The sequence below is a fragment of the Crinia signifera genome, chromosome 4, assembly GCF_055691185.1.
Source record: "Crinia signifera chromosome 4, ASM5569118v1, whole genome shotgun sequence".
NCBI lineage: Eukaryota > Metazoa > Chordata > Amphibia > Anura > Myobatrachidae > Crinia > Crinia signifera.
Window position 1 is genome coordinate 127,078,299 of NC_139220.1, and position 144,179 is coordinate 127,222,477.

The following is a 144,179-nucleotide window of genomic DNA, read 5'->3' on the forward strand; positions in this document are numbered from 1 at the left end:
TATCAATAAATGTGCATGCGAATAATACCTCATGAACCAGCATTGTGTATGCTTACATAGTCATTCCCTGTTTAGCTTGGGTTTTAGGTCTCAGTAGATACCTTATATGTCCCCATTATGGTTCCTTAAGTAGAACCAGTTAAGGCTCTCGGTTGATGAGGGCATTAAATCACATTACCATGTTTTCCAAGCCATGTTTTCCCTGAATAGATGGCATTGGGTTAAAATAATAATAATAATAATTCACATTTCATAATAGCACCTAATTTGAGGACTATTCTGCAAAGAGCTTCATTGACAATTACTGTAAATCCAAAAACATTCTACGTTCATAGCAGTCCCACTTTGCGGGAAGTGAATATATGGTTTTTTTTGTCAAGTTCGTGTTTCAGGAAAAAGAAGGAAAAATTGTACAAAGGCAAAAGTAGAATAACAAAAAAAATATTTTACTAAAACATAAGATTTACAGATTTTCAAGACAAGCCATACAAAATGGTCACAAGCTTCGGAAGGTTTAACACTCGAAAGAAAGGAGATTAGTCATAGTTGGGTGGGGTTCATAACGGATTCCTGATTATTTTTCATGGTTTCTTCAAATCAAGTTTGTCCGTCTACTTAATGTAAAGTGGCAGGCTATGGGGCAAATATACTAAAGTGCAGGTTAGCTGCTTCCAGACAACATAATAAGGAGAATAATAAAAGGGTGGGTCACAAAATAATTAAAATGGGAAGAAAAAAAATAAATTCAGACTGCGACTAACCTAGACTATCTCCATTTACAGTGCTTCAACTGAAACCACAATGCCAAAAATGGAGGAGAAATACAGGGGACTTGCCATCTGGAACATTGCAGAACATGCTAATGATAAATCTACAGCCTCTGCTCATGCGGTACGACAGTGAGTTAGGACAAGACATGAGATTTTCTAATGTGCATTTAATCACCAAAGACTGACCATGTCTGGGCTTTAATATTTTGTATTTTTTAAGACTGTGTCCATTAAATGCAAACAAAAAAAGGAAGAGGTCTTGGCAGAACAGAAAAGTGATGCACACTTAGGGAGGGCGGGTCAAGATGAATTTACACGTTATTCGTAGCATATAGCCTAGTCCACGCTCTGGCTGCAAAAGAAAAGAGAAAAACAAGTATGTAACGGTTCTTCACATAAGCTCATCTACGTAATGAATACAAGAAAAGGTGTCATTTACATCTAGCACATTCTAGTTGCCGAATGCCTAACTGTAAAAACATTCCAGCGACACGAACACAACACGACAGAAAAGGATTATTTTTAAGATTCTTTGCAGAAAAATCTGAAAATATAAAATTCTAATGCAAAGTCAGGGACTTTCATGAATGAGGTTTTGTAAAACACGCTATTATGGGTTATATGCAAATTTGTAGCCATTCATCGTTGTAGAAAGGGTTGTCTATGTTGTATCTTCATTTACAATAAACTGTGTACGCATATTTGCATTTAACTAAAAGGACTTTGATTGCGGGACTAATTCGAACTCTGCATTTACAAAATAAATCAAAAACAGCCGGAAACATGTCTGTCCTCACATGTGCAGAGCCTTGCCAGTGTGTGTGCGTTTTGTCTGTGGATAAACAAGATAAATCTTAATAGAAATATTTATTTGCACAGAGCCTTGCACTGAATTTGCTGCATGGATGAATCTCAACCCTTTGAGTGCCAAGTGAATTGGTCAAATTAGTGTGAATATTGCCAAGCAAACATTTTTATTAATCACAATGACCTGTAATGTGTCCCTTTTATAGGAAATATAATCTATTTTTAGACATTTTTTATTTTAATTTATATAACAAATGTGAGCGATGCTGGCATGTTAAGCTGATATTTTGCACACATCTCATGCTGTTGGCACTTATATTTTGTGCAACTCTCACAGAGATGTGGGCACTAAAAGGTAACCTGGGAAAGAGTGCTAGGTGGGATACTTGCATGTATGAGGGTATTATCCAAAAGCCTGACAAACCAAAAATAGAACAAACTGCATGTAGAGTCCTCTGGGCATTAGGAAGCACAGGGAGTACAGTGTACTTCTCATAGTGATCTATTTATCACCATTTTTACGTCCACTTAAGCTGCATTCATCAAGCATTAAAGCTGGGCAATATGCCAAAGGCTGATGTAAAACCTCTTGCAAGTACATAACCTCAGTAGCTTGTGGGGTTTTGTGTACAACACTCTCCCCCTTTGAGACTTAAAAAATGGATGTCAACTTTATATTGCAAAGAAACAGCTCATGAAATGTACAAATAAACAGTCAATTAAAATAATGACCTCATAAAAAAAAAAAAAAAAACTTTTGTAACAAATGTGACCAACTACCTCTATGGCTGTACAAACATCTACATATTGGGGTTTTATTAACCACAGCCTTCATTTGTGTCCTGGCTGCTACTGTATTGCAGCTTCCAAAGACCCCATTAGGAAGACCTCGTCTAGTCTTCCAAGCATGCAACTTCTGCCACAAGGCTGCAGTTCTACTGCTTGGCCCTAACTTAACCCTGCGACTCAAGTCAACTGCAAGCATGTAATTTGATCCGGCAAAGTGTTAGGTCATCATGAACCTGTGCTATACTTACAGGGAAAGGTTTAAATGCAGGAGACCGAGGGGTATATTAAATTGATGTTGAAACTGCAGTCTTGCTGAAAAGATGGCAGTTATTGACATTAATAAGTCGTAAGGGGTTCCAACCTATTCAGTGCTAGGTGTTTTTTCCCCCGGCATGTCAGGATGTTCCAACCTGACGAAAACCAGGTGGATTGGCCGAATAGCCGCCAATCCACCTGCTTTTGACGGAAACACAGCCATGTTTCCGGCAATCTCAATCCTGCATAAAAAGATGGGAGGACGGCGCCGGGTGAGCAGCAGCATCTTATACGGTGCAGTCATCCTGTCTGCTGCCTCCCGTACCCACCTGCTGCACTCACCTGTCCCGCAATCGGGCCGGGTGAGAGCAGATTACCATGCTCCCGCAGCTGCACTCAACCGGTCCCCGCACCGGCTGGGTGAACATCAATCATTGAATAATGGATGCCGTATCCATTCCATCAAAAGAATTTCGGAATGGATCGGACATCCATTGAATATACCCCAGAGACTCATACCATAGGCCATTAATGAGGAATTATACAGAAAGTTAATTTAAAAAAAACAAACAAAGAAAAACAACAACACAAATTCCAGTAGATTTAATAGAAATGTGGCTGTGAGCGAAACAATTAAAGGCTACATTAACGCTTTTAATCTTATGATTTGTACACACTGGAGTGATTTTTGGCCTATTTGCCATCTAACAATGACAAATCTGCTACATCGCTCAGATTGTACGGGTTGTGTGTTCCCATGTTCGCTAGTGGACACTGTTTCGTGTGCTCATTATTTAAGATTTGTGCTTAACCCTTTGAGTGCCAAGTGAATTTGTCAAAATAGGTGTAAAAATTGGGAAACATTTTTAATTCATCATAATGACCTTTAATATTTACCTTATATAGTCATTTTTTTTTATTTTTTTACACATTTCCTTATGTGAATTATATAACAAATGTGAGTGAGGTTGGCATTTCTAGAGGATATTTTGCACATCTCAGAGATGTTGGCACTCAAAGGGTTAAACATGGATATCTTTTAAACCTGTACTGCTATGCCTCTTCCACACCGCACAAACAACATAGGTCCAACCCGGGTTTTTTCTGGGTCATTGTGTGGTGTGAAAGGGCGTTTGGAAAAATCCTGGGTCCAGCAATCCTACCCGGATTAAGAGATGCATTTCATCCAGGTTGGACCCGGGTTGCTGGGCAGTGTGAAGGGGTAACCCAGGTCCTTTTCGCACCACAGGGAGGAGGCAGCTGCAAGCTCTAAGCACAAACCCCCCTCCCCCACCCGATGGCGTAAATTCTACTGCTGTCTTATAAGTCTCCAGAATGCAGCCTTTGTTGCCCTAGCTATATACACAGTGGCTTGGACCGCAGGAGGGAACCGGAGCAAGCTAATGGCTACATGGCTTCATTATTTTATTGTGTGGCCATTTATTTAGATGACCTGCTCCTACCATCTAAACAACATGAATTTTAAGATAAATGAAGGTAAATTATTCAATAGGACTGTTGGCTCTGCACAGCAGACGTAAAGAGTCTTTATACAAATGTACAGCAGGAAGACTATGGTAATATGGGCCGAGTATAATAGTGGGTACACATGGTGCGATTTTGCTTGTGATTTGATTGGAATCAAATGGTATGTAAATGCAGACCATAGACTATTTTTCTATTTGATTTACTCTACACGGGAGTGCGCATTGGGGTCGAATCTGCATTGATTGTAGAAAAACCATTCAATAGAAAAATAGTGCATATCTCATCGTGTGTACCCTCCATTAGAGTTTTTTTTTTTCATGTAAAGCTTTTTAGGTTAACAATAACATGTAACTATTTGTTTGATGCTCATTTTTATTTACAAAGTTAAGGATGTGCTTTGGCTTCGCCTGTGGCACCATCATTTGCTAATAGTTATATGTTTACAGTTGAGAGATGGATACAGATATTACTAGACATAAACAAATCTGATTATGATTATAAAGTATCTGTATATCATTTGGTCTGAACCAAAGGAAGATCTGATAAACCTACTGGAAATGCAAAATATGATTGAACAGCCTTTTACATTTTTGTATGAATTTATCCCAGAGAGGGTTAGCTTCCTTGATGTTACCATTAGGGTAAAGGAATATTTACCTCTTTATTTTACTAAACCCACGGTCCTTAATAATATGCTACACTATAATAGCTGTCATCCATGTGTTAAAAACAGGTTTAACTTATTCCCAGATCTTGAGGGTTAGACGCATCACAAGTGAGGAGAATGAGGCCGAGCAACAACTGGAATCACTAAGCACCAAATTCCACCAGGGGGGTTATACACTTAAATCCCATGGGTTAACCATTATAACATATGCAGTCCAGAAGTGAAAAAGCAAACTAATCAGTTATGGGCAAAAGGGATGACCAATTTATCTCCACTACATAGGACACAGATAATGCCATGTTTTACACAGACAAGAAGTCTTGTCAAATCAGTCATTACTAGACATTATTAAATAGTGACCGTGGGTTTTTGCTTCCACAAAAAATACATGATGCTATAAGTGTATCAATTGTGTCACTTGCAATCGACCCCACTTTAATCTATTGCGATTAAACAGTGTTACATGTAACTGGAGTCCACATGGTTATTTTTCCTAGAGGCTATGTCCCAGGAGGGGTTAAATGACTCTAGGTCTTCATGTATTTTTCTGAAAGCAGTATTAGCAAGGTTTTTTTAATTAATGCACTTTAGTTTAACTATGATTACATAATATGGGAATACAGCTACTTTGTTACAAGTTTACGTTGATACATTTGATAGTATTTTTAGTATGTTCTCCAAAAAAATTCTATGCACTAATTGACCTGGTTGTATTTTAATTAATACCCAGGTCATGATGATAGTTAATCCTCTCAGTGGTGGGTTTCTCTGGGGCATTACACTTCCCAGGGTGTTTTTTTTGCCCCAGAAATAGTCACGACTGAAGGGGCTCTCGCTGCTCTCTTGCAGCTGATCCCGAGGCTGCTGCCCACATCGTGTGTTCATACACAGTTGGGCACTCACACAGGGGCATGCCCGCAGCGCAGCCTGGAAAATTTTGCGGACATACCACCGAAGGGGTTAATTGTTAAATTGTGCACGTTTAGGATACCAGAGTGCCGTGTCTGTGTTAAGCTCCTGGCATGGTTTATTTATAGCAAGTATTGGTGTAAGGTGTATCCTGACAAAATAATCACAATACACAGGATTTGGTGTCATTTCTAAACAGTGCTGCATGCTGTATCTCCTCGCAACCATGAAAACACATCCTGTCACATGTGCCCACAGCAGGAGAAAACATTTGTTGGTCAGCAACCATCAAATGATTTCTCCTGGGCTCAGAAATAGAAGTCAGTGGAGACTGACTTATATTTGCAGGTTCCAGGACTAATGCTGGCCACACATCAGACCAACTTTCCTCCAACCATCCAACTAGTTGGTTGGTTGGACTGAAAATGTGGTACTGTATGGGGGCAAATGCCAATAAAGCAATTTGCTCACAAACTCAGGAGAATGGACAAAAACATTCAGTTACATTGTTTAAAACAAATAGGTCCAACTACAATAAATTGACTGAGTGACAGTTGTTGTCCATTTTGCTGATTTGGGAAACAAATTATTTAATTACATTTGCTCCTACCCAGTACCAGGTTTTTATTCCATCCAACCATGGTTGGAGGAAAGTTGGTCTGATGTGTGGCCAGCATTAGACACTGCATCACGGCCACATTTGTATGGGAACACCCAGTGTTTGCATGGGGACACTCATGAAATGCTGTCCATTCCCATGTCCCAGCACCATGACCACCCCCACGCGAAGGTGCCCGCACAGAAGCCCTGAAAATATGCGCAGTACTTCACCAACGGTTCCTGGTGCAAACATGTCAGGGACCGACAGGAATAAGAATAAGGGCCTGTGTGAATGTCTTCCTGTGCTTGCAGGGGTACTCCAGTTTCCAAAAAATATACTGGACACTAAGGATACTTAAAACATGTTATACTGTATTAAACGCCTCTTGGATATACATAATTGCAGGGCACACGCCCTTTGTCAAGGCGAAAAATGCAAATCATTAACAAAGCTTATCTTATAGCATGCAGACAGGGTACAGCCGCTCTGGACATAGTGGTACCCTGTCTGCACTCTCTCATGTTGGGCGTCTCAATTTTTAAACTTTTGTTCACTACTTGCTTTATTCACCTTGCAAAAGGGCACATGAAACGTTGGTATGTCCAAGAGACAATAATACGTTTTAAGTCTTACAAGTACCACTGATTTTCCTGTTTTGTGACACGTGGGACCTGATTCAGACCCGATATTTGGGCTGCGAATTTACTACCCGCGAGATTAAACTACTGTGCATGCATCATAGTGCACATGAACGCCCTGCAAAAGCCAGCGCCAGCTTTTTAATGGAAGCCATATGCAGGGCGATTGACAGACGGTCAGCATTTGGAGATGGCACTTGGCCATTTTCAAGGAGTGTTCAGGAAAACTGTAGGCATGTCCAGGTGTTTGAAGGGAGGAACTCGGACATCAGCTCCGGCCCTGATCTGCCATGGTTCATCACAGCACTGATTAAGTCTGTCGCTACTCAGGCTGAATAAGGACCATGGTCAAGGATGGAGATAACAAAATGGGCGGTATTCAATGAGCCCGATTCGCCATGTTTTTATGGCGAATTTGTGCTGTTTGGCGAGTTTCTGACTAAAACGGTGAATCACCCTATTCAATGACCAGATGGCGAATACATTTGAAGGTTTTTTCGCCATGATTCACCGAGTAGCAATCGCTATCTTTTTATGGAGAAGTGGAATGTGAACTTTTAAAATAAACCTAAAGTGTTTTGTTTTTTACATTTGGTGTAAAAAAAAAAAAAATCAGGAATTTTATTCTGAGGAGGGGCATGCTATTTTTATTCATGTAAGCACATGAATATATATTTAATTTAAAAAAATATATATATATATATATTTTTTTACACCGCAGCCAGCAGGGCGCGCCGGAGCTGAGCCGCTCATTAGATATTCATATATTCACTGCACCCGATCGTTACATATGCACGATCGAGTGTAGTGAATATACCCGGTCCCCTGCTGGCACCCCCGGGGGGCAGCCTGTGCTGCCTGGCACCCGGGGAGCCCACCCTCCCCCCCACATACGCTCTGGGGCAGGCAGAGAGACTTCCATCTCCCTGCCTGCCACCGTCCTCAGGCTCCCTGCGGCGTTCGCCGCAGGAGCTCATATTCGCCGGTCTGGGGCAGCGAGCCCCTGATTTGTTGAATACCGGAGCCGGCGAGGCTCCGGAACGTGGCGAATGTGCAGCGAATCCTAAACAGGATTCGCTGCACCTCGCCGGTATTCACATTGAATACCGCCCAATGTTGGAACATCTGGTTTGCAGCCTCAAAAAGCAAAAGTTCACAAACCTTCCTCAAACAATCACTCCCTGTGTGGCAACAGTTTCAGCAGTACACTGCAAATCAGTACGAAGCGATGACTGCTCACTTTACCACATAGAACCATGAAACAAATGAGGAGATATCAGGACACTTTAATTCTGCCAAACTAACAAAGTGTGAATATATTTCAGTGCATGTCCCCATGTTAGAATACCTGTTTCTATGGCTTGGGCTTCATTTGTCTTCCACTGCTCGGCTACATCATTCGCTAATGGATCATCTGGGTTGGGTGCGCTTAACAAAGCCTGAATTGACAGAAGCACTGTACGGATTTGAAGAGCTGGAGACCATTTATCTGCAGATACAGTAAATGAAAAGTGCATTCAACAATAATAGTCACAGAGCAAGAGCAAGGCATGGCCTGCACATAAAACCAAGCAGCAATGCTTTAGGATTCTGAAAGTACATGGTTTTAAATTTGAAACGTTAAAAAATAAATAATAATAATAAAAAACACATACATGAACACCTGATCATCAATAACATGCTCAAGTGACAGATCAAACTTAAAAAAAAAAAAAAGAAGAAAAAAACCCTTCAAATAATGTTGTGAACCGGGAAAGTTTCAACTGTATGAGTAGTTTTGACATTTTAAAGTACAGTGCACTGCAGGAGAGAAGGAACCAAAAAACTGAAAATAGCCTAGAGGTTTGGGTGTACAAGACAATAACCCCCTACCAGAGGTGTACCCAACCATGCTTACAGTCCTATTATCTATTTTTATCATATTAAAGCAGAGGTGAATTCATTACCTGTGCTCAAGGAAGGATATCACTAAAACCTGGCCTATTACTGCATCTTGAGTACAGAGTTTGGAAACACTGCCCTAAACTACAGCAACCATTAAGTCAGTCACGGTAAAATTAGCTCAGCATAAGGGTGAGGAAAACTTTATTGATGTACTGGTTGTTAGCACACATGGACCACAATAGAAGCAGATCTATTAAAATTTCTCTTTATTTACAATTTAGGTCACTGAGAAAAGTTTATGTATGAGGTGAGCCAAAACATATGTATTTCCCCCATAAATGTTATGCTGCCACTGTGTTATACAGTAATATAAGCTAATGTGTTAGTAGAATCTACCTACCTTAAAGTTTTTTTTGTTCGTTTTTTTAAAGATGGTACAGCAATGTTCAAGTTCTAAAGCACCCCCCCCCCCCCCCCCATTGCACATATGTTCTCCGGATTTGGCCCCCCTCCCGATGGCAGGGAACAGGTCGCATGCGTTACATTTAATGTGACGATCCTGCTGCCCGGGACGATCAGATGGTCATCCACTGCTCCAAGAAGTCACTTACCAGGAGATGCCAGTGTCTCATCCAAACCAATTATACTTTTTAACCTTTTATTACTTAAGTAATAGGTACATTGTCTTAAGACATTTTACTCTTTGTATTTTTCTCCTTAACTGGTAATATAACGTTACTCATTTTGAGGGAGTTTTGAATAGCTTTAAATTAGTCTGTAAAAAAGTGGTACATTAAGTGAAATGACACATTCTTTAAAAAGCCAAATGACAAGAAACCATTTAAGAGATAAACTAAACGATAGCCTCACAATGTGAGCCCAAAAAAAAAAATTGAATAGTTTATTTTAATTTTATTTTTAATAGGATATAGTAATTTCTCAGCGTATACCATCCTTCAGTTCAATAATGGTCCGTGGTTGAGGTTCGTAGACATACGCTTTGGAGTTGACCACGTTGGCTGTCATGAAGCGGATTTGTTTCCACCAAGTAACAAAAATACTGCTTCTCAACATAGCCGGACAAACACTAGTTTGCAGGAATCTATGATCTGCAAACTCTCTTTGTTCTAGGGAATAGGATTGCCACCTAGCAACAGCTGGTGGGTTATGGTGTAAGCCTCCCGACATACGCTGGAATGGTATAGTGAAATAAAATTTTCACTTACCTTACCACAGCCAGGGGAGTAGGGAGCTTAGCTGCTGATGCATGACATGTGCACAGGCAGTGCACATATACTGCAGGTCATGCAGGTGCACTCTAGTCACATGCACCTGCTGTATATAAGGTTAAGCTCCGCCCCCTGAGGTCAGATTTTACAGAAGCTTACAGATGGCAATCCTAAATTGGAACAAGAGAGAAATACCATTGTATGCAAAGACCATTGTATGCAAAAATAAATGTTAACTAGAACATTCATAACGAACATAGATCAGATCTGAGAAACTCTACTGGAAGGTGTAAGAATGAAACTGGGTTGGACTAGGAACCAACAACTGAAATAACTGCCATGCTGTATTGTAGCCAGGCATGTTATAAACTGAGGCAAACTTGTGAGTATAGCAGAGAAGAGGAAATAATTAATTTCTGATCTTTAGGTGACTGCACTTGTTGCTTCTTCTAGGCCTTTGGAGTGCCTTGAATCAAAGGATAAGTTAGGTATATAACCGAACCTTAGAGAGAACAAGCAGCAGACCTAGCAAGGTACTGGGTGGGAAGGGTGGGAGCTGTTGCTAGGTGGCAATCCTATTCCCTAGAACAAAGAGAGTTTGCAGATCATAGATTCCTGCAAACTAGTGTTTGTTCGTCGGGAGGCTTGCCACCTAGCAACAGCTGGTGGGTAGACTACCACACACCTGGTGGTTGCTCTAAGGAACGCAATTCTTTGAGAACCAGAAGGCCTCCAGCAATGTCTAAAGAAAGTCCAAGCGGATGAACAATGTGCAGCTTGCAATACAGGCTGAAATGGTATGCCTCTAGCAGCCATTGAATTAACTGCGTCACAGTGAAGGGGATGGCCTCTGAAGTGGAGTGTCTATTCCAGAACTCTGTATGGTGGAAACTATACACTCCCTGGTCATAAAAAGGTCTGGCAGGATGAAAATATTCTGGCATGTGAGAGAGAAGTTTGTTTGATGTCTCTCCTTACAGGTACTGTGAGGGGTAAGTAAGTGGATTGGCAATCAACTATACAAAGATCTGGATCTGACTGGTCTCTGACCAGATCACATTCCACCAGAGGTGTGTGCATGGAACTTGTTTTTGTGTGTCCCTGTAGAATAATAAGGAAACCCATTGGCGTAGGGGTCATCCAGGTTCAGATATGTGGTTTGACGAAAACTCAGCCCCTCTGGCTGCAAAGGCAGGGGCTAACAGTGAAGCTAACTTCTTTGAAAGGCCAAAGATATCTGCAGATGGTGGTATAGTGGCCAAGAAGTACAAAAAGGGATTAATGTCCCACCAGGTAGAATGCCATAGCATGGTGGGCTAGCTAGAAAGAATCCTTTAAGTATTCTTATTCTCTGAGGCCTGGGATAAGGAGAGCTAGAGTCAAGCCATATGAGCATATCTTGGCATAAGCCAAACCTGTTTCGAATGTGGTGGCAAGGAAGTCCAGAGTTATGCTAGGCTCGGAAAAGGGGGCCTGAAGAAGGAAGGTTAGAGGACTGTAAGGCTAGAAATTCAATTATGGATTGATATCTGGATCTTATTCTAGGCCTAAAACAGGCAAGGCGTGGAAAAGGCAGAGAGGTTGGGAATGGTCTGCAACCTAGTAATGTTGCAATCCACATACAATGTGGAAGATGTTTCCTACTGAAACTGTGCTGCCCTGAAAGCAATCTGTAGATGAACCTAGAGGAAGCCCGGAACCTTGTGAAAAAGGTTGATAAAGGGAACAAAACTCTGGAGGGCCAGAGTATGCCAGAAATATTTGGGTATTTTGGACACGTCTGTTTTGATTTTGTGGATGACCCACAACCGCAGAGCCAGAGGGAAAAAGGCATATGAAAGTGGAATGTCAGCCCGCGAAAAAGGACATAGCATCCATGTGGAGAGTCCCTTGATATTTGGATATGAATGTCAGAACTTGTACGTTTGATGGTGTTGCAAACGTATCCACTTGTGGGTGACCCAAGGTCTTTGCAATTCTGAGAAAGATCTCTGGTGTGTTATGGCAGCAGTGGGATCTAAATCTACACCTCCGAAGGAACTGGAGAGTCGCTCAATCCACAGTATGACTGGTTATGTATAAGAAAATGGCTATCTTGTTTAACTCTTCTTGTATGCATGTAGCAAACAGGAGAATGGACCGCTGTACTGCCCACTTCCAGGCATTTATTGCCTGCTGACAGAGAATGCAAGATCAAGTGCCTATTATTCTTTTGAGGTAGATAAACAGTGGTTTTGTTGTCCAGACAGAGCTGAACTGAATTATCCCGTGGGTCTGAGGGAAATACAGAGGATATAGCCAATCTGGCAGCTCTTAGCTCTGAGATTGATATGAGCTTTAGAATCTCAAGCGGTCCACTTCCCTCCTACTGTATTGCACTGGGTGAATGCCCCCCAGCCCATGAGGGATGCATCTGATGTGATGACTATGTCTGGAGTAGGAGGTAGGGGAGATCTGGAATAGGAAATGTTTTCCAACTGTGAATCTCCCTGTGGACTATGGGAGATAGTATCATTTTGTCTGTCCTAATCCTGTCAAATAAGGGATGATAGCAGGTTCTGGAATTGTCTGCATATGAGAGGTACGTGGAGAAAACCCAGGATCTGAGGCTCTCATTTTCCTTATCAGCCTAGCCAAGTCTCTCAGTGAAAACTGAGCACCTAAGAAACAGACTTGTATGGCGTTCCACTTGTCTGAGGGAACCGCTATTGATAAAGAAGAGGAATCTATCAAAGACCCCAGAAAGACAACAGATTGGGAAGGTATTAATACAAATTTCTCAAGGTTCTTATGAAAACCTAGATGCCAGAGGAGCGACAGGATAAGATACCTGGGAGAAAAGGGGGACAATTGTTCTGCATGCACTACCAGGAGATTACCTAGGTAGATAATAACATCAAACCCTTTACTGTCTGAGGTGTGTAATTGCTTCCTTTATGATGCATATGAGTATGTAAAGGCCCCCATACACTAGGGCGACTTGTCCTTAGGACAAGTCGCCCCCGACTTCCCCCTGAACTTCCCCGGCTGCTCCCCGGGGGAGCTTGATTAGATTGGCACTTGATGTGCCATTTTTTACATGTGATAAATCGTCTCGATTTATCACATGTAAAAAACCCGGGGAGCAGGGGGGGGTGGGGGCTACAGAGGTGGGAGCAGGGGGGCTGGGGACGCTGCGGGCGACACGTCTGTGTCCCCCGCTGCGGGGGACAGCGTCTGTGCGAGGCGGTAGAGGGAGCAGGGGGGGCTGGGGACGCTGCGGGGGACACAGGCGGCATAGAGCCGGGCAGGGGAAGCCGGCCGGGAGCTGTCAGTAATGAATAAAAAAAAAAAAAGCCCATACAATGAATGGGCAGCCTGTGATTGGCTGCTGAGCGCTCTCTCAGCCAATTGCTGACTGGCTGAGAGAGCGCTCAGCCAATCACAGGCCGCCCATTCATTGTATGGGCTTTTTTTTTTTTATTCATTACTGACAGCTCCCGGCCGGCTTCCCCTGCCCGGCTCTATGCCGCCTGTGTCCCCCGCAGCCGCGCCGCGTCCCCAGCCCCCCCTGCTCCCTCCACCGCCGCGCCGCCCCACTAGGTCCCAAGTCGGGTGGTCGGACGTGCAGCAGGTCCGACCACCCGACGCAGATCCGATGCGCACGGGACCGCGCATCGGATCTGAGGGGACATCAAAACTAGCCGATTTTGGTCCGATTTCGGCCAGATCAGACTGATCTGGCTGAAATCTGACCAAAATCGGCTAGTGTATGGGGGCCTTAAGGGGCATTGGACAGTCCGAAATCCATTACAGTCCAGTTGCATGGAACGTCTCTCCACAGGGAACTTAGCAGCCTCCTATGATTTGGATGTTCCAGTATCATGTTCAATGCCTCCTTCGGGTCTGTTTAGCTACAATGTTTAGCTTGGACCAGCCTAAAGGGTATATCTGCTAAACCCTCCATATGGAAAGACCAAGGTTTCATATATATATTCAGTACTGGCCTATATGAAAGGTCCTGTTTCCTTACAGGGAAATGGTAGCTGACCCATCCTATTTGCAATTGTCTGCCGACTCGATCTAGCCCTGTTAAGGGGCCAGGGACATTATTTATCCAGCATCCAGAACTAGTGTTCCCTGGATGGGAGCATATCTGGTTAGGAAAAGGAACAAGGGGAATATGCCCCTCCTCCCACCTGTACATGGTAGTCTGCCTACAGGAGGCCAATGCTCTGGAAAGACAGGGAGGAATCCTCTGTCTTTATTAGGATGGTATTCACTTCACCTCTCGTGACCTGTGTCTGGGAGAAGCCTCCTCTGAGCACTCTGTGGCTGTCACATTGCTCTAGGTTCAAACTGCTGGCTCTAACAGAATGACCCTCCTAGCAAACAGGCCCCTTGAAGGGCTGGGGACTTTAGCAGAACTTAACCTTGTGTATGAACGAAGTCAGGACTGAAAGATCAGAATTAGGTTTGGGACATCCACTGATGCAGGAGCTACATTACTGAGATCTGCACTTGCTTGCTGGCAGTTCTGCAGGCATTTGAAATAGAATTAAAGGCCTGGCCAATCATCAGGGTAGCTCTATTAACAGCTTTCAATAGGGCCATTTGGAAGCAGGGAATCTAGGGAGTTCGCTGGAACCCTTTTTACTCTGCCTTATCCAGGGCAAATAATACTGGCCCACAGTGTCAGTTACTATGAACTTTATTTATTTTTATTTATTTATTTTTTTGCAGCACTTTTCCCCCCACTTGTGCTGAAAAAGCAGAGTCAATCTCTAGGGTAAAAAGGGCAGGGATTTCAGGAATGCCCAGGTGTTACAGAGAACAATCTGTCCTCCTTAATGAGGGGCTGCAAAAGCCAGCTGGGTGAATTACTACACCTCAAGCACTTGTTCAGGGCAGAGTGTGCTGTGTATAGCATAAATGGGGCATTTCACTTGCCAATGCCACTCAGGTCATATGCAAATCACTATATTCACCCCTGTGAGAGGATTCACTGGATCTTGTTACATCCTCCAACTCCCAAGCCACTCCCTGTGAGTTAGCTGGGGACTGTGTACTGTGGTGACTAGTCCCTTTTCTGAGCACTAGTCCCTGTTATAAGCTTGTTGTTGAGCATACTGCCAGTGACAGGCAGGAAAATGTGCCGGCCATGGGCAAGAGAGGGTGGTCTGTTAGAGACCTCTCAGGTATTCCTACTGCAGGCAATACCTGGTAAAGAGATGTTATTGCCTGAACAGGCATCTCTTGAAGAAACATGTACTGTTGTTTGTTTATTTTTGTGCCTTTCCACAACACTGTGAGGATAGGCAAGGGGAGAAGGAGACTCTGGGCGGTATTCAATGACCTGAATCGTTGGTCACAGCGATTCAGATTTTACATTCGCCAGCCATTCACCGGTTTTTTACGTCGATTCGCCAAGCGTCGGGAGTCGCCGGGACTAGCTGTGTCACCCTATTCAACGTGGCTGAGAATCGCCGCCCCCAACGGCGATTCTCAGCCAATCCGGCGTTTCCCTAAACAGCTTCAGTACTGTAAGAAATTGCAGTGAAATGCAAGAAAAATGCAAATTACCCTGAAAAAACGATTCCAATACAGCAGACTGCAAAAGCTGTGTAATCTCCTCAAAGGCCAAACGAAGGAGTGAGGTGGGGAGGAGAATCATGGGTAAGTGAGGTGCACCATGGGTAAGAACAGTGCGTTGTGGGAGAAAAAAAAAATACCAGAAAAAATTAAATATATATTTGTATAGCACTTCTACGACCATCACATCACACAAGGGCAGCAAATAATATTATATTACACTTGCAGAGTGAAAATAAACACTTAAAACCAATTATTTCACAGGTTCCTATAAAAGTTCACCACAAAAAGATGACGAGGGACACTCGGTGAGGAACGGCGATATGAAACAAGAAATAAGAATCGCCAACCTCTCATTGAATACACTTTTGGCGATTCATGGTGATTCCCGTCGACTACCGGCGAATCCCCATGAAAATTCCTATAGACAAAAACCGGCGATTTGTAGAGAATAACATTTGGCGATTGGGGCTTCATTCACCGGTCGTCATCGGCGAATAGAGGTCATTGAATAGGGTGATTCGCTTTTTCAGCTCCAAAAATCGCCGGCACACACGAAAAAAACACAGAATCGCCATAAAACTTGGCGATTCTGCCTCATTGAATACCGCCCTCTGTCTGTCTGGGCTCTCCTTTCTCCTTTTACAGACCTCTCAGGTATTCCTACTGCAGGCAATACCTGGTAAAGAGATGTTATGCCTGAACAGGCATCTCTTGAAGAAACTCTGCCTGACTGGGCTCTCCTTTCTCCACAGAAACTTCCCTGCTGTCTTCCGACCTGACAGGGTTAAATAACTTTCTCCTCTTAAATAATACCTCATTCTGTGAGGAAGAGGAGGTATAAGCAGCCACAGCCATGTAATGTTTGGAGGGCCGTTTGTTTTGCTGTAGCAGACACAGACACAGCTTCCTCCTTCCTTCAGCGCTGAGGTAAAATCTGACCTCAGGGGGCGGAGCTTAGCCTTATATACAGCAGGTGCATGTGACTAGAGTGCACCTGCATGACCTGCAGTATATGTGCACTGCCTGTGCACATGTCATGCATCAGCAGCTAAGCTCCCTACTCCCCTGGCTGTGGTAAGGTAAGTGAAAATTTTATTTCACTATACCATTCCAGCGTATGTCGGGAGGCTTACACCATAACCCACCAGCTGTTGCTAGGTGGCAAGCCTCCCGACGAACAAATGAAAAAAAGTCAATTGCAGCGATAATGCTGGAAATGACCCACCAAGGTTTCAAATTTCAACTAAAAACGACGGTTGCTATCTTGATGAGATATATATATATATATATATATATATATATATATATATATATATATATATATATATATATATATATATATATATATATAAGAAAAAACAATTGAAAAACTGTATTCTGTTAACTTCTAGATTATGTACTAACATTTTGATTAGCATTTACAGTACCTTTTGTGAAGGTTTAAAATCGGCATTTTCCTTTGTCTGACTACACACACACACACACATAATTGCGATAGGAAATGTAAAATACAGAACTTCCTCTTAAAGGCTTAAACAGTTTGATTATATTTTTATCAACAAAACATGCACAGACTGTGTAATGGTTAGCATTACTGCCTCACAGCACTGAGGTCATGGTTTCAATTCCCACTTTGGCCCTGTGCGGCGTTTGTATATTCTCCCCATGCTGGCGTACTCTGGTTTCCTCCCACAATCCAAAAACATACTGGTAGTTTAATAGGCTCCCAATGAAATTAGCCCTAGAATGAATGAGTGAGTGTGTGTGCGCATGTGATAGGGAATATAGATTGTAAGCACCACTGAGGAAGGGACAAATGAGAATAGTTAAATGTACTCTGTAAAGCGCTGCAGAATGTGTGTGAATATGAATGTGTGTGAATGCAGAATATAAGAAACTGTTTTACAGCCATACATGTATTTTTTTTAATTACTACCCAAATGTGAGGTACATTTATTTATTTATTAAGTTTCTTATATAGCGCATATAGATTCCGCAGCGCTTTACAGAGAATATTTGAACAGTCCCTGCCCCAGTGGAGCTTACAATCTATATTCCCTACCACATGTACATGCACAGACATACTGGGGTTAATTTTGTTGGGAGCTAATTAGCCTACCAGTATATTTTTGGGCTTGGGGAGGAAACTGGAGTACTCGGAGGAAACCCACGCAAGCACATGGAGAATACACAAACTCCGCACAGTTAGAGTCATTGGGGAATCGAACCCATGACCTCAGTGCATAAAGGACTTTTCATGCAGTAGATCCTACGTATTCTATTTGTCTCCAAAAATGCTGTCAGATGCAAATTTTATCATATAACCATATATAAATATAAGAAGAAGCCCACAGTGAGAATATTTCCTTTGCTTCCAGTAACCACAGATGGCTATTTCTAACACATTCATATTAGATGAGCCCATGTCAGGCAAATTCCAGTGCTTGGTGTGGTCAAATGTCAAGTGACCTTGCCTGACAATTGTCTAAAAACAATCAGCAACATGCCCCACAACGTGTGGCAAAGCTAGAACATAATCATTAACTCCTTTGGCTTCCAATATCACCTCTATGCTGATGACACCCAAATCTACCTCTCCTCTCCTGATCTGTCCCCCACTGTTTTCTCTCAGGTTTCCAACTGCCTCTCTGCCATCTCCACCTGGATGTCTGAGCGATTTCTGAAGCTGAATATGGACAAAACCAAACTTATTATCTTTCCCCCACCCAGTGCTATGCCCCCTACTAATATCTCTATCACTGTTAACAACACCATCATCTCCCCTGTTCCCCAACTCTGCTGCCTGGGTGTCACTCGACTCCTCCCTCTCCTTTGTACCCCACATCCAAGCCCTGGCCCATTCTTGCCGGTTCCAGTTATGCAACATTGCTCGCATCAGGCCCTTTCTCTCACAGAGTGCAACTAAGCTTCTCATCCACTCACTGGTCAGCTCACGGCTTGACTACTGTAATGCTCTCCTAACAGGCCTCGCTCGATCCCAACTGGCTCCTCTCCAATCTGTACTCAACTCTGCAGCCAGGCTTACCTTCCTCTCCACCTATTCATCAAAGCATACCCTTCCACTGCATGAACTAGCTGGTTCTCTGACCCCTTGCCTATTTATATCCTGCTATCTAGCCACCACCCACTTGCTTGCACCTCTTGTAATCTGTCTGTCTCCCCTTCCTACTAGATTGTAAGCTCCTCCGAGCAGGGCCCTCTTCCCTCCTGTTGTCAAAGCCCTCTTCTCATTTCACTCACAGCTCTCCCATACTCAAACACTCAGGGCTTTATTCTTTTTTACTCTTAGAGGCAAATTCCTTCTCAAATGGACAAAACCATGTGCACTGCAGGTGGGGCAGGTGTAACATGTGCAGAGAGAATTAGACTTGGATGGGGTTTTACGTCAAAGTGAGATCTATATTGCAGTGTAGAAATAAAGCAGTCCGTATATTTCCCTTCACAGAAAAAAAATAACTCACCCAAATCTAATTCTCTCTGCGCGTTATATCTGCCCCACCTGCAGTGCACATGGTTTTGTCCATTTGAGAAGGAATTTGTCTCTAAGAGTGAACAAGAATAAGGCCCCCAGTGACCATCTTTGTCCGCATACTCATCTCCATCATTGGCCTCAAGCCTCTTATAGTATGTTGAATTGAGTCCTCACTACTTATATTTAAGCTGTAATGTGTGTTGAACTGTGGCGCTCTTTATTTGTACTCTATTTTTGTTATTTATTCAATGTTATGCCAAGTTAATTAAATACATAAATTCTGCTTTTTAGTTACGTTTTGTACAGAGAACAGCGAAGATCCTGCTTTGAGAACAGAGTAAATCCAGATAAAAACGAATCCGCGCATCTCTAGTAAATACCTTCATCACTAAATGATGATAATGGGAAGAGTACTGCAGATGAAGCACTAAAACTGGTGGCGCTGACGTTTAGAATATGTAGTTCAATCAACTAAATATAACACACATTGTATACTATGTAACTGCTCCCATGGGCCTAGTTTCCACTCCCATGATATATCATGACAGCAGTGAGAGCGGTAGGACAGGACTAAAATTGAAAGAAAAAAAACCATATCGGTTTAGCCCGAGTGTCATCCAAATTAAGTAACTTACCTTTCAAAATATCTAAACATATCCTCCCCAACTTGTCTACATTGGGGTGATATATTTTGGTCATGAAGCGTACTTTGGGAGCTGCCATTGGGTACTCTTCAGGAAGGAATAATTCAAGTTTAAAAGTCCCTCCTTCAAAGGGTGAATCCTGTGGACCGGCAATTACAACATGGAAATAGCGTGCATTGCAGTCATCTGGCTCAGCTTTTATTCCAGGTACTGGCTCTGCCATTAAGCGCTGGGTTTCCTGAAATACATATGGAGCAATAACAGTTAAAAGTATTAAAACATCCTACGTGTTTTATGTGCTTATCAATTAGGTCTCTCACTCATTAACATAACCTGCTCCCATTAAGCAATTGTGGTTGTACCACTTCAAGAATACTCCCATCCAATCACTAACACTTTCCCTACAGCTCAGAGCAAAGAATTACAGTATCCTTAGCTACATAAGGCGAGTACATTTTCTCAATGTGAGTGTCAGTATAAATTATATTTACAAATAATTTCAAAATTAAAAGGTAGATGGATAATGCACTGCACAGGGATAATGTTCCAAGTAACTAAATCATTTTGATGATCGCATTATTCAGTTTTAAAACATTTGCCAAACTCCCTTTTAAGATATAGATGTATATAAGCATTGGGGGTTGCAGGCACCCCAGACACCAGCAATACATTATTTCAAGCGATTGTCAAACAACTTCTACCACTCTAGTTTCTGAACAAGCTGAACACCGGTTGTAATGGAAACAAACCATGTTGTGGTAGTTGTACATTTATTGTAAATTTTTGCATGCAGGGTACATACAGGCTGCTTTTGAAAGTGGTCTACAAATACTAGATATCTTCTTTTTTATTTATTGCGATTTAGATTAGATTACACATGTACAAGCCTTTCATGACTAAATCTCTGCATTTAAAGCTGTCCACAAACGGAAAGATATTGTAAACGATATGGCCGGTTTCAACAAATTGGAATGACCAAAAGTTTCAAAACGGTGTGTGGGAATTATATTGATGCAATGCTCATACACGCTTGTTCTTCATCTTGCTTTGCTGATCTTTTCAGCATGCAGAAAGATAACGACCTGTCTTGCATGATATGACACATCATTAATTGTGCAGTCATGTTGCAGTGTTGTGGCAAAGGTATGAAAGAATTTTGCTTACGTACAACACAGGTCATCTACAGGGGCACAAGCTGAAGTAGTGCGTATTGGACGTATGTCATGTATAAATTCCTGGGCAAGTGAGCCATTCAACAACTACAACTACACGGTTTCAAGCAATCATTTGCTAGGCATTTCAAATATGAGGCATGACTAAAAGAAATAATTGCAAAAAAAACTCCTAGCTCCTAAAATACTACATTTTACCAGTGGTTCCCAAGCGCAGTCCTCACTCCCAGCAGCTCAGATTTTCCAGTTCACCTGGCAGGTGCACGTGTACGCATTACTCGCAAACTCATTTTAAAAGATTCACAAGTGGAGTGAATTATTTCACTTGCAATTCTGTAAGACCTTGAAAACATGCACTGTTGGGGGTCCTTGAAGATGGCGTTTGAGAACCACTGGTATAGACCTATCCTTTATAAAAGTATGGAACAGATTCATAAAACGTAACCCTGTTGGGAAATACATATTAGGAATTTCGATTACAATACCAAATTAAATGTACTATATTGTCTACTCTGTTTAAAGTCAGGCAGATAATGAGCTGCATTGTAAAGATCACACATATTAAATGACGCACAACATCTGAGACACTTCTACTTATCAAAAAAGCATGCCAAACATTTAAGTGCCACTGTAGAGTAGCACTAATAGACGAAAAACCAGGCCCCCTTCATCACACTTCACAGGTGACCTTCATGAACAAGATAAACTGGACTAAAAACCTAGGCCTCAACCACAAATTCTTACTACAAGATTACAAGAGAGGCACACTAACAAACTATTCCATCAGTCTTCATTTATAGTCATGTTAGCAACAGAATTAACATCGGGCAGCATAGTGGCTTTGATTTGCCATCTCAAAACTCTGGGTTTCATTCCTACAAGGGTAGGTGTGGAGAGTTTGTATGGTTTCCAAGTGTTCAGATGGGCTTCCTATAAGAGCCACAGCTACCTCCCACTATCCAAAAACCAACAGCTAAATTAACTGGCTTCTGAAAAAAAAAAAAAATGTGTGCACATGTGGTAGGGAATATAAACTGTAAACACTGGGACAAATACTGCCATACTGTAAACATCAAAATATTACCTGCAACTTTATGTGCATATCAAATTAGCTGATTATGTGTAATTAGCCAATATTATGCGATCACTATGGGGGGGGGGGCATTCAATCTGGAGGTCACGGTGGTCGAGCTTGCTTGACCGCCGTGACCCTGTCTCGATCTTGGTCAGCTTGTGCGAGAACATGCAGGCAGCATTCAATGTTCCACCTGCAGCAGGACTAAAAGGGGCATGGCCGTGAGTTGTGGCTGGGAAGAGGCAAACTGCAGTCGGCAGCTCATCACTTCCAGGCCGTTCTTGGCAGAACGAGTCCAACTGCTTGTGAAGTCGGGCTCATTCTGCCGAGATACCCTGCTTAATGCGGTCGAGGAAGACATAATTGAATAGGGCCCGGAGGCAGTCTCCCCCATGGGTAGATGGTCGCCGGTGATTGATACCCCGCTAAGTCTTGTGGATTTTGTTAATTTGTGTCACATTAGGTATAGCATACTCAGAAATCTCAAACAATCTGTATTACATATTTTAGTACATTTTATGTAATATTCTGCATATACGTTACAGTCATTTAAAAAGTTTAACTAAACAGAAATACCTGCAATGCTCTCTGCATATTGAAAAACCTGTATCCCACCTCCTCAATTACTTCATTCTCCCTGCCATACCCTGCTCTGGCTCTCCATTTCTGTGTTCCCAGCCCGGGTGCAGGGTGATCATAGTTCCTACCCCCGCATGTGGTCCGGAGACAGCACAGCACATCAACGGTTTGTGTTGAGGCAGGGGCGTAACTAGATTTTCGTAGGCCCCATAGCAAAAGTTTGTAAGGACCCCCTATTTAGCAACTGATGGTTATAAATGTATATAAAACATATTACTTAGACCAGTGGTAGCCAACTCCAGTCCTCGAAAGCTACCAACAGTTCATGTTTTCCAGACCATTTAGCAGGTGCACTCTTTACTCACTGCCAAATTACAAAAGATCCACAGGTAGAGATAATTACTTAACTTGTGATTCTGTAAGAAGACCTGGAAAATGTTAACTGTTGGTAGCTACCCCCGACTTAGATAGTAAAGATGGCCCCCCTTCAGCGCTGGGACCCATAACAGATGCACCCCTTGCACCTATGGTAGTTACGCCCTTGTGTTGAGGCAGCAAAAGTAGGTGCCAGGGAAGCAAAGTGTCCCAGTGTTATCCTGCATCCATCTATACTGCCTGCCCTCTTCCACTCACCAATCTACTTCTACAATATGCACGTCCCTTCATGTAGCATGCACACACCCACAATACCCAGTACCTAGACCCAATAAATTCCATGTCCTTACCTGGTACACAATCTTAGCCCAATATATCATATCAATAGAGTTCTGAGCGGATCAGACAGAACCAATACTTTGAAGTAGTGGAAAACAGCAGCGAAGAGAAAAACAGATTCCGGGTTACTCACCATAGAATCAATTCCTCCAAGTCCACCTGGGAATCACCAACACTGGGATATGAGAGGAGCCGAGAAGTAGTCACTAAAATAATTAATTGAATGAAGCCCCCCCTCCCTTATATACTGTACCATACCCTTAACTCTCCAGTTAACTGATTAGCAAGGCCAAAAGCACAATAAATAATTGATGAACATAAAAAGTTATTTTACATATCAAGGAGGGAATTCAGTTATTCCTAGATGGATCCTCATCCTATTCGCGAACCACCAATGCTGGCACTTCTCCAAGCAAGCCTTAAGAGGGAGGGGAATTATGCACAGGATATGCTGTAGACCAAACTTTGCTAGCAAAATTTGGTAAAATGTGTGCACTGAGGACCAGGTGTCCACCTTGCACAGCTGCGCAGTCAAGGCACCCGGACAAGCTGCCCAAGTCAAATGTGGCTGAATAGGATCAGGTATGGCCTCACGCACTATAAAGGCCTGCTCTAACGATCAATAGACTCTCTGGAAAAAATGGCTACAACACTGGAACAACAATCTCCTGATTTAATTTTAAACCACTTTAGAAATAAAGCATGGTCACGTGCTGAAAACTGCAGAGCCCGCATGAAAAAAAAAAAAAATCAAAGAAGGGAAGCTAGCTAACAATGCTGCCAACTGAAACTCTGCGAGCTGAGGAGATTGCCAAAAGATAAGCTACTTTCCAAGTTAACCTTAATTAAAGTGTGTCAAGTGGCTCAAACATAGCTCACAGAACAGCAGCCAAAACTAAATTAAGGTCCCATGGTGGTACTGGAGAGATATAAGGTGGATGGAATGAAAGTTCTGACATTGGGTTTAGATGCCAGATGTTTCTGAAAAAGAATAGATAAGGCTGACACCTGACAAACAAGGACGAGAGGCGGAGGCCATTAGACTATCCGTCCTGTAAAAAAAAAGAAAACAGAAGCAAAAACCTTTCTTGATTCGCACCACAGGATATCAGCCTTCTACACCCTATAATAAATAATAGAAGGGGATGACTTACACACCCATATTATAACTGCTGTATAAATCCCTATGGACCTCAAAAGCCTGGTCTCAAGTGTCACGCCGTTAAAGCCAATTGAGCTAAATTTAAGAATGGAGGAACAGACCTTTAGACAGTAAATTTTCTCAGTGGTAGCCTCCCTAGCTGGCTAACCCCCTGAGACAAAAGATCCAAGCACCAAGACGTCTATGGCCAATCTGGCACTATTAAAAGGAAATTAGCCTTTTGACAATGGCACCCTTGTGATTACATGTAGGTAACAGATACGCAAAATGGAAGGACCACCTGGCAGTTAGGGCATATTACCAGAGTCTATTGTGGATGTCTGGACCATGTCCCATAATGTGTAAGCTTCCTGTTCAACCTGAATGCCATGGGGGCAATCTCTGGCAGACCTAATTTCTCCACAAACAGGTTGAATACTCACTGATGGACAACATCTTCCTTCCAGTGAGCAAACACCCAGAAACTGTGACCGGTGAACCACCGCACCCCATACCTGGAGACTGGCATCTGTCGCTACTAGAGCCCATTTCCTGGGAGAGAAATTACAAGTTCTGGAAAAGTGGGTACAGAGCCAACAAATCAGGGATTGGCCTACTTGTACAGATAGGGGGAAAACCTGACAATCTAGACAGGGCGCTTACATCCTCCAGCCCTGAAGAATCAAATGCTGAAGGGGCCTGGAATGAACACATGCAAGCGGAACCACCATGTTCCCTAGGAGCTGCATGCCCTTTAGACTGGACACTGCGTAGAGACAAAAAAAATCTGTACCAGGGACTGCAACTCCCCGATTTTGTGCTCTGCTAGAAAAAGCCACTGAGACATTGTCAAACAGAAGGCCCACAAACACCATGTTCTGTGCAGGAACCAATTTGGCTTGGGTAAATTGGTAACCTAACCCTGAAGTTCCACAATGGTCATAAAAATCTGCAAGTAAATCCATAAGTTGTGTACACACAGGCCGATCTGGTGGCCGCCGATATCGATTCAATATCGAAGGCCCATGCGGTGCCCGCATTGGCTGTCAGGTAGGGACGGCATGGCCCTCCTTTCGCTCAAAGCAGCATCAAATATGGAATTGGGATCAAAGCAGCATCAAATGCAGCTGTACATGCAAGATTCAGACTTAAGAGGCCTACACACTTGGAGACTGTGCTAGATCGCTGAGCATACAGCGTTGTGATGTGTGCTGAGCGAGACGTGAGGGCCAGTGTTCTGGGTGTGTTTCAACATACATTGGATTGACCACTGAATGTCGATAGGCCTTAGATGGACAACATAAAAAGGTTGACAGGGTCATCAGATCAACATGGGGAAGATCGACATGGGTTTTTTATGTTTTTGTCCCACATGTCAACAGTCGACATGGACACCATATCTGTGCACTGCTGCACTCGCTATAGCGAGGCACGGTGTCCACAGCATGTTCGGCACACTATTTTATTCTCCCTCAACGCCCTAGTGGATGGTAGGGCATGAAATACTGCCTGTCAGCAGACAAAAGAAAAACCTGTCAAAAATCCATGTCAACCTAATGCTTGTGTCGACATAAGGCCTGTTGACCTTCAGTGGTCAACCCAATGTAGGTCGACCTAGTGCTCGTATACCCAGTGTTCTCCAGTGAGAACACTAGCACTGACCAGCGATGTAACTAGATTACACAGGGCAAGATCGTCATGTGGGGCCACCCATCACTATCACCCCTATACACAGAGTGATGTAGGGACATTTTCTAAGCGTTCTAGTTATATCGCTTTAAAAAAATATATGGCCATCACCCAACAAACTTGGCTGTGGAACTGCTCACTTTATGTGACACATTGAAACAAATGCAATCTCCAGCATTTATCTGCAGGGAGGACTATTGTATTGTAGCAGGCCTCCACACATCAAAAAGGCTAGAAAGGAAGTGCTGGCTGTCAGGGAATTAGCACTAATTGCTAAGGGCCCAGTAGAACCATAAAGGGTGTTGTATGATAGATCAACAATCCTCACGTAGATGGTGATAAAATGTAGACAATGTCCCTAGTGGGCCAGCGGCTCCAGCGTGGCATCTGGGTCCAAGGAGTTTTGTGAATGACAATCACTTCTAGGTAAGACCTCAGAGCCTCCGGCATTCCAGTGAGCATGCCTCCCTTATACCCATCAACCCTTTCTCTTCAAACACCAATGTTGACATTTTGAGGATGCCAACACATTGCCTGTCAGCATTATAACTATTGACACTGTGGTGTTGACATAACGACTCAACATGCACTTGGCAGCCAAAATGGGGTTGCCAAGTGCAGCTAACGCAACTAAACACAATTGCCATGCAAGTCTCTCATTGTGCAGGCTCCATTTACTGGGTTGAAAGGTACATACACACTGGGCTATTTTGCCCAGCGTGTATGGACAATGATGATGGGAGATAGATTGTAAATCACCCAGTACACACTGACCGAGTTTCGTCCATCTGAGCAATTGGTACTTGTATACTATCACGGCTCCCACGATGGGCATCGTACAGGCAAAAATCGCATCGCATGCCATTTTTCACAAAAATCATGGACGTGTTCAAATCATGTAAAATGCACCCCAAATGTCATTTTTCACACTGTATCACCCCCACTATCAACGCCAACCCGAAGCGTGGCGAGCGCAGCGAGCCCACGAGGGGCGGCGGTACGCGTCCTACGACCTTTTCATACCCCCACTATCCACGTCGGCGTGGAGTTGAGAATAGAAAGTGTGGCGAGCGCAGCGAGCCACCAAACCCGAAGCGTGGCGAACGCAGCGAGGGGACGCGGATACCTGTGAAGCCCGCGAGGGGACACGGATACCTGTGAAGGTATCCGCGTGCGCTCGCCACACTTCGGGCTCGGTGGCTCGCTGCGCTCGCCACACTTTTCTATTCTCAACTCCACGCCGACGTGGATAGTGGGGGTATGAAAAGGTCGTAGGACGCGTACCGCCGCCCCTCGCGGGCTTGCTGCGCTCACCACGCTTCGGGTGATACAGTGTGAAAAAAGACATTTGGGGTGCATTTTACATGATTTGAACACATGTCCATGATTTTGTACAAGTACTGAGCAATTTTTCAGGGGGTGGACGGCTTTCCATAGCAGGATGCTAAGGAAAGCTGTCCACCCCATCGCTCATTTGCTGGTAATACCAGAAGATGAGCTTGGCCACCGGCGATGAGGCAGAAATGCGCATCAGCACTCATCGCTGCCCAGGACATACTGGGTGGCTTTTGAGCTGAAAGCAGAACAAACGACAAAGCTGAGATGCTTTCAACTCAAAATCATCCAGTGTGTATGGGCCTTTACTGACTGCCTCTGGGGCTTGACAGGCCACACTGCGCAATTTTGTTGTAGCACAGGGTCACAAGTCGTTACTCGTGGCTGCAGTGATAGTACAGTACAAATTTTTACATGTATATTGAAACTGTAATTTTGCTATACAGAAAAATGTATAAAAAAAAAGCATGCAAGTTTAAAACAAATCAACTAGATTTAATTGCAACAAACAGAAAGTAAAAAACTATTTGGTCAATAAATATATATGTCCTGTGTCCGTGTGTCTAGGAAACACTGCCACCTGTTGGCAGTTACTGAAACTACATCTCTCTCACATGCAGAAACACAGAAAGTAGCAGGACTAGCTTTTGAAGCTTTTGCTTCAAGTGGGCTTACTAGTTAGGAAACAATTGATGGATTTGGAGTTGCATCTCACTTCAGTACTAGCTGCTAACACTGTACTAAAAACTTTTGCTTTTTGATAAACTGTACTAGGTAATGCCAATAAAGCAGATTAGTTGATTTGCTGGCACTCTGTGCTAAGCTTTCAGCTCTTGGACTATTCTTTAAAGCCCCTCCTGTATGCGAATTTAGGGATCAGGTCTGATCAGACAGACAGGCTATAGGACATATGAACCTGCACTTTTGAACCCTAGCGTGCTGTTTAGGCAGTTCTGATGCAAGCCTCCATAGTAGTATAGTACGGTCAGATTATTTTAGAAAGAAAAAATAAAAAACATGTGTAATGTACAGTACACACCAGGACTATTTGGCCCAAAATACCCAATTTAGATACAATCTCAACCGACTGTATGTAAATGGCGCATGTTTTGGGCAATTTCTAAGCTGATCCCTATCCGATGCGTGGCCCTGCGGGTTGTTAGGTCATTTCTCAGATATACCTGCAGCAGGTAGGATCTGTAAACGACCATTCTAGTGGGTACTGGTCACGATTGGATGCAGATCATGAGCAGATTGTGAGCAAGTCGCACGATCGCCTTATGACCCGCTCACGATCTGCATCGTTCTGGTGTGTACCCAGCATTAGATAGCAAACAGATTTGATACATCCCCAAATTCATAGTATTCTCATTTTATTGCTATTACCTACGAAATTATTTAAAAGGGAGAGTTTAAAACATCTCAACCATAAATTACACTGTATGTTCCCTGAAATCAAAGAAATTCAATATATTTGTCAGTTGTTGTATCATAGTGGCTTATGCTACTGTATATAAATCAGCTTAATACATTCAAACTACCAAATGTAATGGGTATAGTGGTCAAGTCATGTCAACTCACTCACATTTTGTTCAACGTTTACCTCACCAGATCAGATTTTAAGAACATTTGGTATATGGAGAGTGCATAAGTAGTCTAAGAAAAAACTAAATTGTAAATCTCATGCCATTCCTAAATCATAGCTATGTAGTTTTACGCGTCCCCCGACCTGTTTATACCCCCACTATCCACGTCGGTGTGGAGTTGACTTTATAAAGTGTGGCGATACATGTAAAGTAATCCACGTGCCCTCGCCACACTTTATAAAATCAACTCCACACCGACGTGGATAGTGGGGGTGGCATGGATAGTGGGGGTTGTAAAAGGAGGCTCTCCCTGAAGCAGACACGGGCAGGGTTGCCGTACCCTGCTGCAATAATTACTGAGACGCAGGAGTGTCTGAGACGCACCTGCGTCTCAGACAGCTGGAGCGCCTCTCTGCCGGCGTCCACATGATCCCCTCTCCGCCGGCGTCAGCCAGCGCAGGGGATCTGGCGGTTACCGGCGCTGTGTGAGGTGCTCACTAGGTTTGCCATGGATGCTGGGGACAGAGCCGTGCTGCCGCGGAGTCACTATGCTAGGCAGCCATTGGGCTACGCTGACAGTGTAGCTTAGCCGGGCGCAGTGCTATTACACAAGTACCGTTATATGTTAAAGTGCTATATGCTAATGTTATAGGTTTGTCAAAATTTAAACCGTGGGAGGATAATAGGTTCATAGTTTAAAACAGCTTTAAAGCAAGATAGTTTAGGAAAAACAAATGGGTGTATTACAAGAAGTAATAATAGATTTAATGGCTTCATTAGTTTAATTATATAAATCAAGTTGAATAATTTTAGCTGAAAATAGTTTGGCAATGCCTCAGTGATTTTTAAAGTATGTCATTAGGAGAACCGACAAATTCTTCCAGTTTGCATAAGACATCTGTTAGAGGTATCCATAGTACATCAGGCTTGTATAGAAGTTTGATGGTGACGGTCCAGCCTGAAGTATTAAGGTCACTTAAATCATATTCATCCTTGTTCATCACATAAGAATGCCACCACTTCTTGTTATACACAGCAGATATATAGCCATTCATTTGTGTAAACTCCAGTAGATGATGTTGATGCATTAAGCTGTACACACTATGTGATAAAGGCAGCTAACAAGATCATTAATGATTTCCCTTAAACCCCTCTGTGCTACAGAATGAATATAGAGCAACTCCAGTGTGCACCATCGATAGAGATAGATAGTTGTTCACAGATATAGTGTGTCGGCTGTGCAAGGAAGGTGCAATTATGGACTGAATATTATTTGGGCATTTGTGAGCACAATAGGCGGAGAATTAATTATAATTGTTTTCAGTAAAGGGGTGCTCCAATTGCTTTTCGTTCATTACTACATGGAAGTAGACATTTTTCAGAACTGCTTTAAGATTGTGAAACTGGAAAAATCCCTTTTTAATTTTTACAAATGTCAGTCATATCCCGGTTCTGGGGCATGTGACAAAACTGGGTGTGTATGGGCCTTTAGTCTAACCTTACTCAGGATTGCAGTTGTAGTGGGCCTTAGGAGGCAAAGTTAAACTGCATTGCTTACACAGTACATAGCCTTGACACACCTGGTAAACTGGGCAGACGCACCCCTTTTTCCTCCAAATGCTGACAGCTCTGTTCCTCCCTAGCGCCGATTATTGGGAAACTGGGTTGGATCCATTATGCAACCCCTGGCTGACTATTTATTGTGGGTAACAATACTGCTGAAAGTTTCTGTGCAATAGTCTAAATTTTTAGGTGGAGGAAACCATGCCGAAGTTATTAACCCCTTCCCGACATTTGACGTATATATACGTCATGGCCGGGATGTACTTCCCGACACATGACGTATATATACGTCATGACTTCAAAGTGCCACTGCGTCTAGAGACGCAGTGACAGAGGGACGATGTCTGCTGTCCCTGACAGCAAACATGTCCCTGCATGCCCAGGGGGGGCGGCGATGCCGCCCCCCCGTCGGCGATCGCTCTGATTGGCTGTTCAATGTGAACAGCCATTCGCAGCGTTTTCCTGTGTTACCGGCGAATCAGACGCTCGGTAACACAGGTGTCAATCACCGCCGGGTGTGAGGGGGTCATCGGTGACGACGACATCTCACCCCACCTGCCCCCAAGGCTGTGATTGGTCCGTCGGACCGACGGACCAATCACAGCCAAGGCGCACCATTTAAACTAACGGTGACTGCGCTGCAGACGCCATTCCGGTCTGGAATTGCGTGCAGAGCGGTCACCGGACACTCTGTCGTGATATACATACCTGAACCTTGCCTGATACTTACCTGATCACCGCTGATCACCGCTGGTAGCGTGCTGCCAGCAGTTGGATGCTTCCTGGATCTTGTGACTTCCTGTGTCCTGCTGCTGCAGTGTCATAGAGTCACAGATCGTGAGAGATAGTGACAGAGAGTGACAGAGAGTGATAGAGAGTGCTATATTTTGTGTCTGCTGCACCCCTTTTGTGCTGATCAGTATATCTGTGCTGATCAGCAACTTTTTGGGGTTTTTTTTTTTTATATATATACACCTGTCAGTTGCACCAAAGGTTGTGCTGCCTGTGCAACTGACTGCTGCCCCCCCTTTTGTGCTGATCAGTTTAAATTAATTAACTGATCAGCAACTTTTTGGGGGTCCAGGGTTTTTTTTTTTATATATACCCTGTCAGGTTGCACCCACAGTTGTCTGCCTGCTGCCCCTCACTGCTAATCAGTGTCGCATCACTGCATCACTGATCTGCAGTTTTTTTTTGGGGGGGGGATTGCAGTGGGGTTTTGTTTTTACACCCACGTTGCTTTTGTGGGTGCTTTTGTGGGTGTCCTGTGGCCGCTGATCAGTGACGTACATCACTGAACAGCATTTTTGGCACAGGGTTGATATTTTTTTTCTGCAGTTTTTTTAAATTGTTGAGTGCTGTGGTATTTTTTTTTTTTAATTGTTTTTACACCTGTTGCCTTTGAGCGCTGTTCAGTGACGGATGTTACTGACCAACATCTGTGCTCAATTTTTGGCGCAGGACCTTTTTTTTTTTTTTTATTGGGATCAAATTCCTGTATAAAAGTATTTTTTTTTCTGCACTACATACACACTACATACCCCCCGTGTTGAAATAAAGTTTGTACAACCCCAACACTATACACGTGTTGAAACATTACACTTACAGAAACACAAAAATAAAAATGGCATCCCAAATGTCATCCCAGTCATCCAGAAGAATGTATTCAGCGGAGGAGGCATATGCCATGCTTGCCTCTGACTCTGACACAGCCAGTGATGCAAGCGGGGAATTTGAAGGATTCGCCTTAAGCTCCTCTTCCTCCTCTAGTGATGAGGGACCCCCTCAAAGACGCCCCCGTAGAGCAGCTGAGACCCCCCCCCCCCAAATGATTGATCCCGTATGGACCCCACCACCAGACAATTTTGAGCCCCAGGTTCCTGAGTTTTTGGCCATCCCAGGAATCCAATTTGATTCAACAGGTCTCAGAGAATTTGACTATTTCAAATTATTTTTCTCTGATGATTTTATAAATTTAATGGTGGACCAAAGTAATTTATATGCCCAGCAGTTTATTGCTCAAAACCCCACGTCATCATTTGCTAGGTGGACCCCTGTAGATGCAGTAGAGATGATGACGTTTTGGGGTCTGGTGTTACATATGGGCATAGTAAAAAAGCCAGAAATTAGGCAATATTGGAGTACAGATGTTCTGTACAGCACCCCACTTTACCGTATGGCCATGACTCGGACTCGTTTTGAGATAATCCTTAAATTTTTACATTACACCGATAATGCACAGTGCCCACCCAGAGATGATCCCACCTTTGACCGGCTATTCAAAGTCAGGCCGGTCATTGATCATTTCAGTGCCAAATTTGCAGAGATGTACATCCCTGAAAAATTTATTTGTATCGACGAGTCCCTTATACATTTTAAAGGAAGGGTTAAATTCCGCCAGTACCTTCCCAGTAAGAGGGCAAGGTATGGCATAAAAATGTATAAACTGTGCGAAAGCACCTCAGGGTACACCCACAGGTTTAGGGTATATGAAGGGAAGGATTCAAGAATTGAACCGCCAGAATGCCCCCCCTCCCTCGTAGGTGTTAGTGGAAAAATTGTCTGGGATTTAGTGCACCCCTTCCTGGATAAAGGTGATCACCTCTATGTGGATAACTTTTACACTAGCATCCCCCTGTTTAAGGCCCTTGGTTCAAGAGGTACAGCAGCTTGCGGTACTGTGCGCAAGAACCAAAGAGGCCTCCCAAAAACGCACATTGCCCAAGTACTGAGAAGGGGTGAAAGCAGGGGAATATGCACCGAAAATATGTTGTTGGTCAAATATAAGGACAAGAGGGATGTCCTTATACTGACAACAATTCATGGAGACAGTACCACCTCCATCCCTGTACGAGGTACCAGTACCCACACCTCAAAACCTAATTGTATCCTAGATTACAATAAGTACATGGGCGGAGTGGATCTTTCAGATCAGGTACTGAAGCCGTACAGTCCCCTGCGGAAAACAAAAATCTGGTACAAGAAGCTGGCCGTGTATATCATCCAGATGGCACTGTATAACGCTTACGTGCTATTCCATTCTACCAGCCAGAGGGGGACATTTATGCACTTTCAAGAGGAAGTCATAAAGGGCCTAATATTTGGGAACCAGCAGGCAGAGGGCCCCAGTACTTCTAGTACTGGCCCCCGTATTGTACCAGGGCAGCATTTTCCTAACGAAATCCCCTCCACTGCAAGAAAGGGCAGGACACAAAAAAGGTGCAAAGTTTGCTATAAAAAGGGAATAAGAAAGGATACTATTTTCCACTGTGAAACTTGCCCCGACAAACCCGGCCTATGTATAAAGGAGTGCTTTAAAATATACCACACATCTATGGATTATTAGGTTCATCATTTCACCGTGCTTCGGGGGTCTTGCTAATGCGACATAGCACCCACCAACATTCCACCAGAATCTGAGCTGCAAAATCCAAAAATCACTCCTTCCCTTCTGAGTCCTGCCATGCACCCAAATGGTATTTTTTGGTCACATGTGAGGCATTGCCGTACTCAGGAGAAATTGGGGCACAGATTTTGGGGTGCTTGGTCTCCTTCATTCCTTGTGAAAATGACAAATTTGGAGCCAGAACTGCATTTGTGTAAAAAAAAATAATTTTTCATTTTCACTGCCCAGTTGTACCACAATTGGTGAAACCCCTGGGGGTTTGAAATGTACACTATACCCCTAGATGAATTCCCTGAGGGGTGTAGTTTGCAAAATGGGGTCACTTGTGGGGGGTTCCTAACTTTTAGCATCTTATGGTGCCTAGAAACCTACATGGTGCCTAAAAAATAATCTCATAAAAAGGAGGCTCCAAAATCAAGTAGGTGCTCCTTCTATTATGAAGCCTGTGGTTTGGTCAACGTGCACACTAGGGCCACATATAGGATATTTATGAAAACAAAAGAATTGGGGGAATCAATTTTTAGTCACATTTCTCTAGTAAAATGTACTGTGTTCCTTAGAAAAATGTATTAAAATTGAAAATCCGAAAAAAAAATGAAATTTTGAAATTTCACCTACACTTTGTTTTAATTCCTGTGAAACACCTAAAGGGTTAACAAACTTCCAAAATGCTGTTTTGAATACTGTGAGGGGTGCAGTTTTTGAAATAGCATCATTTATGGGGGTGTCTCACATACAAGTCCCTCAAAGTCACATCAGAACTGAACTGGTCCCTAAAAAATTAGTGTTTGAAATTTTCTTGAAAATTTGAGAATTTGCTATTCATATTTTAAGCCTCCTAGTGTCCAAAAAAATTAAAAGGATGTTGAAATAATGATGGAAACATAAAGTAGACATATGGTCTATGTTAGTTATTAACTATTTTGAGTGGTATGATTATTTGTCTCACAAGCAGAAAATTTAACATTTTGAAAATTGCTAAATTTTCCATTTTTTTTACGACATTTTGGTATTTTTCACGAAAAAACACAGACTGTATCGACCCAAATTTACCACTAACTTGAAGTACAATGTGTCACGAGAAAACAATCTCAAAATCACTGGGATAAGTAAAAGCAAAAAAAAGTTATCCCCACTTAAGTGATACCTGTCAGATTTGAAAAAAAGGGCTCTGTCAGGAAGGCAAAAACAGGCTGCGGCGGGAAGGGGTTAAATACATAGGCCCCTACTTTTTCTAACTTAAATAATCATAAGAAACACTGTAGGCTGTCTGCCAGGAAACATCACCTGGTGCAATAAACTTTCCTTAGCATTAGACAGGACTCAGCCAGCACTCACCAGGTTTATCAGTGAGTAGCCTGCGTACGTTATAAATACACACATGTGTGGCAGCTAGGGTATCCACTGCATACTTATAGTTACAATATCAAGTGCTGCACACTAAAATAGTTTAATGTTAATACCATATTATCTTTTTGACAGTTGTGCTGATGCAGTGGCTTCTGCATTGTTAAAAAAAAAAAAAAAGTATTCATATATTTGGTACTTGTGTATTTGCAGGGCGCCCAATTTGCATACGTATGCAGCTGTAATGAAATCGCATGGCACGGTTTCGTGCCGTGCGATCTCACTAGTTAATATGGTACTTGTATATTAGCACGGTGCCCGTTACACAGTTAGCGTACCGGCGCTGTCAGAATCAGCGTAGTGTTCGCACGGGCACCGTAGATATCGTAGTCAGTCAGAAGTAGCGTAGTGTTCCCGCTTCCTGTCAGAGGTGAAGGAGAAGTGACTGTGTAATGGCTGCAGATCCTGTCACAATGTTTAACTTGCCGCAGACAGAGGAGGAGGCAGTGTTTTTTTTTCCAGCAGCACCATTTGCTGCCAGTGACACAAACTTGTATTAATGGACACCCAATGCGCTTAAATATGAACGAATGCAAGTGGCACTGCCATATTAAAACGTGTCGTAAGAAGGTGAGCCTCTGTGCGTCACATTGGTTCCCGGGTTGCCGTTTACCTTTTCTTACACTTATACGATTTATTCATGGGCGGAGGAGTTTATCTTTCTGTGAGCGGCATCTTAAGTTGTCAAATAAAACAATGGTGCTATACAATAACCTGATGCGGGAGGCCTGCACCTTGGACCTAATGTCACAGCCCCAATGCCGTATTGGCGGTCCAGGGAAAATCGTTGAAGTCGACAAGAGCCTCTTTGTACAGAGGAAAAGTCATGTGGGACGGATGCTGCCTCAGCAGTAGTTATTCAGAGGCATTTCAAGAGACACCGGTGAGTGCTTTGTGACACCTGTACAAAGATGTGACGCCAGTACCCTGTTGGCCGCAATCAACCAATACATTGAACCGGGGACGACTATTTACTCCGATTGCTGGCGTGCCTATAACACCGAGCAGCTGGAGCAGGCAGGGTACCACCATGCTCGGGTGAACCAACGGTTTTGTAGATCCAGAGACTGGGGTTCACACAGAAAACATTGAGCGCCTTTTGGGGATCCTGTAAATGTCGCAACAAGCATCAAAGAGGCACCGCGCGCCAGAATCTCGACTCCTACCTACAGGAATTTATCTGGCGAAAGACTGTCGGTGCAGAAAATGCTTTTGAGCGTATTCTTTATGCACTTTCTCTTCTTCCAAAGGCTGATGCAGAATCAGAAGAATGACTCTTATTATTTTCTTTGTTCTTGATTAATTATTATTGTAATTTGTTAATTTGATATTTCCTTCTTTATTATTAAGTAAAATCCAGTTAACAAATGTAGTCATTACTGTCGCAGATGTATGATGTGTGTTCCTAAAACACCCCACTATCCACTCCAGCCTAACCTTTTCATACTCCCACTATCCACGTCAGTGTGGAGTTGATTTTATAGTGTGGCGAGCGCAGTGAGCCCGGCGAGGGGACGCGGATTACTTTACATGTGTTCCGTGTCCGCTAGCCACGCTTCAGGCTCAGTGGCTCGCCACGCTTTATCAAGTCAACTCCACGCCAACGTGGATAGTGGGGGTATGAAAAGGACGAGAGGACGCGTTCCGCATCCGCTCGCCATGCTTCGGGGTAATGTGGATAGTGGGGGTGTGCTAAATCCCATTGCATCACAGACATCTACACAGGGGGTATTGTGCTAAATCGCATCACATTGTGATGCGATCCGCGGTCAGGGTGCAGTGAATAAATTAACTAGTGAGATCGCATCACATGAAAACGTGCCATGCGATGCGATTTCACTACGCAGAACAGCCCACTAAGCAAATAGCTTAGTGGGCACCCTGCAAATACACAAGTACCATATATATTTTTTAATTGTAGTTGTTTACCTTATGCTCCATTATAGTATAAAAGTTAATTGCTCACTATGATAAACTTTTTACAGATAACTTCACAGTAACTAGTACTATATGACTTTCAATAATCCATTACAAAAACAAAAACGCAGAAAAGACAGATATGGGCTTTTACACTTAGCTATTATTTTGGTAGCTCTGCTATCGTATAGCAAGTAGACCAGGTCTATCTAGGAGGTCAACAGTCCCAAAGAGTGACCACAGGATTATCTTTTTTTGTGTGTCAATGTAAACACCTGTGTGCACATTACTGTACTACTTCCCTTGCCCTTCTTTGGGCTACCACTGCACTTGGCACACTTCACCATCCACCTGGATTTTAAAATAGTAAACAAATAGGGGGAAAAGGGTAAAAAATGTGTAGAAAAAAAAATTTTAAACACTCATGTCGACCTATTGCTACACCATATGCATGTCCACCTAAACTGACAAAATAATGGTGTGTGCCAGCAGCAAGTCAGTCACATTTCTAACAGACTGCAGGATTCCATAAAACTGGTACATACTGATTGATTAATGCACAAAATATATTAGTCACTGGCAAGTGTTTATCTGTGTATGACATAACTTACAGAGCTATCAAGTTGGTCCTGTTGCACAGCCGATGCCAAAACATCATGCAAATATATCAGCATGTAGTGTTCCCCATAGGAATTTTTTGGGGCAGGGCGCCGCTGTACGGGATGGGGGCGTACCGGGCACGCCGACGTCATCGTTGTAGGCGTGCCCGGGCCGCCGCGTCACCACAGGAGGCGTGCCCGGGCCGCCGCGTCAAAAAAGTGGGCGTGTCCGGGCTTCCTCCGTCGTACAAGGGGGCGGACCTGGCCCCGCTGAAGTCCGTGAGCTGCCGGGGAAGCCTAGCGCCGCCGAGATTGCGGTGCCTGGAGCTTCCCAGGGCACAACATTAGTCAGGCAGCAGGCTCTTTTAACGGGGCGCTGCTGGAGGGGCAGGGCGCATTTTGCCCTTTAGAAATCGGGCAGGGCACAGCGCCCCGCTAAAACAGCCTAGCGGGAACACTAAGCATGTCTGGCTGTGTGTATGGGAGACCAGTGACCATCCATACATAAGCTGACATCACAGCTGTGTGGGCAAATTCAATGGCCCACCAAGTTTGATGTCTGCATAGACTCAATGAGCTGACGATTCGTGTGTTGGCTTACTAATGCGGTGTCTGCATAGACTCAATGAGCTGACGATTCGTGTGTTGGCTTACTAATGCGGCTGCTAGATCAGCAGATGCATCGGCAGAGTATGTACATCGCCTTACAGAGGGAAAGTACAATTACGAACATAAAAATAAATTTACCAAGACATAGGTGGCAAACCAGCAGTCACCTGAGATTTCTCCTGTATATGCTGTATAGAGGTTATATGGTTTATGCAAATAAATAGTAAATTAATTAAGCAACAAGGTATAAGATGTCCCTACCAACAAATAAAATGGTACTTGTTTCCTAGCTCGGCGCCACCGATTTTGATTGTATTGATCGGGTCGGAAAAATCGAGTCGATCGCATACCAACCAAATCGCATGCGATGCGACCGACCCGATTTTTACATTGGAATCAATCTAAAATGGTCCCCGAGACCCGATTTAACATTGATTTCAATGTAAAAAGCCCCAAAACCCCCCATTTTAATAGCAAACACCCCCTAATGGTTGAAATGGCCCCCCATTATTGACGCCAACCCGAAGCGTGGCGAGCCCGCGTCCTCAGACCTTTTCATACCCCCACTATTGGCGTGGAGTTTATTTTATATAGTGTGGCGAGCGCATCGAGCCCCGCATAACTTCACAGTTATACGCGTCCGCTCGCCACACTATATAAAATCAACTCCACGCCGACGTGGATAGTGGGGGTATGAAAAGGTCGGAGGACGCGTACCGCCGCCACTCACCACGCTTCGGGTTGGCGTCAATAGTGGGGTGGCGATAACAATGAGGGGACATTAACCATACTTTCTAACCCTATACAATGAGAAATTGGCCATATTGGCCCATTTCCCATTGTTCCCCAAGAAAAAAAATCGGGTTGATCAACCCGATTTTAACTTTAAAGATAATTTAACATTTTTCTCTATGGGAAAATCGGGTTGATAGCATCGCGGCCCATTATAATGGGCCGCGATGCACCCGATCAACGCGATTTTGTAATTTAACATTATTCTCTATGGGAAAATCGCGATGATCGCGTTGCGGCCCATTATAATGGGCCGCGATGGACCCGATCAACGCGATTTTGTCTTTCACCGGCAAATACACTGGTGATTGACATAAAATCTGGTCCATCGCGTCGATCGCTTGCCTTAAGTACCTTAAACTTAAGGCATGCGATCAACCCGACGGGCGCCGTGCTAGGAAACAAGTACCAATAAAATGATTCCAGTTTAACCATTTAAAATACAGGAACAATTTAGTTGTGTGATGAACGACGGCATGGGGGGGTGCTGCATTCTGCAGCATGCCACTCAGTTAAAAATACGTTCAGTAATCTGGTTATTCACAGAAGACAACAGATGGGATCGTCAACGACCCGCAGGAGCACACATCAACTGTCAACTGGGTGATAAAATTAACTAGATAGCTCAGAAGGGCTAAAATGAGCGATATCGCTCATTCTATCACCCAGTGCGTATGAGAAAACTCCAGTCCTCGAGAGCTACGTTTTCCAGCTCACCTCACAGGTGCACTCATTACTCACTGGCACATTTGAAAAGATCCACAGGTGGAGCTAATTAATTCACTTGTGATTCTATGAGGAGACCTAGAAAACATTAACTGTTGGTAGCTCTCAAGGAATGGAGTTGGCTACCCCTGTTCTAGATGTTTGCAGTAGAAAAAAAATAGTGATTTAAATAATTTTGTAAACAAGTTTAAATTATATTTAGGCGACTTGTATGGCTTGGACATTAGTTTTATTTTTAACCTGCAGCTGAGTTAAAACACCCTAAATTCGTGTACCACATAATTAGTGTTTTTTGAACTTTTTACAGAAAACCACCAGAAAATGAAATGGCATAATTATTGGCCAAATTATACTGTCTTCATCTAAATGATTATTTATATGTTGTGTCTACCAGAGTTTCAGAAGGTTTTCCTTAATTTTTTTTTTCTACTATCTAAGTCAGAGCTCGACAAATCCCGGGCGCCAGGTCGCCACAGCAACCAGATTCTGCTTCCTGGCGACCATATTTTTTGCAGGGTGGGGGGGGGGGGGGGGAGCAGAATCTGGTTGTCGGCAGCCTTACCATCCGTCTCCCCCTCCTTTCAGACCAGCGGCAGCGTGGTCCCCGACCAGCCTGTCAGGCACAGGCTGGTATAGGAAATACGCTCTCCCTGCTGCCCGTGTATGGGACAAGCATGCTGCTGTTTCCTTTTTCTAAATTTAGTGCGGTGGCCGCGGGACCCATCAGGGCGGTAAGCCAGCAGCTCCGTCCCTGCCTCTGCCCAGCTGCAGGAGTTCCGTCTACCTTCCAACCGGGAGCTCCATGACTGCACGCCCGGCTGCTGAAGCTCCGTCCCCCTTTCACGTGGTTTCAGCCTGCAGGAGCTCCGTGTCATGACCTCCCTCCCCTCCGTCCAGCCATGGGAGCTCAGTCCCCCCTTTGCCCAGCCACTAAAGGAGGCATTATGGATGTGTCACTACTGGGGGAATTGTGGATGTGGCACTGTGGAGGGGCATTACCTGGGGCATGTGTGTGGAAAGGTAAGGGTGCTTGGTGTCTTATTAGGAGGAGGGAGAGTTAGGCTGTAAATGAGTTTACCAGCTGTACCTGCCTGCTATCCCTGGGAATCGCATGGTAGTAACCTCCACAGTTGCATACAGTGGCCAGCACATCCAGCAGCCTTGGCTTCTGTGTCTTCACTCTCTGAGGGGGTGAATCAATTGTTTTTTCAAAATTAAAATGTTTTTAATTTTTAAGACTAGTTTTAGCGGCGTTAAACAACTAAACCAGTCTAACGTTCTGGGCAAAATGCAAGAAATGTTGGGGCATCCGAACATTTGCGAGCCAGCAAGCAAAAATGCTGGTGTCTGTTCTTACCCAGAACAATTCAATGATGGCTCTGTATGGGTGGGATCTAGCAGCAGCCTGTGCGAAATACCTCCCCGGTGAGGCTAGATGGCCCTGCGCAAAACTAGAAATTTTGTTTAGGACTTACCCCTATTTAGTGGGTGCTATGGTACACTGTATGGTATGTTGTGTAATGGGCATTACAGAGTAGCTTAATGTATAATGGGCATGCCGGTGTTTGGTAGAATGTGTAATGGGTATTACACTGTGTTTCATAACGTGTAATGGGCATTATAGCATGTGGAATAACATGTAATGGATGTGTGACATGTGTAATAGGCATTGCATTGTAAATTTTTTCTGCACCTTCGGCATGCACTGTCCCTATTTTTAGTTTGTCTGGCTCCTAAACATTCATCCTGGCTCCTAGATTTTAAAAACATTTGTCAAGCCCTGTTCGAAGTACTCACTGGAACCCAAGTCAACATGAGTTTTCCAACTGTATAACAAAGAGTTGCAGCCATTGGTTGCATAGACACATTGAGCAATTCCCAGCTCACTCAATTGCCACTAAGGCTGAGTGCACATTATGTGACTAACAAATATGTAAAACAACTTCATTAAAATATTATTGTCAGATCAGCTGTGTACAGACTATATCATTAACGATGCACATTCCTGTCATCTGTACATGCAGTCAAATTTTGGTTCGCTAATCAACGACAGCATGCTCCTGGATGTGTCTGCTGAACAATATCATTCAGTGTGTATGCACTACATAATTTGCTCAAAATTTAAGGTCAGTTCAAGGGAAATTATTACAGATATAGGCCCTTATTCAGATCTGATTGCAGTACAAATTTGTTCCCAAAATGGGAAAAACCATGTGCACTGCAGGTGGGGCAGATGTGCAGAGAGTTATATTTGGGTGGGGTGTGTTGAAACTGAAATCTAAATTTCAGTGTTAAAATAATGCAGCTGGTATTACCCTGAACAGAAACAAAATAACTCACCCAAATCTAACTCTCTCTGCACATGTTATATCTGCCCCACCTGCAGTGCACATGGTTTTTCCCATTTTGGGAACAAATTTGTACTGCGATCAGATCTGAATAAGGGCCACAGTTCATAGATGAGGAGATGGCATATCATGTACCCAGCTTTAGCTAGAGACATGCACTTTCAGCCCTTTGGTGATTACTCACATAATGCCAGTTAACACAGTACACATTTTGTTATGTCTTATAGAGAAATGTTGCGATTCACATCAGCCCCTGTCCCAGTGGACTTTACAATCTATTCCCCGTCACCTGTGCTCACATATGTAGTAGTCAAATACATTTACAGTGTGGGAGGGGTGCCTGAAAGAAGCCCACATAAGCACAGGGAGAATATACAAACTCCACACAGTTAAGGCTGTAGTGGGAAAAGAAACCGACCTTAAGCTATTTGAACTTCTGCAATCCTGTATTGGGAAAGGAAGCATTCTGACATTTGCTGCCCAATGTATTATAATAGTTCCCACAGTTTTGTGATAATATTATTTTAGCAGCACACAGTGACGCTCTCACAATAATCCTGGATAGGAAATGAGTGTGTGGGTGACCTCCTTCGGCTACTGCCCCTGTGACCCTGACACTTCCTCCCTGTGACCCCACTGTGCTGCCAGCGATGTAATGCCCAGCAGGGCCGGGAAGGAGCAGCTGCGGGTACCATAGACCTAATGCCGATCGGCTTGTAGCGATGCCCATGCTGTGGAGGGCGGGCGGGCTCCGGCGGGTGAGGGTGTGGCCCGCATGTCCCCGCACATCCACATTGCTATAAAAGTTTCACCGCGGATAACGAGTCCCAGGTTCGCTGCGGGGTACACAGCCAGGGGTATTGCACCCATCGCCGGGGGCCCCTCTTTGCTGGGTGGCACCAGGCCGCTCCTCCAGCCGGCGGCTGCCATGTTGGAGGGGAGCGGAGAGTGGGACACCCCAAGGCTTCTGCCCGTCACACAGAGACCCGGCTCTCAAACCAGAGCCCGGACAGATCGCTTACACATTACCTTCACGATCCTGCGGGGAAGCCCGGTCATCCTGTCTTATAGCGAGTGCAGCGGCCTCGGACTGTCTCTGCGTCCACCGGATCCTCCTGTCACGCACAAGTGAGCACGCGACGTCTGCTTCCGAATACGTCACCGCGGCACCGCGCAGTATCACGGGAAATGTAGTTCTAGGGGTGTGTGTGGTGAGTGTGTGAGATGATCATGATACAAGTGCCTTCCTTCCTTGCATGGTAACTGCCTTCCCGGCTGCTGCACCAATGGACCACTGTAGTACAAGGCTGTGTGTGTGTAATAATGTGGCAACATACCTCCCAACATGACCCTCTCCAGGAGGGACAGAATGTTCTATTCCTGGACTTCCTTATTAATTTGTGATGACCATCATCTGTGTTGAAATACCTTTCTTACCAATTAACCTGTTTAGAACAGGTGAAGGCAATCATACATTGAGAGGGAAGTCCAGGAACAGAGCAATGTGTCCCTCCTGGAGAGGGTCGTGTTGGGAGGTATGTGGCAATAAAGTACTTGCCATATGACAGAACTACGTGGGTAGGGCCGGATTAAACATTGGAGGTGCCTGGGACACTTAAGATAGAGGGTGCCAGTGGAGTGTATGGGGATACTAGATTTTGCATACCTCTCTACATGACCTATTCCAGTAGGGAGTAAATGCTCTCTACCTGGACGTCACTGTTTAATATATGATTAGCATCACCTGGGTTGAACTATGTAATTGATAAGAAATGCGTTTCAACACAGGTTAACTTTAAAAGGACGTTATGATTGCATTCAGGTAGAGAGCATTTTGTCCCTCCTGGAATATGTCATGTTGAGATGTTTGGATAGTGTATACTAAACTTAAACCAATTATGTATATTACATTTAAACTAATAGTTTATTATTAGTCCAACAACCAGGCAGGGAAGAGAAAAAGCTGGGGTCCATGTGTCACTGACAGCTCTCTCAATCCTCCTATCTCTCCTCTGGTCAGGAAGTCCACATTACTCTGTTAAGGGGGGGAGAAAGGAATGAGAGATAGATACATTTACATTGAATCATCAGCACCATAACCCAGCACTTTACCAAGTATAGTATATCTTACTAACTGCTTTGGGACTCATCTAGTGATCAGTATGCTCCGGGTGAGGGGTCCCCCTCACAAAGGGGTACCTGGGGTACAGTAAACCCTGCCCCCTCAAATCTGGCTATGTACATGGGAAACACAGGCACAAAGGTTACTGTTGATTGACTATAACATTGTGTGTTGGGTTTGTATATTTTTGGCCTACTGGCAATACCTAGAAATTACTGGGTTGCACAAAAAGTTACTAAAGGAAATCCCAATCCCTTCTTTGGGGAAAAAATACAAATAAATAAAAATGCAACATAACTGAGTTTGGGCAACCAATAGTTGATTTAAGATGCAATGCTTTGAGCTGGCCATGACTTACAATAATGCTCTTTGGAAGCTATGGCTACCTGTGCTCCGCTAGTTGGTAACAGTCAATACTGATTATACTATTCTCTAAACCAGTGGTTCCCAACCTGGGGTACACTGCAAACCGGTTGGGGGTACTTGTGAAATAATATTTGTAATAGCAGAAGAGGAAGAAGTCTCCCATTGCCATGGAGATGAACCATGTTGCATCACTTCTGGTTCTGTCTGCAATGTCTCCTCATGCTTTTACATGACCAGCACTCCACCAGAAGCTACCTGTGCTATCCTCAGACATTAGTGTTCACCTGCCCAACACTGACACAGGTGGAGGAAGCAGCAGCATTAATCCTACGGGCGTTAGCAGGAGCCCCAGAGACCTTTCTGCTCCACAGGAGGTTTCTGTCCTAACTGAGCTTGCCTTAGGAAACCTGCGTTATAGGTGCACCGCCCCAGTCAATCTCCCCACCTGCCACTGTCCCCAGCAGCTAGACACAGTGACCCCATCTTTGACCACACACTACTCCTTAGTAAAAGGACACCCATAAGGATATGCATACCACTCACCTCCACTCCACTTATAAGTACTCTGGATATTTCAAATTGAGAGGATGGCTCTACAGTACGTCTATAATCTTGACTTTATTTGAAGTCTTCTGTGAGATGGGACTTGTATACAATTCTCTGCCCACACCCCAAAAAAAATTGCGTCTATTGCCCTTGGGGTGTCATAAAACACATTGTCAATTCAAGTCACATAACTTTGTGTAATTATTATTATTTTGCAATAACTTTAACCATTTATGACCTTCCAGTATATTCTAATGGCAGCATGACTATTGTTAAAATTTGCAAAATACATGTCTTCGTTATACTAAACCTGCAAAGGAGAATTGAGTCACAATCGCAAGTGAGGCGCTGTTTTGTTGCAAACCCTTTTTTTCCCTTTGCTGCATGGAACATGTATATGTAGCAACATACGAGGAAACAACCTCTGTGTGCAATGTATTCACTAATCCTCACTGCAGATTTGGGGGTCCATTTATAATTATTTGTCGATCACTCTCCCCCAAAACACCCATTTATGGTGTGCAACCACAAATATTTAGGATCATATAAATGTATGACCGAGAGACTGCAGCTATCCCTCCACTCCATTCCAGCAGCCCCCAGATTTCTAAGGTGGATGCAAGACAGATTTACCAGGCTCTGAAATGCATAGCTTTCCCAAGCTTGGCACCTGCAGTTCACAGCTTCTGAACCTGGCATTAGCCCGTTGTAACCTATGGGCTAAAGCCCCCAACTTGGCCAACATAATCCTCCCAAGCAATGGCAGCTGTGCAACCTTCCCCTCACCCTGTGGGTATTGAATCTTACATTCTGGAAGAATACAGATGGAGCGCCACTAGCTCTTGCCCGGGGATCGCTAGCATGCTTGAAAACAGTTGCTTAATACAACTGAAACGTTGTCAAAAATGGTTGTCACCTGATATTCTTTATTTATGGTTCTGAGTGCCGCACCATTGTTGCTGTCCACAAATTCCCCCTGTGAGGGCACCGGACAAAGTATAATCTAGTCATTAGGAGTTACGGACCTGGTTATACACATATATATATATATATATATATATATATATATATATATATATATATATATATATTTTTTATATATGAGGGGGGGGGGGGGGAATAGAGGTAAATTGCTTTTACAACTTGAAAGCAGATGGATTGCGAAATTGGAGACATTGTCTCCGAAAGGCTTGAATGAGAAATGAAGTCTACATTGTTTCTTATAAAAATTGTGACAATGTGTTGAAACATGTAAACCTTAATTGAATGTACTTATTTGATACCACACGTCTTATTATAATGTGAAATTGACCATTGATAGCAGTTATATTACATTGTGTACAGTAGTCATATAAATCATGGTCTTCACAAACTTATTGACTAGTATTCCGCAGGATCTTTTTTAATTTTATTGTATTGTTGTATGTAAAAACTTTTTTGTAATGTTAATATGTAAGTGCACGCTAGCGCTGAAACCCTTGGAAGCGTCTGCTGGCCTGTACCCATCAGGTGAGCTGACGTGATAGGGTTAAGGCACAGATGCACAACTGATTGGTGGAGGCGTGTTGTAGGCCTTATATAAAACACTTTTGTGCTCACTACTGTTGTTCCCTGATGACGGGAGATTATATCGAAACATGTCGGAATAAACTACCGTGTTGATTCACTGAAAAGAAAAGTCTCGTGAGTGTCGCTTCATTCCTGCTTATTATATTGAACTACAAGTTCTAAGAAGGCACCTAAGCGTTTCTCTCGTGGTTATATTGAGGAGTGCCGGGGATATTGCATATATATATTGCGCTATATAAATCCCTTCTCAACCCTCCCTCACCCAAGCCACCAGCCACTATCCATGCACATGATCTTTCTTCCTACTTCAGGGAGAAGATTGACAAGATCAGAGATGAATTGGAATGCTCCAACTCAGTTGGTGATCTGCTCAATTCCATACCTGAGCCCTCTGACGCATTTACTTCATTTGATCCCACAAATGAAGATGAAGGGTACTTATGTATTATCTGGGCTCCCATGTTAAATGCACCCCATTTTTTCATACCCCTACTATCCAATTACGCATGGAGTTGATTTTATATAGTGTGGCGAGCGCAGCGAGCCACCGTGCCCGAAGCGTGGCGAGCGCAGCGAGCCCCGCAAGGGGACGCGGTCTCATAAGAAAAACGGGAGCCCAGATATTACATAAGTACCAGATGAAGTATCTGCAACTTTCTCTTCCTCCCACTCTACTACCTCTGCTCTTGACCCTATACCCTCACAAATAAGTAAATCTCTGTCTCCTGTGCTCATCCCAATCTTAACAAAAATATGTAACTTCTTTCTCTACTGGTGTCTTTCCTTCATTGTTCAAACACGCAGTTATTACTCCGATTCTGAAAAAACTGAATTCTGACCCCCTCTCTCTCTCAAACTACCGTCCCATCTCTCAACTTCCATGCACCTCCAAACTACTTGAGAGACTTGCCTACACTCGCCTCACACACTTTCTTAACTCGCACAACTTACTGGACCCGCTTCAGTCAGGCTTTCGTGTCCAAAACTCCACAGAGACAGCACTGACTAAAGTTGTGAATGATCTGGTCACTTCTAAGTCTAAAGGCCAAGACTCACTACTAATTCTTCTAGATCTCTCTGCTGCTTTTGACACCATTGACCACACACTTCTCATACCAACACTACAATCCCTAGGTCTTAAAGACACAGCCCTCTCTTGGTTCTCATCCTACCTATCTAACCGCTCCTTTAGTGTTCGTTTCTCTGATTCTACCTCCTCTTCACTACCTCTTTCAGTTGGAGTACCTAAGGGTTCAGTTTTAGGTCCTCTGCTTTTCTCAATCTATACCTCATCTCTTGGAAAACTAATCAGCTCTTTTGGATTTCAGTATCATCTGTATGCGGATGATACTCAGCTCTACCTATCCTCCCCGGACCTGTCCCCATCTGTATTGAGCCGTGTCTCTGAATGCCTTTCTGCTGTTTCATCCTGGATGTCATCTTGCCACCTCAAACTTCATATTTCAAAAAAATAATTAATTATACCAATAAATAGTAGTTACCAACCTAAAATCCCTATTGCTGTTGAGAATATGACAATCACTCCTACCTCTCAAGCTTACTGCCTAGGTGTTATCCTTGACTCTGAGGTCCCTGGTTTGAAAAAGCCGCCCAGTGTGCTGCAAAACACATTCCAAAGCCTCCGTGACCCGGCGAGTCCATCTCCACACAGCCAGAGCTACATCGTGTCTCCCAGCAGCACTGTACATCTATACTGCAGACGCTGTGGCATAGCGTCGTACGGAACCTACAGTGATAGCTAACTGCGGTGAGGAGACGGCTCTTGTGGGAGCAATAAAGCTGGCTGGATCCACACAGAAGGTCAGTCGAGAGGTATCAGACAGAGTGGGTGCTGCGGCTAACAATCCATTTGGAAACTGCCCTGAAACCGCGTGCCCTGCAGAGTGGTAAGAGTTACCTACCCATACAGGACGGACATTGCTGTTAAGCATTATCACTCTGCAGAAAAGGAGGTAATTCCCTTTAAAATCAACGGGTGCCCACTTAACATCAATCATATAGAGGCATTTGTGGATCTGCCCGAATTGGACAGTGTTTATGCTGGTTACCAAATTGGATGACATATGGTTCTAAGGAAACTCAACTCATAACCTAGAAGTATATGGGTTTGAACTGGTCGATTAATTACCAATTCACCACAATTCCTAAGGATATAGGGCTTCTACCTAGCAAAAAGCCATTATACAACAAAGGCTTACTGTGTAAATATACATATATCCAATGTTTAAGAATTAACTTTTTAATTAATGTACTGTTAATTTGTGTCTGCTTTTATTTGTTTTTTTGTTTCTTAATAAATTGTGTATTCATCTTGTTTACCTTTGAGCGCCCCATGTCTCTATTCTACTTTGTATCCTTAACTCTGAACATATCTTTGTACCCCACATTTAAGTGGTCTCAAAATCATGCCACATGCACCTAAAAAACATATTCAAAATTTGCCCTTACCTTACACAAGACACTGGAAAAACTCTAATCCATGCTCTCATCATCTCACGCATTGATTATTGCAATAGTCTCCTTATTTGCCTTCCCCCAATACAGACTCTTACCACTACAGTCCATCATGAATGCAGCTGCAACGCTAATCTTCCTAGCCAGACGTTCATCGTCTGCAAAGCTACTCTGTCAGTCACTTCATTGGTTACCTGTATTCAATATAAAATTATTTTACTTACACACAAAGCCACAAACCAAACTACACCAACATACATAATTTCTCTTATCTCAAACTATCTTGCAACTGGACCACACTCATTACTCGCTCCCATTCCCGATTGCAGGACTTTCTTCGGGCTGCACCCACTCTGTGGAATGCCCTCCCAAGCACAATAAGACTCTCCTCCAGTCTCCAAACCTATAAGCGTTCCCTGAAAACTCATCTCTTCAGGCAAGCTTATCAAATTCCAGAACCAGTTACGGCACCTTGCATTCTGGTGGAATCGATGCAATAAAGGATACAGTATCTATCCTTATGTATCAATGCCTATTTCCCTATAGATTGTAAGCTTGCGAGCAGGGCCCTCCTACCTTTTGATTGCCTGTAAATACCGTTTGTTGTATCATTGTCTCCTTTTGTAAAGCGCAACGGATTATGCTGCGCTCGCTATATAAGAAACTGTTAATAAATATTTTTTTATAGTTTCTTTATTAATGAGCTTTTTTACTCCAACTAATACTGTTTGCTCTTTTCAGCATATAGTTTAAAGGCAGACACTTTTTGTTTCTTTATAACTACTTTTTTTTTTTAATTTATCCATTTAATTTCCTAATTTTGTGATGACCACAAATCAACTAAGTATTAACAAAACATAATGTACAACTGAGATTCCCAAGCTCTGCCTTTACAGTCCAGGTTTAACATTATTCAGATTGAGTCCAGATGGTTAAATCAAATTTACTAAAGGTACTAATTCCTGTGCCCAGTCATGAATATCTTAAAAACCTAGACTGTACTGGCAAAGTTTGGGAAACGGTGATGTAGGTATATAAGGCCAGTATGTGGCCATCTACCTCAATTAACTATAATTATGCAAAACTGATTTTGGATTCATATATTCTAAATATTTATATATAGTAATGGAAAGTTTGGACAGAGAGAATACTATTTGATAGCTTTGTCTTGGATGCCAAAACAATTTTTTACTTAAGATGGACATACAATAAAAAGGATGTATTTCATGTTAAGAAAAAAATTTAGTCTGCAAAATAAATCATAGTTTACCTATATATAAATAAAACAATGTTATAAATACAATTTAAGAAAGCAGAAAAAAAATGAACTTTATTAGTAGGTATTATTGTTCAGGAAGCTTCAAAGTAAATTTAGCGGTCCTTGGGAGGGTCCTTCTTCATTCTTCTTTTATGATATCTGCAAAAAAAATAAAAATTAGACAGCATATATTTTAACACGACCCTTTTCAGGAAACAAGTAATGGGTTAAGAATTTACAATGAAAGCAAATTATTAAAATTTGATACAAATAATCCCTGCAGATGTACCAATTATTCATTACTGCTGGTTTACACACCTAATTATTACAGCATATTAAAACATAATTTGGACAATATTGCATTGCAGGAAGTACCATGATGGCACTAAAAAGACAATTAATAAAGGCAGACAGAACGATAATTATAACCCTCAAAATGTTTATTCTTTGAGCAAAATTGCAAGGAAAGACAAGGTGAAAGTAAGAACAGTTTCCTACATCAGACCAATAGATATACCTGCAGATCAATTGATCAGCAGATACATTTTTAATATATATATATATATATATATATATATATATATATATATATATATATATATATATATATATATATATATATATATATATATATATATATATATATATATATATATACATACATACATACACACACACACACACACGGATCAGGCAGAGTGTTCTCCATAGACACTGCTCGATCCGTCAGGACTGACATCACAAATTAGCCCACTGAGCTGTCAATCACCGGTGGCTCAGAAATATCGGCCGGTGTGAACACACCTTGAAGTAGGCGAAAGGATGGTTCCACAGGTTTTAGGGATATCCATTATTGAGCACATTAAATCAAAATAACGGAGTTACGAATTATACCACCTGTGGGGCATGCTAAAGAGATTATGCTAGTGGATATAACTTACTCTCCAACAGGATACCATCGATGCTTAGTGGTGTAGAACATTTTGCTAAGCTCCTCAATAGTTGGCGCAGGTTTAGGATCTGCAGCACTCAGTTTGGCTTTTAGAACCAGGTCGAGTGATTCGTCATGGTTGTGCAGTGGATCTCGCTGAGGAATAGGCTGAACAGGAAATAAATATACATTTATTAGAGGAATAGCATGTGGCGCAATAATAGATTTTAGTGAAGTAGCTTACATCATAACATGCGCCAATGTTTTCACATTGTACCAGCCTTGAAAATAGTGCATGATCTGCGCTGATATTATATTATGATGCAAACAACTGAACTAAAATCGATTATTAAATTATTTTATGGAGTGCCGCAGCCTCTCTCTCTATTGCAATATATTTCTATGCTGAAGGCACCCACATAGTGACATTGGAGTGCATGGTGTCACAAAACATAAGAATCAGGTCATCTTCAATTCAAGTACAGGTGAGTATCCCTTATCCAAAAATGCTTGGGATAAGAAGCATTTTGGATAACTGATTATTCCGTATTTCGGAATATTTTTAAATTTCAATGAGGTATCTTACATTTATGTTGTATAAACACATCAAACACATGAATTACACACACTTATTTTATTTGTGGATGAAACAAAGTTTTGAAACATGAAACAAATCTTGTGTACTGAATGTGAATGCCAAGCAATCATTTTCTTGCACATATTTAGTGCCAGTTACTTATCATGTCCCCAGTAGGGCCAGTTTCAGATGTGTACCCAGTAGGATTTCAGCATTTAAAAAATAAATAAAAAAAAAGTACATTCAGCAATGTATGGTTTTCGGAATAATTTGGATAACTGATATTTGGGATATTCAACCTGTAGTATCCATAGGTGGCTTGGCAATACATCAAATTAACAAACAGTCTCTACATAGAGTCCATAGAAATGAATGGGGATGCCCTGATTGTATGAGAGTGCAGCTCCCACATTATTAGCTAATCAGCAGTTTTGCACTTATTTATATGGAGAGTGATCAATTTACTCCTGATCACTCCCAGAAGAATTTAGTGCACACTTTTACAGTGCGTACACACTAGATAAGACTTCCAATGCTATGAACGTTAACGACCAGTCAGGACATTTTCATGTTTATTGTCCAGTGTGTACGCACTATGGGGGGTATTCAATTAGGCAAAAAATTCTGTACTTTTCACCTTTTTTTTTAGGGCCAATGTGGATTCCACGTATTCAATTTTGTGGCCATTTTATTGTGTAGGAAAGAAAATTCGGAATTGCGAAAACACCTGAAACAAGACATGTTTACTGATCCACAGCGCTTTCAGTGAAATTGTGGCCATTTTGCCGCCTTTTGAGGCATTTTTTGCAAATGCTTTTTCAACCCCCCAAAAAAGTGAAAAGGCATAAGAGTAATTTAATAATCATGGGGCGATTTGGTTTTCTGTTTTTTCAAACTAGTTCAATACTCCCCTATATCGCTAACAATGCGCGCTCCAGTGGGTTGTTAAAAAGTCATCTGTACATGCAGCTCAATCTGAGGATAACATAAATGACAGCATACTACTAGCGATATTGTTTGTAATATCGTTCATTGAATATGCATTATATTGTTTGTACTGAAGATTAAGGCAAATTGTTTACATGCATAATAAAAGATTTTAGGGACTAAAAACGTGATAAATGGCAATCTAATTGGATAGCCTGAAAAAAACAAAAAACATTAGACAAACATCAGGAAAGATAGCGAAAACATCAGTTTTTCACTACCAACGCTTCTTTGGGGATAATTGGATCTGCTTATGGCTAAAACATATTTCCATTGTATGAATATTAAGCATTCTTGAAAATTAGATATGCTAAAAAAAAAAAAAAAACAGGTCTGAGCAAATGAAAAGAAGCGTGTCACTATGGCTAGTTTTAGGCTTTACAGTACCTTGGTATGCTCATAAGGAATATCCACTGAGGGATGGTAGCAAACAATTGTTTTTCCATCTGATGACATGGCCAGTTCTACTTTGCTAAACAAGAGTGAGAAGGAAAAACAGCAGCTTATTTGAAAAGTAACTTTGACCATCAATTTTGTCCTCTAAAGCAGGCATGTCCAACCTGTGGCCATCCAGCTGTTGTGAAACTACACATTCCAGCATGCCTTGCCATAGTTTTATCATTCCCGAATAACAAAACTCTGTGGGATGTGTAGTTTCACAACAGCTGAAGGGCCACGGCTCACTATGCATTGATTCTGATTATATTTTTATTAATCTCCATCATGCAGCACTAATTTTTTTTTAAAAGTGGCAACATCCTTGTTTCACGTACTGGTCACACTACTTAAATACATACTGTTAATGGAAAAAAATATTTATGGGGGCATGGTAGGTGTCTAACCAATATGTGCTCTAGTGTGTCAGAGACCGATATGAATGAGTATCTATTGTCTGTATAATATTAGAACTGGACAACCCCTTCAATGATGTATATATAGATGTAATAGATCACATACCAATTGTAATTATCAGGAAGTACTGAATACGTAGAACTTTGCCGAAATGAACTTCTGTGATCTACAGATGAAAAAATGAAAAACAAATTATTAGGTAAAATACATGTATGTTTAAAAAAATGTTTATCACCACCCTCAAAATGTTTTACAAGATGTAGCTTTGTAAGGTTTGTAGCACACTGTGCATGTGGATTGTGAGCCGAAGCTGCACATTAAAAGTATCTGAGTGAACAAACCCTAAGGGGTAAAATTTACTAGAGGATCAACTTTGATTGATCAATGTTCTGTTTTAATGGACTAAATTGCACTTTTACTAAAGGGTGCCATACACTAGCCCGATTTATCCAGAACCCCCCGGCAGCTCCCCGGGAGGCTCACAAGCGATCTGGCACTTGATGTGCCATTTTTACAAGCAATAAATTGCATGCGATGCAATTGCGGGGAGCTGCTGCGGTGCCGGGGGGGGGGGTCCGGCCAGCTGGTGGTGGGTGGGCAGTGGGGTCCGTTCGAGCGGCAGCTGGAGCTTATAGCGGGATTTTTTCCGGGCGGTGTGATGCAGCTGCTGAATATTTTGAAATGACTGGCCGGACGTTGATTGGCTGGCTCTCAGCCAATCAACGTCTGGCCAGTCATTTCAAAATATTCAGCAGCCATATCCCACTGCCCGGCAAAATAGTACAAGTTCCAGCCTCCCGGCCACCACTTGGATGGTCCCCGCTGCCCGTCACTACTATGAGCTGTACGCCCCCGGCCACCACCACCAGCTGGCCGGACCCCGCTGCCTGCCCCCCGGGGAAGGAGGTCCCAGGTCGAGTGTTTGGACGGCCAGCAGGTCCGACCACCTGCTCGGGTTCCATGTGCACCAGACCACGCATCGGACCTGAGGGGAGATCAAACTGAGCCGATTTCACAGCCTGTTTCATTGCAATTCCCTGAAATCGGCTTAGTGTATGGGCACTAGAAAAAAAAAAAAATATCAATATAAAAAAAGCTGTTCAGTAAATGTCCGTTTTAGCCCTTAACCACATAATTGATTTATTTTAATTTAAAATTCAATTGAAATACACTTTTAACTAATTGACCCCTAAGTGTTTATTAATTGATTGAAAACATAACAATAATATATAATTGACATATCTAAAATAGCAATTTGAATAAATATAAGAAATATAATTATAATTGTATATGAGAGGTGGAACTCAATAAATGTACTGATCACAGTCCATATTTAAATTGTCAATCCCATATGGACAATCAACTTGCTGATTTGGTGTCAAAAAGAAAGTTTTAGCGGTACTATTACATTATCTAGTTGTCCCATCATGGGGTGAATACCAAATCAGTAGTGTTCTAAAAAGAATGATCATCTGCCAGGGGGCAGTATGTAGTGCAGTAATTCTCAGCCTCGGTCCTCAAGTACCCCGAACAGCTCACGTTTTGCAGGTCTCCACATAGAATCACCGGTGAAATAATTCGATCCACCTGTGAGCTTTTCAAATGTGTCAGTGAATGAGTGCACATCCCAGGTGACCTGGAAAATATGCATTGTTGGGGGTACTCGAGGGGGTAGAGAACCACTTATGTAGTGTATTGCCTCAGCTGCCTGGATCCACATCTGCACTCATGCAGCAGCACTAGGTGGCACAATATTCTGCCCTGCCATACGGCAGTGACAGTAAGGGGACATACAAATGTTGTGATTTTTGCCTGTTTTATAAGCGAGCTGCCTAGATTGCTTAAAAAAAAAAAAACAATCACCCCATGTGTACACCCCATAGCGATGAGCAGCTCTTCATGCAGATATGATGGCTCAGATCTTTTGTGCACGCAGGCACAATCTACTTAGATCAATTAGCATAGTGTTTTTTTGCTAAGCACATCGGTGCACATCCGTATGTGTGTATAGGAAATCGCCTACTGTAAATCACTTACTCTTTGGTTGTGTGTGTTTTCTTCTTGCAAATGCATGGTTGCTCTTTAGAACTATTCATTTTTTCAAACTGGTAAGTTAACTGCCTATTAATAAAAATGGGTGGTAGTGTGTGTGTGCATTGTAAGGAATTTAGGACTAGATGTATCAAGCTTCAAAAGTAATAAAATGGAGAGTGATAAACAACCAGCCAATGAGCTCCTACTTGTCATATCATAGGTTGGGTTTGAAAAATAACAGGTAGGAGATGATTGGCTGGCTGTTTATCACTCTTCGCTTTATCACTTTTTGAAGCTTGATACATCTGGCCCATAGATTGGTATCTCCAGGTGCTGATCTGAATGATTTAGGGGGGTATTCAATCTCGATTGGAGAAATAGCGGCGGGGCCCTATTCAATGCTGTCTTCCCCAACAGCATTGAACAGGGATCTCGGCAGAATGGCCAGGAATTGTCGAGCTGCCGGCTGCATCTCACGGCTAAGCCCCCTTTTTAATCCCGCCTGCCGAGCTCACGTCGAGCTGGTCGAGAACAAGACTGGGTCATGGTTGTCTGGCTAGCCCAACAGTTGTGAATACCCCCCTTAATATGCTCCATATAACAATGTGTAATATGGTGGCAGTATATGTACCATAGTAAATGAATGAGTACAGGATTCAGTAATATAAGATAAATGGACATACTGTACAACAAAAACCTGTGTTTCTGCTAAAGCGCTCTTTGACCCACGTCTTTGCCATGTGCAAACAGACCCAACCCTGCTAAGAAACATGTTTTTCCTGGGAGAAACTCAGGTTATCTGTAGTGTAACCGGATGCTACACGGGGTTGTCAGAAAAGTTTTTGATTAGCTGTTTGGTACACCTGCAAATGACATCAACAGCAGGCGCTCTCCTATGATACAAATACCAGCATGGAGCATGAATCCACTCCTCCATATATTTCATCCTTCTCCTGAAATGACACACTACAACGTAGCAGCTTCATCAGTTTCATGTAAAACTGCACAATAATGTAGTACACCATGCTACTAAGTAGTAACTTGTCAGCCATATTTACAACAAAACTATCCCAACCCATCAGCCAAGTCACCACCGAGTTTTCAATTATCTTATTATTGTTAGCCCCCCAAAAAAGGAAGAAAAATAAAAACAGACCTGGGTTCGGAGTGAATACATACGACCCAAGAATTTCCCACATTCAGGGTGTAATTTGAAAAGGGATTTTTGGTCGAGACCTGGCTTTCAAGATCCTGAACAGAGCCAGGACATATGTGTACATGGATGTAGTCAGCATGACAGATAATTGGTCTGTTGAGTATTTGACCAGCATTAGTTAAAAGCTAGGATTTAAGTTTTTGACCACATTTTTAGTGAGTCATATAGATAACTTCCAATTGCATATAACAGTGGTTCCCAAACTGTGTGCCTCAGGACACTTGCAGGGGTGCCCTGGGTTGGTGGTCCAGGACCAACTCAAATTATTTATGGTCAAAGTAATAGGCAAAACCAGTGCTTGTGGCTTCCAATCATAATTTATGTGGACAAACAATAGCAAATCAAATTCGCACCATAAAATTTTACCTAGGAATGACATGTAAACACTAATTACTTTATTTAATATTTTTTTTTCAAAATGGGTCAATAAGAAACTTTTGGCCTAGGGGTGCTGTGAACAACATTCTCATTTTCTAGGTGCTGTGATTTAAAAAAGTTTGGGAACCACTGGCATATATACATCATACCTCCCAAATGTTGGCATCCGGGCTGAGGACTCCTGCGTGCAGCCCCCTGTGTGCTCCCAAAAATGGGGCGTGTCCTCTCTAGAAGGGGTCATGGCTTTGAAGCAATGTCACAATTGTGAGCCATGCCTTCATTTCCATTACTGAGGAGGCATGGCCTGTGTTATGTGAGCTGCCGGCCATGTCCCAAGACTCATCTGTCTCTGTGAATAGATGCTGCATGCATAGCGTCTATTCAGTGCTACTTGTAGCAAGATACATGGGTCTCCCAAATGCCCCCACTGCGGGACACTGCTGTACATGGGTGGGACCCGGGACAGTCACCAGAAATCGTGACCGTCTGGTAAAAATCAGGACAGTTGCAAGTGAAACCACAGAATCCAGGATCATTTCTGGAACCTATGGGTTCACGGGTTTGTGTCACCTGCAATCAGGCCATTTAATATGTATTTATTTTTGCTTGGAAAGCATTCCTTGCTAATTACAGTCTAGCACTACTGACAGTTCTAATTGACCCGCAGTGCTTATTGCTTGCCATCATAACCCACCCATAGTATTCAACTGGGATGCAGTTACAATCCCGGCGGTCGGGATCCCGGCGTTCAGAATCCCGACGCCGAAATACAGACACATTCTCCCTCCGTGAATGTCCACAACACCCCTGGAGGGAGAATAAATTAGTGTGCCGAGCGTAGCAAGGCACCGGGCCCGCTGCGTGGCGAGCGCAGCGAGCCCGCAAGGGGGGGCGATCCACGTCCCCCCTTGTCGGCATTTCGGCTGTCGGGATTCTGAACGCCGGGATCCCGACCGCCGGGATTCAATACTGAATCCATTCAACTGACCCCCTGCACTCGCCATTTCCACCTATTTCTAAAAAGCGAGGTGGAAGCGGCGTGTGCGGCCATCAAAACGCAAGACTCGCAGCAGGCTCACTGCTTAGCCACAAACCACATAGAATAGGGTGAACGGCCGGCGAGGGGGTTAAATGGCTAGGATGGCTTGTTTTTAGCGATCCTCGATATGGATATGCATCAAACCATCCAAAGTGATAAGCGGACAAGTGGAGAAATTTTCCTTCATTTATAAGATGCCCTAAATAAATACTAGCTAAAAGCTATAGGCAACTTCTCCACTTACTCACTCCCTCCCTCCCTCCTAAACTGTACAGTAGGCTTGATACATCTCCTCCTAGTCAGAGCTGTCACTACAGACCTCAGTCACGGGGAATACGTAGCTGCTGCACAACTGGTGGAGTGTTACTGGTTGTCCAGTGTCCACCTGCTCTACCACACAAGCAAAGTCCTTGGGCACCGTACACATGGAGGACAGTCTTGGTGACCTGTCCCAGGCAGCACATATGGAGGGTCACCTGCGTCGCCACCTTACCTCCAGCATCCCCCGCCATGTAACCAGATGATCCGGCCAAAGGAGAGCAGCGGAGAGCACGCCAGGAGCACTGCGCTGCCCGGCACCCTCTCACTACGGCGGCCGCCATGATGCAGGGAGGACTCGGAGGTGGGGACACTGTGTAAAAGGAAACATCCTCCGGGTCAGCTGACAGACGCCTACTCTCTTGTGTACTGTACTACTGTGTGTGTGCTGCTGCGTGCTGTGCGCTTGGCTGGCTGCCTGTCGCTTAGCAGTGGCCACTGGCCTAGTAGTGAGTACTGAGCATGGCAGCGTCCCAGCAACATACTATAGCTGACAAAATACAGGTCGGGGAGAGGTAACGGACTGTGCTGCGGCGGGTGAGACGTTCCTTGAACTTGTGTTATTCTGGCACCTGTGCCTTACTTTCCTACCTGCTCCTGGACTTCCCTGGTACCTGTGCCCAGGCGTCTGCAGGGAGGGGTCAGTGTCATACAAAGCTTCTTATTCGGCCAGCTTATTCGTGATCCTGCTTCTTATTCAAAAAATGTTAATATTAAAACAATTAAATTAAGCAGAATCATTAAATTATTATTGTACAAACAAAAGAATATCAATGACGCAAATCTCAATTGTATTTTACCTGTGCCAATATGTTTAGTCATGAAATAGGCTGGCAAAGGGCATAGGTCCCAGATGTTATCATTTTGAATAAGTAGCTGGTGTCCTTCAAGGGTTAAACAGCGTTGGTCAAACAATATGACACTTGAAATCCACACAGGGGGTCCCTTACATATGACCCACTTGCTATTTATTTTGACCAACAAGGATTTGGGCAGAAATAGGGCGATAAAATGGGCATGGGTCCCAGATTTCATCATTTTCAATAACATACCTCCCAACTTTTGGCTTGAAGAAATAGGGACACTCCCGCGGCGAAGCCGCGCGAGCGCCCGAAAAGGGGGCGGGGTGTATGCAAATGAGGGCGCGGCTTATGCTAATTAGCCGCGACCTCATTTTCATACAAGAATAGACGCTGTGCGCATGCGCACAGCGTCTATTCTACTAGATTGGGGGGTCTCCCAACTGCCACCCCCCGCAGCGGGACAATGCCTGCCGCGGGTGGGACAGAGGGACAGGACCCGAAAATCGGGACTGTCCCTCTAAAATCGTGACAGTTGGGAGGTATGCAATAAGTAGCTGTTGTTCTGCAACGGTTAATTGATCAAAAAATATTACACTTGAAACCTACACAGGTGGATCACTTACATATGACCCACCTGCAAATGACTTTGACCAACAAGGATTTGGGCAGAAATAGGGCCTTAAAATGGGCATCCTCAAGTTTAATAGCAATATCCCAAAAATTAATTTTTCGGTAACTATGCTCAAACGTAAATTTAATTGGGTTTGTACTAGAATTATGAACATCAATGAGATTGATCAAATCAACAGGAGGGCCACACCAGAATATAAGGTCATCAATATAACGACTGTAGTGAGTGATACGGTTTGCAATTTACAGGTCACTAAAGAAGAATGACGGTTCAAATTCGAACATATATGCATTTGCATAAGAGGGGGCGACCACCGCCCGCATAGCCACCCCTGCCAGTTGCAAATAGTACCGATCATCACACACAAAAAATGTTTTTTTTTTGTCAAAATCATGGTCATTTGTCCCAGTACAAAATTTATATCCGGACCCTCATACAATGTACTGTATTGTCCGTCAAGAAATGTTTCATTGCGGACAATCCCATCGCATGGGGAATAGACGTGTATAATGCACTCACATCAATAGTAAACATACTGACATCTTGTCCAAAAGTTGGCAGCTCAAGAAGATGACGTAACAAACATGTAGTATCAAGCAAATACCTAGAATGCCCCCTTATGCATGGTTGTAAAAGGCTGTCAATATGCACTACAAGAGAAAAAAGGGTAGGTAACTTAGGGGTTTATTCTGGTTCGGGCGGCTGGGCCGTAAGCGTACGTTCCGTTTTTTTTTTTTAATCTGCGCATGCGTACCTTCTGCAATGCGCAGGCGCGACGACTCCACAACGCTCACGGATGGGTCTTTCCGTGCGAAAAAACCTGTCCGCAAGAGTACGGTCATTGTGGGCGGCATATGGGCGTGTTGAGGGGAGCGGCCGAAATAATGAGGTAAACTGGGCGTACACAGGGGTGTGCACAAAAAATGTACGGTGCTACTACCGCTCGATCGGCGAAAGCACCGTGCATTTCGGACACAAAAAAGGCGGCCGCCACCGCCACCTCCATACCACCCCTACAGATAACTCATGAGAGCGGACGCCTGGGTCTGCTAATTAACGCTGATTACTACTCAAACACATACACCTGAATGTAATAAGCAATGCTGCAGTCTATTAAGTCCAAACCATTATTTCACTACCTGCAAGCCACACACAGCACTCAAACAAATTGGAAGCATATCTTTCTACACTTCTCTACGTGTAAAGGTTGGTTTCATTTTAGTTAAGATTCTTTTTAAGACTTATATATGCTTATATATGCCAAGGTAGTTATTTGGAAACCATTTACACACATTCAGTAAGTGTTTTCATATACTTTAAACAGCAGCACACTCAATCTACACAAGTCGACATGTGTCAACCTTTTCACTCTTATACAAACATCGTTTTTTAAATTATGATAAAAATACATAAACTACATCTAACAGCTACAAGGATTAATCATAGTTGAAAGGCTAGATTATGAGGGCCATATATGTGAAGGGTATGCCAGCGTGCACGGACGTACGCTAACTCTCACGATCGGTGACATACGCTGAGTTTTCCATTGAAAACAGGCGAGACCCGTCGGTACAAGGTGGCGAACACTCAGATAGCCGTAAGATGTTGGTGTGAAAACGGACGAAAGCCGTCCGTATACGGTGGCGTACGCTCTGTTGTACGCCAGTTATCGGTGTCTAGGAGGAGATCCGTCCGTGTACGGTGGCGTATGCTCAAGTGTACGCCACTCCCCTTTGTCGGTGTTTGTGGCCGTCCGTATGCGGATGTTTTGTGGGTGGACTTTCGCTCACCGTCTGCGTACGAGAAACGTACGCTGATACTGAACGTACATATGTTTGGCCGCCTGAACCAGAATAAGGCCCTTAGTTACCTGTAGGAGGCGCAGAGGTGTGAGTGGTTTTGTCAAGCTGCAGTACAATGGTGGGGAGTGTCAGTCCCCAAAATAGATATGGAAAAGAAAAAGGGGTAGACCGCTAATTTCCAATCATTTGCAAATTAATACTTAGGGCAGTATTCAATGTGAAATATCGCCATGTGCAGCGAATCCTGTTTAGGATTCGCTGCACACTCGCTGTGTTCCGGAGGGCTGGCTGCCACTCGCTCTCCCTGTATTCAATGTCGGAGGGGCGAGTTGCCCCTTGCGGCGAATCTTAACCCCTGCAGCGGACGAGCGTCCGCTGCAGGGAGCCCTGGGACGGTGGCAGGCAGGGAGATTGAAGTCTCCCTGCCTGCCCCAGAACGTATGTGGGGGGGAGGTGGGCTCCCCGGGACCCAGGCAGCACAAGCTGCCCCCCCCCCCCCCCAGAGCCAGCAGGGGACCGGGTATATTCACTGCTCCCGATCATGCATATGTAATGATCGGGTGCAGTGAATCTCTTATATATTTGGCTACATCTGTCACTCAAAGTGTGTGAGTGTGTGTATAATGCTGGGTGGAGCCTCTGACTCACATGACTGACTCACATGATAGAGAACCAGCCCAGTGAGCCCACAGACAGTGCCAGACACCCTCTGCCTCCCCATGTTGCCCAGCACTGCTACTCTACAGCCACCAGGTGAGCGCCCCCCGCCGCACTCCCCTCCCGCGATTTGCGGCAACCCCCCCCCCACAACCCCCCCTCCTGCGATTCACGGCAAAAACACCCCACGACCCCCCCTCCCGCGATTCGCGGAAAAAACACCCCCCCTCCCCCGCGACCCCCCTGCTCCCGTGGCAAAAACACCCCCCATGACCCCCCCCCTTCCGCGATTCGTGGCAAAAAGAACCCCCCCCGCGCGCGATTTGCAGCACACCCCCCCCCCGCGACCACCCTCCCGCGATTCGCGGCACCCCCCCCCGCAATTCGCAGCCCCAGAATTAAATGGCACATGCAAAACACTGACATGGCTATGGTCGCCAATGAAAAAGGTTGACATGAGTTTTTTAAGATTTATTTTTCATCGACATGGATACCAATGAAGTGCCACACTTATGTCAACATTTACATGTGTTGACCTTTCTGTATTGATTTTTTCTTGTGGCGATTCGCATCACACACCCCGGACACCCAAGTTGCAATACAGGGCATCTTTCATACAATTCTAACCATATTTTTCATATACAAACGTTCACAAATTAAGGGGGCGCAGCCCCTTACGACGGTGTGTGAAGAGCGCCCGTAGGGCGCAATGAATCACCTAGTATATGAATATCTAATGAGCGGCTCAGCTAATGAGCGGCTCAGCTTCCTTTTTGTTTGTCCCACGTATTGGCCAATACGTGGGACAAACAAAAAGGAAAATTAAGATAAGAATTGCAGAACATCTATATAATATAAAAAGAGGACTGCAAACCCACAGTGTGTCATCACACTTTCTGAAAGAGCACAACAAAGATCCAAAAGGCCTCACCTTCATGGGTATCTAACATGTAGAACCACATTGGAGAGGAGGAGATCTGGTATCAAATCTAAAAAAAAACGAGACTAGATGGATATACGCTCTGGACACCCTGGAACCGAAAGGGTTGAATATAGACATTGAGCTAAAAGCCTTTCTCTGACTTTCATGTTAAAATAATCCTGACCCCTTCCTTCCTTATGTTTATCAGTCCCCTACTAATCCTGACCCCCTTCTCCCCTTTTTATTCACAATTCCCACTCATTCAAACTATCCCTCCTACTTTACTGTCTATATTTGATTTTTATTCTTTATTTTTATTATTTATATTTTTATTTTATTATTTTATTTTATTCTAATTTTATTTTTTTATATTTATTTTTATATTTATTTATTTTTTTATATTTATTTTTAATTTAATTTTAATTTTTATTTATTTTTTATGTTTATATTTATATTTACTTTTATTTTTACTTATTTATTTATATTTTATTTTTAATTATTTTTATTTATTTTCATTTATTTTTCTACATATTTCTATATTCATTTTCATTTTTGGTACTCTTTACTTAGAAGGGCGCCCATCTCGGCCATCTCGGGCATTGAATGCACTAAAAAAATCAGGTGCGATGCGACAGACGAGATGCCAGAGATTTCCCATAGGGAACAATGTTAAATGTCTCAATTGACCCGATTTTCCTGTTCAATGCCTCAATTGACCCGATTTTTCCATAGGAAACAATGTTAAATGGGCCACAGAGGCCAAATAGGCACCCTGAAGTGAATAATGGCCACCCGAATTGTTGACGCCACCCCACGATCAACGTCAACCCGAAGCGTGGCGAGCGCAGCGAGCCCGCGAGGGGCGGCGGTGCGCGTCCTACGACCTTTTCATACCCCCACTATCCACGTCGGCGTGGAGTTGAGAATAGAAAGTGTGGCGAGCGCAGCGAGCCACCGAGCCCGAAGCGTGGCGAGCCCCGCGAGGGGACGCGGATACCTTCACAGGTATCCGCGTCCCCTCGCGGACTTCACAGCTGTCCGCGTACCCTCGCGGGGCTCGCTACGCTTCGGGCTCGGTGGCTCGCTGCGCTCGCCACACTTTCTATTCTCAACTCCACGCCGACGTGGATAGTGGGGGTATGAAAAGGTCGTAGGACGCGTACCGCCGCCCCTCGCGGGCTCGCTGCGCTCGCCACGCATCGGGTTGACGTTGATCGTGGGGTGGCGTTAACATTTCGGGTGGCCATTATACACTTCAGGGTGCCTATTTGGCCTCTGTGGCCCATTTAACATTGTTTCCTATGGAAAAATCGGGTCAATTGAGGCATTGAACAGAAAAATTGGGTCAATTGAGACATTTAACATTGTTCCCTATGGGAAATCTCGGGCATCTCGTCGGTTGATCGCACCCGATTTTTTAGTGCATTCAATGCCCGAGATGCCCGAGATTTTTTACTAACGATGCCCACGATCAAAATCGTGGGCGCCCTTCTAAGTAAAGAGTACCTCATTTTTTTTTTCATTTCATTGCACTTTTTAAAAAAAAACAATTGACCATTTTTTTATCAAAAAAAACAAAGACCCAAAAGACATGAGGTTCCCACCAGTTGTTATGACAACTTCCGTTTTTTATACTTCCGTTTTTTCAATAAAGTTTACCCTATTTAAAGGGAAAAAAAACAAGCTACAAACATCCTTGACAAAGCACCTTGCGTGTTGGATTAAAGCACAAGAAGCCCCCCAGCAGAAGAGGAGAAGCAACCCCCTGCCAGACGATACCGCAGAGCCGCAAACGAAGAAGCCGGCAGGTGACGTCACCAGCTGTACGCTCCGGAGTCCCGCCGTAAGTTTGCAAAGCCGCAGCAAGCGGCATAGCTGTCAGAATAGTGCAGGGCAAGCTTATTCAACCTCCCTAAAACCTGGACTGCTTCTACCTACTCATATAAGGAGTGTAAACACTATTTGGTAAATTTTTATTTTATTATTATTTTTATTTATTTTTATTATTTTTTTATTTTTATCTTTATCTTTATTTATAACTATTCTTATTTTATTTATACCACTTCTTTTCATCTATACTTCTCTTTAACTGTTTCAGTTAATCTCTACCTTTTTGTCCCAATCTCAGAAACTAACCCTCCCACGCGATCAGGGCCGCCGAGAGGGGAGGGGGGCGGGTACAATTTACCTGGGCCCGGCATGTCAGGGGGGCCCGGGCTTGAGCTCACACACACTTAATTTTTTTTATTCGGTCGGCGGCTGTGCGTGTGGCCGGGAGGAGGTGGATGAGCTGTGTAGCGGCTGCTCATTCTCTACATCCCTTCCAGGCCACAGCTTCCTGCTCCGCAGCGGTGAACTGACTGCCTGTCCATGACAAGTGAGTCACACGCAGCCAGTCCACAGCTGCGGAGTCTGCAGGAAGGAAGCTGTAGCTGGGGGAAAGGGACGGACAGCTCAGGGAGGCTGTGAGGAGGAGGAAGGGGGGGGGGGGGGGCTCCACTGCCCAACATACCTGGCCACAGTGACAGTAGTCACCCCCCACCTGCCTCGCTGCTTCATCATTATCAGACCGCTCCCCACCCCCTCCATCAGTTCGGGTGATGTGTCACATGACAGGCTGCCTGCCGCTGAAGAAGGAACTTACTGGACTAGACAACGGAGGAGCTCAGCTGAGCTAAGGGTCAGTTTGACTGACAGGGCTCATGGTGGGTGGAGTTTAAGGAGCAGCACACAGTGTTCTGCTTACTCAGAGGCTGTGAGACCGTGATGAGGGAGGCTGGACTGACTGAGGAGGTCATCAGAGGAGGAGAGGTGAGGAGTGGGGACTAACCTGCAGGGCACACTCACATAAGATAGGAAGTGCCACTGACAGAAGGGGGACCACTGATGCTACTGCAGTGGCTGCAGCCTGATTCTCACTCACAGGCAGATATCTGCCTGTACAAGTGTGAGTGAAAGAAGCAGCATGGGGCTGGGATCATCAGCACCAGTGGGCCTCTCTGTGACAGTCTTAAGAAGGTGGCTTGGGGGTTGTGTGCCCCCTCCTGGGGAACAGACTTGCAGGAAGCTGGCTGGGTTACTCCCCCTTTTATCACTTAGCCCCTCCACCCCATGTATGCCTCTGTCACCTCCCTCTCCCCATGTGTGCCTCTACCACCTCCCCATGCATGTCTCCATCTCCCCTCCCCATGCATACCTCCACCTCCCCTCCTCATGTGTGTCTATGTCACATTCTCCCCATGTATGCCCATGTCACCTCCCTCTCCCCATGTGTGCCTCTTACACCTCCCCTCCCCATGCATGCCTCCACCTCCCCTCCTCATGTGTGTCTATGTCACATTCTCCCCATGTATGCCCCTGTCACCTCCCTCTCCCCATGTGTGCCTCTTCCACCTCCCCATACATGCCTCCACCTCCCCTCCCCATGTTTATCTATGCTGCATTCTCCCCAAGTATGCCTGTCCCCTCCCTCTCCCCATGTGTACCTCTACCACCTCCCCATGCATGTCTCCACCTCCCATCCCCATGCATGCCTCCACCTCCTCTCCTCATGTGTGTCTATGTCACATTCTCCCCATGTATGCCCCTGTCACCTCCCTCTCCCCATGTGTGCCTCTTCCACCCCCCCTCCCCATGCATGCCTCTACCTCCCCTTGTCATGTGTGTCTATGACACATTCTCCCCATGTATGCCTCTGCCACATCTGCTTGGTGTGTCAGCCCTGGACCCTGCTGGATCCCACCCCATCCCCACTGCTGCTGGAGCACCGCCGGACTCCATCACTGGACCTCTGGTAGGTAGGCTTGCACATTAAATAGCCCACTATAATGCATCTCTGTCCCTGCGTCCCCACCATCTCTTTCCCTGCATCCCCACCATCTCTGTCTTTGCATCCCGCCATCTCTGTCCCTGCGTCCCCGCCATCTCTGTCGCCATCTCTGTCCCTGCGTCCCCACCATGTCTGTCTCTGTGTCCATGGCGTCTCTGTCTCTGCATCCCCGCCATCTCTCCATGTGGCATAATGTGAATTTTGGCTCAATTTATGTGGTGTAACGGGAATTTTGTCTCATGCTGTGTTTTATGGCTTATTCTGTGAGGCATAATGTGAATTTTGGCTCATTCCTTGTAGCATAAGGTGTAAGGGGGTTTACTATTGTATTGAATACGGGGTATATGGTGTGGTACACTACACTCAAAGATATGCCCCCTTTTGAGTGGCCACACCCCTTGAACGTAGCATGTGCCTTAGGCGCACGTATTACTTCAACCTTCACTTTTTCCATCCTCCTATGTGCTAAACATGCCCCCAAAATGATGTGGTCTCACCCCCTCCAGCGGGGCCCTGGGAAGCTGTTGTACCGGGGCCCAGGATTTCTCTTGGCAGCCCTGCACGCGATCCCTACCCTATTGTCTCACGGTCTGCCCCTATTTGTTTCCCCCCCTAGCGCCTGATCAATGCTGTGCATCTGCACAACATATATACATAATCCCTTATCTGGATGACCTTTTGGTCACTTTAGGACAAGGTCCGGGAGATTCTGAAGACACAGTGGGTGTCAGTACATCTTTTCATCCATCTTCTGGGCAAGATGGTGGTCTCATTCGAGGCAATCCCATATGCAAGGTTCCATGCCAGAACATTCCAACTAGACCTCTTGAGCAAGTGGTCAGGTACGCATTTACAGATGCAGCATATCTCTGCAAGCCAGGTTTTCACTGCTATGGCTGTTACAGTTGGTTTGGAATTCAGAGTTGGATCCTCCTCACTACAGATGCGAGTCTGAAAGGTTGGGGAGCTGTAACCCAGTAAGTACAGTTACAGGGTAAGTGGTTGAACCACAAATCCTGTCTTTCAATCAACATCTTGGAACTTTGGCCGATATACAATGCTCTGCTTTGGCTTGGCATCTAATTCAGAATCATTTTCTGTCTACTTCAGAATCAGGCTATCCAGGTCCAGTCGGAAAACACCACGGCTGTGGCATATATAAACCGACAGGGCTGAACAGGGAGCAGGGCCTGCATGTGAGAAGTATCCATAATACTCCTCTGGATGGAAAGGAATGCATTAGTGATATCGGATGTATTCATTCCTTGAGTCGAGAACTGGGCGGCAGATTTTCTCAGTCATCATGATCTACATCGAAGGGAGCCTATACCCACTGGTATTACAACAACTCACGGACCGATGGGGTTGTCTGCAGATAGATCTGATGGCGTCTTGGTTCAAAAGGAAGCTTCGGCTGTACTGTTCCAGAACCCGAGATCCATAGCTGGCAGCAGTGGATTTAATGTTGGGCCCCTGGCCTTATCAGCAGGTGTACCTGATTCCATTGCTCCCGAGACTCCTCAGGAAAATCAGGAAGGAATGAGTGCGGGATTCTGATTGCCCCAGAGGCCTTGAAGAGTGTGATACGCAGACCTTTTAGGCATGTCCATCGAAGATCTTTGGTGTCTTCCACTAAGAATGGATTTTCTGCAGCATGGGCAGTTTTTCTTCCCAAACTTAAATCAGCTTTGTTTGATGGCTTGGCGGTTGAGCAGTATATCCCAGCCAAGAAGGTTATTCTGGATAAGGTCATCCGTACTATGATTCTGGCCAGACACCAGTGACGTCAAAACATTATCATAATATCTGGAGTAAATAGGTCTCCTGGTGTGAGTGCCAGAAGTGCCCTCCGGTGGATTTTAACCTAGGTTTCTACGGTTTTACAGGCCGGTGTTGATCTGGGCTTCCATTTAGGTTTCGTAAAGGTGCACATTTCAGCTTTGTCTATTTTCTTTCGGAGATGATTGGCACATTTGACAGAAGTTCAGACCTTTTTGCAAAGGGTACTTCACATAAAACTACATTCGTGCCTCCTGTAGCACCATGGGATTTGGTGGTGGTGTTAAAGTTCCCACAATCCTCATGGTTTGAACCCTTACAAACAGTAGAGGAAAAGTTTCTCACGTGGAAGACAGCTGTGCTTGGCATCAGGAAGGTGTGTGTCTGAATTAGAAAAAAGTGTATGATACAGCGCTGGTTTTTTTCTGAAATGAATTTTATTCAAATATCTTATAAAGATTATTTAGGGGTTTTGTCTTGGAAGAGTTTTTTGATGAAGATACAGCTGAGCTCAGAACTTGTCAAAAGTTTGTGCCGAAGGTGGTATCAACTTTTCATCTAAATCAGCTGATTGTGGTTCCAGCAAATTCTGAGACATCTCCTATACCAGAGAATCTGGATGTTGTGAGGCGTTGAAGATATATCTTTAGTGGACGACTAGAGTCTGGAGGACAGACACTCTTTTCGTGTTTTATGATGCGAAGAAGGGATTTCCTGCGAAGAAGGGATTTCCTGCATCTAACCAATCGATAGGTTATTGGATTTGGTTAACTATCCAGCAAGCCTATGCTTTGAAGGCTTTGACTGCTCCACAGTCAATGTAGGCCCACTCTGCAAGATCAGTGGCGTCATCCTGGTGAGCTGCTTGGGCCTTACAATTATGCTGGGTCCGCTACATGATCTGGGAAGAATACATTGTAAACTTCTACCAATTGGATACGCTGGCCAGTGAGGATACCCAGTTTGAGCAGGTGGTGCTGCATTCATCTCATCACGTTCCCGCCCATTCTGGAAGCTTTATGACGCCCCTAATGTACTAAGTGACCCTAGTATCCCTTACGGATGCTAGAGAAAATGGTATTTTAATTACCTACTGGTAAATCCTTTTCTCTTAGTCCATAAGGGATACTGGTCACCCATCTCGTTAGTTTGCTGACTGCAGGTGGTGTTTTCTTCTGCATGTGTTGAAGTTGTTGTTTCAGCTGTTGCTGTTTGCTTAACCAGTCGTTGCTGTTTGGGTGTGTTGGTTCGCTAGTTTCACCGCTTGTGTCTTGTATGTTCCTCCTCTCATGTTTGTTCCCCTCCTTCAGGCACAGTTTTCCTAAGCTGAGCTGTGGGTAGGAGCATTGAGGGGAGGAGCCAGCTAATCCATTGAAGTTTGATGTGCATTGGCTCCATTAAATCCCGTCTATACCCCATTGTACCAAGGGACCCTAGTATCCCTTAAGGACTAAGAGAAAAGGATTTATCCGTAGGTAATCAAAATCCCATTATTATTTACACAGTGGGGGTCATTCTCCTTGATTCGCTGCCCGATGTGTTCACATGGGTGACCAATGTTTAAGCTCTGAGCATGAGCATATTCTCATATGTGCATGTGCAGGGCTTCTGTGCGGGTGCCTTCACCAACTTGCATAGTCGGTCTGGCACTCCCATGGGGGGGGGGAGTCAGTGGGCAGGAGGCCCCCGCATTCAAACGCCTGCATTTACTGGGCGTACCCAGGAAACTGCTGGGTGCACCCAGGAAAATGGCTCGGCATCCCTCTGCAAACGCAGATGGGGAGCTGCCTGTCAGGGGCAGTGGCTAATGTCACAGGATGTTAGCTGCCCGTACAGTTCCCGGATCCAGACGCCACAAGTCTAAGTCAGCACAGAGTGACTTAGATTTGCGAGCAGGGTAGAAATAATTCCAAGGTCGCTGCTCAATGAATGATTTTGGCCCAGTACGCTTCCCTGCGAATGGATGTTTATGCTAAACATCCATTCGCAAAGCGGTGGGGATATTCGCTGGGCGGTGGGCATTCGCATGCCCGGCAGGTGGCGTTAGAAGGCTCGCTAAGCAGCAAAATACTATAGTGAGCCAACCAGAATGACCCCCAGTGTCCACTAAGTAAAGAAAGAAAAACATAATTACATATGCAACAGTTGACCATAGTATAAATAGAAAGCAGATGTTAAAACATTAACAGGCCATACTAGGAGGTCAATCCTATAGGCCGTGAGTTTACTCGCTTTGGCCACTTGGTTTTGTGCCCTCCTTGATGGCAAGAGTGGGTATATGGACAAAATGTAAAAAGTACAATGGAAACTAAATTAATTTAACATGATAAAAGAAATGAAGCCGACTGTATGCCAATGCGGTGTATAGTCTAGAGTGTTATAGATAACTGCCCAGGGCATGGATTTTGTTGGCCTTGGTAATGAGAAGCTCAGTTTAATGAAAAGTCTCGATAGTGTGAAAACTGCCCTCTGCACTTGGGACCTTTTTCTAGTTGGCACGCCCCCCCCCTGCGTGTTCGCACAGGGGAGCGATGTTGAGCGACTGCGCTTTCTTCGTTATTAGCCGCTATTTAATTGTCCGCAGTAAATTACTGGAGAGAATTCTCCATGTGTTTGCTGTGAATTTCACTCCACCACCTTTCAGCAGGTGATAAGCTTGGGGAAAATCCCTATGTCAAGGTAAAATGTCGTCATTTGGTGCAGAACCGCTGAGACTCCCCCAGCTCACCCCTTCCTTAAAGACTGATCACTTAAAAGTTTTTATTTATTTAAGATTATTTAAAGGGGTCAAAAAATGCTAAATAATGGATATTGGGTTACAAGGTATGAATCCGGTATATTGGATACTTTTATGAGTGTTTTTAGGATTGCAGGTCGTTGTGTTTTTTTTATTACAATGACCTAAATATATACTTATACCCATTTTTATGTACTCAGCATTTTGCTGAAAAACACTTGCTGGTACTTATGTAGTAACCGGGCTGCCGATTTTGAAATCGGGTCCATCGCATCGCATCGCACCCGACCATATCGCATGCGATGCGATGCGATGCGATGCGATGGACCCGATTTTTCCATAGGATTCAATGTTAAAATGGACTGAGTCCATTTTAACATAGAATTCAATGGGAAAAGGGGTCCTTTTCATACCCCTACTATCCAAGTGGGCATGGAGTTGGATATAAACCTGTGGCGAGCGTAGCGAGCCACCGAGCCCGAAGCGTGGCGAGCGTAGCGAGCCTCGCGAGGGGACACAGAATACCGTCCCCTCGCGGGGCTCGCTTCGCTCGCCACGCTTCGGGCTCGGTGGCTCGCTACGCTCGCCACAGGTTTATATCCAACTCCATGCCCACTTGGATAGTAGGGGTATGAAAAGGACCCCTTTTTCCCATTGAATTCCATGTTAAAATGGACTCAGTCCATTTTAACATTGAATCCTATGGAAAAATCGGGTCATCGCATCGCATCGCATCGCATGGTCGTATGCGATGCGATGCGATATCGCATCGCATCGCATCTGATTGTATGCCTTAACTTAAGGCATACAATCAAAAAATCGGCAGCCCAGATACTACATAAGTACCCACTTGCTTCATAAAAAAGTTAGTTTTTTTCAGCCCAATACAGATAACAGCTATTTTAAAACAATTTAAGTGCCCCATATATTTTTATTATAACCACTATAACACTTCTACACTGTCTTCCTATATTAGTTTGACTTTTGTTGAGGTGCAGGCAGATTTCCATATTTTCTCCTATAGCTTTCTTGGATTTTGATGACATCACAAAAACCCTGTTTTCACAAATTTGCTGTTGAATAGGAGGGAGCATGCAAACCTGCAATAAGCCACTTTTCACTGTCATTTTTTGTTGATGTCCGTAAATTCCCGAATGTAGTAAATTATCTTGACATTAAATTCTACCTTAACATTGAATTTAAATGCACCCTTATTTTCAGCATCTACCACTAGATGGCAATCTCAGACCAGGCAATGCGTAAAAATAAGCCATTAAACATGTTATTGCTGTAATTAAATTGGAATTATGCAATGATTAAGGTAGCTACAAAAGAAAGAGTGTTTCTTACATAAAATGCAATATTCAGGAATATGTGTAGAGCTACACTGGGTAATGCATTCAATATTTTATTCTTGAATCTCCCATTGCAACATGTAAGCATACTGTAGGTAAAGCTCTTTATAGTACTTGGTCACACATATACTCCAACCCTCAAATCTTAAATATTAAGTCACATTATAAAAGAAAATATGTAGATTATAGTGAGATACTTGGCTCGTCAAAAAAAATATCACCACAAATACATGGCACCAGCTCCAAATATATTTAATAGAACTATAATTTAATTGTAATAATTGTTTTGGTTTCAATGTTTTCCCAATTTTTGCTTCATTTACTATCCATGTCACCATCTATCAACTTTGGTAACCTTTTGGCGAGTGGTGAGATGCAAGCCACCTTGCCCAAAGCATGGTGAGCATAGCGAACCTTCCAGGGTAAATGTTTCTACCAATTTGGGTCATATGCTGTATGGGTAGACATACAAAATTTCACCCAATCCCGAAAAAACTTGTTTCTATCTTTTTAGAATCAACGCATTTCGCTGTAAAGCTTTGTCAAAGGTAGCATGATCCATGCTACAGTACCTTTGACAAAGCTTTACAGCGAAACAAGTTAGGTGGAACCTATTCTCCAGCAGAGGTGGACTTAAAGCTTCAGCAGCACTTTGATTCCTGAATCTGCCCAAACCAGCCTGGATGGACCGGAAATTCCATTACACCCACAAAAGCTATATAGAAAAAGGGACTCTGGACCATTAAAGGAAATTCCTTATTCCATCTAGGATCCATAACCCTACAAATCCAACAAGGTGGACGGTAATAACAAGTGGAAAGGTAGATTAATTACCACACAACGCTACCTTGGATGTTCCCATAAATACAACACACCAGTGAGCTAGTAAATTAGTAATACATAACTTTTGTGTGCAGTTTCCAGTAACAGATAGACTTGTTTATCTGAAACGAAAAAAAGAAGAATACCCTTGTCCCCCAATTCTGGGACTCACAATAAGGGTACACAACAAAAGACCATCATTGTGTAGTATTACAACAAGATGGATATTTTAATTCGTAGATAAAACTCACAAGTGAAGACGATTAAAAAGCATGTAACAAGGTCCCCAAGGCAAGTACTGCTACCAAGATGTTTAAGCGGTCTCCTCTCCTGGGTAAATGATCCAACACCGGAAATTGTCCATCCACCAGACAATGATGAGTGTTGCTCCAGGTAAACCAGTACAGAGGTCCAAGTAATAGATGTACACCAACACTTAATGCATTTCGGACTCAAGGTCCTTCCTCAGAAGTGTCCACTTCGTTTCAGATAAACAAGTCTATCTGTTACTGGAAACTGCACACAACAGTTATGTATTACTAATTTACTAGTTCACTGGTGTGTTGTATTTATGGGAACATCCAAGGTAGCGCTGTGTGGTAATTAACAAAGCTAAATACCTTGCCAAAATCGCTTGCATCAATGTATTTTAATTGATTTTTATTCACATTATATCAATATGTTTAGCCTAATAAGAAAAAAGAAGTTGAAAACTGCGCTTTTTGAGGAAGGAAATCACACAATAATTACAACCAATTAATTAAAAATAAATTAAAATACATTAAAAAACACATTTAAATGAATGATTGTAGTACATAATACACCTCAATTGTACTTGTGACTTGTGCAAGCCTTGAAAGATTAACCCCTTGGGTTGAATAGGGGTACTGTGGGAAAGCAACTCACTAGTCCTTCATATACGGATCCTGTTCCTATTTGGACTCCAAATGGACAAAAGTTATATGGGGGGGAGGGACAGTTTGGTGAACTCACATATCTGGGATATCTGCCACTGCTTCGTGTTGTAGTAGGAAGTGGTCCCCGTGAGAACGATGCACTGTCCTTGCAAAGTGGACCCAAAAAGTGGACTTTGCTAAGAATTGGGGTATACAATTATTACAAGCAAGGACAGTGCATCATTCTCACAGGGACCACTTCCTACTACAACACGGAGCAGTGGCAGATATCCCGGATATGTGAGTTCACCAAACTGTCCCTAGGTAGAAGGGACACCCACCGTACTTCTATTGATCTTTGAGAATCTGTTTACGATGACCCAGATTGTGTTGAAAAAGTGGCATATCAGTAATGAAGTCCAGTGAAATATGGGACCAGGGCTGAGTGGTTGTAATCGTCCAGGAGGCACTGTCTAGGAGACTTGTGCTGAGCTCACCTAATACAAGGTGCAATTTAGGCTGTAACATCAATTTCATGGAGGGCCACCAATAGGACCACTGAAGAAACGTAAGTGTTTTGGATACCCTTATGCAGTTGGCCACATGTTTACTATATACATTCAGTAAACAAATGGTCTGCATACAATTTTCAAAACAATTAGACCCCCAGGCTAACTTGAAGCATCGACCAGTCCAGATGCAGATTATGGAGTCAGAGCCAAGGGAGTCCTAGTACAATGTTATGAGAGGCATTAGGTTTCACCAAGAGGGAGATCTTATAAAGCACCCGCCCTAAGTGTTATGAGGGGCTATGCGATGGATAATTACAGCTTCCAGAATGCAGCTTCCATCTACGGCATTGAGTACCATGGATCTGGATAGCTGTTCAATAGGCAGTTGATATTTAGGCCCTTATTCTGATCGGTGCGGATATATCCGCGTGTTTTCGGCCCGCCGATGTTTTGTGTCTGCGCATGTGCAGAGGCGTCTCTGCGCATGTGCGAGCGGGGCGTACGGCCAAATCCCGCATGATATGTGAACACTCCGAACAGGGGGTGGAGAGGGGCGTGAAGGGCTATTTGGGCTCATTACCATATGCATACGCCCCGCGTTTCATGGGAGTTCCCATGAAAACGCTGGGCGTACGTATGGTAATGCGGCCGTGACGCACGTGTAGGGGGCGGACATATGACATCGCCGGATGTCAGCTGCCCGCCCAGATCCCTGCTTTTGCACGGAAATATGTCCGTGTGGTCTGAGGTTGCGGGTGCTGGTGGAGCACACGGTCCTGCATTCGATGGTCTGCGACCATCGAATGATGGGGGAGGTTCCCTTAGATGGAGGAGGCGTATTCCGTGAAAAATACACGTGCGGTCCGTTCGGACAGCTTCTTACCGCATACGGACAGAGTTGGCGATCCGTATGGAAGGCGGGGTTTCGCACGCACGGTCCTGGCCGCATAATCGGCTCCGGCCGCACCGATCAGAATAAGGGCCAAAGTGACATATTCAGAGGTAATGAAACATTCTGCAGCTCCAAAATCCAGTAATGCCATGAGGATCTTGGATGTTTCACCGATCTCCAGCATAATGGACAAGGTAACTTCTGGTCTCTATTGATTGATACAACTTGCTCTCCTAATTCACATCTCAAACACAAGTTAGGAGCGGGGGTTTCCCCAGATGTAGAATACAAGATTTCAACAGCTGCTCTGGTGCTGTCAGGTTTTGGTGAAACTAAAAACAAGGTAGTAAAATATGTAGTACCTTTTTATGTATACTCTTAGGCTGATGAATGAGTTGTAATACCAGACGTTACCACAAGAGTACTGGGCTTTTAAAAAGACAGGATGACTTTAATAAACCAGTATGGTACAAAGGTTCAACAGTGTAGACAAACAGGAATACTTGGAAGCAATTCAGTGATGCAGAGATCATAGATGTATGAAATGTAGAATAGTTCCAGGAATCAGGATATGCTTAGGACAAGAGAGTCAACTGTGCTGTGGAATAGTGCAAATACAATATACAGCACCAGTCATTTTAGATATACTTTAGTCAGTAGTGCTGCTTGATGGCATCCATACAATACACAGGTACAGAACCTGTCACTCCAGAATTACTTATCTTTGGTTCAAATGCAGGTGGCGTTTTTTTAAGATGCTGCGAACATGTAGAGAATGTGCAGGTTTACCAGATACTGCTAAGCTGTAGCATAGGTGCAGGTTTACCTGATGCTGTAAAGCAGGCACAGGTTTACCAGATGCTGTAGAGCAAGTTCAGGTTTACAGGATAATTGCGGAGTTGCAGACCAAGTGAAAGTATACAGAATAATCCTACTGGTGCAGTTTTGCTGGTGTGGTAGCAGAGACTTGCAGCAAAGGCAAGGGGGTGCCGGACGGCTCCCCGACAGTCGGGATTCTGACAGTCATTACTCCGACGTCGGAATCCCGACTGCTCCCTCGTGGGGGTCTACGACCCCCATAGAGGGAGAATAAAATTCTGCACAGCTCGCCACCGTGCCCGCAAGGGGCTTCATTGCGCTCCCCCCGCTGTGCAGTCAGGATTCCGTTGTCTGAGTAATGACTGTCGGAATCCCAACTGTCTGTGAATTATACCACACCCAGTCAAGGTGAGTTGGAAGAATAACCAGGTAACGATTAGCACAATGTAATAAGGTCTCCCATCAAGCACCAGGACACATCCAAGGACCATAGTGGGGAGCACGGTGACATGCAACCTCTGAGAGAAGTCACTTGTTGCACTGGCCCCTTCCCTCTGAGCTTGACAGGTTGTAAAGGCACCATCGCACCGTGATTCGTTCAGGAACCCCCTTGCTGACCATTGGTGCTGGTAGTCACTTGATGGTCTCCAAAACGGCAGTGCCAGGTATGCAGACACACATACACAAGGATGTTGTGCACCTGAAAGACACACCAGCACTCCAAACACAGACCACCATTACACAAACAGTTCTGTAAGCCAATAGGGCTGTAACATTCACTGTCTCACCTGCTGACTATGAGAAACTTGCATGCCCCTTTACCAGCTTACTGATGCCCAGATAGGTAAGTCCAGGTAACCATGTTACAGGCCTAGGTTCCAAGTTATAATTTGGGTCCCCCTCATCCACCCCTACCCAAGTTCACAATATGCCACAAAGCAGTGAGTGACAGGGAGAGGCAGAGGGTGACAGCATAAGGCAGGAGGAGGCAGAGGTGTACAGAGAGAGACTGTGTGTGATGGATACAAGCACAACGAACTGGATGGTGCAAAGAACTTGGGGCATGTACCATGGTGGGGGCAGGACCACAGTGACTTCTGTGTATGGAAAGAGCCCCTGCCCCTTTTTATTTCCTCAGTTTGGCACCTGGTCAGGCAGACTCCGACAGTGGTAGTTACCCTGTTTTGAGCGGTTTTAATTCACAAACAACCGTGAATCAAAATAAAATGTACATCTCTCCTTGGGGCAGATTATGTAAACTAAAAAACAAAAAATGCGGTAAAAATCCTGTTATCGGGTTTTTACCGCATTTTGGGATGCTCTAAGCATCCCCCTCCGGGTTACCGCAATGGGGGGCATCGCCAGAAAAATCTGGCGATGCCCCATAGAAGCCTATGGGCTTCTAACGCGACCCCCCACCACCCAGCACCGACCCCCCTCTCAGCTGTGCTGCCCGGACCTGTGACCTCCTCCTTCCTGCACTGTACATCATCTTACGGGTGCAGGGAGGAGGAGGAGAGCCATCCCCTCCTGCAGCAGCATCCAGGCCGGGTAAGAGAGGGAGGGGGAGCCGCCGTGACCCGCCGCTCATCGCCGGGTCACCGCAAAAGACAGCTCTTAACGCAAGAGCTGTCTTTTGTCATAATTATCGAATATGTTAGATCATGTGTGATAATTATGTTTGCAGGAGCCGGCATAAGGGGGCGCGGATGTTAGAGCACACATCCCCTCCCCCTGTCTTCCAGATGTTTATAATATTTGGACAATAACAAGAAGACACCAAAGTGAAAAAATAAGAAACTAGAGACAACCCTGAATGAGGGTAGGGACTATAGGGGTGCTCAGTGTGTGGCCTCTCAGCAGCTGCTGTATACAGGTTAGTTACTCCTGCGGGTACTTATGTAGTATCTGGGCTGCCGATTTTTTGATTGTATGCCTTAAGTTAAGGCATACAATCAGATGCGATGCGATGCGATATCGCATCGCATCGCATGCGACCATCGGATGCGATGACCCGATTTTTCCATAGGAATCAATGTTAAAATGGACTGAGTCCATTTTAACATGGAATTCAATGGGAAAAAGGGGTCCTTTTCATACCCCTACTATCCAAGTGGGCATGGAGTTGGATATAAACCTGTGGCGAGCCCGAAGCGTGGCGAGCGAAGCGAGCCCCGCGAGGGGACGGTATTCTGTGTCCCCTCGCGGGGCTCGCTACGCTCGCCACGCTTCGGGCTCGGTGGCTCGCTACGCTCGCCACAGGTTTATATCCAACTCCATGCCCACTTGGATAGTAGGGGTATGAAAAGGACCCCTTTTTCCCATTGAATTCCATGTTAAAATGGACTCAGTCCATTTTAACATTGATTCCTATGGAAAAATCGGGTCATCGCATCGCATCCGATGGTCGCATGCGATGCGATGTACCCGATTTAGAAATCGGCAGCCCAGATACTACATAAGTACCCTCCTGCGTATTGTTAAACATGACAAAAATAAAAAGAAAGCAGTGCTACAAAAAAAAAATAAGATTGGAAATTGGATGATCTTTACAGTTGATCTAATAATGGGTAAAAAATAACACATATAAAACTGTTATAAAAACAATATATGGTGATACAAGGCCACTTCCACACTATAGCAGCAATAATGGAGGGTCCGTTCCTATTGTGCCCAGACAGATATGTTAGAGGTGGAGAAATAGTTACCGCTCCTGGTTGGATGTAATGAATACGCTGGTTAAAGTGTCCATAGGTCCAAGTGGTCAGTCCAAAGATGGCAAAAATTACCGTAATCCACTGGAGGACAGCTAATATCATCCTATGTGACCAAGGGATGGTACTTGGTGAGTGGTCATTTGAAGAATTTATGGTGTCCCAATGATAGAATGAGGGAACAAAGTAGAAGCTGAGTCCTGCTGGGCTGGTTCGCACTGCAATTCAAGATAGTGTTGGTAGAAAGTGGGCAACAGCACCCCTGACGCGTTTCGATGCACTTGGCAGCTTTATCAAAGGTATGATAATCAGCCCAGCAGGAGCTGTGAGATGTAGTGATGCTCATTGTTGCTGCGCCAATTGCCACGTTCGACTTCCATGGCTATTGGCGTGATCCTGTCGTGGCGTGATGTGTGCGTGCACCCAATTTGCTCCCACAGCTCATAGAAATGCATTGAGTGGCAATGTCGCATTATGGCGATTCCGAACTGCAGTGCAATTTTGGTACACCAATTGAGAACTAGCATCCGATTGCGGCAACAATGAGTGTGGCTGTAGGTCCTTCAGGCAGTGGGGCCTACCTTGTTCTCTTCAATGAGACATTTTTCTAACATTGGGGGGTTGGGGGGGATAACTCATTGCTGTCTTGGCAGTAGTGGGCACCAGTGTAATACGCTCATTGCATCAATGGTAGTTCAGCCCCTGGTCAGGAGCAGGTTTGGTTGGTATTTTATCTCTTTCCACTTTATCACTCTCCAAGGTTTATTGCATCTTTCCCAAAGAGATAGTTCCACCATGTCACTGCTCTGATCTCTCTAGGTGCTGCTATCTTAGCAGGTTATCCCCTGCTCCCTCCTAAGGCAGGCAGAGATCAGCACATATTTCAGGTGGTTGAGAGGCAAGTCCACCTGGTTCTAAGCTGCTGCCTTTACAGCTTTCTAGCTTTTGGGACAATGCTCTTTAACTTGATACATGGGGTAAGACTACTGTCCCAATTGTGAATAATGGAGAGAATGGTCTGCAGCATTAATAGCCTATTGCAGAAATCTGTGATACAACCATGCATAAGGCTGTTGCTTCATAGCCCTGATACTTAAAATCATGATTCATATAAAATATGTCCTGAATGAAGAGAGGTACAGTAGTAGAGGGAAAAGGGTGGGGTGTCTCTTAACAATTATATAGCTTCTGTACAAAGCCAGTGTGTAAGCAGTTTCCTTAGGGATTAATCCTATTATCTGCAGTCATCTCGCAAGTGAAAGTCAACAGCCACTTTACGGCAGTGTGATTTCATTCCGAAGTGCTTGCTGCCCCGGAGGGTCCCGAGCAAGTTTGGGCAAAGTTGGGCTGATTTTAGTCCGTAAGTTTGTGTGCCGTTGCTGGTGTTAAAACACTGCATCAACAGCACATCGCACCCTTCGCCAACAATAGGATCGGCCTGTCAGTGGCCCTTCTAGTAGACCATAGATTTTTATGTGGCTGATAAAATATTCATGGAAAAATTGACCGTTATTCCTCCTGTAAACAAAAGCATCAAACAAACAAGTCTATTGCAGATTATTTTGTATCTATCTACAATATAAAATTACAGTTGCCATTAACTGTATTTGCTTGCATTTCCCAATTTCCCATTCACCTTCATGCATCTTAATTATATCTTCTTATTTACAGTAAATATACATACATCAATAAACATAGTTATGGGATTTGTAGAATAGATTACATTTCTAATGACTTCTGTAGATTAAATAGTACAGTGGCCCTGTATGAGGTGAAGTACCATCATTGACCACTAGATGGACCAAATGACTGCTTTTTGTGCTAAAAGATGTCATAACAGAAAGTGAAAGCTATTTTTGCAGAAACACTGATCTGGTTTAAACTTGCTGGATATGGAGAGAGGGAGCGGTGAAAACAGAGGTTGTAGGTAGGAGCAGATAGCAGGGACGTGTAGGCAGAGGAGGCATTGCCTCACGTGTCATAAATGGTTTGAAAAAAAATACAAAGATATTTATTACACATATACTGTGTTATAAATATCTTATTTGTATTTTTTTTTATATTATTTATGTTGTGAGACACTGTGTGGGGAGGTAGGGAGGCAGCAGGAGCTGTGCCTCCCGCTGCCAATTCTAAATTCAAGGAGCGGGGTCGGGCTAAACCACAGACAGAAACGGGCTACTAAGCCCATTAAAAATCAATGGGAAAGTTGCACCCGTCACTCTGCCTCCGTGACAGGGACAAACGCCCCTGTCACTGACAGACAGACTGATTCACTGTTCTGCTGCTCAGTGTCAGTCTGACATTGACAGTTTGATGAGCAGGCTGGCAGAATGCTACAGTGGCAGTATCAGGTGGTGGGGGTAGCGGGCATCTGCAGCAGGGGTAGTGGGCATCCGCAGTGGGAGTTGCAGTCATCGGCAGTGGGCATCTTAAGCCGGGGTAGCAGGCATAGCTGGTGGACACAGTGGGAATGGTGGCGGGGTAGTGGGCATCAGCGGGCCAGGCATGGGGAAAAAATGGAGAATTTCAAAATGGCTGCAGCCAATCACAGTGGTCGCGTCATCGCTCCACCCCCATGAGCTGGTTATATTAGCCAGCACAAGCCAGGGGACAGGCAGTCCGATGGCAGAGGAGTAGTGACGAGATCCTAAAGACTCCAAGTACTGGGAGGCGGCGGCCATGAAAAAGAGCTCAAAAGGCTGCAGCCCCGAGGTGAAGACACCGCAGAAGAAGCAGCAGTTTAATAAAATATTTTGAAAAGCAGTGTTTTTTTAATGTTAATATTTATTTTACAGGGGGACTATAGGTATTGGCAGGCCAGACTTGCTGGGACCTGTAGTCCCCACCTCTCCAAAAGCTCCCGGCCTGGGCTGACTAGTTAGGGTGGGTAATGCTTTGGCGATGGGACACCATCAAGTCTGTCCCCTGGCTACGGCATTACACTCCCTGCTATTGGAGACTTATTTTGGTTGCTAAAATACGGGGGATCCAACGCATTTTGTACCCCTTATTTTGGGAACCAGGGACAGCTCAAAAGCCCAGTGCTGGTTCCTAAATTAGGGGTGACCCCTACTCACTTTGTACCCCATATTTTGGGAACCAGGACCGGCTCCAAAAGGGGAGGGAGGGTGGATGCAGGTGCCTCACCAGCCAGTGACCTCACCGCATGTCACTGGCCGATTGGGGGTCGGGTAGAAAGAGTTTGGACTAAAAACTGTCACAGCTCAAAGTAAAAGTACATTGCAAAGTACTGGCGTTTAACAAGTATATACATAAATAGCCATGGTGCAATTGTGAGGATTACAGGACATAGCTCGCCTCTTCTCTTAGCTGAATTTTACTGTGTTTTAAGTGTTGCCTCCCATCCTTAGATAATTTGAGATGTTTCTAAACTCCACCACTTAAAGTCTCCATAGAAATATTCCTGCTAGATTTTCTGGAGTGGCAGTTTTCCAACACTAACAAGCATTTCTTAGAAAGAAAACATTTATATTAACACAGCAAGTCATATTTTTTCATTCTGCTAATTCAATGCTCAAAATAAGTGATGTTATCATAGGCCTGCCTACATATCTGGCTAGCATATGGCTTAATTGTATGGGCGTGAGTTCCTAGAAGAGCGGAGACTGTGAACTGCTGTTTATGTGCAGCTGCAATTTAGTCAAGAATTACGGGGATCGAGTACAGCATGGCTTGAGTCAGTCTCTGCCAAGAACAAATGCATAACTCAAAGTAAATGACATCATATTAGGTCAATGGAACAGCCCAGGTGGAATGAGAAAATATTGTCCAGTTTCTACAATCATTTCAAACTTATTTTGTGTCTCAACATAATTTAATTTAAAATTTATTTTAAAAGTGTCATTTTCAGATGATTAATAAAGAGAATGTGTCTCTATATAATGCTTATAAAAAAAAAAGAAAGAAAAGGTCCTTACAAGTTTCTTGAGTAAATATGCTACTATAGCTACTAATGGGGTGATTCAGGTTGGTTTGCGAACGCAAACTTCTTTAAAGACAAAACCATGTGCACTGCAGGTAAGGCTGATATAATGGGTATAGGTCGACATCACTAAGGTCAACATGCATTGGGTCGACCACTGAAGGTCGACATGGACTTAGGTCAACGTCAGTAGGTTTACACAATCCTTAGGCCAACATGGGCTAGGTCGACAATCAAGCTGTCGAAATGGGGTTTTTCACTGTTTTTTACCAGAATGTCGTCAAAGTCAACATGGACACCGCTCGCTGTGCTTCGGGCATGGTGCCTCGCTATGCTTGGCACACTATTTTATTCTTCCACTCCACCCCAATATGGATGGGAGGGCATAAATACTGCCTGTCGGCACATGTTGGCTACAAAAAATGTGAAAAAATCCATGTCTACATTTTGACTGTCGACCTAATGCGTGTGTTGACCTAATGACATGTCAACCTTGGCTCATGTCGAAATTCAGTGGTCGACTCAATGCATGTCAACCTTAGTGCTGTTGACTTAACTACCATATACCAATGTAACATGTGCAAGAGTTACAGTAATGCTGCTTTCACATTGCCTAAACCAGGCATCCAAAGTCAGGCCGGGGGCCAATTGCGGCCCTTGCAGTCATTTCAAGCTGGAAGCGGGCAGAGCATCAGATGTGGGAAGCACAGCACAGGACACTAAAGGTGGGGCCCCGGCGAGCGCGCCTTTACCTTGCTGTCTGCTGCAGTGAGGAGGTGCCGGCCACCACAGTCAGATGTGTTTGGCGTCCTACCCCTGCTGCTGCAATCGTATATCACCCTACTCCACAAGCACAGTGACAGCAGTGTTTTGGGAGGGGGGCAGCAAGCTCCCATAACATGCATAGTGGAGAAGGGCAGCAGCCCAAGCATCTCCTGTCCTTGCAGTGCCTGCTTTGCTTCTCCTTCCTCTGGCTCATACAAGGGGCTGGGAAACATACAGAGAAGGGAGGGGGCAGCAGGGGGACATACAGTGAAGGAGGGTCAGGCTGGGGGACATACAGTGAATGGAGGCAGTGATGGCCATTCAGAGAAGGGGGAGCAGGGGCAGGCTGGGGACATACAGTACATAGTGAATGGGAGTCATACAGTCAGTGGCGTAACTATCGTCCCGCAGCCCTCGTCCCAAAAAGTTTGGACACCCCTGGCCTAAACGTTTAAGACCTGGTATTTCGAAACGGTATTTAAAACGGGTCTGAGCCACTAAAACCCTTTCACATTGCAGGTGAAAACTGTTTTAAATAGCATTTAAGGGATTCGGTATGAAATACAGACGGTCAAAATCCCGACAGCTATTGACCGACGGTCAAAATCCAGACAGTCAAAATACCGACAGCTAGCCTATTGACCGATGGTCAAAATACCGACATTTAAAATCCCAACAAGGTCAAAATCCCAACAAGGTCAAAATACCAACATATAGAATGTAGACGGTTGAAAAAGTTAACATGACTTTCGGTCGTCAGGTTGCGAGGTCGACATGGGTCACCGTCGGGATTTTGACTGCATCCCCATTTAAGTACCATTCACACATTCAACCCGTTTAACCCCCAAGGACCATGTTTTAACCCCTTCCTGACACAGCATGTTTTTGCCTTCCTGACAGAGCCCTTTTTTTCAAATCTGACATGTATCACTTAAGTGGGGATAACTTTTTTTTGCTTTTACTTATCCCAGTGATTTTGAGATTGTTTTTTCGTGACACATTGTACTTCAAGTTAGTGGTAAATTTTCGTCGATACAGTCTGTGTTTTTTTGTGAAAAATACCAAAATGTCGGAAAAAAATGGAAAATTTAGCAATTTGCAAAATGTTAAATTTTCTGCTTGTGAGACAAATAATCATACCACTCAAAATAGTTAATAACTAACATAGACCATATGTCTACTTTATGTTTCCATCATTATTTCAACTTCCTTTTAATTTTTTTGGACACTAGGAGGCTTACAATATGAATAGCAAATTTTCAAATTTTCAAGAAAATTTCAAACACTGATTTTTTTAGGGACCAGTTCAGTTCTGATGTGACTTTGAGGGACTTGTATGTGAGACACCCCCATAAATGATGCCATTTCAAAAACTGCACCCCTCACAGTATTCAAAACAGCATTTTGGAAGTTTGTTAACCCTTTAGGTGTTTCACAGGAATTAAAACAAAGTGTAGGTGAAATTTCAAAATTTCATTTTTTTTGCAGATTTGCAATTTTAATACATTTTTCTAAGGAACACAGTAGATTTTACTAGAGAAATGTGACTAAAAATTGATTCCCCCAATTCTTTTGTTTTCATAAATATCCTATATGTGGCCCTAGTCTGCACGTTGACCAAACCACAGGCTTCATAATAGAAGGAGCACCTACTTGATTTTGGAGCCTCCTTTTTATGAGATTATTTTTTAGGCACCATGTAGGTTTCTAGGCACCATAAGATGCTAAAAGTTAGGAACCTCCCCCACAAGTGACCCCATTTTGCAAACTACACCCTTCAGGTAATTCATCTAGGGGTATAGTGTACATTTCAAACCCCCAGGGGTTTCACCAATTTTGATACAACTGGGCTGTGAAAATGAAAAAATTTAATTTTTCATTTTCACAGCTCAGTTGTATCAAAATTGGTGAAACCCCTGGGGGTTTGAAATGTACACTATACCCCTAGATGAATTCCCTAAAGGGTGTAGTTTGCAAAATGGGGTCACTTGTGGGGGGGTTCCACTGTATGGGTGCTTCAGGGGTCATTCAACCAGAATCTGTGCTGCAAAATCCAAAAATCACTCCTTCCCTTCTGAGTCCTGCCATGCACCCAAATGGTATTTTTTGGTCACATGTGAGGCATTGCCGTACTCGGGAGAAATTGGGGCACAGATTTTGGGGTGCTTTGTCTCCTTCATTCCTTGTGAAAATGAAAAATTTGGAGCCAGAACTGCATTTTTGTGTAAAAAATTTAATTTTTCATTTTCACAGCTCAGTTGTATCAAAATTGGTGAAACCCCTGGGGGTTTGAAATGTACACTATACCCCTAGATGAATTCCCTGAGGGGTGTAGTTTGCAAAATGGGGTCACTTGTGGGGGGCTTCCACTGTATTGGTGCTTTGGGGGTCTTGCTAATGCGACATAGCACCCACCAAAATTCCACCAGAATCTGAGCTGCAAAATACAAAAATCACTCCTTCCCTTCTGAGTCCTGCCATGCACCCAAATGGTATTTTTTGGTCACATGTGAGGCATTGCCGTACTCGGGAGAAATTGGGGCACAGATTTTGGGGTGCTTTGTCTCCTTCATTCCTTGTGAAAATGAAAAATTTGGAGCCAGAACTGCATTTTTGTGTAAAAAATTTAATTTTTCATTTTCACAGCTCAGTTGTATCAAAATTGGTGAAACCCCTGGGGGTTTGAAATGTACACTATACCCCTAGATGAATTCCCTAAAGGGTGTAGTTTGCAAAATGGGGTCACTTGTGGGGGGGTTCCACTGTATGGGTGCTTCAGGGGTCATTCAACCAGAATCTGTGCTGCAAAATTCAAATATCACTCCTTCCCTTCTGAGTCCTGCCATGCACCCAACTGATATTTTTTGGTCACATGTGAGGCATTGCCATACTCGGGAGAAATTGGGGCACAGATTTTGGGGTGCTTTGTCTCCTTCATTCCTTGCGAAAATGAAAAATTTTGAGCCAGAACTGCATTTTTGTGTAAGGAATGAAGGAGACAAAGCACCCCAAAATCTGTGCCCCAATTTCTCCCGAGTACGGCAATGCCTCATATGTGACCAAAAAATACCAGTTGGGTGCATGGCAGGACTCAGAAGGGAAGGAGTGATATTTGGTGGTGGAATGAATGGTGGGTGCTATGTCGCATTAGCAAGACCCCCGAAGCACCAATACAGTGGAACCCCCCCACATGTGACCCCATTTTGCTCACCAGCTTTGGGAGGGGGGCTGGCGCTGCGGCTGGTGGGGGGGTGGGAGGGGTGCTGACGCTGCGGCAGCCGGGTGGGTGGGAGGGAGGGGGGGCTGCCGGGTGGGAGGGGGGGGGGGCTGACGATCGGTGGTGATCGGTGCTGTACTTAACAGCACCGATCACCACCGATCACTGTGTTACTGAGCGGCTTAGCCGTCGGTAACACAGAAAACGCTGCAATTGGCTGTTCACATTTGAACAGCCAATCGCAGCAATCGCCGCGAGGGGGGATGTCTGCTGTCAGGGACAGCAGACATCTCCAAACTGTCACCGCGTCTATAGACGCGGTGACAGTTTAAAACCATGACGTATATATACGTCTTCGGTCGGGAAGTACCTCCCGACCATGACGTATATATACGTCATATGTCGGGAATATCTTTCTATCTATCTGTCTATATATATATATATATATATATATATATATATGTGTGTGTATATATATATATATATATATATATATATACACATATATATATGTGTATATATATATATGTGTATATATATATATACACATATATATATATGTGTATATATGTATATATATATATATGTGTGTATATATATATATATATATATATATATAATTCATTACATTACATGTACTTTTATTTATTTTATTTGTGCTGCGGCTGGCAGGGGGTGGGAGGGGGAGAGCGCTGCGTGCGCTGCGGCATCCGGGATTGCAGGGACTGCCGGTGAGCTGCCGGGTGGGTGGGAGGGTGGGCTGGCGATCGGTGCTGTACTTAACAGCACCGATCACTGTGTTACCGAGCGGCTTAGCCGCCGGTAACACAGGAAACGCTGTGATTGACTGTTCACATTTGAACAGCCAATCACAGCGATCGCCGACCGGGGGGGGCATCCCTGCCCCCCCTGGGCAGCGAGGGGGGATGTCTGCTGTCAGGGACAGCAGACATTTCCAAACTGTCACCGCGTCTATAGACGCGGTGACAGTTTAAAGCCATGACGTACATTTACGCCATGTGTCGGGAAGTACTTCCCGACCATGACGTAAATGTACGTCAAATGTCGGGAAGGGGTTAAGCCATAGAAATAGAGCCGTTCACACTGCATAAAAATGGCTCTGAAATAGCTAGGACCCTGCTTTTTAACTGTTTAAGAAATACCAGTATTTCTTAAATGATTAAAGCACCCTGGAGCTTTCACACTTCAGCACTAACCGTTTTAAAAGGCAAAAGAAGGCAATATCCCGAGCTGCAGTGTGAAAGGGGTATTATTTTATTTCTGTGCAGAGTAAATATTGTCTGTCCCAAATGTAGCTCTCTCTGCACATGTTACATCAGCCCCATCTGCAGTGCACATGGTTGTGTCCATCTAAGAAGGATTTTGTCAGAAAGAGTAAACTAGAATAAGGGCCATGGTTTGGGCCACTAGGAGGAGTTTGCTTTTGCAAACCAACATGAATTAGGCCCTAAGTACTTCCACATTACTATTAGTCCTTCAAAGTGCACAGATCTAGCTTATTTTCTTTATTTATATCCTTGCTTACATCATAGCCTGATTCAGATCACAACGCAAGTGAAGATACCGATACACAGCACCAATGTTCAGTACTTTGCGCATGCACTGGACACACTCTGCACATGCGAAGAATGGGTCCTACGTTGTCGCATGCAGTACTGCTGTAGACGTCAAATGATTGACAGTCTGTGGCCGGTTTGGGGAGAAGACAGCAGAGACATTTTATGAAACTGAAACATGTTACCTCCATTTTGTCAATTGCTCAGTCCGAGATTTCCTTGTCTCTTGGATGGTGCTGCGGTGGCTGGCTTGCATGACTCCTGTGTCAATGGTGTCACAAGTGATCCAATACTGCATCATTGAATGCAGCACTGTATAAAACATCATACAGGAGGGAACTACTTATAACAGATGCCTCATGATGCATTATATATGTTAGCATTGCTTCTAAAGCAGTAGCAGTGATTCTAAATCCAACAATGGCCCTTATTCTGATCGGTGCGGATATTCCCGCATTCTTACGGAGCGGTCCGCACGCCACGGTGTTCTGCCGCGTGCGGCCATCGTCCGTAGAAACGCCCACGTGTCCTCCGCATTCGGACGGACTCACTCTTTAAGAACAGGGCGTGTTTACGGACGACATACAAACCATGCGTGTGCGGGAGAAACACTCAGATTCTGCACGGTATTACAGAGTATTACAGAGTATGCTCGGGAATACCGCATCCGAACGGGAGCCAAGCGGTGCTACCGCCCGTAAGCGGAGTATTTACGCCAAACAACCCACTATTATGTATCTTCTGCAATACATCACATGACCCACTTATTCAATTACCTATCCTCATAAAAAACTGCTTATTTGGAATTGGAATCAATTAGATGCCAATATATCCTTACAAGCATGCCTAACACATGCATTGCACACATTAACCCTTACAGCAATTGAAGCAGCAATGGTTTCAATTAAAGCACTGACAAGCGTCCTATTAGTGAGTAATGAGTAAAGGAGTCGATTCTATTGGGTTCAGGTGTTAATGCTTGTAGTCATTAGGCGGTCCGTTCGCCTCCCGCAGGAACGAGTGGTGTCCGCAAAGCAATAGTGGCCTTTTGGACACCGCACATTTCTTCCCTTTTTGTTCGCGTGCATTCGGAGTGCTATCCGAATGTACGCCCCCCAACATAAGTGTACTCCCCCGTGTCCGCCCATGTTTCCGCCCCGTTTTGCCCACTTTGAAACTACGCCCATGTGTCATTCCGCATGACGCCCATAATACGCCCATATTTCCCGACTGATTGCGGTGAACAGTTTTGTACGGGATTTGGCTGAACAGGTACGGAGTCAATGCGTGGCACATGCGCGTGGCGTTCGCCACGCATGCGCAGACGCCGTAAAGACGCGATCCGAAAGTATGCGGTAAAGTACGCGTCAATCAGAATAAGGGCCCAAATCTGAATCAGGACCCTTATTCTCACAATCAGCATCCTTGGCCATAGCCCAGGCATATCCAAACTGACCCTCCAGCTGTTGTGAAACTACACATCCCAGCATGCCTTGCCATAGTTTTAGCATTCTCTAATAGCAAATCTATGGCAAGGCATGATGGGACATGCCTGCCATAGCCCATCCCTAAAAATGAGCATCATTAAATTACATGCAATATGTTGCCTCCACTGTTTACAAAGCTCCTTCAAATCCTTGCGGTGCTGGGCAACGTGACTCTTACCAAGACTGGCAGGAGCAAAGCAGAGGTTAGACAATCTGAATTTTGTGTTACTGAATTATCTTTCAGTAATACCCTACTATAGAAAGAAGCAGCAGTGACAGTGTATTCTCAGGCTACTCAACATACTATATTTTTGTAAGCTTGCTACCAGGGCCTTCCTACCATTTTAACTCTCCATAACTATCGAGTTTGATTTATCACTGTTTCCAAACGTAAAGCGCATCTGAATTTGCTGCACTATATAAAAAAGAAACTGTTATTAAAAATAAATATTACTGTTGCTTTTCTTTTATTGCTGCTTGTTCCAATAGACATACATGGGATTGGTCTGCACTGCAGTTAGGGCGGGATGTATTAAAATACATCGCCGCCCTTCGCCGCGATGCTGCCGCATATGTACTAACATATGCGGCTGGCATCGCGGTGCGGTGACGGAGGCCCCCCGCGATACCTGTACACTGGTGTGCGGGGGGTTTTCGTCATCTCCCTGCCGCCACGCTCTCCCCTAACGCCGGGGACAGCTAAGCATGCTGTCCCCGGCGCTTCCTCCTCCCCCCTGCAGCCGGAAGGATGTCCGGCTGCTTCACTAGGGGGAGGCAGGGCTTACCTTCCGGGGTCCAGGAGGACCCTTCAGGAAGATAAGCCAGAGGGGGGGTCGGCGAGGCGGCGGGTTTGCGTCGGCGGCGAAAAGAAGCCCATAGGCTTCTATAGGGTATCGCCACCCAAAGGTGGCGATACCCTTCAGTGCGGTATCATTTTTGATACATTGGAAAATGCAGTAAAACCGGGGTTTTACCGCATTTTCCATTTGATACATCTCGCCCCTACTCTGAGCACAGCAGTATCACTGTTGGGTGATACTTCTATGAGGGGAGGCTGTCCGAGTTGTATGCCAGAAGTACAGCAGGTACGATCTCTGACTCCTATGCACACAGGGCTGCGCATTGGATCGGATGTCAAACATATACAACTTTTCACCTGATTTCTCAGCCCGGTCCGTCAGAATTGGGTGAAAAGTTGCCAAATCGCACTAGTGTATGGTCAGCTTACGGCCATTACTATATTCCCCTCAGGGTCAAACCCCAAAAGCATTGGTCATGCTTAATTATATATATTTTGCGCACATAACCTATGACAACAGAATTACGTTTATTGACCGAAGTTGGTGGCAACAGCTTGGCCTCTGGGTTTTTTGGACTCACAAAACGTAGGGTCTGATTCAGGTTGGCTTGCAGGGCTGCGTTTTCGCTAGAAGATAATAGCAACATCCCATGTGAAATAGAACTCCCATCTTAGTAAATTTTTCCCTTTGTATCTTGAACGATTTTTGTAAGAGTATCCTCCATAGGCTGTTTCCCAATGGTGGTTCAAAGATATATGAATATATTATATGACTTCTGGCTTAACCAGACTGCATACTGAAAGGGAAAGGTAATGATGTGCCAGAATAAAAAGATATGTGATAATACAGCATTGTGAACATTTACAAGGATATCGGATTTATCTGATTCACATTCTTGTTTAACCTTTTTCCTGAAAACATCAGTATTCAGACAAAAAGTAACCTGTTTTTATACTTCTGTTGCATATTAATGAACAGGATAAATGGGAATAGATTACTATAACTACCCCAAAAATGTCCAGGGCATATTTATTTACTGATAATGATTGAAATACTAGTCCTATATAACAGTTATGTCATTCAGTTTCCATCATCTCCCACCAATTATTGTAGCATTGAATATAAATGGTATACAATTCTTGGGCTTTGACTAAACGCTGGCTGTAAATCAGTATGAACAGAGTAATATTTACCACCAGAGGCCTTTTCATCAGAGATATTTATAACTGTTTCTAGGAACTCAGAAGACAGGTAGGGCTAGAAGATTGAACATTTTGTTCACAGCACATTTGTACTTTTTTTACACTGTCACGCCAGACATGTAATCAATTTAAATTATTGTGCAGTTATTTTTTCAGATAGTGAGATCAAATGTTTAGATGTTTCCCTAGACGAGGACAGTGGAATAGTTCATATGGACAAGTGTACAAAAGTGCTTAGCAATGAAAATAATTATTGCTCCATGTAATGTAGCTTATACTTCATGGATGTCAAACTTTGCTATATTTGGTACTGGTTTAGTTTTTAACGGAGGCAGTTACATACTTAGCGTAGCGTCCCTTTCAGAATCTGCCTCGTGTCAGCTGTGGCAAGAAGGTCAGTGTCAGGAATGTGCAGTGGTTCAGAGGGTGCCATCTAACCTTTGTCACCCTGATCTGGTTCGTGTTCTGTTGGGCAGAGGAGCTGACCAGCATCCACTTCCGTCAGCGACATCTGTCCAGCTCACAGGCAAACACTGTCCTCTATAACAACTTAATGCGGGAGGCCTGCATCATTGACTTCCTGTCGCAGCCTCACCGGCGAATTGGCGGCCCAGACACCATCGTGGAAGTCTACGAAAGCCTATTCGTCAAACGGAAGAGCCATGTTGGCCGCATGCTGCCCCAGCAGTGGATCTTCGGGGGCATCTCCAGGGAGACCGGAGAGTGCTTTGTTACAGCAGTCGAGAGACGTGATGCCAGCACCCTCATGGCTGCCACTGAGAGGCACGTGCAACCAGGGACCACCATTTATACCGACTGCTGGCGGGCTTACAAGAAGGAGCAGCTGGAGCAGGCTGGGTACGACCACGCCAGGGTGAACCACCAGTACCACATCATGGATCCGGAGACCGGGGTTCACACCAAGAACATTGAGATGCTGTGGGGTTCCTGAAAGTGGCGCAATAAGTGCCAATGGGGCACTGCGCGACATCAGCTGAACTACTTGCAGGAGTTCATTTGGAGGAAGGCCCTTGGCACAGAAGACCCCTTCCAGCGCATTCTGCACGCGCTGACCCTGCTCCCCAAGGCATAGAAAGGCGACGCCGCAGAGACGACTTCAGCTGCTGTTTCTGCCAGTGCAATTACTTTTTCTCATTTTTTTTGTGTCTTTTTTCTTCTTCTTATTCATTGTATTGTCATTTCATCATTTTTCCTTGATTCTTAATCTTAACTAAAATCCAGTTATTAGTTAACACATGTTGTCATTACTATCTCAGGTGTATGATATGGCAGGTGTGAATGTGTTCCTAAAACACCCCCACGATCCACGGCAGCCCGAAGCGTGGTGAGCACAAGCCCCGCGAGGGGTCGCGGTACGCGTCCTCCCGACCTTTTCATACCCCCACTATCCACGTTGGCATGGAGTTGATTTTATAAAGTGTAGAAAAAACAAGAGAAGCAGCACTAACTGTTTGGTATATGAATGAATAAAAAACAGTATGTATGTAAATCATTTTAAAAATGAGATTGGACTGATTGTACAATAAAATCAATACATTTTATTCAACAATAGTGACCATAAGGAAAGATACTGGTATTAGGTAACCTCACGTGAGGAATAAGGGGGGTGGGGGGGATTTTGAATAAAATATGGACTGTCCGTTCCTATTGTGCCTTGGATACTAAAGTGCAAATGTAAAAAAGATAATTTTTGTTACCGTCCACCTGTAGATCGAGAGTTCTGGGTGTTTGATTTGCTCCCTGGGACTCAAGGCCTGAGTGTGTTATGGGCCGAGTCACCTTCCAGAGTGAGGGAGTCACCCAAGGTTTGTATTCCCAAAGCTGGTACTGGGGTCCTTCAAGGTGTTTCAGGTAACATCCAAAGTTTGGAGATGATGGAGTCCAAGCAAAAGTGGGGGGTCCAAGGCTGGTCCGGGTTGGTCCAATGGGCTGTAAATAGGCAAGACACCTGATGCGTTTCCTTATGGTCACTGGCACACAAGCTAAATCAGGCCGGAAGTTGATCATCGGTTGCTAGGAGCAACTAGCAACCGATGATCAACCTACGGCCCCGATGTTACCTGAAAACACCTTGAAGGACCCCAGTACCAGCTTTGGGAATACAAACCTTGGGTGACTCCCTCACTCTGGAAGGTTACTCGGCCCATAACACACTCAGGCCTTGAGTCCCAGGGAGCAAATCAAACACCCAGAACTCTCGATCTAAAGGTGGACGGTAACAAAAATTATCTTTTTTGCATTTGCACTTTATTATCCAAGGCACAATAGGAACGGACAGTCCATATTTTATTCAAAATCCCCCCCCCCCCCCCCCCTTCTCCCCCCCCTATTCCTCACGTGAGGTTACCTAAAACCAGTATCTTTCCTTATGGTCACTATTGTTGAATAAAATGTATTGATTTTATTGTACAATCAGTCCAATCTCATTTTTAAAATGATTTACATACATACTGTTTTTTATTTTATTTTTATTCATTCATATACCAAACAGTTAGCGCTGCTTCTCTTGTTTTTTCTGTTTTTTTGCAGTTCGGGCCTGACAAACCCGACTTTATCCAGCAGCTGCTAGTGATCCAGCCCAGATCTAAGCGCCACCTTTTCTCTTCCGTGTGGAGGAATACAATTTCCTTTTTTATAAAATGTGGCAAGCATAGCAAGCCACTAAGCCCGAAGCGTGGCGAGCCCCGTGAGGTGACGCGTAATATATGTGAAGCAATCCGCGTGCGCTCGCCACACTTTATAAAATCAACTTCACGCCGACGTGGATAAAGGGGGAATGAAAAGGTCGGGAGGATGCATACCGCTGCGCTCGCCACTCTTTGGGCTGCCCTGGATAGTGGGTGGGTTTTAGGAACACATTCACACCTGCCATATCATAGACAGTAATGACAACATGTGTTAATCTTAAGTAAAATCCAGTTATTAGTTAATAAGAAGAATCAAGGGAAAATTAGGAAAATTACAATACTTCAGAACCCCTAACCCTGTCCGCAGGGTTGATGTACCCTGCCGCAATAGCTAATGAGATGCAGGAGTGTCTCAGTGCAGGCGCGTTTGAGATGCTCCTTCATCTGAAAAAGATGGAACGCCTCTCCGCTGGCGCCAGCATGATCCCCTCTCCACCAAAGAGGGAATCATGCTGGCGCCGGCGGTGTGAGGCGCGGACTAGGCTTGCCAGGGATGCCGGGGACAGAGATGCAGACTTGTGTAGTCGTCCCCCCCCCCCATCGTCAGCACTTACCTTTTCTCACAATTCTTTCACATCGATTAGCTGTGGTAAATTATTGCAGGCTAAGCCCGCCCCGCCCCGCCCCGCCCCCCCCCCATATTAGAATGTATTTATACTGCATGAAAAGCCATTTTTAAAATGATAAAAATTTACTATAGTTATTATCCTTAATAATGCTCTATTTTCATTTCTCTATTAACTAGATTATTTTATTTATTATAGTTTAGGATTTAAGGGCTGGTTATAGTAAATATTTTTCACCAGACTGCTCAGACTTGATATGGACCCAGAGCGTGGGTTGAAACAATTCAGATCTGGTGTTTTTTCAGAGTGATACAGGGGCGTAACTATAGCACCACGGATTCAGTACTGAATCCCGGCGGTCAGGATCCTGGCGTTCAGAATCCCGACAGCCAAAATGCCGACAAGGGGGGACGGGGACGTGGATCGCCCACCCTTACGGGCTCGCTGCGCTCGCCACGCAGCGGGCCCGGTGCCTCGCTACGCTCGGCACACTAATTTATTCTCCCTCCAGGGGTGTCGTGGACACCCACGGAGGGAGAATGTGTTGGGATTTCGGCGGTCGGGATTCCAGCATCGGGATTCTGAACGCCGGGATTTTAACTGCATCCCAGCACCGCAGCCCCCGCGGGGGGGCTCTGAGGGGATGCAGTGCTATAGTAATGCCCCCTCCCCCCATCCCCCGCAGGCTTACCTGTCTGCGCGTCCCGGCTCCCCTCCTGGCTTCAATCAATTCTATGGAGGCGGACCACGATAAAATGGCCGCTCCATAAAGCAGACTGTTCTCTGAAACTGTCTGCATTATGGGGGCGGCCATTTTATCGTGCTCCGTCTGCATAGAATTATTAACTGAAGCCAGGAGGGGAGCCGGAACGTGCAGATAGGTAAGCCTACGTCGATGAGGGGGTGTGGAGCACCGGAGGCCAGCGGGGAGGGGGGGGAGGCGCCCCCCCATTAACGGCGCGGGGGGGGGGGGGGGGGGGGCAAACCAAGCTACACCACTGGAGTGATAATTTGGACTGTTGGCGGTTAGGGTGTGTTGCTGACCCAAGTAGAATCTTGGGACTCAATGGAATGTACACATTATGTTTTTTACTAACTTTTCTTAAAACACTCAGCAAATGCCCTGTGAATGTGTGAAAGTGTATTGGAACAAGAAATGAATATCCCACAACCCCATCCACAGTGAATAACTTTTTTTTACTTTACCAGTGGAAAGAACAACTGAAAGAATGTATTCATCATAGATCTATCTTCACAAAAGAAATGGGACTATACCTTCAATATTCATTTTAAAGCGCCAGTGGGTAAAATTGTCCTATGTTTTTTGTATATATATCAGAAGTGTGGACACATCTTCAAGGACAATTTCTCTGGACGCACTATAGGTTATGGAACTTTGGTTTAGATATAGACAAATCATTTCCGAAGCACCATAATTATTCACTAAAGTGAACTGCAACCACTTTAAGCCTCTGTATACATTACTGGGTTTGGGAGATACAGTGTACACTACGTTGGTTCACTTTTTTCCAAATCTCCTGTGTATTGGAACCATGATACCGAACGCCAAAATTTAAAAAACGACACTCCATAGCAGAGCAACCACTACAGAACAACAGTGTTAAGATTGGCCAACACCTGCCTTTATCATTTATATGTTCATTTATTTATACACATTCATAATGCACCTGGGCAAAATTTCCTATGTATGTAGGATTTGAACAGTTTTTATTATTTAAAACTAAAGGTGCGTACACACGTACAGATTTTTTGTCTGATCTATCTGGTGGGAACAAAAACCTGGAAATGTATGGGAGCAACTGACAATCAAAAATTCCCACCCAAATGCAGGAAAACAGAAAAAAATATATATGCTTTGATAAATTTGTTATATCAGAACGATTAAACAATTTGTCTGACAGACCACTGTCTGTTTTCAAGTGTTTGTCAGTTGCTCCCATACATTTCCAGGTTTTTGTTCCCACCAGATAGATCAGACAGAAAATCTGTACGTGTGTATGCACCTTTAGATTTTTTTTTTTTCATTCAGATCACAGTTAGCATTTACTTTTATTCAATAGCCAGAGTGAGATGTTTAACGATATTCTTTAACCCCTTCCCGACATTTGACGTATATATACGTCATGGCCGGGATGTACTTCCCGACACATGACGTATATATACGTCATGACTTTAAACTGTCCCCGCGTCTATAGACGCGGTGACAGTTTAAACATGTCTGCTGTCCCTGACAGCAGACATGTCCCTGCATGCCCAGGGGGGGTGGCGATGCCTCCCCCCCGTCGGCGATCGCTGTGATTGGCTGTTCAATGTGAACAGCCAGTCGCAGCGTTTTCCTGTGTTACCGGCGAATCAGACGCTCGGTAACACAGGTGTCAATCACCGCCGGGTGTGAGGGGGCATGAGGGGGTCACCGGTGATGACCACACCTCACCCCACCTGCCCCCAAGGCTGTGATTGGTCCGTCGGACCGACGGACCAATCACAGCCAAGGCGCGTCATTTAAACTAATGGTGACTGCGCTGCAGACGCCATTCCGGTCTGGAATTGCTGGTAGCGTGCTGCCAGCAGCTGGATGCTTCCTGGATCTTGTGACTTCCTGTGTCCTGCTGCTGCAGTGTCATTGAGTCACAGATTGTGAGAGATAGTGAGAGATAGTGACAGAGAGTGATAGAGAGTGCTATATTTTGTGTCTGCTGCACCCCTTTTGTGCTGATCAGTATATCAGTATGTGCTGATCAGTATATCTGTGCTGATCAGCAACTTTTTGGGTTTTTTTTTTATATATATACCTGTCAGTTGCACCAAAGGTAGTGCTGCCTGTGCAACTGACTGCTGCCCCCCCTTTTGTGCTGATCAGTTTAAATTAATTAACTGATCAGCAACTTTTTGGGGGTCCAGGGTTTTTTTTTTTATATATACCCTGTCAGGTTGCACCCACAGTTGTCTGCCTGCTGCCCCTCACTGCTAATCAGTGTCGCATCACTGCATCACTGATCTGCAGTTTTTTTTTGGGGGGGGGGATTGCAGTGGGGTTTTGTTTTTACACCCACGTTGCTTTTGTGGGTGCTTTTGTGGGTGTCCTGTGGCCGCTGATCAGTGACGTACATCACTGAACAGCATTTTTGGCACAGGGTTGATATCATTTTTTTTCTGCAGTTTTTAAAAAAAATTTTTTTTTTTGGAGAGTGCTGTGGTATTTTTTTTTTTTAAATTGTTTTTACACCCACATTGCTTTTGTGGGTGTCCTGTTGCCTTTTAGCGCTGTTCAGTGATGGACGTTACTGACCAACATCTGTGCTCAATTTTTGGCGCAGGACCTTTTTTTTTTTTTTTTTTTAACCCCTTCATTTTTTTTTTATTGGGATCAAATTCCTGTATAAAGTATTTTTTTTCTGCACTACATACACACTACATACCCCCCGTGTTGAAATAAAGTTTGTACCCCCCCTACACTATACACGTGTTGAAACATTACACTTACAGAAACACAAAAATAAAAATGGCATCCCAAATGTCATCCCAAATGTCATCCCAGTCATCCAGAAGAATGTATTCAGCGGAGGAGGCATATGCCATGCTTGCCTCTGACTCTGACACAGCCAGTGATGCAAGCGGGGAATTTGAAGGATTCGTCTTAAGCTCCTCTTCCTCCTCTAGTGATGAGGGACCCCCTCAAAGACGCCCCCGTAGAGCAGCTGAGACCCCCCCCCCCCCCAAATGATTGATCCCGTATGGACCCCACCACCAGACAATTTTGAGCCCCAGGTTCCTGAGTTTTTGGCCATCCCAGGAATCCAATTTGATTCAACAGGTCTCAGAGAAATTTACTTTTTCAAATTATTTTTCTCTGATGATTTTATAAATTTAATGGTGGACCAAAGTAATTTATATGCCCAGCAGTTTATTGCTCAAAACCCCACGTCATCATTTGCTAGGTGGACCCCTGTAGATGCAGTAGAGATGATGATGTTTTGGGGTCTGGTGTTACATATGGGCATAGTAAAAAAGCCAGAAATTAGGCAATATTGGAGTACAGATGTTCTGTACAGCACCCCACTTTACCGTATGGCCATGACTCGGACTCGTTTTGAGATAATCTTTAAATTTTTACATTACACCGATAATGCACAGTGCCCACCCAGAGATGATCCCACCTTTGACCGGCTATTCAAAGTCAGGCCAGTCATTGATCATTTCAGTGCCAAATTTGCAGAGATGTACATCCCTGAAAAATTTATTTGTATCGACGAGTCCCTTATACATTTTAAAGGAAGGGTTAAATTCCGCCAGTACCTTCCCAGTAAGAGGGCAAGGTATGGCATAAAAATGTATAAACTGTGTGAAAGCACCTCAGGGTACACCCACAGGTTTACGGTATATGAAGGGAAGGATTCAAGAATTGAACCGCCAGAATGCCCCCCCCCCCCCCTCCCTCGTAGGTGTTAGTGGAAAAATTGTCTGGGATTTAGTGCACCCCTTCCTGGATAAAGGTTATCACCTCTATGTGGATAACTTTTACACTAGCATCCCCCTGTTTAAGGCCCTTGGTTCAAGAGGTACAGCAGCTTGCGTTACTGTGTGCAAGAACCAAAGAGGCCTCCCAAAAACGCACATTGCCCAAGTACTGAGAAGGGGTGAAAGCAGGGCACAATCCACCGAAAATATGTCGTTGGTCAAATATAAGGACAAGAAGGATGTCCTTATACTGACAACAATTCATGGAGACAGTACCACCTCCATCCCTGTACGAGGTACCAGTACCCACACCTCAAAACCTAATTGTATCCTAGATTACAATAAGTACATGGGCGGAGTGGATCTTTCAGATCAGGTACTGAAGCCGTACAGTCCCCTGCGGAAAACAAAAATCTGGTACAAGAAGCTGGCCGTGTATATCATCCAGATGGCACTGTATAACGCTTACGTGCTATTCCGTTCTACCAGCCAGAGGGGGACATTTATGCACTTTCAAGAGGAAGTCATAAAGGGCCTAATATTTGGGAACCAGCAGGCAGAGGGCCCCAGTACTTCTAGTACTGGCCCCCGTATTGTACCAGGGCAGCATTTTCCTAACGAAATCCCCTCCACTGCAAGAAAGGGCAGGACACAAAAAAGGTGCAAAGTTTGCTATAAAAAGGGAATAAGAAAGGATACTATTTTCCACTGTGAAACTTGCCCCGACAAACCCGGCCTATGTATAAAGGAGTGTTTTAAAATATACCACACATCTATGGATTATTAGGTTCATCATTTCACCGTGCTTCGGGGGTCTTGCTAATGCCACATAGCACCCACCATTCATTCCACCAGAATCTGAGCTGCAAAATCCAAAAATCACTCCTTCCCTTCTGAGTCCTGCCATGCAGCCAACTGGTATTTTTTGGTCACATATGAGGCATTGCCATACTTGGGAGAAATTGGGGCACAGATTTTGGGGTGCTTTGTGTCCTTCATTCCTTGTGAAAATGAAACATTTGGAGCCAGAACTGCATTTTTGTGTAAAAAATTTAATTTTTCATTTGCACAGCCCAGTTGTATCAAAATTGGTGAAACCCCTGGGGGTTTGAAATGTACACTATACCCCTAGATGAATTCCCTGAGGGTGTAGTTTGCAAAATGGGGTCACTTGTGGGGGGGTTCCACTGTATTGTTGCTTCGGGGGTCTTGCTAATGCGACATAGCACCCACCAACATTCCACCAGAATCTGTGCTGCAAAATCCAAATATCACTCCTTCCCTTCTGAGTCCTGCCATTTTTTGGTCACACATGAGGCATTGTCGTACTTGGGAGAAATTGGGGCACAGATTTTGGGGTGCTTTGTCTCCTTCATTCCTTGTGAAAATGAAAAATTTTGAGCCAGAACTGCATTTTTGTGTAAAAAATGTAATTTTTCATTTGCACAGCCCAGTTGTATCAAAATTGGTGAAACCCCTGGGGGTTTGAAATGTACACTATACACCTAGATGAATTCCCTGAGGGGTGTAGTTTGCAAAATGGGGTCACTTGTGGGGGGTTCCACTGTATTGGTGCTTCGGGGGTCTTGCTAATGCGACATAGCACCCACCAACATTCCACCAGAATCTGAGCTGCAAAATCCAAAAATCACTCCTTCCCTTCTGAGTCCTGCCATGCACCCAAATGGTATTTTTTGGTCACATGTGAGGCATTGCCGTACTCGGGAGAAATTGGGGCACAGATTTTGGCGTGCTTTGTCTCCTTCATTCCTTGTGAAAATGACAAATTTGGAGCCAGAACTGCATTTTTGTGTAAAAAATGTAATTTTTCATTTGCACAGCCCAGTTGTATCAAAATTGGTGAAACCCCTGGGGGTTTCAAATGTACACTATACCCCTAGATGAATTCCCTGAGGGGTGTAGTTTGCAAAATGGGGTCACTTGTGGGGGGGTTCCACTGTATTGGTGCTTCGGGGGTCTTGCTAATGCGACATAGCACCCACCAACATTCCACCAGAATCTGAGCTGCAAAATCCAAAAATCACTCCTTCCCTTCTGAGTCCTGCCATGCACCCAAATGGTATTTTTTGGTCACATGTGAGGCATTGCCGTACTCGGGAGAAATTGGGGCACAGATTTTGGGGTGCTTTGTCTCCTTCATTCCTTGTGAAAATGAAAAATTTGGAGCCAGAACTGCATTTTTGTGTAAAAAAATAAATTTTTCATTTTCACTGCCCAGTTGTACCACAATTGGTGAAACCCCTGGGGGTTTGAAATGTACACTATACCCCTAGATGAATTCCCTAAGGGGTGTAGTTTGCAAAATGGGGTCACTTGTGGGGGGGTTCTTAACTTTTAGCATCTTATGGTGCCTAGAAACCTACATGGTGCCTAAAAAATAATCTCATAAAAAGGAGGCTCCAAAATCAAGTAGGTGCTCCTTCTATTATGAAGCCTGTGGTTTGGTCAACGTGCACACTAGGGCCACATATAGGATATTTATGAAAACAAAAGAATTGGGGGAATCAATTTTTAGTCACATTTCTCTAGTAAAATCTACTGTGTTCCTTAGAAAAATGTATTAAAATTGCAAATCTGCAAAAAAAATGAAATTTTGAAATTTCACCTACACTTTGTTTTAATTCCTGTGAAACACCTAAAGGGTTAACAAACTTCCAAAATGCTGTTTTGAATACTGTGAGGGGTGCAGTTTTTGAAATGGCATCATTTATGGGGGTGTCTCACATACAAGTCCCTCAAAGTCACATCAGAACTGAACTGGTCCCTAAAAAAAATCAGTGTTTGAATTTTTCTTGAAAATTTGAGAATTTGCTATTCATATTTTAAGCCTCCTAGTGTCCAAAAAAATTAAAAGGAAGTTGAAATAATGATGGAAACATAAAGTAGACATATGGTCTATGTTAGTTATTAACTATTTTGAGTGGTATGATTATTTGTCTCACAAGCAGAAAATTTAACATTTTGAAAATTGCTAAATTTTCCATTTTTTTACGACATTTTGGTATTTTTCACAGAAAAACACAGACTGTATCGACCCAAATTTACCACTAATTTGAAGTACAATGTGTCACGAGAAAACAATCTCAAAATCACTGGGATAAGTAAAAGCAAAAAAAAGTTATCCCCACTTAAGTGATACATGTCAGATTTGAAAAAAAGGGCTCTGTCAGGAAGGCAAAAACTGGCTGCGTCAGGAAGGGGTTAAATCTGAGTACGGTATTAAAATAGAAAATGTTCCTTTAAATCTTATTTGAATTTTTTTTTTAACGTAGTTGACTATTGCAAAAGGTATAGATTTGTAAAATCAGGGATTTATGGATCTACTTGACAATAATCATTTAGAAAAAATATATTTATTGTTGCTTTACCACAAATAAACCCTTAAAATAGAAACTGCTATGATTTCGCCATCAGCGCCCATTGTTCATTGGTGCTGTATTGCTTTGTGGCTTCTGGTCAGTAGTATTGGCATTAAAGAATTGTTTAAAAGAGACTATTTTCTATTAACACAAGGCATTGGTAGAGAGGGAGCCAGATTATTGTTGGTCTTCAACAAGAAAGGTAAGCAGGTTTAAAGCAAATGTCTGTTTGGTAACCACATTTAAAATAAGATTCACCATAGGGAGAACCTAGAACTTTGCTTGCAATTCTGAAACTGTCTAAAAGCAAAAAAGTAAGCAAACTGGGCAACACCATGCTGCTCTATAGGGGGGCAAATTTAAAATGTGCAGAGTGAGAGTTTGATTTGGATGGGGTGTGTTCATACTGAAGTCTAAATTGCAGTGTAAAAACATAGCTAACATATATATATATATATATATATATATGGCACTTGTTTCCTAGCACGGCCACAACGATTTAGATCGTTGTGGTCGGAAGATAAAAAATCGGATCGATCACATCGCATGCGATTTGGTCGCATGCGATGCGACCGATCCGACCGACCGATTTTTCACCCGATTTTTTTTTTTTTTCACCTGATTATTTTCAATTGCCCCCCCAAATGTTACTAAGTGGGCTAGACCCCACGATAGACGTCAACCCGAAGCGTGGCGAGCGCAGCGAGCCCGCGAGGGGCGGCGGTGCGCGTCCTCCGACCTTTTCATTCCCCTACTATCCACGTCGGCGTGGAGTTGAGAATAGAATAGTGTGGCGAGCGCAGCGAGCCACCGTGCCCGAAGCGTGGCGAGCGCAGCGAGCCCCGCGAGGGGACGCGTATAACTTCACAGGTATACGCGTCCCCTCGCGGGGCTCGCTGCGCTCGCCACACTTCGGGCTCGGTGGCTCGCTGCGCTCGCCACACTATTCTATTCTCACTCCACGCCCTAGTGGATAGTAGGGGAATGAAAAGGTCGGAGGACGCGCACCGCCGCCCCTCGCGGGCTCGCTGCGCTCGCCACGCTTCGGGTTGACGTCTATCGTGGGGTCATGGCGGGCACATAAAAAATGTGAAATGGGTCATATTGGCCCATTTCACCTTTTTTTATCATTTTTCCCTATGTGAGATGGACTTAATCAAGTCCATCTCATCTTGTGCCATTATAATGGCACAAGACCGACGCGATCCTCCCGATTTCAATGTTAAAAGATTTTTTAACATTGAAGTCTATGGAAAAATCGGGTCAATCGGTCGGTCGCATCGCGGCCGATTTTAATTGGTCGCGACCGACCGATTGACCCGATTTCTGTCATTCAAAGGGAAAAAATTGTAAAAAATCGGCCACATCGTGAGGATCGTGTCCCTTAATTAAGAGCCACGATCACTCACGATTGTGGCCGTTCTAGGAAACAAGTACCACATATATATATATATATATATATATATATATATATATATATATATATATATATATATATATATATATATATATATGTATATGTAAAACCCCAAATTGTTTGGGGCTTGGCCACACATCACTACTTCAAGCACCCACCGAAATAACTGATCTATTCTTTTACATGCAGAAGCGGACAGCATTTACCTTGCACAAAATTAATATAATTACATGTGCTTCCCTTGCATTGCAACATGAGGTGTTCCGGTCACAAAGAGGTACATTTACTGGGAGTTCTAGTGAAGATGGGATGTTGCCCATAGCAACCAATCAGATTCTGATTTCTAGAAAGTGCTTAATAAATAAGAAGTATAAATTTGTTTGCTAGGGGCAACATCCCATCTTAAATAGAACTCACATCTTAGTGATGACTCCAATCCTGGACCCCTGATTTTACCATTAGGATAATTTGTTGCACTTAATTTGATCTCCTCTGGATAAACACAATCTACATTTAGATAAGACTGCAATGGCGTTTAAGCCATCCTAACCAATTGAACGATAACTAGGAGCTGATGGCTCATATAGGAAAAGGGAGCGAAACATTTGCAAGTGTAAAGAAGGGTTGGTACCATTTAGTCTACAGTATGTTGGTCGATAAACATTAGGTCGACATGGGTCAAGGTCTACACACACATTAGGTTGACAGTCAAAAGGTTTCACTGTTTTTGGACCAGAATGTCGACACAGTCGACATGGACACAGTTTGGAGTGCACTGCATCCGCTCTTGATGCTTCGGGCACGGGCATCGCTGCGCTCGGCACACTATTTTGTTCCCCCACCACGCCCTAGTGGAAGGTAGGGCATGAAATACTGCCTGTCGGGACATGTCGGCTCAAAAAACTGTGAAAAACCTCATGTCAACATTTTGGCTGTCGACCTAATGCTTCTGTCGACCTAGAACCATGTCGACCAACATACTGTAGACCAAATAACCGTATCCCATAAAGAAAGGGGATGTGAAGGGGAGGAGTAAAATAAAAACACACATTGTTGGCAAAGTTTCCATCTACAATCTGTTGTGAATTTTTATTTTGGAACTGTATATTAATTACAAGAACAGTAAAAGCTTATACACTATATACTCTTCATTAAAAACAACGGCTAACATTCCAGAAGATGTCAAAACATTGACATTTTCTAGCATGGATCCACAAATAATTGAGAATGTTAGTATATGGATTTAGAGGGATGTGAAGCAGGCCTCTTAACAACACTTCAGGAGCTCAAAGTGCTTTGTGTTAAATAAGCCTATTAACATAATTTTGCTTGCCTCAGTTTACCAGGTTTACAGTAAAAATATAATGACTTGCAGTCAAATCTATAAACACCACTGCCACAGAGTATAACCAGACTGGCAAGCAAACAAGGTATTTTGGATGTTTTGAATAAAGTGTATTCTATTCATGTAATCATTAATTTAATGAATTTCACAGAACTGCAGTTTCATTAGGTGAATATAAACACCATTTAGGATAGCCACCCATTTGATAACACTGAATAGATTTAACACTACACATGACTGTTTCATGGGGCAAGGAGAAGGGTTAGTGGACATTTTCATTGTCAACTTACTACTATTTTTTTTTTTTTTGCAGAGCAGGCTATTTACTCAACATTGCAGCCACCATTTAATACAGAGTATATGTCATACAATGCCTCAGAGTTTTTACACATTTAACTTAAATATTATGTAAAGAACAGGCAAACAAATGTTTTGAAATGGAGGCACACTTACAATGTTGAAATAAACTGGCACTATCTATTGCAAACATACAGTATACTGGATGCTTACAAGAATGGCACCAGCATACAGATATAGGTGCGCTCATTGTTGCTGTACCAAGGCCACATGAGTCTGTTTGGCACACCAATGTCACATCTGTGTGGTTGAATCACTACACTGCGAAGTCATTGCTCAATGCGTTTCTTCGAGCCATGGGAGCAAATTAAACATGCGCGCGGTGATGGGATAGTGCAAATCACCTCTTATGTGGCACCAATAAGCATGGCTACATCTGTAGTTCGATTTTGTGATGCGAGTTATATATAAAGTTGCATCACAAAAAAAAAAAAGTTTATTCTCCATGGGGAATATAGTTAGAGAGCTCAAATATAATTTATATAAAAGGCTAACCTCTAATTATGGGAATATCCCACCTTAACAGTATTAAGCACTACAAAGTATAGAGTTTGTGATGAGACCAGTTAAATGTATTGGCATATATTAAATTTCCTCAGAATTTAAGTCTAGATTTCAAAATCCCTCACACATGATCTGAAGTAACACCCACCTTTATATCATGAATCAAGTCATTGGATAGCTTGAAACTGGGCTCCAAAGAAAAACCTTTAAAGGGGTGGCAGAATTATAGGAGAATTCATGGCACAGGACGAACATACTTTTTTTGTTGTCATCCTATGACCAAACACTTCCCTCTTCTCTATTGCATGTTAATACTGCTGCTCCTCTAAAGATAGAAGTGAGGCGTGTGCCAGTGTAAATGAAAAGTTGTTACTTCAGGCTACAAACTAGGGATGTGCAGATTCTGATTTACAGAAGGGATATGAGTTTGTATCCGGCTGCCGCATGTTTTGGAGCGCATACTTTTTGTACCGTACGATGAGATGCGCGGGAGCGCGCATCTCATAGTACAGAATGGACGGTCCGGGAACGGACAGTCTATGGGCACCTTAACTCCTACTTCCATCTCCATACACTAATGCAGGGGGCAAAACTATTTATCCTATACTTTGAAATCACCATGCTACATATATGTCCAATGCACTCACGGTTACAGTATTTTATGAGGCGGTGCTCCCATCAGGCACGTATTGAGTATACGGTCCAAATCCACAGTCCAAAATGTATTCAGGGCACTCCCCAGACAGCAGTAAGTCAATGCTTTTTTTATTCCATCACAATCATAGAAAATAAGCCTACGTTTCAGACCTATGTAGGCCCTTAATCATGGCAGTCCAACTCCCACATAGAAATGCAACAGTTACATTTCTATGTGGGAGTTGGACTGCCATGATTAATGGCCTACATAGGTCCGAAATGTCAGCTTACTTTCTATCATTGTGATGGAATAAAAAAAAAACACATTGATTTACTGCTGTCTGGTGAGTGCCCTGAATACATTTTGTACATATATACATATACACACACCCCTACATCTCCTTCTCACATACAGAAACACAGAAGCAATCACAAGGTAGCAGACTAGTTTTTCAAAGCTTTTGCTTCCAGTGGGCTTAGCTAGTATAGGATATGCTGGAGAGGAGGTTAATAAGTTATAGTACAGGTGTACTTGTCCGATTATGGTCATGTCCAATCCTGGTATTCCCCATGTCACAGTAGCTTAGCTCTAGGTAGACAATGTTTTTTAAGCAGTTAGGGTGCCAGGCACTCGAGTTACAGTTAATCGATAATCCAGTTTCCCACAAAATATATAGAAGACAAAATCAAACCATATTCTTGATCCCTAATGATAAATTTTGATCCCATAATTTCTGTAAGAGAATTTATAAATAATTTAGATAAATATGGGCAAAGATAAGAAATGTGAAAAATATGGCAAAAGGTTCATATAAAACCAGCATTTTAAAACAGTCAAATGATGTTCCTACATGGTAACTTATCTCATCTCCATGGGGTGAACCGATAAGGAACACTGGAGTCTCACCAGTGTAGTTACCAGATGTTCTCTATTATTACATAGTATCAAGAAGCACTGCTCTATGTGGCAAACACAGCAGGAGCTCCAGTCGGTCTCTGGATGAGTATTATGAAGGTTTGTCTTCTCGAAGGCAGTGACAGAAGTTTTAAAACAAAATAAATAAAATACCACTTTGATTATAACGATTTACAAATTATTGTAAGGAGTTATGACATTTAATTTTGGTAAGGGGCAATAAAAGTCAGTGCACTAAATATTTAAGTATAAAACATACTGTACCCAATATGATCCAACCCCCTTAGACAATCACTTTGAAATGAAATGACAAAAAGTTTTTAGTATTTGTCTGGAAGTTGTTTGCAGATTAAATTGTACCATGATGCAGGCAGATATCTACACGTGGTAACGGTATTCAGTTATATATTCCTTCAATCGCATCGGTAATGGCAGTTCATGGATTTGATTTGTACATTTGTTGACAGCCATTCTACAAAGGTGCTGCAAGGATGGGGTGGATGTGTAAAGTGGCTTAACGAGCCAAAGGTGAACGGTCCTGTTGGAAACATTTTCAGTCTCTGTCTCTATTTTTTTATTTTTAGAGAGTAGAACGTAATACTCAATAAGATTGACAACACTATCAAATTGTTTTAGTCTGGAGCGTACACATACAACGGAGTCCAACCTGAACTTCCCCTCTCGATACTCAATGCGCAGGTTTGTGGGGCCTGCAGAGGTCTTTACAGAGATGGTCAAGAGGTAGTCTGTGTGAGAACTGTCTCTTACAAGGAAAGTGCCTTCTGGTGCATCTTGCAATCGTTCTTTAGCCTCGTTGACAGTCATGTGTCCCCAGTACCAACCTGTTACACAAAGACACATTAGATTATTACATTCTATTAAAAAAAATAAGTTATTATTTCAAAAGGAATTGAAATTCAATATTTTGGATAAAAAAAGCAATAAAAGAACTAAACAGAAATTAAAAAGTATACAGTAATGGAAGTTTTGCAAGTATACAGTAATGGAAGTTTTATATATATATATATATCTCCAACAGTCCCATTGCGCCGATCCACAGCAACAATAAGTCAGGCGGCACTCCAACGGATTCAGGTATGAAAAAGATACCGGTTTATTTCATAAATGCCATGCCAGGCAAAGGCATTTATGAAATAAACCTGTATATTTTTCATACCTGAATCCGTTGGAGTGCCGCCTGACTTATTGTTGCTGTGGATCGGCGCAATGGGACTGTTGGATATTACTATTTGAGGAAGGCACCACTGGCAATTATTTATTTCAGCAAGGAGTGCCAGATTACAAATACATGTATGTATGTATGTATGTATATATATCAATTCATGAACTAAAACCCCATTATTTATTTAATTGATTATTTGAATGTTAAGGTGAGTTAGTTTGTTGTAGTGAATGCTGGGCCCCCTGTGTTTGTATTTACTAGAGTGTGTGGTCACAGGCCAATGCACCCCATCCTGGGAAGTGGGTGCTGTTTGCATCCCATTCCTAGGAATGGCGAGTGTGTTGGTACTTCTGTATCTATCTCTCTAATATATATATATATATATATATATATATATATATATATATATATATATATATATATATATATATATATATATATATATATATATATATATATATATATATATATATATATATAATGTCCCTTGGAAGCAGCACTACCGGCACAAATAAAGGTACTGTTGAAGGGTGCCCTCCAGGGATTGCAAACGCTCGCAATCTCAACACATACTCTGTAGACGGAGGCACTCCAAAAAAAACGACAACCAGGCACAGGAAATGCGGTAACCGCATTTCCTGTGCCTGGTTGTCGTTTTTTTTGGAGTGCCTCCGTCTACAGAGTGTATATATATATATATATATATATATATATATATATATATATATATATATATATATATATATATATATATATATATATATATAGTTATTGATCACTATATATATATATATATATATATATATATATATATATATATATATAACCGCGGCACTCACAAGGCTTGTTAATTGCAGAGAAGACAAAGCTTTAATTGGATTAAAGCTTCTTCTTTTCTGCAATTAACAAGCCTTGTGAGCATAATCTGTTGTAGAGCAAACTAAATAAAATACGACTGATTAATAGGAAGCCATCCCTGGATTTTATTTGAAGCACAACAGGTGCATCTGATGTATGTAAATGATACACAGATTTAAGGAGGTACCTGACTGAGGCTAGGCCAGCCCTCTGACGAAGTCCGAAGTGACGAAATGCGTAGGGGCATGGCCTAGCGTCAATCACTTGGAGGAGATGGACGAGAGAGTGTAACTGCTCTGACTTTGCAGTCTGTTACTGCCGGTTTATGCTGTCTATCCTGCGGTGTTGATACTGTCCCACATGGTACGTGATTCATGCCCATCTGAATCGTGGAATGCTTTTAGTAAATAAAAACTTTTTTACTCTGATAATCGCACTATGGCGCGCTCCTTTTTATTGTTCTGACAATTGTTGTCCTGTGGATCCAGGAGCCCGTTTGGGTAATTTAGGAGCAGCCGACTACAATTTTGGTCTAAGTACAAAGAAGCTGTCTGGAGAGGAAAAGTACACCTTTCTGTGAACCTGGGACTTGTAGTTCCACAAGAAGGACTGGTAGAGAAAGATTTGCACATTATCAATTTGTTTTTTTACACTGTAATTGACTATGTAATTGTATATGTAGCATATAACTTTGAAATCAATAAAAGTGTTTACAATAACTATAGACCTATACATCTAATGTATTTGCCTCAATATACTAATTACATTTTACTGTAGGAAGGAGTACTTAAAACAAAAATAATAAGGCATTGAGGACCCAGACGTATGTTTGTTGAATATCGCAAACCCAATGTGGACATGGACACCACTGTTTTCTACAGCCACCAGTTATGCACTATGCATGAGCCAGAAGCAACTGAAAAAAATGGACGAATATTAAGGAGTTCAGCTTCCTATGTACATCAAATCAGATTTAAGCACGTGGACAGAGATCATAAGTGCGTAGATTGATCCACCTAATGGCAGAGCAGACTTCCTATAAAATTATGGATAGTAACTGCAGCATCTGTACAGTACTGATACCCCAACTTCAGTGCTCATTTGCAGTGTGTGGATGGAGAGGTGAAGTTGTTTCAGGCGGATCTTATGAACTCCGCATGAGGCTGGCTGGTGTAAACCCTGATATGCATGATAACATCAGAAGCATTTGCACAGATTGTTATTTAGCATAAAAACATAAAAAGTCAAATTCTCACATTATTATTATTATTATAGTATTATTGAATATATCTATATATCCATCTATACACACACACACACACTCTCTCTGGCAGTAAAAAAATGTTGGATACTTTTGAATCTTATCATTTTTTTGGGATGTTTCAGCTTGAAATTACTATTTTACGCCCCTTGATCAATACAGGGTAAAGTCTGTATAGATATTTTGTGAGAAAATTTGATGGCCACAAGCAATACAAACCTTAAAAATATACAACAGTCAGTTGTAGACTTTGGATATGCTGAGCCGTTTTGTTGTGTTGCTCGAGTTCTGTTTAAGTTTTGGCTTTGGATTTTTGTTTACATTGTATTCTGAAGTCAGTTCAGTCAACACTGAGTGACTGAAGCGCATCAATATCGTTGTAGATTTGTAACAAGTTTTTAGTATAAAATTTAATTTTTCATGTAAGACCTGAGAAAACGTTAAAAAAAATCCCATTGCAACAAGAGGAGCCATAGTGGCATTATATAATAAAGGCACCTTGGATCGAGAAATTGGAAAAAAGTGAAAGTTTTGTTAAAATGTGTTTAAACAATGATACAAAGATTCAGAGACAATATAGTGGTTAACAATAAATGGAATACATGGTTAACCACTTCAGAAATCTGCACGGACGTCAACAGAACCCGTGAAAAGCCTGTATCACTAGCGACTGTGAAAACAGAGAGCTTCTGGACATCGATGGTGTATTGCAGTAAACAATTACTTGCTACTGTATGTCCAATTAATAGAAAGGAAAATGACTTTAATGGGCCATCCAGAATCGAAACTGGACGATGGAACAATGGAAAAAAATGTACTCTGGACTGATGAATCTAAGTTCGGAATTTTCTGCTATGAACGAAGAATATATTTAGCCAGATCTGTCACTCATCCCCCGCCCAGCAGGATACACAAACCCGCCCCCCCAGGGAAAAGTGTTCTATGTGTATAATGTTCTACACACCCCACCCCCTTGACATCACCTCCCCCCGCCCAGCCAGGGCTACAGTACAAGCCCACCATCACTCCACAGCCACCATTACTCCCGCACCCCTCCCCCTCTGCCAGCACCCCCCTGGACCCCCACCTCTCGTGATTCGCGGGACCCCCCCCCCCCCCTCCCACGATTCGCGGGACCCCCGTGACACGACCCCTCCCGCGATTCACGGAACCCCCCATAGCGCCCCTCCCGCGATTTGCGGACCCCCTAGTCACCTTCTGGGGCCCCCCTCCCGCGATTCGCGGCCCCTCCAGCGCCCCCTCCCACAATTTGCAGACCCCCCCCTTCCGCAATTCACGGCACCCCCCGCACCTCCCCCTCCTGCGATTCGCAGCCTCCCACCCGCGATTCATGCCCCCTCCCGCGATTCACGGACCCCCGCGCCCCCCCCGCGATTCACGGACCCCCGCGCCCCCCCCCCCCTACCTTGATTTACGGCACCCCCCACGATTCACAGACCTCCACAGCCCCCCTCCCGCAATTCACTGACCCCGACAACCCCCCCTCCCGCAATTTGCAGACCCCCCTTCCCGCGATTCAAGCCCCCCGCGCCCCCTCCCACGATTTGCGGACACCCGCCCCCTCCCGCTAATCGTGGATCCCCGCACACCCCCCTCCCGCAATTTGCAGACCCCCTTCCGGCAATTCCACCCCCCCAGCAGACCCCCTCAACCCCGCTCCCGCATTTCACGTACCCCCGTGACAATGGGGGATCCTGTACTGCCACAAGCAGGTGCCGCCCCTAGGTGGGAAATCCGCCCCTGGCTGCCGCGCTGCAGGTTTCCCCACTGCCAGATGTGTCCCCACGGTCCTCTGCACCAGCGCCACAACTTTTATCAATGTCTTGCCCACATACCAATTTTATACAGCCTCCTGCTCTCATGCACGCTCACTCCCTCCCAGTGGGAGGAGACGCTCACCCACTGCCGGGAGCTGCATACTGCCCCCCACCCTCCTCCAGTTCTAGGGATGCCCATCAACGATTTCAAATAATCGATGGTTTATGGCCGATGTTGAATATTTTTGCCATCGATGTGGGAGGACCAGATGGTTTCCCTACATCGATGGCAAAGGAGAACCGATCAAGTTTCAAATATTACCAATTTCAACTTAAGGACTGAATGTTATGACCAATGTTGTTGTCTACTGCTTCAATAAAAACAGTTTACGCAAAAAAAAGTTTCAAATTTTTTTAAGGTGCTGGGACACTGAGCATAGCTCCGCCCCCCACACCCGGAAGTCCCGCCGCCAAGTTTTGATTGACCCACGGGGCCTATTGAGTCAGATATAATGGATGACCATCAATAGCTACAACAATCGATGGTTATCCAAGTAATATGTTACTACTATCGATGGCAGGGTGCAAAATCGCCATCAATGCCAACCATCGATGGTGTCTGCACCAATGCCTATCGCTACTCAGCAACAGCCAAAAACCTTTACTACCCCTCATGCCCACACACCTCTATCACTGCCCTGCCTCCTGTTCCCCTGCCCCGTAACTTCCGCCAGTGGGGACCCGCTCACCCTGTGTTGCCCACATTCCCCTATCATGCTTTACCACCCAGCCTCCTGCTCTCATGCACCCTAACTCCCACCCAGTAGGAGGAGACACTGACTCAGGGCCACCGTCCTGTACTGCCACGTTGGACCCTCGCCCACTGGCAGAAGCTGCACAGTGTCCCCCACCCTCCTCTTTAATCCCCCTTATGTCCACACACCCCTATCACTACCCAGCCTCCTGTTTTCCTGTGTCGTGACCACAATACAAACGTTCACAAATTAAGGGGGTGCAGCCCCTTACGCCGGTGTGAAGAGCGCCAGTAGGGCGCGATGAATCACCTAGTCTTTTAATACCTTGTTAAAATTGTAAATATGACACCTAAAATGGGGCGAGAGTTCAGGTATATTATTGCAACAATAGCCTGTAAAATCAGACCCCCAATCTTTAGCATCTATACAAAATGTAAACGTTAAAAAAAAAAAAAGAAAAATAATTAATTACAAAGAACGAGGGCCTAGACTTCCAGGTAGTGAGTCTTAAGCTCTTTCATATGTTAGCAGAAAAAAAAAAAACCCTTTAGTAGTATGTTCTCTCAGTACTAAGTATTGCCAGCTAATTCCAGACATTTGATTCTCCTAAGGGCACACATGACCTCGACCTTTAATACATTGAAGCAGACAGCTCTTTAACAGTATGATTATGCACTACTTCCCTGGTGTATATTTAAAAAAAAAAAAGTCACAGAATTCTTAGAACCTGCTTAGCAAATCAACAAGAGATCGGGTGCTTCAATTTTCAAAATGTAATATAATTATGTATAGAACAACATGCGTAGTACAATGCATAACAAACAAACAAACAAACAAAAAGAAAAAACACATTTACATATGGTTTACATTTTGTAGGCATGTTTGTGGGCAGGTTCATTTTAAAACTACTTATAATGTAATCAAACCTTCAATTTTCAGAACTGCAAAATTATCTTAAAATCATGATATTTAGAAATAAAATGTTTTGCCCCATGTCATCCAATTATGCAGCAAAAAGAAAGTCGCACACTATTCCTAACTTCCTATTACCAGCTGTCATACTTGAGCAATTCCCCGAATTGCAGATATGCAACCTGTGCTAGCATACTGTATATTTTACTTTCATTTTCAAGGAGTGGGTACGGTAAGCTTAAATACATAGAATAGAAACCATTACTTAAATGTAATGTAAACCGTATTTTTTTTTATTATTATATAATTTTATATACAAAGTAGTCATAATTAAAACTTCTCTATTCAGAACAGTCTGACCTAACAATGAACATGTCGCCAGACTAATTAGGACAAGGAAAGCAGATTCCATGCACATGTTACATCTGCGCCCCCTTGCGCACATGGTTTTGCCCATTTTGAGAACAAATTTGTACTGCAATCAGATCTGAATAAGGGCCAATCTCTCTACCCAGAGAACTACTTCAAGAAAAGTGATTCATTTGACAGCAGTTAAACGTACGACATTAATGACATTGTATTGTTCACCCCCCCCCCCCCACAAAAAAAAAAAATTGCCCAGTGGGAAGCACGCACTAAAAAATAAAAAAATAAAAACACCCGCCACTGAAGGGGTTAAGCCTGGTGAAGTGACAAAGTGGAAGGTGATAACAGAACAGACAATCAGCTGCTATATGTGTCCATACGCGATTATCGCATGTGTTTTGAACTTTTACGTTCAAAATGCATCACATGTGGTTATAATCGCACCGTGTTTCTGCAGGGATGATGCGCTTCCCCACGAGTATGATATTATATAGCACAAAAAGTATGTGCAGGCAGTACTTTTTGTGCTACATCGCATCGCATCACTTTGTAGTGCGATGTGATGTACCTAGTGACCATAAAAGGTGAATATATCATTTAAAAAAATAATATATATAATAAATAAATATAATATTATATATATATATATATATATATATATACTGTATATATATATATTTTTTTTTTAAAGGCTAAAATCGCATTGCATGGCATAAAAGTGCCAAAATCGCACAGCAGCAATAAAGTACAAAATGCACAGCACACTAAAATCGCAACGTGTATGGGCACCTTTACTCTGCATTTACTGGCTGGGTTTAAAAAATGTCAGATTGGCCTGTTGTGTATCACCTTCCACTTCATTACTTGACCCGGCTTAGTACATTTGCCCCATTGTGTAAAGATCGCAAGGCATTTTGGCAGATCAGAGTCTATTATAGTTAGCCAACTGGCATTTCTTGTAAAATTCATTAACCATCGACATAAGTAAAATAGATTTAATAAGGGTTACACCACATTTAATATGAATCTTGTCCTAAACAAGCATTAGTTCTGGGTTTACTATTTGCAATGGTATTCAACTTGTGGTCTTTACCTACTGTTAGCTCTTTATTAGGGAAGATTGGAATAAAACCCACACAAACAATTGAGACACATTTTTCTAACATTAATAAGATATCACATGATATGAGGCATTTTATTGTCAGGAGGTTCCTGGACAAATACTGGATCTGGCCAGAAGAACAGTAAGACAGTAGCAGAATACATCACAAGCCACCTGGTAAGATACTGATGAACAAGAAAAGGGGGGGAATTGTTACTCCGCACAAGCAGTACAGTAGTTTATTTAGCCAGAAGTAGTAATAAAGATATTAAGACATCGCTGTGGCAACCCTATCCATGCTTATATTAAATGGATTTACAAAAATATCTGATCTGGCGGTGCTCCCCTAGAGTTTAAACTAAATAGGAGTCCTTGTCTCACAAGATACTGATGAAGAGGACAGCTGAAGTACATTTAATCTACCCATTCCAATTACTGTTTATATGCTGCACGTGCAAACTACTTTTAATCCCCTTACTTAATTTTGTGCTGAAATTGCAGTCCCGCCATTATTTTATTACTGCTTTATAAGCATATGTATCACACACAGAAGTACCAGGATATATTTACAGGATTTACTGCAGCAGAAAGAATACTTTTTATATCATTATCCCCATTGTGTACTAAGTAGTTCTGCAGGGAAAGAGATACTTCCCGGTGTCTTGAGTTTTTGTATGACTGTTCCACAGTGACTGACGGAGCCAGTTGCTGAAAACTCTAGATGATTTTTTAGATCTTGGCACATAGGGATCAGACTTTAGTCCCCAATGATAATAAAGGAGGACTGCAATCTGCAGTGCTAATCATTTGCAGCCATAAATTGCGGTGATAAATTTAGGCAGAAACTATAGTTTCTGCTTCGTTTTATGAAAACGGACTTAAATATGCCTTTAATAATTGAAACGACTAATAAGTGGCATACAGACTTTGTTGAAATATGCATGAAACATTAAAAAACCCACCTCACCCTTACAGATTGTGTTAAAATAGTTAAAGGTTACAGTTTATTACTGGTCATTGATCCTGTACATCCTTCTCTGCCGTGGCTCATACTAGTGCCTCTGTGCTAGCATACCCATAGGTTATACAACCCCCATCAGCGGTCAGTATACAGATATTGGAATCTTGGCTGCCAGTACTCCGATGGAGAGGGGGGGGGACCACAATGGGGTCATGGAGGTTAGCTTTAGACTGAGGAGGGGAACTTTAGAATTGGACTGGCAGAATAGTGTTTTTTAGGATAAGATTCAACCAGGGATCTGAAAAAACCTCTGTTGGGGCACTCTACCTAAAAATCATTAAAATATAACATCATTAAAACATGGATGGGCAACGCACATGTAATATTCATAAAAGTAAAAGGGGGGATTAAACCCCTTTTCCCACCTGAAATAGAGAAGTTATGAAAAAATATTCACAAATACTAGTACAATATGTACCACCTTAGTTGTTTTCTCATTGAAGTGCAAGGAACACCGTGGTTATGAAAGACATAATTTGCTATGTTGTACATTTGTGAAATTCTCTAAAAGAAATTGTCCTCACCCTAGCAACAAACCAAGCATTATACGCATTATAAGTAAAATGACTTTTTTCATTATTTCTGCACTTCTTCAGATATACTGTATACAAAAGCAGGAGAGAATTGGCATATAAATGGTGATGTAGTAAAACAGTGTGACCACACACGGGGGGAAAGCTGATGAACCGTAGTGTAATACTTGTATATTCCTATGTACTTTGTGAGTCCAGCGGCATCCAGGTGATAGGTTGACCAATATTCGCTTATTTTTTTCTTTACTTTTTCACGATTACCATCCATGTGGACTACAACTCAGAAAATGAACCTATGCTGAGTGCAGTGATAGTGGAGTGAGGCACCCTGCTTGAAGGGAGGGGGCGCAGTACACTAATTGGGGTTACAGGTTGTTAAAGGTTGACCATGACAAAAAAAAAAATACTAAAATGTGCCAACCTTTTCATGTTGACCTTTTGAAGTGCCTACCTATAAAATGTTGATCAATGAGCCACACCCGAATCCAACACCTTGCCCACAGATGCAATAGTATACTTCCATTTTGTGCCAGTTTCCTTACACTTCTGTATACACTACATTTCCCCAGTGTGCACACATTATTTTGGTATATTAGCATCAGACATGAACCATTTCCAAACCCAGGGTAAGATTCAGTAAAGCAAAAAAGCAAGTCAATTTGTGTCTGGAATAAACCATGTTGCTATGCAAGGGGAACAGTCAGTTTGAACACACCCCGTCTAATGTAAATCTCTCTGAACTTACATCTGCCCCACCTGCAGTGCACATGGGTTTGCCCATTTTTTTTTTTTTTTTTTTTGATAATAAAGCTAAATCAGGCCCGTCGTCCCTAGGGATGGCCATCGATGCTATTGCAATCGATGGTTGCCCTTGATGGCGATAGTGAAAATGACCATCAATGGTTTTAACTATAGAGGGACAGCCCTTTTATTTGATTTACTGGCCTGTGGGCAAATCAGAACCTGGGGGTGGGCCTTTATGGTGTCAGGGAGGAGCTACGCTCCATGTGCCAGCCCCTTGGCTAAGAAAAAAACTATTCAATTATGCTTTGATATCGATGGAAGGAAACCATCTGTTTTTTCCCCCATCAATAGCAAAACTATTCTACATCGGTCATAAACCATAGGATGATTTTGAATCATTGACAGTTGGCAATTGACAATTCCTACCAGTACCCAATTCAAAGGAAGACCGTTTTTTAATAAAACTGAAACTCATATTACAGTATATACCATAATGCTTAAGAAGAACAACTGGATGCAAGACAAGGAATAGTGTCTAAGCCAGGGGTGGGCAATAAGCGGCCCTCCAGCTGTTGAGGAACTACACATCCCAGCATGCTTTGCCTAAGTTTTGCTATTTTACCATGCTGCAACTGATGCAAGGCATGCTGGGATGTGCAGTTCCTCAACAGCTGGAGGGTTGCTTATTGCCCACCCCTGGTGTAAGCAAAGGGTCACTTTATTAAAGCATTTGGTAGACTGCTTTCTATTCCTAAAACTATGTGCATGAAAAATGTGTTAATATATTTGTAGACTAGGGCGTACCTACCATAGGTGCAGGGGGTCCATCTGCTATGGGGCCCAGAGCTGAGAGGGGCCTACTTTGCCTGTCAAAATATCATGTGCTACATACATTTTTCAGCATAAGTTGATCAATAGGGGCCCTTACAAACTTTTGCTATGGGGCCCACATGTACTGTACATAGTTAAACCACTGTTTGTAGATCTAGGCAGCCTTATCTGCAAGAGAGCCAAAGAAAAATATCTATAAAAAGAGGACTGCTGTTAGGAGAGGAAATCATTTGCAGTTGGCTCCAGGTTTCGAATCTGGTGAATTGTCTGCCATTGTGATACAGTGACAGTTGTACCGGAAAACCACCAAAAAAGGAGTTTGATGCAAATCGACACCCAATGTGTGAGTTTGTTTACAGTTAACCTGGAACATTTTCAAAGAACACCATCATACTGTACAAGACCTGCTGAAATGCACACATACAGTGTGCTGCATGTCACTGTACTTGCCCCATAAATGCAATTTTACAGGACATAATGCAAAGCCGACTGCAAATGTATCACATTAGAAACAAGTTGCCAACTGCAATGTGCTTGTATTAACTTAATAACAGTAGATTTTCCTAACAAAAATCAGTGTGTGTAGATATTGGCCATAAAAACATTTGGGTCACCTGCAGATGAGGTGAAATCAAAATGCAAATTTGAATGACATCAATGGAACTATCTAAAAAAAATCTAAAGGGGCATACACACGTAGAGATGTGTGCAAAGCTATTTAGGGTAGGCGATTTCCCTGTGTCCAGATCGCCCATTAAGAGCACATACACATGCAGTGATTTGAGCCAAGCAATTTTGCATAAGCAAAAAAAAAAAATGCCCGGTAGTGGTACAGAATGAGAGATCTCGATCACTATCTCTCATTCTGTACACACAGTGATTTGCAGTCACATGCTAAGCAATATGACTAGATTTTGACTGCATGCACTGACTTAGCAGGAAATAGCGACGTGCAGGACCGTGCAACAAAATCGCTAGTCAGATTGCTTAGAAAAGAGCACAAAATCGCTGTGTATGCCCCTACACATGGGCGGATTCAGGGGGGGCACCCGGGCATGTAAAATTTGTAGCTGAGGATCAGGACTTTCCAACGAGCCCAGCCCTGTGTCTCTAGCCCCCTGGGAACCGGAGATATCGCCTGGCAAATCTGTATCGTTTTCCCCATTGAGTAATATGGGACCCGTTAATTCCGACCCTCACCCGGTTCCGACGGCTGCCAGTTCCCCCCCTGACATCAAAGAAACTTGTAAGAAAACAAAATTAAAACTGCGCTTTTGAGGAAGTTGATCACACAATAACAATTTATTAATAAATTAATAAATTAAAATAGATTAAAAACATTCAAATTAGTAAATTGCATGCATCTATATGGTGCTTAATATATAGCTGTTGTAAGCTTAAAATGAGTAACAACTTTGATTCGTTTGGGGATGTTGAGGGAAAGCACCCCGCTAGTCCTTCATAGAGGGATACTGTTCCTATTTGCACTCCAAATGGGCATAAGTTTTTTTTTTTTTTTGGGGGGGGGGGGGGGGGGGGAACAGTTGAGTAACTCACATATCCGGGATGGCTACCACTTTTCCGTGTTGTTATGGGCGGTGGTCCCCATGAGATTAATGTGCTGTCCTTACTTGTGTTGTTAGGAAGCCCCAATGTGTGGCAAAGTCCACTTTTAGTCCTGGTTCAGGTATCCTTAGGTATGGTTGAATGTGATTCCACACCACAGTATGAAGAGGATGGCAGGGGTGCTGAAGCCCGACGCATTTCGCTGGGTATCTGAGCAGCGCAGGGAATCGGGCAAAGTTTCCGCGCACCGTGCCCAGCATGCCGCCCCCCCCCCCAGCCCAATGTGAGGGTGCTTGATGGGCAGTGACTGGACGGGTACCTGTGGCTGATCTGCGAGTGGGTCACTGTACTCGTGGCACTGCAGCAGGTGCGGGGGGGCTGGAAGGACAACTTCATCATCCCGGGAACCACTGTGGAAATCAACCTGGAGCTACCACCTGCGGAGAGCCAAGGAGGTGAGCGGGGACAGGCGGCTCAGGCTGGGCTGCGAGCGGCTGTCTGCCCTGTCCCAGCCGATGTACCTGCAGCTCCGCTCCCGCAGCCGGCTCACCGCTCTCACCGTCAGGCTGCAGGTCCAGGTGCGGGGCGGTCGCGGCTGCTACCTCCAGCAGGGCCGGAGTACCATCTACACCGTGATGCTGCTTTCACACTGCAAACCTGCTTTAGACCAGGTATTTACATGCGATGTGAAAGGGGTTAAACTTGCTCTGACCCGTTTTAAAAAGTCGTTTTAAATACCTGGTCTAAGCAGGTTTTGCAGTGTGAAAGCAGCATAGTGTGTAAACACAGTGACATTCCCTTGCGATCCGACTTAAGATTTGCGTGCTATGCAATCTTTGCTATGTCTGTACTATTTACATACAATTCATGTTATCTACATTCAGTTTGCACTATATAGTCATTGCTGCCCTGTCTATCTGGGTTTCGATTTCTGCTGTCCTGAGATCGCAAGATAAAAACCTGTGCGATCTGCATACGATTTTGACTATATAGTCAAAATCTAATATCAAATCTCTCATTACTTAAAGCAAATATACTATTTTGATCACTATTACTTTTAGGTTAACAAAATTAAAAAGCAACTCAAAGACCTCTGGTCTACTACAAATAAATACAATCACTAATTTTTACTATGACTTATTTAAAGTTAATAATAAATTGTATCCATTATTTTGTAGTGGTAAATGTTTGCATATTAAACAGAATAGTCTTTAGAAGCAACGTACAAAGTAGTCTAAATTCATTGCAGTAACAACCACACAAATGGTATTTTTGAAAATCATAAGCATTTGTACAAAATGACATTGCCACAAAGCAGCTGCTGAGTTGAAAGGAAATGGAGGACAGAAATGGGTCATAAGACAGCCATCGTTGCATATAAAATTTGTTTTATAACAATTGAGTATTTATCAAAGCTTGGAGAGAGATAAATTGTGACAAAGTACCACCCAGTCAGTTTTCGTCTTAAATTTTACAGGCTGTAGTGTCTGAGAAATGACAGTTAGGAGCTGATGGTTAGCACTTTGTATCTATTTGAAATCATTGATAAATACCTGTATGGAGTAAAGTAATAAAATGATACTGTTTTTGAAGAACACTTTCCACAAAGATATAAATGGAAGGTGTAAAATATAGGTCATTAATAGTAAAATGTAAGGTGGAGCCCAAGTGCCACCACCTCGGAAATGTGTCAAATGAGGTGAAAAATGATGGTGTCTCTCACTCTGAGAATCTGTATTCTGCAAAGCCAGTTGCACATACCTTCTGCAGAATGGTCCTTAGATCTTGGCTATGTACCAGTGACCAGCCTTCTCACCTGCGCTGGAAAAGGAGTTTCCCCACAGGGCAATGATCACCCAGTCAGGGGGAGCTTTGTGTCACATATGGGGTGTCTCTGGCCACACACTATTGTTATGCACAAATCTCTTTAGTATGAGCAGGCTGAGTACAGGTTACATCCATACAGTCCCCCGCTGTGGTACAGGAACTGGGCACCTAGTAATGGGGGATAGGGTGTTACCCGCACGCGTTACAGTAACCATTTATTAGTTACAGCAGGGACACCCCGCGCCTAGACCTGCACAGCCCACTGCCGCCAGCCACTGTACCCGCAGGGGTGACCCTGCTATCTCACATCACTGCACCGGGGAGGGCCAGGCGCACACCCGCTGCACGGACACACACACACACACACACACACCTCCTTACCTGAGCGCTGGAGCTCTCCCATGGACATTGCGATGCGCTCGTTGCGGTCCGGGCTCGCCTGGGTATCCCCCGGGGAGGTGACCAGGTCCCCGGCTCCGCTGGGTATGGTGCCGGCACTGTCGGAGGTGTCGGGCGATCTGAGGGTCATTGGGCGGCTGTGCAGGAGGGGAACGGGCAGAGCTCCGGGGGAAAGCAGTCACCTCGCCCGCATGCTGCCAGTCCGAGTAGCCTGCCTGGAGCGGCTGGAAGATCGGGACGTCCGGCTCTGCTGCCTGCCAGGGAAGTCAGCAAACGGCATGGGTCAGGGTGGGGAATAGCATTACATTATATACTGTATAATATGTCACACACACACACACACACACACACACGGGTATCAGATGCCAGCACTCCGCTACAGCTGCTGCCAGCACTATGCCGGGGAGTGGGGCTGTCAGAGGGGACACTCCGCCGCCGCCGCCGCCGCCCCCGGGACCACAGCCGGGTCACTGTCACTGCCAGGGCGGCTGCTGCTGAGGCAGGAGGACACCGCACCGTTACTGGAGTTGTAGGAGAGCTCCCCATACCGCGGTGTATGTTACATTAATAAGACCCTAACTGTGCCCGCTTCCCGTGGCAATATGCAGCCCGGGGACACGCCCTTATTTACTGTCCGGTCCCGGGCCAACACCCGCTGCGGGCTCTGCGTGAAAGTCTCCCGCAAGGTTACCATTATCACAGCCCTGGCACTGGCAGCACTGCCATTCCTATTACCCGCCTTCTAGTAATGTTATCCAGCACCTACCCTCTAGCAATGCTGCCGTGATCTGCCTCCTGTTATTATTACTTTTTTTCCCCCCAATGTTGTAAATGTTTTATCACTGTTTCTATGATCCATCTTCCAGCATCTCCTATGTAGTGTGTGTAAATTATATATACACATATATACACAAACACACACGCCATAACTGTACCCAGGTCCACGCCTGTGTTATATCTAATTATTAGTTAGAACAAACACCAGAAGGTACCGCGTTCTTTTGCGACTATTTTAAATAACGTTCCTTTCCCATACAGGAATTGTTACATTACATGTTTTAGGTGTGTGTATCAAGTATACCGGTATTGGGCAACACCCTGTCGTTTTTATTGTTTAATTACTTAGCATAATATTAGTAATAAAATAACCTTTTGAATATAGTTTATTTAAGTGTGTTATTTACAGTTATTACATGGTGAAGAGATGCGCATTAATTTTCACTTCCATACCTATTTGTATTCTAAATAAATTAGTTGGAGCTATATTCACAAAGGAGACCATACTTCGGCACTAATAAATAGAATGTGTATTTATGGAGCTAAAAGTTACGTTACTAGGGCCCCCCCAGGAGCATATGGGGGCCACATAATGCCCCTTACCACGATGCCTGCGCTCACCACGCTGCAGAGGGGAAGAAGAAGACGCTCTGCACAGTCACCGCTACTTCGGGCTCTGTGGCTGTCTAGGAACATGCTCGGGGATAACCCTATGATCACACTGTCACCTACACACACACACACACACACACACACACACACACACACACACACACACACACCCCCATCATGCCCTGCACACTGTCACCTACACACACCATGCCCAGCACACTGTCACCTACACAAATACATATACCCCTGCAAACTGTCACCTACACACACAATGCCATGCACACTGACACCTACACACATACATACACTGTTACCTACACACACCATGTCCTGCACACTGTCAGTGTCACCTACACACACACAAATCCACCCAGCACATTGTAACACACACACACAAAAAATGCCCTGCACACTTACCTATACACTATGCCATGCACCATCACATATACACACCACTAGCTGCAAGTAGCTACACACAATGCCAGTGTGCCCGCACACATAATAATAATATATGATATGCCCCTTGTAAAATGTACCTTCAGCTCCCCTGCGCTTGGCTCCTGGTAGCAGCTGATCTCGAGTTCCGCACGGACTTCCCTTTATTATCATGTAGTAGGCAGTAGCCCGTGGATGTGCTGTACACACATGTGCGCATGGGGTGCGAGTCCTGAATCAACCCCTTTCCTCTGATCTCATTGGGCTGCTTTTTCCCTGCAGATCGTCTTATTGCTGGAACCCCCCAGAACCCCCAGCACCACCTCGGCGTGGCGCTGATTGGCTGAATATTGGAGATGATGAGAGGCTGCGGCGCCTGTCCGAGCCCCCCAGTGCAGCCGCGCAGTCTGGCTGATGGCGGGGACTCCGGCTGCATTGGCTTTTCGTGCAGTCTGGGATACGGGAGAGGGGGGCTCATACACGCAGCGCACAGCATGCAGGGTCTCCCCCTCCACAGCAGCTTAATGCACCGGCTCCATAGCGCGCAAGGTGATCGTGGCTTTGCAGCGAGTCAGCGGCACATCCATATGCTGAGCAGCCGGTGCATGCAACGGGGTTGGAAGTGGGACAGAGACGTGGCTGTATTGGGGTGAGAGACTCGCGCTTCTGATTACGGAGCCTGCTTTCTTCCTCCTATTGGCCGTCTCTCCGTGTTGTGAGTGTTGGGTCTCTCCCACACACCCCCCGCCTCCGCTCTCCTCGCCCGTCTCTCCCTCCCATATCTGGTAAATGCAAAGGCCGCTTTCCAGGAACTTTCCAGGAATTGGCTCACGTGACCAGTGTCTTCTCACGGTTCTCTCTGCTGCCACCTATGTGCTGCTCCCCTCACTGCAGGTTTACCTCGTACACAAAGGGAGAGACCTGACATTCCTCTGCCCAGGTGACTACCCTGTCACCGGCATCGGGGCTGTGCACTTCTCAATGCACACGCTGGCTGGCCTGGGCTCGGATAATCTGCAGGTCAGAGAAGGAGTCGGCATAATAACAGAAGCATAATGCTTCCAGATGAATATTATATATGTATGTTCTACCTGCTCAAAGCAATGTTTGCAGTAAGTAAACGGACGAATGGGAGGATAATATAAAGCAAATTTTTTTTCTGAATCAGGAATTTTCTCTGCCATCTCTCAGCGTGCTCATCACTCTGCATTCAGCGAAGTTGGTTTAGCAAAGGGGTGTGGTAAAAATGTCACCAGTCATCAGGTTGACATTAGATAGTTGATACTTTTGAAATGTTGCAATGCAGCATGTCGTAAATAATATATACCCAAATTATATGTCAATATGATGAGCATACTTACCATCGCTGGTAGTCTATGGAAGTCTACATCCTGGGTAAAACAGTTAAGCCCGCAGACTTTGCTTTTTGGCACAGCTTTTAACATAGCAGCGCCATTTCTGCTCCTTGATGGACAGCCGCATCGGGTGTCCGTATGGACAGGTGGCTGTCGCTGGAAGAAGACCATGGTCCTGCATGAACTGTACAGCATCCTCTTCCATCTGGGGAAGGCTGAATATTCTGCCCGTCGAAGCCATACTTGAAGGTATTGTTAAATACAATGAAATGGACCAATATCCAAAGAAATCCGCTCGAAATGGAAAAAAAAAACTCCTCAGAAAACCTCTCGTACACACTACCACAGCAAAGCACTTGTTATCTCCTCATAAAACTCCCTCAGAGTGAAATTCTGCCAGATGTGGCAGAGGGCGGGATTACAATTGGGCGGGATGGGTTAAAATCGCATCACATTGTATACCATACAATTGCATGCGATGCGACGCGATTTTGTCTTCAGTAGCACCTCCAGCTAATTTCAAGGGAAAAATGGGGTGAAATTGGGTCGCATCGCATGCCTTGGGTAGTGGCATATGATTTCAAAATCGGGCACCCAGATAATACACAAGTACCCAATTGCCTAGCGCCATCTCAGAATATCAGTAGCCCAGGGACCCAAAGCGATGCTGCCCAATGTTGATACATCAGGCACCTTTGCGGCGGTGCAGGAGGGATCACTGCGGGGATCGGAGATTCCTTCTGCAGTCTCTCATGATACATTCAGGTGATACTTAATATTTACGGCTAACCCACAAAAAATGGATGTTTTTGGGGATTTAGCCACAAATATTAAATGAGAAATGGGCCACTATATCATTTGTCCAGGGTACAGGCAGTTCGAGGGGAAATCGTTATACGATATAATTCATAAACAATATTGTATATGTATACCCAGCTTATCAGTCAGCATCCACAGAATATAGATATTGCAGATGTTGACATTGTGTACCATGAAAATTTGTGGACGTCAACCTAGTACCTGTTGACATTTTGATTTAAAATTGTGGTGTGGACATTATGGGCCTGATTCAGACCCTATTGCATGGCCGTGAATTTGTACGGCAGCCAATTATCGATACACTGTACATGCGTATGGGCTGCAATGCACATGCGCAAAGTTGGCCACCGATGAAAGCCTGCTTCTTTTTTTGATCGCTGGCTGTTCACAAGGTGATTGAGTGGAAGTATGCATCTGGGGGTAGTGACGCTGTTTAACGGGAGGGTTAATCAAAATGCAGACGTGCCAGAAAAAAAAACGCTAGGCATGCTTAGGAAAATGCAGGTGTTCCAAGAGTTTTAGGGGAGTGTGTGTGTTGTCAGAAACAGGCTGAGTTTTATGCTGCCCTTGCTCCTTGGAGCCGACCTTGTATTATAGGTACAGACTCCAGCCACTATTGACCTACATTACAATTCATTTGGTCATTCAGGAGACGGAAAGTACATTCAGCTGACACAGTTCCTGCTGACATCCCTGCATGAAGGTATTGTGGATGCTGGGAAATCGCACCCCAGCCTTCTGTACTGTCTGCAGCGAGACATGCACACACCGCTGGGAGTTTGTCGCTGACTTTTGCAATCAAATATCCATATACGACCCTATCTCACACAAGACACTACCAAATCTCTTATCCATGCACTCATTATATCCCGCATAGATTATTGCAATAGTCTCCTAACTGGTCTTCCCAAGAACAGACTCTCACCACTGTAATCCAATTAAAATGCTGCTGCTAGGCTGATCTTCCTTGCAAGACGCTCATCGTCTGCTGATCCGCTGTGCCAGTCCCTCCATTGGTTACCTGTATCTTACCGTATTCAATATAAAACACTTCTACTCGCATATAAAGCTATTAACCATACTGCACCAGCATATATCTCCTTACTTATCAGAAAATATCTCCCATCTCGACCACTCCGCTCTGCACAAGATCTGCGTCTCTCTTCTGCACGGATCACTAGCTCCCATTCACTAGTACAGGACTTTCATCGGGCTGCTCCCATCCTATGGAATGCCCTTCCACGCACAATAAGACTCTCCACTAGCCTCTAAACTTTCAAGCGTTCCCTGAAAACTCACCTCTTCAGGCAAGCCTATCATATTTAAATTCTACACACATAATCCTCTGAGGCACTTATGTATTATATAGCTTCCCTTCTGGACCTACAACTTATGCTATTACTGATGCCTGTCCTTGTGTTTCCCTCCTATATCCCTATAGATTGTAAGCTTGCAGCAGGCCCTCCTACCTCCAAGTCTGTCTGTTGTTACCCAGTGTGTTTTATCACTGTCTACTATTGTAAAGCGCAATGGAATCTGGTACGCTATTTAAGGAACTGTAAATAAATAAATAAATCAAATATCTTAGATGGCAGAGTGCGGCAATTCAGCTTCTACTCACCGATCAATAGTAGGTCACACAACGGCTGACTGCCGTGCAGGCCGGCACTTTCCACAACTACAGACCATGTGAACCATGGATTCTAAGGGGTAGATGTATGAAGCACTGATAAAGGAGAAGAAGTGATAAAGTGGCTGGTACTTTATCACCGGCCTATCAGCTCCTGACTGTTAAGATATGGGGCGGGATGCTCCAACCAAAAAATGCCATAAAAACCCAGTTTTCTGGGTTTTTACCGCATTTTCATATGCAGCAAAGCCCCACTGCAGGGGGTTGGTGTAAAGCCCCTCGCTGCGGTGGTTACGCCAGTTCTTGATGGCGTAACCCCATGGAAGCCTGCGGGCTTCCTGTCGCGTCCCATGACACCCACCACCCTCACCTGTGTCCGGGCAGCCTCCTGCTGTGCTGCCTGGACCAGTGACCTCCTCCTCCCTGTACCGCTTCCAGGTAGGGGTTCAGGGAGGGAGGAGGGACCCGCTGCACATCACTGGCCATCGCTTTTGCTTTAATAATTGCATATGTTACTGCATATGCGATTATTAACAATGCGAATGCCGGCGATGTGCTGCTGGGATTATTAGAGAATCCCGCCTAAAGACTGGATTTAAAAGAGGACAGTTAGGAGCTGATTGGCCGGTGATCACTTTATCACTACTCCTCCTTTATCACTGCTTCATACATCTACCCCTAAAAGTGTCAGGAAACTTCCTGCAGCACAATAAAGCATCTGGTCTGTTTGGAGCTGGATATCTTCCGAATCCCAGATATAGGGTGTTACTATGTCTACCACTCAATACTGTTCTGATAAAAGCTGATTGCAAAATAAAATCCTTACAAGGAACATCTAAACATCCAATACTTATGGAACAATCACCATCTATAGATCCACCTATTTTCCTCCAACTTTCCAAAGGATGGTGGGAGGACTTTGAAACATATGGGTGAGCCGGTACAGTAAGATCCCAGTGATATTATACAGTAGGTTTAACGTTGTTTATGTATGATTTTTGATTTAACAACCCCTCGGAGGTTGTAAGTTATATTGTATAGTTTGATGTCTACACATACTTCTGTAGCTATCCGTTTAATTGCAAAATTACATAAAGAAATAATTTAATTACAACTTTTGTGTTTTGTGTTATATTAAGCGCCGGATTTTCCTGTTTTCATCTGAGCTGGTGAGAAAGTGTCTAGCTAATCTGAGCCTGCGATGAGTGGGGACCAATGTAAAAATAATTCGACGATGAGTGACTTATGAATGGGTTTGAACATATTTGCACTGTTACGCATAGATGTGCGCCATACACATCTATTCACAAGCACATTCATTTGCAAGGCGGGATTTCACTATAACAAGGCGACTTCTGGTGTTTACGGGCGGTGTTGGGAGGGTACGGGAGGCAGGACAGGAGGACGGCACCGTGTAAGCTGCTGCTTACATGTCAGATTGAGATTGGCAGGAACATACCCAAAACCTTTCAGTTTTAACTGTGTTTCTATCAATAACAGGTGCATTATCAGCTATTCCGTCAATCCACCTGGTTTTCGGCAGGTCGGAACATTCTGAAAAGCAGCTAGCATTGAATAGATCCGAACCCCTTCCAACCTATTCATATTGAAAACTGCCATCTTTTCGGCTAGACGGCAGTTTTGACATCAATCAAATATACCCTTGTATGTGCTAAATGTGGTAACGGGTCCCCTACTGCACTACATGGTCCGTGCTGCAATCGCCATTGGTTACTGTCAACCATGCGGCAGGATACCAAAGAGAAGTGGTAGCTGAGGCTATTACTTTGCTTCTGGGTTTGGGGATATATTTATCACATTCCACATTTTAAATTGTGATGTGACATGTTTGCCCCAAATGGTCATGAAGTAATTTACCACGGTTGAGGTGCCAGGACAGAATATGGCAGAAATACCTGTCCCAGCAAAGGGTTAGAAGCAATGTGATAGCCATCGCGATCACTTTCGGGTGCTGCTGTACCAGAACAGGTTGACTGGGAGGAATGTAAAGTATCCCTTGCTGAAGAAAAAAAACTGCAATATAGTAGCAAATAGGCTAATACTGACTAGCACCAAATATAGTATCCAACATTTAACAATATAGTGCTCCATAGAAACCTATAGGGCATGATTTTGTGATAAAAAATGGGGAGACAGCAGTAAATACAGTACATCAATATTTCCAATCATCTCTTGATTCATTGGGAAGCTTAATATTTTTTTTGTTTCCTGTAGAATTCCTCTAGCAGTTATGTCATGATTAGAACACCATCCTAAGGTGAATTATGATGTGGGAGAGCCGGGGTACAGTGAACTACCTGAAAAACCACGAGTATCCCACAACTTCCACGAAAAGAGGCAAATATGATCTAACTACCCGTGCAGGAGATTTTGGACTCATTATAATATGGCTATTTATAGAATAACTTTGCCCCAATAAAATAATTATCAACTATATTTGTCCCCTTAATAAGTAATTATTGTCTTCCTAATCAATAGTGTGTTGTGCCTCCTTTTTATGTTTTGAATGGCTAAAATGTTCAAACAACATGCAGTTTGAACTTGTCACAGTTACCTCTCTTTTCTGTCAGTTTTGCCTGAGGTATTTCTGGTGCTTTATCAAATCGCAGCCTGATCAATTTCACGCTCTTCAAATGATTTTACCTTCATTAAATCTTGTGGTTTAAAAGATGACAAAAAGATAGCTTCACTAGGTAATACTTCAGTGAATTTCCCCCCTGGATATCATACTAGATACTTTGCATATTAGCACTGACATGTATTATTACGCCCTATTGCGTTGACCCCTTTGATTATGAAGTGTTTTGAGAGGTTGGTTATGGCACATATTAAGAAGCTATTGCTGCCGGGTTTTGATAATAATCAATTCGCATATAAACCAAAAAGATCTACAGAGGACGCACTATTGTCGGTGGTTCACTCTTCGCTCTCACACTTGGAGAAACCAAATTCGTATGTCAGACTGTTATTTGTTGATTACAGTTCTGCTTTTAATACAATAATTCCCAACATTTTAGTGACCAAATTGTTGTATTTAGGTTTCCCTCCTAGATTATGCAGCTGGATTTTAGATTTTTTGCTTGAGCGGCCCCAATATGTTAAGCTAGGGGGTTGTGAGTCATCAGTGCGGAGATTGAGCACTGGCGCCCCTCAGGGTTGTGTGCTGAGCCCACTATTATTTTCCTTGTTCACGTATGACTGTTTCTCGCGGTCGGATTCAAATTTAATTATTAAATTTGCGGATGACACTACATTAGTGGGACTCATCTCAAATGGTGAGGAATCCGCATACAGAGATGAGGTTCAGTCCTTAGTTAGATGGAGCAAGGAGAACAACCTCTTATTGAATCTGGCTAAAACCAAAGAAATCATTATTGATTTTAGAAGGGGGAAGAAAACTGTATTGGAACCTCTTTTTATTGATCAGTTAGAGGTAGATAGAGTGAAAGAATTTAAGTTGCTGGGGACCACGATCTCTGAGGATCTATCATGGACTCCTCACATTGGGTTGGTAGTCAAGAAAGCCCAGCAGCGCCTCTTCTTTTTGAGGAGACTGAGAGCTGCCAATTTTTCTCGGGAGAACCTAGTGAGATTTTATACCTGTGTAATCGAAAGTATATTGGCGTATTGTATTACAGTATGGTTTGGAAATAGTTTAGTTAAAGACCTGAAGAAAATAACTAGGGTAGTACGCACTGCTGAAACTATTATCGGCTGCGACTTACCCACTATCTCGGACATCTTTGCAAAAAATTGTAGACGTAAGAGAACTAGCATTATGCAGGACCATTACCATCCTTATTATCATGTCTTTTCTTTTTTACCATCAAATAGGCGGTTGAGGTGTCTAAAAGCTAGAACCTCCCGTCTGAAAAATAGCTTCTTTCCTGCTGCAGTGTGCGACTACAATGTAAACTGTTAGTGCACTGTCGTCTCTCTTTCTGTTGGTATCTCCTCTGGGACCAAGTGTGTAATTTCGTTGTGCTGGCAACTGTACTTGTTGTTTTTACAATGACAATAAATTATCTTATCTTATCTTATCTATTATGTACAGGATGATAACATACTTAGTAATTTATTTAAATAACTCCTTAAGTTAAAATCTCCTAAAGACTTCTATTGAATAAACCTTTTTTCTTGTTCCAATAATCTATTACAATTGTCTGTTTATTTTTTGTAATACAGTTTGTGGGTTACACCTGGAATATTCATTTTCAAAACATATCAAAATAAAATGTCTGTCCCTGCCTTCCTTAAAACTAGGGCAACCGCCTCTTCACATAAAGGGGGCATATCATGGTGGTACACACACTTACTTTCTGCTAAGGGTCGTCATAAAGTGAACTCCCAAACTCTGTGGGAAAAAGATTTAAACAGAACCCTTGAGGAAGAAGATTGGGAGATCATATTTACAGGTAAGTCCTGTTTTTGGATCTCTCGCTGCATAAATCACTCTGAAATGTTTTTTAAGCTTATACATAGGGCTTACTTCACCCCGGATAGGCTGCATAGGATTTGGCCATAGACCTCTAACTTGTGTTGGAGAAAATGAAGAAACATCGGGGATATTTATCATATATTCTGGGTGTGCCCGTCTCTGCAGCCTCTCTGGAAGGAAGTCTTCCAGATGATGGGCCTAATTGTAAACCAAATTATCCTCGCGGACCCAGCACTAGCATTGCTTTATATTTACCCATCACATCTCACAGCAACTGACAGATACATCTTAGGACATATCCTTATTGCCACTAAAGCTGTTATTTCCAAATTGTGGAAATCCGATATAATTCCTACCATTGAGTCTATTCGCAATAAAATTCATAATTTTATATACAAGACCACTGGTGCCAAATACTCTCCTTCCCATAACTCGATTGTCATGAAGTAGTTTGGATGGTCTCTTTTCTTTGATAAATTGGGATTGTCGACCATTTGCAGCAGCCCTCCTGACTTAACTGTACTAGATTCTCAGTGAATATATGACTTTTTCTTGTTTGTTACTGTTCTCTATAGACCCAGACAATTTTAATGGAGTAGCTCCTGGCCTGATGTGTACTGTGTGATATCTGTTATTCATGTAATTTACTGGGGTTTTTTTTTAACTTTGTTTCCCCCTTTTTTTCTCTTCTGTACCCCATATTATTTTGATGAAAAACTTGCAATAAAAATTGAATGTTTAAAAAAAAGTCTGCTAAATGGTTTTTCCAAAGTACATTTCAATATATAAACTTTGTCGCTACAAAAATTATATTAATTCCAGGAAATGTGTGAACAGTTTGGTTTCGTTTTAAAGAACATATATATTTTACTAACCAGACTTCCAAAACACTGACGGCTGTGCAAGTCTGAATGGCGCTTGAATTGCTCCATTGGGCCCTATATGGTGGCTGTCAGCGTGCAAAACTACAGTATGTTCCCTGCATGCTGTAAAAGTTATATTTGTACAAGTAAAGATGGATTCATATTCCCTGCAAAGAGCATCAAGTGAAAGCATTTACACACTATTGTGATGTCTTATACTCAATCATGGCTACACCAAACTTTTTGAAAAAGGAAAAGTACTGCAAGCCAATTAATTGTGTCTGTAGTACTAAGGGGCCCATTTACTATAGGATCTCATATGCAATGCGATCTGAGTGGGATCTACCACCATAAAACACCGTCTTTTTGTCAATCAACTATAGTACGGCCAACAATAAAAAAAAGTAGCAGGATTTTATCACAGGATGGCCATATCCATGCACAGTTTATCAATAATCATCTGGCCTGCGAAATCGCAGCCATGCAGTCCGGTCTTAATTAGGCCCATAGTCCAATTGACTATCAGATTGGCTGATGGTCCAGCATCGATAACCCTGCCCAAAGAAACCATCACCTTTTGAAAGGTTAAGCTCCACATCCGCTAATTTGATTGCATTAAGACTCACGTCTTTCTTTCCCTGTGCTGAGCTGGTGAGTAGAGGGGTATGGGGAGAATTACAAAAAACAACATTGAAGAAATAGCGTTGGCTATAAGAAATTCTTGGACTCCGGGTATTTTTAAGTACTTCTCCTAACCCTATTTCTGACAATGTCCTCTTGTTTTGTCTTTTATGTGTTGCACGTCATAAATAACCTTGATGTACTTCTCTAATGCCTTCTAGAATTGTGACACTTCTTTCTTCATGTATTCCAGTGAGTTTGACCATGCATCACTATCATTTTCTTCAGGCCTCCTACTATTTTCTTGTAGTTTGAGTTGAACTGTTCATTTGAGGGACCTGTGCTATATTGCAGGCTATGTTACTCTAATTGACACATTCTGAAGAACATTGTTCACAGTCCAAAATCACAGTCCATCCTGAGTAATGGGAACTCGATTGGACATGCCTCAAAAGATTGTTTCCTTACTCATTGAATTGGGAGAGGTTCTTTCTGAACCCAGTGTCTGCAGCCCTCGCTGTCATTGTCACCTGTTATATGACTTATTGGGTGTAATTAGTTAGTAATAAGTTACCCTCTGCTTCTTACTGGGTCTTGGATTAATGGGCCATTAGTGCCTAAATAGACAGTCAATAGGTTGACACCAAAAGGTTGACATGTGCTAGGTCGACACTGACAAAAGGTCAACAGCACAAGGTTGACAGTGACAAAAAGTCGCCATGAGCAACAGGTCGACATGGCAATGGTTGGCACATGAAAAGGTCAATATGAGTTTTTCAAGGTGTCAGTGTCGACACATGAGCACATGGTCCCCCAAATAGTGTACTGCTTTGCTTGCCATGCTACGGGTCAGGTGCCTCGTTCTGCTACCGGTGCATTCGGCACATTTTACTGTTCCCAATCAGAGTTCACATGAATGGTAAAGCATGCAAAACATACAAAAACAAACAGGAAATACTTAAGGTATCGACCTTTGGTTATATCGACCTTGTGCATGTTGACCTTTGTCAAGGTCGACCTTTTGGTGTTGATCTATTGACTGTTTATATAGACACTGTAGACCTATCATCCGGATAGTGTCTGTCCCTCATGAAGTCATTGAATTGATGGCTGGGATAAGTGTATTTTCAGTCACAAAGCATGTCAGTAGGCAAGCAGTGCACTGCGGTGATAAAAAGAATGCTAGAGCCATTATTCCTTAATGACAACTATAGATCTAATACATATACATAAAAGATAAGCTAGTGTCAAACCAGAATTTCAGTAAAAGCACCAAATATGTGCTATTAAATTAATTCGTATCACTAAAGGCCATAACATCTGCTCTTTACTGGCACAATACCTGTTTCAAAAGCAACTAATGTTCACAAACGTCTTTACCTAGATAATTGAATCCGGTAAAATCCAGGTCTAATGAAATCATTGTTAAATTCTCAAGCCGTCTCCCACAAGCTGTAACTGCTGACATATCAAAGCTTTTATTTCCTATCAGATAGAAAATGTTCAGAAACATTTATGTTTTTATGAGTTTTTGAAATAGCAGAACCATAAACAGCACCAGCTTCAAAGACAAGAACACACATTTATATTTATTTATAGGCTGTGTTATGCAAAATGCATTGGAACTGCAGGTACACCTAGAAAGTCCACCTACTGTATGAGATACATGACTTTTAGGAGAGGTCTCTTTTCATAAAGGCAGAGAAAGACAAGATGCATTGTGCAACGTCACACCACTTTGTTAAAACTTTTTCTTCACATAAATATATAATTTTTGTAAAATACTGCTTGATTCAGACTAATGTATGACTAGAGAGCCATAGCACATCGAGATAGGGGGTTATTCTAGTCCATTCTTTCTGACAAAATCCTTCTTAGATGGACAAAACCATGTGCACTGCGGGTGGGGCAGATGTAACTTGTGCAGAGAGAATTAGATTTGGGTGGGGTTTTACTTCAAAGTGAGATCTATATTGAAGTGTAAAATCATGCAGTCAGTATTTTCCCTGCACAGAAACAAAATAACTCACCCAAATCTAATTCTCTCTGCACATGTTACATCTGCCCCCCTGCAGTGCACATTGTTTTGTCCATCTAAGAAGGATTTTGTCAGAAAGAATGAACTAGAATAAACCCCATATGAGCCTGATTCACACCCGATTGTTCATCTGCAAATGACTGCAAGTAGTTAGCCGCTGCCCATACTGAAAACCCGTCCCTGTGTAAATCTGTGAGTGAATTGCAAAAATATCACTATTTGTATCCTGTCACACATCATTCACTCACATCAAATGATTTTCCCATTCTGTGCAAATGTGTGTAAGTCTGACCCTTCTGCAACTGTGTTACAGATAAAGGCTGACCAAGGCGGGCGATATGTCACACACCCTCCCATAAAACGCCTGGGTATGTCTGCATTTATTCAGACACTACCTGAAAACGTCAGGTTTCCATTCCCAAACGCCAACTTCCTGTCATTCAAATTGGAAGGGGATTGCAATTAGATATTTAAGCTATTGCTGTTATTATTTTGGCTCACGCATGCGCACTATGATCTGAATCAGTTTCAATTGAAGTAAGTATGCAGCCTGACTTCAGATAAGTCAAAGAGATATGAATTTCCAGGATCCATTAACGGCAGAGCTTATTGTATATAAATCCCAGCATGCTGCTTATAGCTCCGGAGCAGTTGAAAAGCCACCTGTTCCCTAAGTCTACCTATCTGCCAGGGGCATGGGAAATGGGGAGAACTCTTCTAAGATCACTTTAAGCCCTGTTCATAGTAATTAACTAGATTTTAGCTATCATTTTAGAGAATATTCTGGATAGCTTTAATTTTTTTAAATTGTTGTAAAGCTACACCACAATATTTAAAATATATTAAAAAGATCATCCCCTAACTCTAATGCCTTGCCCCCCAATGCCTGAGCAACCATGATGGCAATATATAGCAACTAAAGCTGCATTATTAGATCATTGGTTGTCAGCAGGATAAACTACATAAGGCGAGGCAGGGTTGAAACCAGGGGTGTGGAAGAGTCAAAGTAATGGTTCTCCTAATGCCAAGTGGGGGTATAACATCAACTCCAAAACTAGTATGGGGCACTATTAGCCACTAGTGGTAGTGAGTGGGATTACTAACCCTGGAAGTGCTAATAAGTACCACATATAGGCTTTTCTGTTGAAATTACTGTGAAGGGTCATGTTGGAGGTGGAACCACTTTTGCAGGTGATGGAAATCTGTTCTAACCCATTACCCCACTTTAACCCCTGACTAGGATCATCATTTCCCTTTTCCTTTTCAGAAATTTAAAACTATACCATGACTTTCAACATCACTATTCAGCTTCAGTAGCTGTTAAGGGCCCCATACATCAGCAATTAATTGTGACAATTTTCAGATATGTAGATGATTGCCACAATTAATTTTAGATGTGTGGGCTCCCCCTTTTGGCAATCCCAATCAAAATCGCCAATCGATTGCTTAATCAGGTTTTTAAACATGTGTAATAATCTGGTAATATCTGCAATTTCCAGATATGAAGATGCAATCTTTAGATGGAAAAATCTGCCGATCACTGAAATAAATCTGTAACGTGTGGGCAAAGTCAGATAAATTGTAAAATCCATTTATCTGGCCAAAAAATCCCTGTATCTGGAAATCCATAAATTGTGATTGCTGATGTATGGAGCCCATAACTGTCACTTTGGGATTATTCTAGTTTACTCTTTCTGACAAAATCCTTCTTAGATGGACAAAACCATGTGTAGATGTTACTTGTGCAGAGAGAATTAAATTTGGGTGGGGTTTTACTTCAAAGTGAGAGCTATATTGCAGTGTAAAAATAAAGTATTCAGTCAGTCAGTATTTTCACTGCACAGAAACATAATAACTCTCCCAAATCGAATTCTCTCTGCACATTTTACATCTGCCCCCCTGCAGTGCACATGGTTTTGTCCATCTAAGAAGGATTTTGTCTGAAAGAGTGAACTAAAATAAGGCCCTATGAGTTTCAGCTTTATTGAGTTTTGTGCAGCAGAAGAAACAAAAGATTCTAGGCCAGATGTACAAAGTTTGAAAAGTGATAAAATGGAGAGTGATAAACCACCAGTCAATCAGATCCTAACTGCCATGTCATTGGCTGGGTTTGAAAAATAACAGGGGTACTTGTGTAGTTTCACAGCAGCACTGCCCGTGGATCGCATCGTATACAAATCACATGTGATTTGCTTGCAATGCGATTGAGCACACATCCACTATCCACATCATCCCAAGGCATTGCAACCTGTTCATACCCCCACTATCCACGTCGGTGTGGAGTTGATGTTATAAAGTGTGGCGAGCCACCGAGCCCGAAGCGTGGCAAGCCCCGCGAGGGGACGCAAATTACTTGATGTGTATTCCGCGTCCCCTTGTGGGGCTCGTTTCCGCGTCCCCTCGCAGGGCTTGCTGTGCTCGCCTTCTTTGGGCTCGGTGGCTCGCTGTGCGCGCCACACTTTATAAGATCAACTCCACGCCGATGTGGGTAGTGGGGGTATGAACAGGTCGGGAGGACGCGTACCACGTCCGCTCTCCACGCTTCGGGCTGACATGGATAGTGGGGGTGTGCTAAATCACATCGCATGCAAATCGTATATGATTTGCATAGGATGCGATTTGCATAAGATGCGATCTGCGGGCAATGCAGCCGTGAAACTACACAAGTACCATAACAGGTAGCAGCTAATTGGTTGGTGATTTATCACTCTCCATTTTATCACTCTTCAGGGCTTAGTACATCTCATCTAGGCCCTTATTCTGATTGACGCGGACTTTACCGCGTACTTACGGATCGCGTCTTTACGACGTCTGCGCATGCGTGGAGAACGCTACGCGCATGTGCCACGCCTTGACTCGGTACCAGTTCGGGCAAATCCCGTCCAAAACTGTTCACCGCTATCAGTCTGGAAATAGGGGCGTATTATGGGCGTCATGCGGAATGACACATGGGCGTAGTTTCAAAGTGGGCAAAACGGGGCGGAAACATGGGCGGACACGGGGGAGTACACTTATGTTGGGGGGCGTACATTCGGAAACCACTCCGAATGCACGCGATTAAAAAAGGGCAGAAATGTGCGGTGTCCACAAGTGTACTATTGCTTTGCGGACACCACTCGTTCATGCGGTAGGCGAACGTACGCCTAATGACTACAACCATTAACACCTGAACCCAATAGAATCTACTCCTTTACTCATTACTCACTAATAGGACGCTTGTCAGTGCTTTAATTGAAACCATTGCTGCTTCAAGGAACCCGTACTAAACACCCACAGGATCCATGAGGATAGGTAATTGAATAAGTGGGTCATGTGATGTATAGCAGAAGATACTTCATAGTGGGTTGTTTGGCGTAAATACTCCGCTTACGTGCGGTAGCACCGCTTGGCTCCCGTTCGGATGCGGTATTCCCGAGCATACTCTGTAATACTCTGTAATACCGTGACGAATCGGAGTGTTTCTCCCGCACACGCATGATTTGTATGTCGTCCGTAAACACGCCCTGTTCTTAAAGAGTGAGTCCGTCCGAATGCGGAGGACACGTGGGCGTTTCTACGGACGATGGCCGCATGCGGAAAAACACCGTGGCGTGCGGACCGCTCCGTAAGAATGCGGGAATTTCCGCACAGATCAGAATAAGGGCCCTAGTGTGAGGCATCCTGCTTTGAGATACCAATAATAATTTGGATGCTTGCTACTTCCTTATTCCAAGTCCATCAGTTGAAAAAATCTGGTCAATGGTGACATAAGTTGCTAGCGAGACAACACACTAGTAAAAACAATGTCAATACTACAGTATTGTGATAAAGACTGATAAATATTATTCTGAGATGCTCTGCATAATATGTAGGTGCTGTATGAATAACTCTTAATAATTGAAAAAAAGATAAAATAATAGAGGACAGACAGCTTGCAACAAAAACAACCAGAAGCTCAAGGTAAATGACAGCAGGACTTATAGTTCTCAAATTTTAAGCACACATCTCCTTGGAACAAAGAGTCCCTGGCAATCCTCCTATCTGCCGGAAGATACAGATTTATATACAATAAGCTCTGCCGTTAATGGATCTTGGAAATTCATATCTCTTTGACTCATCTGAAGTCAGGCTGCATACTTACTTGGACAAGCTATTAAAGGCAGGAAATCAGTATGAGAGCTACACTGGCACTACACAGCAACCCTGGTATTCACATAATATGGCCCCTACTCCTATAATGTAGCCTAAAGATTTAGGCTACAATATTTATTTATTTTTATTTATTTATTTACAGATTCTTATATAGCGCAGCATATTACGTTGCGCTTTACAATTGGAGACAACAGTGATTAAATAAACTGGCTAGATACAAACCGACATGGAGGTAGGAGGGCCCTGCTCGCAAGCTTACAATCTATATAATATTACTTTCAAATGCTTCCAATTTAGCAGGTACAGTATGTACCAAGGTCTCTCAATTTCCCTGCCTCGCCAATGCCCATGAACCACCCTGGAAGCAGGCAGGATCACATACAATATATTGTATGCTGTCCATTTGCATACAATATATCGTATACGTTCCATTCCCCACTGCCAGGCGGCTGTCCGAGTCGTAGTTTGGATTTGCAGCACATCCGATCTCCGACTCTGATCCGATACACACAGGACAGTAGATCGCATGTCAAACACATGCGATTTGGCCATGTTTCACCGGATTTCTCGACCCAATCCGTCGTAATCTGGTGAAAAGCGACCAAATCGCAATAGTGTATGTCCAGCTTTAGGGACCCACCAGAAGAGGTGCCATGGTCGCAGTTGGTGTGCCCATATATTTTTGGTTTAAGATTATGCTAAGCCAGAGGCTTGGAAATATTCATTTTCACATTGCAAATTTACAATAAATATATTTATCACAACCCTATTAAAATGCAGATTGTAATAAATATGACCCTGCAGCTTGTTCAGTACTATGTGCTCTTCATTAGTTGGCCACATGTCCTCAAAAATCGAGCATTTGGAAACCCCCATCTAGAAATCCTGCGTTTGCTGGACACATTGTTTCCTTTTATTTGTTGGTAAGCAGAGGTGGCTCCATATGTCGGGCTGCACCACAGTTCTACATGCAAACAGAGAAGCCACGTCACAAATGAAAGTATTCTTGGGTGTATTTCTAATTTTTAGGCTTTACAAACTATTTGCAGAACCAATCTTGTATGGAGATCAGTTGCTTTTGTTTTTGGCACCATAATATAGAGGTCTCCTTACAAAGTACTCTTTTCTTATTCTACTAATACAGCAGGTTGGGACAGAACCCAGTGCCACTGGTGGAGTCGTATTTACAGCCTGATCCGGGCTTGTTTGGATGGGGCCGAGTTTGGCACCATTTCCGATAGTGGGGGTCTGCACATACATATGCACGGATATGCACATGTGTGGATATGCGAATGTGCAGACCCCCTGTGCGAACACCCTCAGCGAGTATCACACTTGCCAAAGTATTTGGTGCTAATAGGGGGTGGGCGGGGTTGGATAGGGGGCTGCAGCCAGGGCCGTTTCTACAGGCGGACAAGCCGTGCAGCAGCCCGGGGCGCCGCACGGCTTGTCCACCTCTGTTACACAGCCGGGGCGCCCGGCCGGCAGCTGAGCTCCCCACAACGCCGCTGCCGCCGCCTCCAAGTCTGCCCCGCCGCCTCCGCCTCCAAGTCTCCCCCGCCGCCTCCTCCAAGTCTCCCCCCGCAACGAACAGGCGCACAGGTGAGCGCCAGGGGAGGGGAGCGCAGCGCGTCTCTCCTTCCCCTCGCTCACTGTGTCATTGGGCTGGCAGCCAATCAGAGGACCTCGTGGGCTGGCAGCCAATCAGGAGCCAGCCCGCGAGGTATGAATGGCTGCCGGCTCAGGGACACATCGAA

The 144,179-nt window shown here is 43.7% G+C and overlaps 3 protein-coding genes across 4 annotated transcripts; all 3 read right to left on the reverse strand.

The window, feature by feature from the left end:
• Nucleotides 1–425: 425 nt before the first annotated feature.
• On the reverse strand, nucleotides 426–43,593 carry UBE2N (ubiquitin conjugating enzyme E2 N). The gene is made up of 4 exons (XM_083182398.1): nucleotides 43,436–43,593; nucleotides 19,740–19,986; nucleotides 8,273–8,413; nucleotides 426–1,122 (listed from the first exon to the last, which is right to left on the reverse strand). Exons 1-4 carry the CDS (start codon nucleotides 43,463–43,465, stop codon nucleotides 1,082–1,084), a joined length of 459 nt encoding a protein of 152 aa, XP_083038524.1. The 5' UTR covers nucleotides 43,466–43,593; the 3' UTR covers nucleotides 426–1,081.
• A 7,194-nt stretch (nucleotides 43,594–50,787) lies between these two features.
• MRPL42 (mitochondrial ribosomal protein L42) lies at nucleotides 50,788–59,407 on the reverse strand. Its single transcript, XM_083182400.1, has 5 exons — nucleotides 59,250–59,407; nucleotides 54,195–54,255; nucleotides 53,625–53,709; nucleotides 51,684–51,841; nucleotides 50,788–50,901 (listed from the first exon to the last, which is right to left on the reverse strand). The coding sequence occupies exons 1-5, from the start codon at nucleotides 59,356–59,358 to the stop codon at nucleotides 50,856–50,858; spliced, it is 459 nt and encodes a 152-aa protein (XP_083038526.1). The 5' UTR covers nucleotides 59,359–59,407; the 3' UTR covers nucleotides 50,788–50,855.
• A 47,443-nt stretch (nucleotides 59,408–106,850) lies between these two features.
• Nucleotides 106,851–127,287, reverse strand: SOCS2 (suppressor of cytokine signaling 2). Of its 2 annotated transcripts, none has more exons than XM_083182401.1 (3): nucleotides 126,608–127,287; nucleotides 124,665–124,936; nucleotides 106,851–110,388 (listed from the first exon to the last, which is right to left on the reverse strand). In XM_083182401.1, exons 2-3 carry the CDS (start codon nucleotides 124,810–124,812, stop codon nucleotides 109,925–109,927), a joined length of 612 nt encoding a protein of 203 aa, XP_083038527.1. In that variant the 5' UTR covers nucleotides 124,813–124,936; nucleotides 126,608–127,287; the 3' UTR covers nucleotides 106,851–109,924. The 2 variants fall into 2 exon arrangements, with proteins under 2 accessions (XP_083038527.1, XP_083038528.1); XM_083182402.1 differs by lacking the exon at nucleotides 126,608–127,287 and adding an exon at nucleotides 125,036–125,176.
• Nucleotides 127,288–144,179: the final 16,892 nt, after the last annotated feature.

What these genes read in the sequence shown, in the direction of transcription:
- MRPL42 (XM_083182400.1), bottom strand. Translation starts at nt 59,358, where the DNA reads ATGGCGGCCGCCGTAGTGAGAGGGTGCCGGGCAGCGCAGTGCTCCTGG. An exon ending in CTTCCTGATAATTACAATTG is followed by an intron (nt 53,710 to 54,194) that starts GTATGTGATCTA and finishes ACTCTTGTTTAG; the next exon opens with CAAAGTAGAACTGGCCATGT. An exon ending in CGATGGTATCCTGTTGGAGA is followed by an intron (nt 50,902 to 51,683) that starts GTAAGTTATATC and finishes TTTTTTTTGCAG; the next exon opens with ATATCATAAAAGAAGAATGA.
- SOCS2 (XM_083182401.1), bottom strand. Translation starts at nt 124,812, where the DNA reads ATGACCCTCAGATCGCCCGACACCTCCGACAGTGCCGGCACCATACCC. An exon ending in GGGAGAGCTCCAGCGCTCAG is followed by an intron (nt 110,389 to 124,664) that starts GTAAGGAGGTGT and finishes TTTGTGTAACAG; the next exon opens with GTTGGTACTGGGGACACATG.
- UBE2N (XM_083182398.1), bottom strand. Translation starts at nt 43,465, where the DNA reads ATGACCGGGCTTCCCCGCAGGATCGTGAAG. An exon ending in TTCCCCGCAGGATCGTGAAG is followed by an intron (nt 19,987 to 43,435) that starts GTAATGTGTAAG and finishes TATGTATTTCAG; the next exon opens with GAAACCCAGCGCTTAATGGC. An exon ending in AGCCCAAGCCATAGAAACAG is followed by an intron (nt 1,123 to 8,272) that starts GTATTCTAACAT and finishes TTTCTTTTGCAG; the next exon opens with CCAGAGCGTGGACTAGGCTA.